Here is a 144,179-nt window from a genome sequence, read left to right on the forward strand (position 1 = left end):
AACAAAAACGAAAACAATGGGCCAGAAGAAGAGTCTCAGAGAACGTGTCCAAAACTAACAGAATACATATCAAAGACAGCAATTGATGAGCATGCTGTTGCTCTTTATATAGAGAGCCAATGTGCTATTTCTCATGTAACATGCTGAGAAATTAAAGTAAGAGTTTATGTGTTTGTTAATTGAATAATCCTTTTTATTCACACTTCGGTATATTTTTATGTAACTATAAACCAAAAATGAAATCCTAAGCCTGCCAACACACTGAGTGGATCCCATCTTGGCAAAAGAGACCCCAGAGAATCCTGAAAAACTGAATTCTCGGTGGCCATGATGGGAAGGAAGGTCAAACACATCGTGTTATGCCGCCTCCCTTTTGGAGTTTAGGCACAACTCACCAGCATTAACTATTAATATAAATAGAGATCATAAGACTGACAAAACAGACTCATTTTGGCAATAAGTTACCAAACTCAAACCTGACTCTGGGATAGCATCATATGACAGATAACAGACCCTGAAAGAAATAAAAATATCTTACTCCAAAACATATTTCTTTGACATATTTTGAAGTGGATGTGCAAAGCCACCTCTTGCAGAGGAAATTTGAAGTGTAGAGAATCTCCATTAATTAAGACAGGCCTTCCCTTTTTACGTCTTTCCCAGATCCAGGAGAGATTAAATGAGAGCTTGATACCTTTAGGTCGGAAATGGGATATTTACCATCTATTCTCTCTGAAGCCTGCTACCTGGAGGCTTCATCTGTGTAACAAGCGCCTTGGCCTCTGCAACCCCCCTTATCTTAACTCAACTTTCTGCTGACTTGAAGTTTTTTGGACAAACCTTAGTTCTTTCAACCAATTACCAATCAGAAAATCTTTGAATCCATCTATGGTCTGTAAGTGCCACTCCCCCAGCCCAGCCCCCACTTTAAGACATCCTGCCTCTTTAGACTGAGCCAGTGTATACCTTCCATGTATTGATTTATGGTTTTACCTACAATTCATGTCTCCTAATATGTATAAAAGCAAACTGTAACCCAACCACCTCAGGCACACTTTCTCAGGATCTCCAGAGACTGTTCCCTGGGCCATGGTCATTCATATTGGCTCAGAATAAACCTCTTTAAATATTTTACAGTTTGTTTTTTCCATCAATATGACTCAGAGGAGAATGACATACTGGTACATGGTTAGGGATATTTGGAAAAAGTATTTGTTTTGTACATATGCACACAGGCAGTGGCCATAATTTTAGCTCACAATCTCAAGTGCACAGAGATGTTATACTTATTTATTTATTTTTATTTTTATTTATTTATTTTTTGAGATGGAGTTTTGCTCTTGTTGGCCAGCCTGGAGTGCAATGGTGCAATCTCAGATCACTGCAACCCCTGCCTCCCAGGTTCAAGCGATTCTCCTGCCTCAGCCTCCCAAGTAGCTGGGATTACAGGCATGTACCACCACACCCAGCTAATTTTTTTATTTTTAGTACAGACAGGTTTCACCATGTTGACCAGGCTGCTCTCCAACTTCTTGACTTCAGGTGATCCACTCACCTCAGCCTCTCAAAGTGCTGGGATTACAGGCATGAGCCACCACACCTAGCCTTTATTTATTTTTAATTAAATGAAACCCAAATAAAAGCCACTTTCCTGCTAAGACGGAGAAAAATTTATTCACATGAACTCACTGGAGAACTGAACCCTTCCTTAACGCTGCTCGAGAATGAAGGGAATCCTGATAATCCTTCACAGAAAGAAGAAGTGTCTCTAATTTTCAGTCATAATAGGCACCACTAATAATCTCATTGTCTCAGCCAAGATGGGTCCAGATATCCAACAGCTGGGCTGCTCCTAGTCCATGCTTGATGAACACTTTTGCTGAGGTTGAAAAGCTGGGGCCATGTAGAGTTAAGCCATTTTTTTTCTGAATTCTTGCTCCCTTCCTGGAGCTGCTAAAGGAAAATGGGAATCTCCACTAGGAAAGCTCCCAGGGCCTTGTTCTCTTTCTCAGCCCCAGGGATTTTCCAACACACTCTCTAAAATTGAAGGGCTCACCTTTCCTTCATAGCTTACAGAAAGACAGATGTCTCTGAGTATCTTCTCGTTTTGACCCCTGCGTCACGATTTTCCTGAGATAGGAAAATCCAAATGTTTGGTCACCTGTGTGGTGTTGAGGGAAGGGAGGGAACATAAAAAGAATACTACAGGTAGGAGAAAAAAAAAAGACGATTAATATTCAAATATTTTACTCTTCTAAATAGGCATGCATAATGCATCTGACTCCTAAATATATGTAGAGTTTGCCTAACTATGTAGATCTTATCTGGAGGGAATGTTATGCAAATGAACTACATTCCACAAGATTGTCCCACTTTGTTCAGATATAGAAAGTGTGTCAAATTATTCACATGAGTAGTATGATACTATTGAATCACTAACAAGAGTTCATTACTAAGTCATTCAAAACTGTGTACAGAAAAGTATCTGATAGCACCTCTCTTTTCAATGTTATGAGGAACTAAGGCATTTGGTTGCTATGCAGTTTGGAGGGTTTCACCTATGGAGTAACAATACAAATACGTTTTGAATGGAGAACATATAATCACAAAGACATTCTGATTTAATTGCAGCACTTCAGTGTAACATTAAAGTAAAGGAAGGAAGGGACGTTGACCAGCCCCAAATAGTGCTGTGTTCATGATACTCCTCCAAAATGATTTCAAGCTTGACTTCAGAGATCTTGAATTTCATGAAGTTCGGAAATAGGGCAGTTTGAACAGAGTTACAACATCTTATGGAGTCCTTTCTGCCTCTGTTTTCTCATCAGCAAAATGGCAATAAAATTAGAAACCACAGGATTATTGTGAGGGTTAAATGTATTAATACATATAAAGCATTTAGAACAGTCCTGGGACAAAATAGTGCCCAAAAAATCATGACATTTTTTAATATTAGTGTCCTTACCATTATAATAACTATGTTGAACATAGCACAATTTTATTTTATACATTGAGCATGCTAGGTGAGAAGGCACACAGGGTCTCATGCTAGATACTCTGACATGAAAGACCTCAGAATTGTGTCCTATCTAGTAAAGTAGTACAATGTGCTACAATGGGGCCTTAATTTGTTCTTACATAGAAGAACTTACTGTCAAGCCACTGAGCCCAAGCCTGCACGTATACATCCAGATGTCCTGAAGTAACTGAAGAATCAGAAAAGAAGTGAAAATGGCCAGTTCCTGCCTTAACTGATGACATTACCTTGTGAAATTCCTTCTCCTGGCTCAGAAGCTCCCCAACTGAGCACCTTATGACCCTCGCCCCTGCCCACAAGAGAACAACCCCCTTTGATTGTAATTTTCCACTACCTACCCAAACCCTATAAAACAGCCCCACCCCATCTCCCTTCTCTGACTCTCTTTTTGGACTCAGCCCAGCTGCACCCAGGTGATTAAAAAGCTCTATTGCTCACACAAAGCCTGTTTGGTGGTCTCTTCACACGGACGCAAGTGACACTTACATAACAGACTTCAAAATAACCAAACACAATTCAGCATATTTTTTCTGTTGAATTAAGAAATTTGGGTCCCATAGAATTAAATTTAGAACACTAACCAATAAAAAAATTGTGCCTATCACGTTTAGAGTAAAATCAGATTAATCATAAAACATGAAATTGAACAGTACCTTAAAGTTTTAAGATAAACAAGCAGAGATGAAAAAAAATTGTTTTATCCCGTTTTACCCACTTACAGAAAAAAGAATAGAAGCTGACTTCTATGTTACACTTCAGCCCCACTCCCAAGGTACTTACTTTCTACACTATGCCTTCTAGACCACCGGTTAAAAAACTTCTTCATTAAAGGATTAGATGGTAAATATTTTCATCTTTGCTGGCCAGACCATCTCTGTTTTAACTATTCAACTCTGCCAGTGTAACAAAAAAGCAACTATAGACAAATGAAAATGAATAAATGTGTCTGTGGTACAATAAAATCTTATTTATGGACCCTACAATTTGAATTTCATATAATTTTTATGTGTCACAAATATTATTTTTTATTTATTTCAACCATTTAAAATGACAAAAACTATTCCTAGTTCATAGGCTGTGCAAAAACTGTTAACAGGCTGGATTTGACTTTTGTGTTACAGTTTGCCAGTCCCTGCTCTGGACCATTGACTACTTATATGACAAGAAAGTTAGTTGCAATATGGAAGCAAGCAAAGCCTCTGATGTTGGAGAAACTATGAAAGCAAAGGCTTCTCATCCTTAATGGGTGGCAAATTTGCTCCTAAAGAAGACATAATTTTCAGATACAGAAATATATATACATGTATATGTGTGTGTGTATATGTATGTATGTAAATGTGCTATCTATAGCTATAAGAACTATCTATATATAGGAACATATCTATAGATATGTATATGTCTATATACATATGTATATATACATATTTTATATAAATCAACATACTGAATTTTGTACTGCCTTTTTTTAGCATACCCAGTCAATTGAAGTTAGCAAATTCCTATTCTCTAGTTCACACAAACCATAGCAATTCAATTACATCCAACATGAATATCAAATATGTATAAAGTAAGTGCTCAATGAAGCTGTTGTACTTAAAATTTTCTCTTAAAAGTAGTTTATTCTATCTAATTTGAAGAAAATTTGCATAAAAACTCAATTGTTCAGCAAACTAAATTCAGAGAGACACAAACATTTGCATTAAAGAAGTCAACTGCCTAATCAAGCAATTTTTTCACCTCGCTCTCATTAACTGGCCTTCTAAATGACAGGGTTTCTAATTTTGAGTGTTCATTTAACATCCAAAAATTGATTGCTCATTATTGTGATTAATGCATTATTATAAGTAAATGATACATCAGTGTGTTGGCAATCTGAACAATTTCTGAGCAGATGGAAAATAAATATAAATGACGTATCCTTTTTCTCTCATTTTAAGTTTGTGACCTTCCCTAATAAACTCTAAATTTCCTGGTTTTTACATTGTACTTTGTAATTCCGCCTTGGGTATAGCCAATTAAAAATATTGGCATTATGGGCCGGGTGCGGTGGCTCAAGCCTGTAATCCCAGCACTTTGGGAGGCTGAGGCGGGCGGATCACAAGGTCAGGAGATCGAGACCATCCCGGCTAACATGGTGAAACCCCGTCTCTACTAAAATACAAAAAATTAGCCGGGCGTGGTGGCGGGCACGGTGGCAGGCGCCTGTAGTCCCAGCTACTCAGGAGGCTGAGGCAGGAGGATGACATGAACCCGGAGGCAGAGCTTGCAGTGAGCAGAGATTGCGCCACTGCACTCCAGCCTGGGTGACAGAGCAAGACTCCATCTCCATATATATATATATATAATATATACATATATTGGCATTATGACACTTTAAATAGGAATGAAGGTAAAATAATTATGAAAACTATGTGACGTAGATCATGAATAATTTCTACAGCTCTTTGTTTAGCTCTTTGTTCCCTGGAAGGCACCTACATGAGTGAGTGATGTACAACTTGAGCATTGACATTGTGACATTATACAAGGCCAAGAAAACAGATTCTATTCCCAAATGAAATGCTTAATATCTCTTACTTCCTGAGAACACAGTTTATACATGATCTTGCCCACACTTTTGCAAATGAGACCTATTTTGATAAAAATCTAAGAAGAGAGGAAGTTGTATATAAAACTCACTATACTTAAATTTCATGATTTAAAGAAAAATTCAGCATTCATTTCACAGTAGAGTAGATGGACATTTCTCCTTCTTGCATGTCATGATTTCAATAGTCAAAATCAGTATTACTTAAGAATAATTTCTTTACCTTGTAAGTTTATTTATCTAAGAATTTCATTAAAAAGTCCAAATATCCAAAATATCAATACCATGATAAACAACAACAATCACACCAATGTGTCTTATCCCCTCAGTTGTTGTTCAGAACAGTAAAGATTTTATTTAGTTTTCCTTGTGCTCATGGAATTCTGTGTCTGTCACATTATTTACTGGTACTGAATTTGAAAAAGAAACAAAGAGAATGTCTACTATATGATAAATATGAAGCATAATACATTTTATTTCATTAAATCCTCACAATAACCATAAGGAGTATGAAAAAACAAAAAATAAGCAAACAAAAAACCTGTATCTCCTTAAGTTTTAGTATCTGGCCAAAATTTACTCTGTAACACAGCAGCATGGCTAGAATTCAAACTCAGGACCCTCTGCCCTCTGAGATACGAAGCTCTATGCAGGCAGGGGCCATGTCTGTCTATGTCCTGTTCTATTCCCAACTAAAATCACAGTAAAAATTTGTTAAACGACTATATATATATATTTTTATATATATGTATATATATTTCACATATATGTGTAATGTATAAATATTACATTTATATATTTCACACATATATGTAATGTATAAATAAATATACAATATATAAAATAAATACATATATATTTCATATATATATATATATATACACACATTCACCATATCACAATGCTTGTATAAAAAGATAAATAGCCTGCCCCTCTCCAATAAGTATTATTTCAAAATAGGTCATATGTTATAATTTATCTACTACTTTGATCCCTTAATTACATGTAGTTTGATGAGACTTAGGGAAATGCAGCTGTGAGTTGGCAGAAAAAATCTTATGTTCCTTTTCTCAGGAAATCATTTTGTTCCCAACGTGACAACAACCTTTTGACTATGATAACATAAATATGTAATGTGTTTTGCGTGTTTACTATGTGCTAGAACACTGTAAAGCAGTTCACATTCATTTACATAAGTCTCAAAACTTGCAGCCTGTATTAAAATTTTTGCCGCAGTATAATTTCTTGTTACCTTTTGGAATGATTCATTTTTCCTTTTCAGTGAAGGATATAAAAACTAAGATTTTCCGCAGTTGCGAACCCATCCTCCTCCTCTCTGGTTATTTTTCCTCAGCCACCCTTGTGTCACAGGAAAGAGACTCTTGCATGCTTGTTAATTCCACTCATTGTATTGTTCCCTTCATGTACCAGACCGTGAAGCTGTAAAGTCAGTCTGGTTAGCACTGACTTCAGTGACATTTCATTTGACATCGCTACACCTCCCTCTTGATACACTGCCATTTATCATTATCTTTTGTTTATAGCACTTCCACCTGTTTATCATCCATGTAGTAGAACTCATAACAGAGCCAACTGAATTAATTTGGCAAGTAAAATTATCTCTGGCATTATATGAAATGTGGTTCTAACATTTCATGTGTCAGGTCATTTCTGCTTCTCATAATTCAATTATTGTAATAGAAAGGTAAGAAATCAGATCTGTTTGTTTAATCCGTGTAAGAATATAAGATGTTCCCTGATATTAGTAGGTAGGGGGGATTCTGAATATATGCACAGCCTTCTTAGCAGCCTTCAAATAATTTTTATCAGCATAATTAATCACATTACAAATAAAGCAGAATTATTTATTGTAGTGGCTTAATGACTCTTATAAAACCAATGAAAAAACTAATAAAGCAGAAATAAATAAAAACTGGTAATGCATGAGTCCACGACGAATAATAAGTAACATCTGCTTTCCTATTTCTTTCTTACCATTATTTTATAAACTTTACTCAGTAGTTGCTCTTCTTTTTTAATTTTTTTAGCTTGTAAAAAATTATTTTTATTAAAAATCTTTTTAGTTTTGTGGGTACATAGTAGGTGTATATATATTTGTGAGGTAGATTAGATGTTTTGATACAGGCATGCAATATGAAATAGGCACATCAGGAATTGTCCTTTTTCCTAACAATAGCTCCATACATTTTCCAACCCTTTATTCTGATGTGAGCCACTCTTCTCTTACTAGGGTCATGTAACTTTTATTTTAATAAATATTTAAGATCCCACATTACACTAGAGATTTGGAGCTGTTCCTTCCATTGTTTACATCATTAACCACTTGCTCTTTACTGTTTCCCTGTTTTTCTCCTCTGGTAGATTTCTTACTATCAAAACCAGTTTACCACTACTCTGCTTGCCTTTTCAACTACCTAGAAATGAAATACAATAACCAAGCTAAGGAGTTTACTCTGTTCCATAGTTTTAACATTTTTAACCACTTTGCCCATGGCAAAGTTTCTTATTATGAGGAAGCCAAAACATTTAGAGTTTGTTATTTAACATCAGTAGGCTACCATGAAAAAGGCTCCTAAACTCAACTTTCTTATAGTTCACATAATACTTATCTTTATCAAGGAAACACCGTATTATGCAAGAGCGGCACTCTAGCAAGTTATGTAGACTTTGTGATTAATCAAGGCAACGATCTTTTTTGAGGTCTTCTCTATCGTAGCCTCTCTTCTTTCATCTTACTATTCTTCCTTCCTCAAAAACTTTGACTTAGTCTTATGTTTGTCCACTTTCCTAGCTCTTCTCTAATCTCTCTACACACCATTTTCATTTTCACGCTTTTTCTAATTTGATTTCCTTTTTATGCCCAAGAAAATATGGATTCCAGCCTATATATACATCTTTTTCTTTTTTTCTTCTATTACATTTACAACATTGCACTCTCTCAGATACAATAATGGTTTATCTCATTTACACAGAGGTCTCCATAATTCTACAAAATCCTGAAAGTAAGTTAAAAAAAAAACTTGCGTGTGTTTATTAGTCAAGGGAACATCTGAAAACACCACACCCAGGAGAAATCTTAGAGTTTCTCAAGTAAGTTCTACCTCCTCATCTCTTCATTCAAGGTGGAAACATCCAGAAAATTAATTATTCAAAGCTTAAAATTTTCCTTTGATACTTCTAGAAAACTAAAGGAAAGTAGAGAAAAAAGTTGCTTATATATTAAACTGCAAGAGTATTTATTTTAAATTTTTTACTTTTTAAAAAATGTTTGATACCTCACATTTGTATTTATTCATAGGGTACATGAGAAATTTTGTTACTTGTGTACTATGTATAATTATCAATTCAGGGTAATTGGGATATTAATCCATCATCCAAGTATTTATCATTTCTAGGGGTTGGGTACATTTCAGGCCTCCTATCTATTTTGAAAAATGAATACATTACTTTTAACTATAGTCATCCTACTCTGCTATCAAGCATTAGAACTTATTCCTTCAATCTAACTGTATGTTTGTACCCATTAACAGCTCTCTCTTTGTCTAACCACCCCACACACACACTTACATACTTCCCAGTCTCTGGTATCTATCTTTCCGCTCTCTGCCTCCCTGTGATCTGCTTTTTTAGCTCCTGCATATGAGTAAGAACATGCAATATTTGTCTTTCTGTGCCTGGCTTATTTCAGTTAACATAATGGTACCTAGTTCCATCCATGTTACTGCAAATGACATAATTTCATTCATTTTTATATCTAAATAGTATTCCACTGTGTATATGTATCACATTTTCTTTATCCATTTATCCATTGATACATACTGAGGTTGATTCGATATTTTTGCTATTGTGAATAGCATTGAAATAATCATGGCATAGCATGTATCCCTTTGATATATTAATTTATTTTCCTTTGGATAAATACCAAAAGAAAAGTATTGCTGGATTATATAGTAGCTCTATTTTTAGTTTTATCAGAATTTTCAAAATGTTTTACATAATGGCTATACTAATTTGCATTCTCAAAAACAGGGTATGAGAGTTCCCTTTCCTCCATAGCCTCACCAACATCTGTTATTTTCTCTTTTTAAATAGCCATTCAAACTGATAACTCATTGTGGTTTTGATTTGTGTTTCCCTGATGATTAGTGATGTTAAGCATTTCTTCATATACCTGTTAGTCATTTGTATGTCTCCTTTTGAGAAATGTCCATTCATGTCCTTTGCCTACTTTTAATGGGTTTTTGTTTGTTTTTCATTGTTGTTATTGTTTGTTTTTGTTTTACTATTGAGTTCCTTGGAAATCGTAGATATTAATCCCCTGTTGGATGAGTAGTTTACAAATATTTTCTCCATTCAAGAGGCTGTTTCTTCACTCTGTTGATTGTTTCTTTCTCTGTGCAGATGCTGTTTAGTTTAATATAATTCCATTTGTCTATTTTTTGCTTTGTTGCCTGTGCCTTTGAGGTCTTAGCCATAAAATCTTTGCCTTGACCAATGGCCCGAAGAGTTTTCCCTGTGTTTTCTTCTAGTTGTTTAACTGTTTCAGGTCTACGTTTCAGTATTTAATCCATCTTGAGTTGATTTTGCATATGGTGAGAGATAGCAGTCTAGTTTCATTCTTCTGCATGTGGTTAACCAGTTTTCCCAGCCCCATTTATTGAAGAGGGTGTCCTTTCTCCAGTGTATGTCCTTGACAGCTTTTATGAAGATCAGTCAGCTGTAAATATATGAATCCTTTTCTGGGTTTTCTATTCTGTTTCACTGGTCTACATGTTATTTTTATACCAGTGGCATGCTGTTTTGGTTACTGTAACCTGTAATATATTTTGAAGTCAGGTAATGTGATGACTTTCAGCTTTGTTCTTTTTGCCCAGGATTGCTTTGGCTATTCTGGCTCTTTTTTTATTCCATATGAATTTCGGGATTTTTTTCTACTTTTGTGAAAAATGACTGATATTTTGAAAGGGATTGTATTGAATCTATAGATTGCTTTCAGTAGTATAGTCATGTTAATGATATTAATTCTTTCAATCCATGGGCATGGAATATCTTTCCATTTGTTTGTACCCTCTTCAATTTCATTTATTATGGTTTTGTAGTTTTCTTTGTACAAATCTTTCATCCCCTTTGTAAAATTTACTTCCAGGTATTTTTTATAACTATTATAAATTGGATTGCCTTCTTGATTGCTTTTTCGGCTATTTCATTATTGGCGTATATAAACCCTACTGATTTTTGTGTGTTAATTTAGTACCCTGCAACTTTACTGAAATTGTTTATCTGTTCTAAGAGCTTTTTAGCAGAGTGTTTTGGTTTTTCTAAATATGAGATCATCTTATCTATAAAGAGCAACAATTTGACTACTCCATTCCAACTTGTATGACTTTTATCTCTTCCTCTTTCCTGATTGCTCTGGGTAGGACTTTCAGTGCTACGTTCCAGTTCTTAGAGAAAAGACTTTCAACATTTCCCCATTCAGTAGGATGTTAACTGTGGGTTTGCATTATATGGTCTTCATTATTTTGAGTTATTTTCTTTGCATGCCTAGTTTGTTGAGAGTTTTTATCATAAAGTAGTGTTGAGTTTTATTAAATGCTTTTTCTGCATCTATTGAGATAGCCATATGATTTTTATCCTCCATTCTGTTGATGTGATGTAGCACAATGATTTGTAAATGTTGAACCTTCTTTCATTTTTGGTATAGATAATAATTGATCATGGTGTATTATATTTTTGATGTGCTGTTGTATTTTTTCAGCCACTATTTTTTGAGAGTTTTTGCATCTATGTTCATCAAGGATATTGGCATGCAAATTTTTGTTGTTTTTAACGTGTCCTTGTCCAGTTTTGGTACCAAGGTAATGCTGGCCTCAGAGACTGAGTTATGGAGAATTCCCTCTTCTTCAATTTTTTTGAAAGTTTGAGGGAATTCGTATTAATTCTTCTTTATATGTTTGGTAGAAATTGACAGTGAATCCATCCAACCCTCAGCTTTTCACTTTGGGGAGACATTTTATTAATGATTTGATCTCATTCCTTAGTACGTGTCTGTTTATGTTTACTGTTTCTTCCTAATTCAATCTTGGTAGGTTGTATGTTTCTAGAAATGTATCTATTTCCTCTATATTTTCTAGTTTGTTTTCTCAGTTGTTTGTAATAGATTCTGATGACCTTTTTAATTCTTGTCATATCAAATGTAATGCCTCCTTTTTCATTTCTGATTTTATTTGGGTTTTCTTCTGTCTTTTCTTAAATAGCTAGCAATGTATCAATTTTGTTTATCTTTTGGAAGAAACAATTATTCATTTCACTGGCCCTTTTTATTGTTTGTTCAGACCTTCTTATTTCATTTAATTATGATTTGATCTTTATTCTTTCCTTCTGCTAATTTGGGGCTTGGTTTGTTTTTTCTTTTCTTGTTTTTTGAGGTACAGTGTTAGATTGGTTATTTAACATATTTCTCCTTTTGATATGGATGTTTATTGCTATAATCTTTTGTCTTAGCACTACTTGCTATAGCCCATAAATTTTAGTATGTTGTGTTTCCATTTTAATTTGTTTCAAGAAATATTTCGGTTTTCATCTTAATTTTAATATTGACTCAACAGTCATTCAGAAGCATGTTGTTTAATTTCTATGTATTTGTAGAGTTTCCAATGTTCCTTTTGGTATGGATTTATAGTTTTATTCCATTTTGGTCTGAGAAGATGCTCGATATGATTTTCCTTTTATAAAATTTATTGAGACTTGTTTTGTAGACTAACATATACTTTATCTTAAAGAATGTTATATGTGCTGATGACAAAAATGAGTATTCTGTGTTTGGTAGATAAAGGGTTCTGTAGATGTCTCTTAGGTCCATTGATCTAAGGTTTAGAACAAAAAATCCGATGGGATTTCTTTGTTGATTTTCTGTCTAGATGATCTATCCAAATACTGAGAGTGGAGTGTTATAGTCCCGCACTATTATTGTATTAGAGTCTCTCTCTCTCTTTCGATCTAGTAATATTTGTTTTGTGAATTTGGATGTTCCAATGTTGGGGCATATATATTTAGAATTGTTATATCCTCATGCTGGATTCATCCTTTTATCACTATATAATAATCATCTTTGTCTTTTTTTCACTGTTTTTGGCTTAAATTATTTCTTATGTGATATATATATAATTCCTCCTGGTCATTTTTAGTTTCCATCTGCATGAAGTATATTTTTTCATCCCTTTACTTTTAGTCTATATGTTTCTTTACAGATAAGGTATGTTTGTTTCTTGTAGGCAGCATATACTTGAATTATATTTTCTTTATTCAACCATGAGATATCTTTTAAATGGAAAATTTAATTCAAGGATATTATTGATATAAGGGATTTTTTTCTCATTTTGCTAATGATTTTCTAGTTGTTTTGTATATTATTTGTTGTTGGTTTTGTTGTTTTTCTTTTTTTCTTACTGCTTGTCATTGTAGTTTGGTGGTTTTCTCTAGTGGTACCATTTGCATTCTTTCTCTTTTTCATTTGCATGCTTACTTTACCAGTGAGTTTTATATATTCATGTGTTTACATGATGATAGATGTCATCCTTTGCTTCCAGGTTTAGGACTCTTTTGAGCATTCCTCAAAGGGCTGGTCTAGTGAGGATGAATTTCCTCAGACTTTGCTTGTCTGAAAAAGTCTTTATTTTTCCATAATTTATACAAGATAATTTTGCTGGACAATTATCTTTGGATAACAGTCTTTCATTTTCTTTCAGCATCTGAATATATCCTATTCTCTCCTGGCCTATAAAATTTCTCTTGAAAAATCCACTATTCGTCTGACATGGTCTCCTTCATGGGTGACTAGAAACTTTTGCTGTCTTCTTTGCCTTTAGACAGTTGATTATAATATGCCATAGAGAAGAGCTTTTTTCATTGTATCTGTTTGGGGGGGTCTCTGGACTTCTGGTATCTAGATGTCTAGATATCTTGCTAGACTTGGGAAGATTTCATCTATTTTTTTGTTTAATAGGCTTTCTATTTAATAAAATAGAAAACCTATTATCTTTCTTTCTCTGGGACCCCAATGATTTGAATATTTATGGTGATTTGAATATTTGAATATTGACTTTTTGGTGTCCCATATGTTATGAAGGGTTTGTTCATCCATTTTTATTCTTTTTTTTCTTTGTTTTTGTTTGACTGGGTTATTTCAAAACACCTGTCTCAAGTTCTGAGATTCTTTCTTCTGCTTCATCTAATTTATTGTTTAAGGCTTCTAACAGGTTTAGTATTTAAGTCAATGAATTCCTCAGTTCCAAATTTACTGTTTGATTCTTTTTTTATGTAATCTATATCTATGGTAAATTTCATATTCCTATCCTGAATTGTTTTTCTAGTTTCTTTTTATTATTATTATTATTATTATTATTATTATTATTGGGAGAATTTTGTATCTCGCTGAGCTTCTTTAATGACAATTTTTTAATTTTTTTTCTGAGATTTCATGAATTTATTTTTAATTGGGATCTATTGCTGGATATTTATTTTGTTCCTTTGAAAGTGACATATTTTCTTTTTTTTCATGTTTTTTTTCCTTATGTTGATGTCTGTGCATCCGGTATAACAGTTGTTTCTTTCCATTTTTTGAATTTGCTTTCATAGAGAAGGACTTTTTCTTAAAGATATATCTATGGTGCTGGTTGGGAGGAGCACTGTGGCTTTGAATCTGGGTGTATGCAGCAGTTCTTTTGGCTGTAAAATAGTACCAGTGGCGTCCATGATTTTCTTAGTGGCATAGGGTGTCTCATGGTGCCTGTAGTTTTGCTGGGGACTGGGACTCCAAGTAGGCCAGTCTTCAGGTACCCATGGTGGCAGTGGTGAGCTAAGGATGCCTTTGTAATGGCTCCAGGGTGCAGGGTGCTGCACATTGGCACTGGTGTTCATGGGTCCAGGCAGGCTGATTCTTGAGCTTCCAGGTGGGTTGCTCAGATGCTGGGAATGGCAGCAGTGGGCCTGGTGTACGGGCAGGTTCTCAAGTGCCTGGGTGGTTGGTATGACATTGACAATGGCAGTAGCAGTGGTGGAACAAACCCTTGGGACCCAACTGGTCCATGCTGTTTTTGACCATAGTTAGGTGAGCTGATTCCCAGACCTGCATGTGGTACATACAGGTGGGTAACAGCTGTGGTGGTATGGGCAAGTTGAGTGGGCCCAATCTCAGACACTCAAAAAAGTGCTTAGGTGCCACCAGTGGTGGACTGGGCTGGGCAATCCTCAGGCGCTTCAATGGTGTGCTAAGGTACGGGGGTTATGGGGCCAAGTCACACTGTGCTTTCAGGCCCTCGGATGGTGTGTAAGACACTGGCTGTGTTATGCAGGAGCAAGATGAGCCCCAGGCCACTGGCAAATTGCTCAGGTGAAAGTGGCAGTAGCTACATTGTGGCCCTGCTCCTGGGGAGGGCAAAATTTATTTCCCTGGAGGAGCCATAGGCAGACAGCTGGGAGGGTGTGGGTTTTGCCTGCACCTCAACCCACAACAGTCTGTAGCCACAGTCGTTGTGGGCAGTGGTATTTGTCTTCAGGGTGTATGAGAATGTGCAGCTGCCCCTCTGCTCAGGGGGCAGGATTGCTTCTTATGGCTGCTTCTTTGGCTCCAGTTGCAGGGCAGGAGTAGGCTGGGCTCTCAAGATGGCATCATGCTACCACTGCCCAGGACTAAGGGGAATGTGGCAACCCACATGAGCTCTCTCTCTGGAGCAATGCCTTAGTGCAGTTTTTGAGGGAGCTCTCTGTGTTAGTCTCATGGCCCATGAGGGTAAAGGGATCTCCCATGGCCAGGATTATAGAAGTCCATGGCAGAAATGTATACCACTGTGGGGGTTCTCTCATCTACCCTTTCCCCACACTGGGGAGTCTCTTCCAGCTCCCAGTCAATCCCAGACAAGCAGGCTTCTTTGCTTCCTTACTTTCTTTGCTTTGGATGTTTCCTGTCATTTCTCTGTTGAATTCCAGAGTTCTGTTGTGGATGATCTATTTGAAGTGTAATTATCTGCTCACTATTTTAGTTCTTTTTTGCGGAAGAGGGCAAGTAAGAGATGCCTCTGGTCGGCCATCACGAAGCCCCTTTTCTTTCTTTCCGAAGTGTAGTTTCTGGGGCAAATGAAATGACTGACCACATTTTGTGAACCAGGCATGGCTAGACCATAGACCCAAGTCTAAATAAAAATCCCTCCTGAGATTCATGTTTCACTACAAGCCAAATTTATAAAACTATGGAAAAACTGTACTTTGATCAGAACTAAAGAATTGTTGCCCTTGAAGCTAAGTGGTAATATCATTTTAAATTATATTGACATTATAGTCAAAATAATATAACATAAAAAATCTAAAATACCACAATGTCAAAAGTAAAATGTACACAGAGCTCTAAAATTAATATACAAATATTAATTGGCATTTAAATTATTATTGTAGTAGAAACGAAGATTGGGGCCTTTTGACAGTGACACTACAAGCTTCTGAATTCTACCTTTGGTTAGGTTGTTAGACTTTGCTGAAGCTAGTTTTTGATGTCCTGATAAGCCTTTCTGGACATCTTTTGAAGATATTCCATCATTTGGAAAAATTAACAGAGATAAAGATGCTCAACAGGTTTATGTGGAATGTGGATATATCAGTGGATATATTGCTGTGTCAATCATACAATTTTATTTTTGTTTTGCAATTCACCTTTTACTCTCTGAAGTCTAAATATCACCAATAACACTACCAGCAATCCAACAAAAATAATACAATTGGCCGGGCTGGTGGCTCACACCTGTAATCGTAGTACTTTGGAAAGCGGAGGTGGGCGGATCACCTGCGGTCAGTAGTTCGACACCAGCTTGACCAATATGGTGAAACCCTGTCTCTACTAAAAATACAAAAATAAGCCGGGCATGGTGATGTGCACCTGTAGTCCCAGCTACTTAGGAGGCTGAGACAGGAGAATTGTTTCAACCCAGGTGGCGGAGGTGGCAGTGAGTGGAGATCGTGCCATTGCACTCCAGTCTGGATGACAGAGCAAGACTCCATCAAAATAACAACAACAATAATAATAATAATATAATTAATACATTCCGAAACTTTATGGCCTTACTTTGAAAGGGCAAATAGAAGGAGGAGTTAGCATTCATGAGTTATCATTTTGCTGACGCTAAAAAGGTGAGGTTTTATACATGCCATAAATTCAAATTAGGAGCTTATTTAAATGGACAGAAACAGAAGTTAGTAGTAGAGTACAATCACTGAACCAAACACTTAGCTTCCATACCTATATTACTTTCTTCATGACTATATATTTCTATACCTTAAAGACTTTTCTCACATTCCTCATTTTCAGCTCTTTCTATTGATTCCAGTTTCTCTACATTTTAATAACAATAATAAAAGCATCAAAAATAACAACATATATTGAGGGCCTAATTCATGCCAAGCATTATGTGAGGTGTTTTCAATAAGGTATCTTCTTTAATTTTTGTAACCACCAAATGAAATCAAATTCATTAAACAACCTTCAAGATCTAATAAGAAAATAAGAAACTGCAGCAGGAGCCTATGTGAAGCAACTGCTGGCTTACAGATGTTCAGTTGGAAGAAGAGACTCCCTCCATTTACTGGGAGTCTTCAGACCTTAGATAAAAAATTAGTAAAATGTGAAAAAAACTTTGAAAGCATAGCTATTCTACTTAAGAAACAATGCTCTGTCGTGAAAATTAAGGTCAAGTATCATAAAGAAGTTAGATTTTCTGCATACCTGAGTATTGTGTATAAAACTCCCTCCTTAATAGAAAATAAATTTATCCAAAAACTTAATAAATAAACTTTGAGAATATGTTTTAATGAAAGTGGATAACTCTTGTTTGATGTAATAATTTCTTGTTACTTGATTAGAAAGGTTTATATGCCAGAGAATGATTTTTAGAAGTGAAACAAACATAATGTACATTTAATGGTATTTATTTGCCACCATTTCATATAGAGCATACAGAGCCTAAGACATTTCACTGAACGTTCATCTACTGATTACTGTTTGATTTTGTATTTCTTACATAATCACAGTTACATTACTTCACATAAGACTTTCAATTTCAATTGCTTTTAAGTGGAACTGGAATTTAAAGGCACTTCTAAGCTACCAGTACATAGACTCTATTGGCATAAGGATACAATCCTCAGTCTTTACAGTTGTCTCCCACATCTATTTTGAGAGTGGCTGATTTTAGGAACTTATGGTTATTGAACCTTTCAAAGTAATCAATTTAAATGCACAGAAGTTAGTAGTAGACCACATAGTTGGAACAAATATTTTTCACACTCATATTCAATTCGTTTGCATAATAATTACTTAAATTATGAGATTACAATAATAAATTAAACTGGCATATATGGTTTGGTGTCAAAACAAACTATAGGTTAGCAACCCACTCAGTTAATGGGAACAGAATTGTATGAACCTACTAAGGAGGAGCTAAAAAGATGGAATGGTTCAGGGCACCACAAGCATCAGGTAGTATGCAATACAGCTGGAATAATAAGGAGTGTTTATCATGCAGGTAAGAGAAGAATATATTTAGGGTATTCAAATTGTCACTATTAATTTTAGCAGCATCAATTTATTTTTCAGCTGGTTTGAGTTTGATATAGCAGCATCAATTTTTAAACAATATGATAATCAAAGAGTATATGGGTTTAGGTCACTAAACTGTCATCAAAACAAATTATCTAAGGACATTCACAGATTTAGAAATGTTTAGCTACTTTAGATTTTTGGATACATGTGGAAGAAATAGAAAAATTTTTAATGTATCCTGCAGTTATACATGCTTACTAAATTTATTTATATATTTCATTATTTTATCGTTGTATGATTTTACCATAATTATTTTTCTAGTTTTTATAAAAAATTATTTACACAAATGATGACTTTTTTGAGATGGAATACTTAGGGAAATTTCAAAAACCTGGTCTCTATATATTTAAAATCTAATAATGTTTTATCTTCATGTCTCATCTACACATTCTTTTAGGCTAATATAGAATTTGCATAATCTCAAGATATACTGAATTAATATAATAACAAATGAAAGATCAGTGGAGAGACCTACCTCCTTAAAAGAGAACTTACCAGTTATAGGGGCTGTACACATTAAAGTTATCTGCCTTAGGATAAATCAAGAAGTGCACTTAAACACAGACTCATACACACACACAATGTGTACATATGGATACACACACAGGACGGTTTTCATGATCCTTGGTATAGTTATTTACAGAAAGTTCCACTTCTTATATCTTATAGTAGACATGATAGTTATTACACCAGATATGTGTATGTACATGCTATAACATCTTCCATCTTTGTGTAGCAGTCATGAGGTTTGGTTGGAACAAGTAGCAGCTGCCTGCTGTCCTGCCTCTCTCTGACAAACACATGTATCATCTAAAGGAAACAGGGTAACCTCAATCCCCTTAACAAAGTGATTCATACAAAGATAAGCAGGTAATGCAGACCTAAACCAAATTCCCTTGGCCAAAATGACAGCCTTAGAATAGAGCAAGAGTCCTAAGTTTGTCCAACCACAATGAAGCTGAGGACTTTCTTCTCATAACCAGGGAGACGAGGTTTTGTCTTCCTCCAGATGGCAATGAAAGGGCAGGGGGCAGAGTGTTGTTTTTAGAATGTGTGTATGTGATACCTACAACTACTACAGCCTTTGGAGAGCTCAGTCTGAACGAATGTAATTATGTTGGGGGTTGAATTATGCACTTCTAAGAGTTATGTTGCAGTGTTAACTCTCAGTACCAGTGAATGTGACTTTGTACGAAAATAGGACTTTGTAGATATAATCAAGTTAAGATGAGGTGCTATGGCATCAAGGGGTGTCCTAATCCAATATGACTAGTGTCCTCATAAGAAGAAGAGAAGGGACATAGAGACTGACACACAGTGCAAATGCCACATGATGTTGGAGGCAGGATGAGAATGTCAAGGATTGCTGGCAACACCAGAAGCTAAGAGAAAGGCATGGAGCAGATTCTCCCCTAGAGCCTTCAGAGAGAGCATGGCCCTGATAACACCTTGAGTTCAGACTTCTAGCCTCCAGAGCACTGAAAAACCAAATTTCTTTTGTTTTATGCCACCCAGTTTGTGGTTCTGTGTTAGGAAAGCACTAGGAACCTAATGCAACACAGGGCAAAGCTAAGAGAGCTTCAAAGGAATTAAGACAAAATACTTTCTGTGGCTGAAGCTATTCTAATTTTGTCGACCAATTCTTCTTCCATAGTAAGCAAGTGTAAGGTTTTGCAGTTGTTATCATTTTACTTCATTTGTTTGTTTTGTTACTTGCAACCAAAAGTATCCTACTTCCCACATTTCTTTTCTGATGTCATCTACCTTCTTGAGAGCATGAGTTCCAAGAACTCCAGAAAGTATAGCTGTCAGGTTCACCTGGTGAATGCTTTGAAAGTAACGACCTAGCCTAAATGCCTGGGTATCACATCCCCACTTTGTGTGTCTACAATTTGGCTGCAAACATATGAAGGAAAGGGCTATACGAAGGCCACCTGGAGAATAAAGGATTATTCTTTTCCTTTTCCCACATATTTACATTACCAAAAATATACTAAAAGGAAATTACTTGTGCATTGTTTAGTGGTGAAAGAAAAACAGTTTACATAAATTTTCTGCAGATACAATATAAATTTTGTAATCCATTCTTATAATCAATCTCACTTTAAAATAGTAGTTAATTCCAATGTACTATAATGAAATTTTTCATGTAAAGTTTTTTTCATATTCTTTCATGTTCTTAAGTGTTTTAAGTGTAAATGAATGGGATTCATAAAGTATTTAGACTAGAACACAGAATATCATTTTACTTTTTGTTCTTCTCTAAAATACTCAGATTTGAGCAGAAAATATATTTTCTATTGGGAAATGTGGTTTATATGGTTATTATTATTATCTTGCTATCTTAATCAGCACTCGAAAATTGGTATAGTCACTCATTCATTAAAAAAACAGCAGGGTTGCACTAAGTGAAACAAGTTTACAAGTGAACAAATAGTAGTCCCTCTAGGTTAATGGCTATTTCCAGAAACCACTGATAAGGGAATGTAAAAAGCCCCTCACCCACTCACCTATTTCCAATTTCTCAAATTAGATCCTTTATAATGGGATTTACCTTACCAATCACTGTGGCCAATTACGATTATTTATGAAGTTACATGGCCTTATTAATCATTATAATCACACTCAACTTAGATCCATAGAATATAATTTAATGTAAAAATGCAATTTGGTCAAGAAATTGAATTGAAAATGAATCCCAACTGAATACTGAATTAATTTTAGTTGTAAACTGTACAGAACAAATTGATTAAAACAACAAAAACAAAAAGCCCACCACTTTAATACTGAATTGAGTGAACTGATTAAAACATGAAGCATAGCCTTGCCAGGACTGAGAAGCTTCCACAGTAAATGTTAAGGACGTGGAACACTGTGTATCTTTCAGTTTAGGGGTAGCATTTCAAACATTCTTGTGTCACGTTAAAACAGTAAGCAAGCGTTTAAATGTCCTTGGTTTCCAAGTGGTATAAATAATTTGGCTAATTTCAGGGACCGGGGAAAGCTACAGGATTTCCCCTTTCCGTAATATTTTACGTATGTGCAAGATCCTCATTATAGCAATTCTGTGAGTATTAATTATTATTACAACCAGCTATTACTTTTTATCCACGGGCTATAAAAAATGTTGTTTTTAGGAAGTTGTTTTTTTCCCTTTTACTAAGTTCTCAGAGTGAATGATAAAAAAAAAATATGTATATTCTGGCTGGCTGCCACCTCTAGCAGGTACATTCAGTCATGTCACTTTAAATATTACTTATTATTTAATGTTAAATGAAATGTCAGTTCTTCCATATAGTGGGTAAGGAGAAGGTTTCATAAAAATGTATCACTTTATGAGTTCATGGTAGAGATACTTTCCACTACAAGAGGAACTCAGCAACTCTGAGAAGCTAGATTCACTCAAAGGTTTTGGCTATTTAATTCCGTCAACTGTTTACATATGCTCAACAGAAAAGAGTTACAAAGCAAACCGAACTTTCTCTATTCCCCCACCCCAACACTTTTATGAAGATTAAATCAAGTTAAAATAAATATCAGAGATTGTTTTAAAGGAGAAAAGGCATTCATTAAGATGAATTCTTAAGGAATTTGTAAATAAAGACAAGTCCAGCCATCTAACTGTGAGCTTCTGAAGGGCAGGAATCTTTTTTATCATATATATATATTTATGGATCATTTACATATATATATATGTAAATCCATACCTAGTACATACTAAATGATCACTATTTGGTTGTTTAATGAATAAATGAAAGACTAAACAGACAAAATAATAATATGATCTGATTGCTTGTTCATAGATCTTTCTTCTTTTTAGCACCAAAGGACTGACCTCATCTCCTAGTGGCAGAGAAACGTCAGTTCCCTGCTCTCCAGCCTACCTACTGCAGCAGCACATGCCATCCTTCCTGAAACTAAGACTGTAGGTTATAAAGATGCCCAGTAAGATATGTGTTCCCTTGAGTTTTTATGTCAAACTTCAAAGTGTTTTGTGCATCGGGTACATGCATGATTTCTTTTATTTCTGACTGAGAGCATTATAGGTTCAGAAGTTATTCTCTCCAGTGATTAATAACTATTTCTAAATAAGACTAAACAACTCCACTGTAAAGAGAATAATGTCTTAAATGAAACCAGAAACTAACATCTATTAACTGCTTAATGTACGCCATGACTGCAAGATGGATATCTCTATCTGTGTATCTCTATCTCTATCTGTCTCTCTATGTCTATCTGTTTACCTATCTATCAAGAATACCTACTACAGCTGTGGTTTAAATATCCCCTCCAAAACTAATGTTGAAATATAGTTGCTATGTAATAGTATTAAGACATGTGGCATTTAAGAGGTGTTTAGGATATGAGGACTCCCCATTTATGGGTGAGATTGGTGGCCTTATAAAAAGGTGAGTTGGTCTGCCTCTTGCTCTCTTGCCCTCCCTTGTACTTCTGCCTTCTGCTATGGGATGATGCAGCCTGAAGGTCCTCACCAGATGCTGGTCCCTCAATCTTGGACTTTCCAGCCTCCAGAAGTATAAGCAATAAATTTCTGTGTATTATACCTTATTTAGTCCCAAGTATTCTATTATTCTGTCATAGGAGTCAAAGGAGAGACTGAGATTCCTAGTGAATGTCATGAACTATTATAAGCCATAGTGATGGAGCAATGAACAAAACTAACAAATATTCCTTCCCTATCTCACTGAATTTTTATATTAAGCATATAACATTTCATTACATTCTCTCCATGTTAGAGATAAACAAAAACCTAAGACCTAATGTCTAATGAATTATCCATGTCTCAAAGTTAGTATCAACAGGATTTAAACCTAGGCCTGCTTTTTGTCTGACTGCTACAGTTTCATTACTATCCTTATGCTAACTGTTGAAAACATTTTATTTCTTTAAAGTTTTTGTTTGTTTAATGTATCTGAAAAAAATGCACATACAAAGAACTGAAGCATGAAAAAGATCTGGTTCAACACTAATGAATCTATAAGAATTAGAATTTGGGGATGGTAGAAACGATTTCCTAAATAATTTAAAAATTGGAAAATGAAACCAAAGTAAGCTGACAAAATACCTAACACTTATGAAGACTCTTTATAATATTTTATTCTTGAATATTTAAATATCAATTTTTAAATTTAAACCAAATATTTTTGGAGCCGAATAATTTGCTTTGTCATAAATTTTCATACAGAAAAACTTTTATTCTCACACTTTTGTGTATAATTTTTCTCAACCTAGCCCAATGGTTTAATTGGTATAAACAGTTTTATAGATTGACATGCTTATCAGAGTTCAGAGAAATCTGGTCTAACTACATTCTTATCCAATTGTCTGACTTGATCCACATAATAGTTGTAAGAAAGGACGGACCCTAAGCTCTTGAGGTAGGCTTTGACAAATGTGTCTTAAAGAAAAAATTTAATAACAATTATGTTGCTGAGATCAAAGTGACAGCCTCCTTCAAGAGATTTAAATGGTTAACCCTTCGAATATTCTATATTGTTAATCCTATGATCTAGCAAGGTAGATATGTAAACATCAATAAATTCCGGTGGAGGAAGGATAAGTGGTGATTATCTGAAAGAATGCTACTTAGAGGTACAATGTTACAGTGTTAACATGGTAGCTTTAAGCCTGTTAACTACTTATGAGAAAGAATAAGATTCCACAGTCAGCCAACAATTATCAGCAACTACAGACAAATATTTTCCATTACTCTTATATTTTTAATTTTTACCACACATTGATATCCTAGTTCTGGATAAAATTAACCACTGACATAAATTTTTGACTACATTAAAATAAGAATATATTATTTGTATTTTTTTAGATTTGCACATTAAAATAATTGATTGTTTTATATCCAGTATTTTTTAAATCTGCACATTTAAATACTTAATTGTTTTATTACCTAATACCTGACTTGCACATTTGCAAAATATTAGCTAAAGATATAGGGCCTGCTTGAGGTGGTGGAATAAAGCAAATATAAATGGTCCATTCCAGACCTGAACTGATGACTATTATATTATAAGCAACGTTAGCCTTCCATATTAGTTATCAGACAAACACTGCAATAAACTGTGAAGAGTAAATCCTAAGCACATCTTGGAAGTTATTCCTTGATCAATATTTTAGGTTTGTAAATAGCTAAATTTTAGACAGGAGGGAAGAAGGAAAGCTAAAAATAGACTAAGAAATTTTAGTAACCTTCCCACCCATTCCCTCTATCTTCCCTTGCTTAAAAAACACTTAAGTTGTACGTTTGCTATTCACTTTTAATAAAGATGATGGTAGTTTTACCTTACTATTATTTTGATTAACATATTTTTATAAAATACACACCTCCTACATACCTCCAAAATTTATTAGATAATTTTTGAAAAATACAAAGTCAAGAGCAACATACAATACCAAAATTGAAGAGAAAATATAAATGAATGAAAGAAAGATACATTAAAATGAGTGATTAGCTATTTATTTTACTCATGCTTTCTGAAAATGAAGACAAATGGAAAACTTCAATATTACAGATTTCTAATTAATCAGTTGATTAGAATATAGTTTTGAAAACTTTTTTCTTATGTTAAATATAATGAAAGTTTATTTTGAAGATCTTTACCAACAACAATGGCAACATTTTCAATAGTAGGATTGTGGAAGAAATGTTTATGATAAGACCTTTTCTGATATCAGTCCTACTAAAATTTATATAGATATTAGGCCAAAGAGAATACTTCGGAAGGAATCTAAACCAAGAAGATCTGAGTTTGTAACACTCCAATGCTGTAATTTGATACAAAGAAAACATTAAAATATCCAGCAGACAGAATCAGGCCATGACTCTATCTTAATTAATTTTAAGTTAATTTTTGATGGAATTACAAAATACAGGTTTTACTCTCAGGTAAGATCCTAACACGTAGCTAATGCATGTTGCTTACTGTGGAGAAATGTAAATGCCTTGGATACTATATATTTAGATGGAACAGCTGGCGTTCAGATTGAAATAGATAATGACTTTTACTGTCATTTGAATGAAGTATCAACTTGTGTCTAGATGAATACAGACTCAAGGGAATTCTTTTAGGTAGAAACAACATTTTCTCCAATTTTGAGTCCACTCAGGTAAATGTATCTGACTCTAAGGTGCTGTCCATGAGTTAAGTTGAGCTGAACCCTGAACGAAAAGAAAATTGAATGGTTAAGTTGAAGTGTTGTTCAATGGATGTGAGTTGTTCTTTTTTGGTGAAGAGGCTTCTACTGCAAGGATGTCTCTGACAGTCCAGCCGCCATAGAGGTAAAATTATCATTTGGAATTTGACCTCCTGTTATCAAGCCAAAGGGTTTACAAAAAGTAAATCAACTCACAAGACCTTTTATAACTCATCATCTCAAAATAATTAAAATACTCTTTCTTAGGAATCTACAGAAAATGCATACTCTACTGTGTCTTCCTAAATTAAGCTCAGTCCCAAAAGTCTTGTCCCTTGAAAATAATAAAATTAAAATCCTTATCCACTGTATCCCAGGTGACTAATAGCATCTGATGAAACAATTTGACAGCAAATAGGTTCATTACCCAATAAATGAAAGCTGTACTCTCCAAAGGTCAACGTCCACTTCTTGGTGCATATTAAGTGAGGAAATGCAGAAATCATCATCTTTAGCTTTTCCAGAGACAGCTACCTTTCATGCAGATAATTGAGCCTACTTCATCACTGAGGAAATTACAAAACGAACGTTAATTCCCAGCTCTATCTGTTTCCACATGAACAGGAGTTTTATGCTTTGCCACGATTCCAGGTTCTAAACCCCTAGTGCAAAGAGAAGACTCACTTTGCCACCTGAAAGCAAAAATTGTCCAAATGGGAATCCCCATTCATCATTCAGCACTGGCTCTGGGAATACCCTCCAGATGGGTTGAATTCCTGTCCACAAACCTCTATCTTCTGTCTTTATAACTCAACAGAGCATTATTATCTGTCCTAAATTGTGTTAATTAAACAATTCCCGTTTCGGAAATGCTACTTAGTCCTTGAGACTCAGGCCTACTTAAAAAATAGGTGGATGTGTTGAGACTTCTGATCTTTTAAAAAAGGTTTTATTTCTCTAATAGTCCTGAGCTTTCTCCAAACAATGTTTCCGCAGATATCCACAATTAGAGTTTCATTTCTTAAAGTTAAGCATTACCCTCTTTCATTGTGCAAGTCCATTTCCTGAAAAGGGTGAATATTTTAAATTCATAGATACTTAGAATGAATTGATTTACTCACTGGCTTTTTTTCACAACAAGAACCCAGAGCAGCAGGAAAGCAATTTTACACAGAGTCGACCCCTGCTGAATCTGATGTTTCTAATCGCATACAAATATGCAGCAATATGTTGGATATTTATTTATCAAAACAGTGAGCAAAAATGGTATCTTGATAGAAGAAAAAGAGCTGGGGCAAGAAAATTTATTGGTACCTTAATTTATTGTATTATTTTTCTACTCCCTCACCTCTAAAACACATAAAAATGCTAAGCAGGTAGCTAGGCATGTGAAGATTTCTTCCCTTGGAGATTTGTACAAGCAGGAAAACAAAAGCTTTGTTTGTTTATCTTTGGTAAAGGTTTAATCTTATTATTCCCATAATCCAGGAGTTGGAATAGGGGTCAGAAAGGAGAGAAAAAGCAGAGAAAGGAATGTGCTTGAAAGAAGAAAGGATATAAGATATACATATATACGTGTCTATGTGTGTGTATGTATATATATACAAAACTTATAAAGTGAAAGATATTATTTTTAATATTTTTTTGTTAAAAAGGGTCCTTCACATGTATTTCTCTTCTCATCATTCACTTAAAAATAAGTGGTTTGGCATTCTTCACTAATAGACAAAAGGGTGACTCACGGGTGAGGTACATAAAGTAATTTATCTTGGAACGTCTTGCTGAATCAGAAAAAATCAACAACAACAAAAAATGCTCAAAGAATAATAGGAACATATAAAAAAGACATAAAAATAGTTTGAGCATCAAATTAAATAAGAGTAGTAATGAACTATAGCTTATTCAAGAAAATAAGAACCCAGGAGTCCATACTGAAATAAATAAACAAATAAACATGCTTAAGTTCTTATATTCTTTACAGTAAAAATAATATGGAAATGAGGTTTAAAAATTATCAATGGATACCAAAACTTGAGGGCAAAGATATTGTCAAAATTAACATAGATAGTATTGGAATAAACTGACATCATGTACTTCCTGATACAACACAGAGAGGAGATACCATTTTCTGGTGTTCCAGACAAATAGATAATCTAAATTTTATCAAGGAAACATCAGAGAAAAACCAAATCAAGGTTATGGACTTATATAACCAACTTGTAGTTCTAAAAAGCAAAATAAGAATATGGTTTAGAAACAAAGATGGATCTCTTCTAAATTAAAAAAAAAAAACTGAAGAAACAGTTAACTTAAATGTAATGTATGATTCTGGATTGGATCCAGGAGTAGGAATGAAACAGCTATAAAGCCACTATTGAGACTGTTGATGTAATTGGGCACAGACTATATACTAGGTAGCAGTTGCTTCAATGTTAAATTTCCCACTTTTCATAATAATACTATGGTTACATAGATAATATTCTTCTTCTTAGGAGATACAAATGAACTATGATGTAAAGAAGTGCAATATCTCTAAGTTATTCTCACATTATTCTTATCAACAATGATAAAGCAAGTGAGACAAAATGTAATTTTGGTAAGGAATATATGGAAGTTAGCATAAATTCTTGTAATCTTTTCTCTAATTTGAAATTATATTAATACTAAAATGAAAGCTCATCAAAAATTAGTGGGTTGGAGTTGATAATCTTTAAACTTTGCTTCCTTAAAATTTATGATTTTAGAATGAGTTTTATTATGAAAATTTCTCTACTTTTCTCCTGGAGATAGTTGCCCCTTTGCCTTATTTATACTCCTAGATCCTGCATCATGATTCACTCTTCTGTGATTAAAATAACATATTCAACAGGTATCTTTGAGTACTTAGTTTAAGGCAAATTCTGAACCAGGCACCAGGAATCTATTAAAACCAAGATACAAAACCTGTCCTTATAAATTTGTAGCTTCCCTTGTTACTTTTTGTGTACATACATGCTACTTTTTTTTTTTTTTTTTTGAGACAGAGTCTCCCTCTGTCACCCAGGCTGGAGTGCAGTGGCACAATCTCGGCTCAATGCAACCTCCACCTCCCAGGTTCAAGCAATTCTCCTGCCTCAGCCTCCCAAAGAGGTGAGACTATAGGCACATGCCATCATGCTCAGCTGTTTTTTTTGTTGTTTTTTGGGGTTTTTTAATTTTTTTTTTGTATTTTTAGTAGAGATGGGGTTTCATCATGTTGGCCAGGATGGTCTGGATCTCTTGACCTCGTGATCCACCCACCTCGATCTCCTAAAGTGCTGGTATTACAGGTGTGAGCCACCACACCTTGCCCATACATGGTTACTTTCTTACTAGAATTCTAAAACATTTTGGAAGCTCTAAGCTGCGTAGAGTATTAATTAACATAGGATTCAATATTAACATAAGTTAATTAAAATTACAATTGACTATCTACAGTGTGACTTTTTAACCCTCTAACCCACATTTGAACATATTCACCATAAAAATATTTTCAAATGATAAATTTATTTTCTAGGTGAAGGCAAAGGGAATTGAAAACTTATTCAGTCTGCAATACGACATTATAAAGGAAGGTGTGATGATATATTTTAGAAGAAAATAAGAGTAATATTTATTGAGAATATACTGTGTCCTATAAATTGTATTCAGCAGTATATATGAATTAATTGACCCACACAACAATTCTATGAAATAGATATAATTTAACTCCTTTTACAGATCAAGAAACTGAGGCTCAGTACTTTTAAGAGACTTACTTGAGTTTGCTCATATTTGCATGAAGATATGCTTTGAAGCCAGGACTGTTGACCTCTAGGTCTTGACACTATCATCCATCTAATGATTTCTTGGTCAGTCTTCACTTTTTAACCACAGAATTAGGGATAAAAGGGGGCATGTGAAAGGAAAGACTTAAGAAAGAACAATTTTCCCATTGGTCTAATAGATTTTTATATTATTGCTTTCAATTGTTTTTCATTCATTTGTCTTCTGCATTTATTTCCTGTGATGAGCAAAATTTATGCATGAATGTATGTTTGTAAAAGTAGATCCAGTGACCAGTTGTGATAAAAATAAATAATATAGCAATCTCTTATCGGAGTAGAGAAAATATACATAACACACACACGCAATAGTCTGTGTGAGTGTATACTCTTTTCACATGAGAAAAAATATTTCATTAATTAATATTAAATGAGTAAAATTTTAGTGTTACTCACTTAAAACTTCTAAGAGAATATTTTAAAATAGTGGGTGCCTTACTTTCTTGATATGTGCAGAATTAGGTGTTTAAACTTAAAAATAGTCAGTAAAAATTAATGATAGCTAAAACCGTCACAAACAGAAAAGAAAGGGTTGCGTCTTTCCTTGAAAAAAAAAAAAAAACTGAGCAGATGGCAATTTTCTCACCTCCCCATAATAAGATCAACCTTCCATAACTATAGAGTGAGAAGTCAGTGGATGAGTAATGATGGCAAAGGAATTTGTCTTACAGGGGTAATCAGCTCCTTCCCTGTCTTGGATACAGTTTTAAAAGGTCTAAATATGTTCATGTCCTTCGCCCACTTTTTGATGGGGTTGTTTGTTTTTTTCTTGTAAATGTGTTTGAGTTCATTGTAGATTCTGGATATTAGCCCTTTGTCAGATGAGTAGGTTACGAAAATTTTCTCCCATTTTGTAGGTTGCCTGTTCACTCTGATGGTAGTTTCTTTTGCTGTGCAGAAGCTCTTTAGTTTAATTAGATCCCATTTGTCAATTTTGGCTTTTGTTGCCATTGCTTTTGGTGTTTTAGACATGAAGTCCTTGCCCATGCCTATGTCCTGAATGGTAGACACTTCTCAAAAGAAGACATTTATGCAGCCAAAAAACACATGAAGAAATGCTCATCATCACTGGCCGTCAGAGAAATGCAAATCAAAACCACAATGAGATACCATCTCACACCAGTTAGAATGGCAATCATTAAAAAGTCAGGAAACAACAGGTGCTGGAGAGGATGTGGAGAAATAGGAACACTTTTACACTGTTGGTGGGACTGGAAACTAGTTCAACCATTGTGGAAGTCAGTGTGGCGATTCCTCAGGGATCTAGAACTAGAAATACCATTTCACCCAGTCATCCCATTACTGGGTATATACCCAAAGGATTATAAATCATGCTGCTATAAAGACACATGCACACGTATGTTTACTGCGGCACTATTCACAATAGCAAAGACTTGGAACCAACCCAAATGTCCAACAACGATAGACTGGATTAAGAAAATGTGGCACATATACACCATGGAATACTATGCAGCCATTAAAAAGGATGAGTTCATGTCCTTTGCAGGGACATGGATGAAACTGGAAACCATCATTCTCAGTAAACTCTCGCAAGGACAAAAAAACCAAATCGCATGTTCTCACTCATAGGTGGGAATTGAACAATGAGAACTCATGGACACAGGAAAGGGAACATCACACTCCACACTCCGGGGACTGTTGTGGGGTGGGGGAAGGGGGGAGGGACAGAATTAGGAGATATACCTAATGCTAAATGACGAGTTAATGGGTGCAGCACACCAACATGGCACGTGGACACATATGTAATGAACCTGCACATTGTGCACATGTACCCTAAAACTTAAAGTATAATAATAATAAAAAAATAAAAAAATAAAAAAATAAATAAAAGGTCTAAATATGAAATCAACAGATACTTTTGAATTTTTACAGTAAATAGAAAGTATGTTTTAATTTCTTTGAGGGAGATTTATTTGTAGAAAACATCATATGCCACTTAAATTATAACCATAAAAATATAGATGTACATATATAATTTCATATGTTTATGCAGAATATAAAGTTACAGAGTAGAAATAGCAATGGCCAAGGATCAGATAACCTGGAATCTACTGTTTTGGTTTATCACAAAAAAGGTACCTTTGAGCAAGTCACTTGAATCTAAAATCTCCCATACCATCTGAAAAAGAGACAAAAAAAAACAGATCATTTCTACGATTCTTTTTTTTTTTTTTTCCGAGACGGAGTCTCGTTCTGTCGCCCAGGCTGGAGCGCAGTGGCACGATCTCAGCTCACTGCAAGCTCCGCCTCCCGGGTTCACGCCATTCTCCTGCCTTGGCCTTCCAACTAGCTGGGACTACAGGCGCCCGCCACTACGATCGGCTAGTTTTTTGTTATTTTTAGTAGAGACGGCGTTTCACCATCTTAGCCAGGATGGTCTCGATCTCATTTCTATGATTCTTTCAATCGTCAAAATTATTTGCCTTTACTCAACCAAAAAGGACTTAATGAGTTTTGTGAGCCTATTAGTGTGTTTATTCTTAAAAATAATGAAAAAATGTATTTAAAAATTTTTATGAATCAGATGAAAACAAAACAAAAACATGAAGTAAAGAGTAATTTAGCACTGAGGTGATGATTTCTGGACTAATAAACATCAACCATAATAATTACCTGTTATTGAAATCTTTATATGTTCCAGGCATTGATCCATGGACTTGCCATACATTTCCCACCTTATATGTATTAAGAATACATATAACCATGTATTTTATACATATGTAAACATGTATTTTATACATATATGAACATGTATATATGTTTTATACATATATGAACATGTATATATGTTTTATACATATATAAACATGTAAATATGTTTTATACATATATAAACATGTATATATGTTTTATACATATATAAACATGTATATATGTTTTATACATAGATATAAACATGTATTTTTATCCCAATTTACTGATAAAAAAACTGATGCTTGGGGGGTTTAGTAACTAGTTTGATGTTACTCAGATAATAAGTGATGGGAACATGATTCAAATTTTATTCTTATCAATAGCTTTGATGTCCACTTTATCTTTGGTAACCATAGTTTGTATGGATTCCAGTGCTCAGGGAAGGATTTTATTATGGATAACAGAATATGGTAAGACATTAAATGATTAAAGTAGAGAGGGAAGGAGGAAGGGATTAGAGCAGTTTTTATATTTTATATTAATTAGTGTCCAAGCTATCATTAGAGTCTACATAAACAAACACACAGACACCTAAACAAACACACATATATTTAAATGTATAGTGAATATTATGTGTAATGTCGGAATCCTTCAGTGAGCATTCATTCTACCATTCGAATATATGTTGCATTTAACATCAATGACATCAGCATTAATCTTTTAATAATTGTCTTTCCTGATAACTTTATACAATTTGAAAAATTTACAGTAGTTACTTTTGTGTGCAAAAGGAGTAAAATTTGCCAACTGGCAACCATCCTTCGCAGAAGTAGCACATTTACCAACAAATACTATCTTGAGTTTGTGTTTTATTTCTGACAAAAGTGTGCCCATTAACTTTACTTCAATTCTCACATATCTGTTAATTTTGGTGTTTGACCTTGCTTCATAGTGTTTGCAGCCAATTATATTATTTGCTTAAGTAAATTTAGAACCATTCTTCCATTTGTATGTTGAGGCATAATTATATAAGTAAATGTATCATCATGATTTTGGCCCTAAATGCTTATCAGAGGAAGGTAGAGTTAATTACCAATTACACGGAAAGCACTGACAGTTTTATGAGATAAATCTAAAAACTGAAATAACACCTAGTGTTTTCTGGAAAGCAGAATAATGAAACATTTTGACCACATTCATATAAGCCCACAGGTATGTATTTATACAAATAAACATTTACATTTGGAGATACACATTTACAGACTCTAAAGAGCCTACTCTGAACACTATATTACTGCCAAGTGGGTCAAGAGTGCAGGAATTTCACATATTTTTAATGATATAAATTTTATCATTGGATAGCTAAAAAAAAAATGTCCAATTTTTTCCACATGGATTCTGTGTTAGTGGGAAGAGAGCACACACAGAGTAACATACCAAATATTACCAAATCAAGTGGCCATAAAAAGCTTCACTTCTTGGTGCATTGTTCATTGATCCTCACAGTGCTTAATGGGTGGGAAGTGGCTGCCAGTGACACCTAGAGTAAGTCAGGATCTTGACAAATATAAGAGGAAATTGGTTTGCAACACAAAGCTTCCATAATTATTTGTAAAAGAAAGATAAGTATTTATTCATTTGAGGCTTGCCCAGTTCCTGAGCCAAACACAGCACCAACAAGGTCACAGTCTCACCTGGAAAGAGAAATCAATGTCCATGCCTGTAAGTCCCTGGACAAAGTCTCTTCTTGGGGCTTTCCAGCAAATCAGAAAGCCTCCAGTCCATGATTCTAATGAATGACCTTTGATCTTGGTAGTTGCAATAATGAATTGATCCAAGAACCATGATTATATATTTATTTCACTGAAAATATCTACTTATTTAACTGTCCCTTAGTATTTCTGTGGTGTTTTAATGGAAACAAAAATAATAATAATGGTAGGAAAAGCCAAGATGTATTGAGTACTCACATATGCTTAAAAGTGTTACATGGTTTCATGGATGAAAAAAAAATCAGGCTTGGAATTTTAGATGACATGACTTGTAGATGCTGGAGTAGAAATTTGAAGAATTACATTACCATAGTTTCCACTCCTCAACACTGCACTGTATTATTTCTCAGAAGCAGCACAGTTGTCCAATTTAACCCAATTCCCTGGATCTTAATTTATTGCCTCCTTAATTTTAAGTTTGTTGTTCTGCTCCAAGCCTCATACTCAATGTCCTTTGCATAGGTTGCATAATGTAAGTTATTTCAAGACGATCAAATGCTAGCAGTAAGAATCTTACCACAGAGTTGCTACGACAAAATATCTACAATTTCTAATTTTTAACCAAAAATTACTAGAAAGGCAAAGAAATAGAAAAAGCAACCCATACTCAAGAAATAAAATGTAATCAATAGAAATAGATTCCATGTGGGCTCAGATGTTAGATTAAGCAGGCAAAAGCATCAAAACAGATATTTTAAATATGTTCAAAGAATTAAAGACAAATGTCCAAATAGTGAGTAAACAAGCATAGACTCTCACTAGATAAATGGAAACTAAAAACAAAATAGACATTTTAGAGCTAAGAATGACAATTAGCAAATGAAAATTTCACTAGATGTGAGATGGCAGAAGAATTAGTGAACTTGAACAGAGATCAGTAGAGCCCATGTTTAGTGTTTATATCCTGGAAATCCCTCATATATCTAACCAGTCATTAATTAGCCATCCTGAATTCCAAAATTATGATTTCTCCCTTCACAATTCAACAACGCATTTCTTCATTTTCTGTTTTATATGAAAATTTAAAAATCAATAGAAAGGAGAGTTATATCTTACTGCAAAACCTAAAAAAATTTTTTTAGTGATTGCTAATGTTCCTGAATCATAATTCTCTTAGTTTTCATACTGACATAACAATTTTCTATAAAATGTGTCCTGTATATTAACAAAAATAAATACAAATTCCTGGAAAATAAATTTGTCTTAGTCATTTTTAAAAATTTACATAGGAGTTCATGAAAAACAACTCATAATGATGAAATAGCACTTAGAGCTAAAACCTCATTGTAATGGAGAACTGTAACTTAGAATACAATATTAGACATGTAATCCTGATGAAAAGAAATCCATTAATGGCATTTTTATAAATCTTTGAGTTTCACAAAGCTTAAATAACAAAACCATGAGTGATTTGAAAGTTTTTCACCATTTGTAGCTTCAGAGATACTGAAGTATGTCATGGATGTTCTAAAAGTACTTATTCAATATATTTTCAGTGAAATAAGTGTGAAATGAATTAGGGTAACTGCTTGAGAATTAATCTACCACACTCACCCACACCCAAAACCCTGACCTTTGGTCATTTTTTTCTTTTCTTCTAATAATATTATCTTCTTCTAAAATATAACTAGGTCATAAAGCAACCCTAATCATCAGTGCCTTATCAATAAGACATATAAATGCTGGGAAGTCAAACGTCACCTAGTGAATATCCTTCAAATTCAGATTTTCTCATACCATACAAATGCACTTGGAATAGAGCTGATCGGATCATATTTTGCTTGGATGAATTAATCAGGTAATGGACATATTTTTATTAGGATCCTACTATGTACAAAAATAAGTTATTTTGAAATAAAAAAATAATTTACTTGATAATATTAATAAAGACTACCTGAGGTGATTATCTACTACGGAAGCAATTTTATTTTGCAACATAAAAGCAAAAACACAGTCAGAAGCAGCCAATACTAATGCAGGTTAGTTCTGGATATTGCTGTCTGTGGTTTAGGGTTGATAGATGGGGATAAAAGATTAAAAATTTAGGACAATGATGATTGCAGTTTACCTTGAATTTTAAGAAATGATTTTAACTACTATAATATTTAGTTTTCCTGTTGAATTGCATGTGGTAATTATAGAAAATGTTCTGCATATGGTAGGTACTGTAAGCACAATAGATGCCTTGCCCAGTGAGCATGGCAAGTCAGTATGCCTAGATACCAGTTTGCAGCAGAGAAAGAGGTTTAATTGTAGGGCCACTGAATGAGGAGATGGGAGGAAACCTCAAATCTGTCTCCTAGAGGAGTTTGAGGCTAGAGATTTCAAGGGTTTTGGAGTGGTCCAAAGTGTGGAGATCATTGATTGATCAGAGTGCAGGGTGCAGTCATGGGATAGTGATACGGTTTGGCTGTGTCCCCACCAAATCCCCACGTCATAGGAGGGATGCAGGGGGAGGTAACTGAATCATGGGGGTGGTTACCCTACTCCATGCTGTTCTCATGACAGTGAGTAAGTTCTCATGACATCTAATGGTTGTATAAGAGGATTTTCCCCCTTTGCTTGACACTTTTCTCTCCTGTTGCCATGTGAAGAAGGATGTGTTTGCTTCCCCTTCTGCCAAGATTGTAGGTTTCCTGAGGCCTCCCCAGCCCTGTGGAACTGTGACTCAATTAAACTTCTTTCCTTCTTAAGTGACCCATTCTTGGGTATTTCTTCATAGCAGTGTGAGAATGGACTAATACAATAAATTGGTACTGGAGAGTGGGGTGCTGCTGTAAAGATATCTACAAATATGGAAGCAAATTTGGAACTGGGTAACAGGCAGAGGTTGTAACAATTTGGAGGGCTCAGAAGAAGACAGGAAGATGTGGGAAAGTTCAAAACTTCCTAGAGACTTGTTGAATGGCTTTGACCAAAATGCTGATAGTGATATGGATAATAAAGTCCAGGCTGAGGTGGTCTCAGATGGAGATAAGAAACTTATTGGGAACTGGAGGAAAGGTCGCTCTTGCTATGCAAAGAGACTGGCAGCATTTTGCCCTTGCCCTAGAGATCTGTGGAACGTTGAACTTGAGAGAGATGATTTAGGGTATCTGGCAGATGAAATTTCTAAACAACAAAGTGTTCAAGAGGAAGCAGAGCATAAAAGTTTGGAAAATTTGCAGCCTGATGACGCAATAGAAAATAAAAACCCATTTTCCTGGGAGGAATTCAAGCCTGATGCAGAAATTTGCAAAAGTAAAAAGGAGCCGAATGTTAACCACCAAGATAATGGGGAAAATGTCTCCAGGCCATTTCAGAGACCTTCATGGCAGCCCCTTCCATCACAGGCCCAGAGGCCTAGAAGGAAAACATGGTTTTGTAGGCAGGGCCCAGGGCTCCCCCTGCTGTGTGCAGCCTAGGGACTTGTTGTCCTATCTCCCACCCACCCCAGCCATTGCTAAAAGGGGCCAAGGTACACTCCTGGCCATGGCTTAAAGGATACAAACCTCAAGCCTTAGCAGCTTCCATGTGATGTTGAGCCTGCAGGTGCACAGAAGCCAAGAATTAAGGTTTGAGAACCTCTGCCTAGATTTCAGAGTTTTATGAAAATGCCTGTAATGTCTAGGCAGAAGTTTGCTGCGGGGGCAGAGCCCTCATGGAAAACCTCTGCTAGGACAGGGCAGAAGCAAAATATGGCATTGGAGCCCCCACACAGAGTCCCCACTGGGACACTGCCTAGTGGAGCTGTGAGGAGGGCCACAGTCCTCCAGACCCCAGAATGGTAGATTCACTGACAGCTTGCACCGTGTGCCTGGAAAATCCAAAGACACTCAATGTCAACCTGTGAAAGCAGCTGGGAGGGGGGCTGCACCCTGAAAAGCCACAGGGGTGGAGCTGCCCAAGTAAGAGGTAGGAGCCCACCTCTTACTTCCACATAACCTGGAGGTGAGAGGTGGAGTCAAAGGAGATTATTTTGGAGCTTTAAGATTTACTTACTGCCTCATCGGATTTCAGATATGCATGGAGCCGGTAGCCCTTTTGTTTTGGCCAATCTCTCCCATTTGGAATGGGTGTAATGCCTGTACTTCCATTGTATTTAGGAAGTAACTAACTTGTTTTTTATTTTATAGGCTCATAGGTGGAAGGGAATTACCTTGTCTCAGATGAGACTTGACTTTGAACTTGGACCTTTGGGTTAATGCTGTTAGAAGGGCATGACTGTGTTTTAAAATGTGACAACATGAGATGTGGGAGGGGCCTGGAGTGGAATGATATAGTTTGGCTGTGTCCCCACCCAAATCTCATCTTGAATTGTAGTTCCCATAATCCTTTTTTGTCATGGGAAGGACCCAGTGAGAGGCAATTGAATCATGGGGCAGTTACCCCCATGCTGCTTTTCTCATAATAGTGAGTGAGTTCTCTCAAGATTTGATGGTTTTATAAGAGGCTTTTCCCACTTTACTCAGCACCTTTCTCTCCTGCCACCATGTAAGGTAGGATGTGTTTTCTTCCCCTTCCACCATGATTGTAAGTTTCCGGAGGTTTCCCCAGTCCTGTGGACCTATGAGTCAATTAAACCTCTTTCCTTTATAAATTACCCAGTCTTGAGTATTTCTTCATTGTGAGAATGGACTAATACAGATAGGGAGATGAAGAAACTGTTCTCATTCTGATATCGTTCCTTTGTGGGGGTTCTTTGAACTGGTTGGTGTCAGCCATTCTGCTGGGATTCAGTATCTTAAAAATGTGTTAAGCACTGCTTAAACAAAAGCCTTATGATTCTAACATCAGAGATCCTATCTATAAGAACAATGGGGATGCAAATTAGTTCTTAAACAGAAGCCTTATAATTCTAAAGTCAGAAATCCTATCTATAGGAACAATGGGAATGCAAATGGTTCTGTCCAGAATTCATTGTTAAGCCTATGAGGACAGCTTCAGTACTCTCGTTATGTTGTTTGATTCTTCACAAGTCTGTGAGATTAGTGTTGTTATTCTCGATTTACAGGCAGAGCAACTAAAATTCTGAGAGATTAGGAACTGAAATATTAAAAAGTAAAATATTCTGTGAAAAGTCAAGAAGTTTTTAAATAGCAAAAGCAAGATTGAAAGCAAACATCTGTCCAAATTCACTGCAAAGAAAGAATTCAGGGTTTCTCCAGCCTAGCACTGTCCACCAAAATGTATGTGTTATAGACATATTTTAAGTATGCGCCTTAGTACCATTTTGCTATAAAATTTTACCATTGGGGACTGTGCTATTACCACAGATTTAGAAATGTTACAGATCAAATCCTATTTTCTTTTTTTCAGTATTTTTGGACTGCAAATATTTCTAACTATAACAAAAGGTGTTATCTTTTCTTCCTATCATCAGCGTTAAAAACTATTTTTCCCTATTTTAAATGTGAGAACTAAGAAACAGTGCAATATCAGTAACCTTGTCCAAGGTCACAAAGTAAGTGTGCCCTGGAGGCAAGATTAGAACTGCTTCCCATTTTCCAAAAGATATGACTGTGTCCTATTTCCGTGAAGTTACAAGATAAGTAGCACAACTGATTTTGCTGTGTCAGCTTTAATTTGGCATGTCTTGACATTTGGCCATTTACATTCTTTGTTACAGGGCTGCCTTAGATGTGTTTAATTTCTCCTTCTTGTTTTAGAAGAGAACAATTGGGGGAGAAGAAAAAACCCTAATAGCCCATTTAAATACATGCTTATTTATGTGCATTTGTGACATTCCATTTATTTTTTAAACAAATTTGCTACTTTGTTTACCTAATGTAGTATTGTTAAAATACTACAATTGTTGAAATACACAGCTGCCTTTGCTTCAGTGCAAGATGCTTTAGATACACTGCTTGTCCAACTATATTTATATGCTTGTGTATTTGAAGGCTCACACCTCACTGCACACTCAACAGCTTATAGAAACAGCATCCTACTCATGTGAGGTGTCAGATATTAGTTCTTCACAACAATGCCATTTTTGATTATTTACTTAATAGAACTTATTCACAGTCTATTTAGCTCTGCCTTCTTAAAGAGGTCTCAATCCTTTTGGAAACCCAGTTTGCCATTTTTAAATAAAGCATCTGGATGTTTTTAGCATTTCTCAAATGATGTATATATGGTTTGATTGCCTATTTTTTAAAAAAAGAAAAACAATTTTCTGTTCTGACTAAATATTTTTTTAAACAAAATCTCTCTCTCCATAGGGACATCTCATTTGAATTATTACTTCCTTTTACTTCTACGGGGCGGGAAGTAGGAATGGAATGGTTTAGGGTGAAAGTACAATTACGATGCTTACAAATCAAGCCTGCTAATGGAAAAGACTTCTCATCCATAGCTACAGTCCCACTAGCATAACAACATAATTAGCTTTGGAGTTTTAGTAATTACCATCCGGATTCCTAAGGAAAACAGTCCTGAAATTACTGCTGTGTAATCACAAAGAAAATTGTAAAGTTTCCTGTTTAAATTTACTTCAGCTCATAAACAGAAATATTATCCAAAGATCATGTGATAAAAGATAAAGCTTAAAAAAAATCTCCAATTTCAGAGATCTTTCTGAAGTTTCTTCATAGAGCTTCAAGTCAACAATTGTGTATCCCAACATCCTTTCACCATTTGCAGCCACATTTGGAACACTGAGGCCATTAAGTTTAAAAACCTCAGTCTGTTCAACCCTGTTCCTTCTTATGACTCATTTTGACATGTGCCTCTGGTCTCAGACTCAATCTCTTGCCTCTTTAATCATTTATGCTTGTTTTTCATAGTTACTATCTTACACTCAAACTGCAGGATATTTTAGTCTGTAATAAGACGTATAGTACAAACAAAATTAGTATAATTTTCATATTAACTCTTACTTGCTCTGTGACTACAATTAAATAACTTATCTTGACCTGAGTTTTATTTTTCCAGTCCTAAGAACACAGTCCCTGGTTTGTAAATGCATTTAATAAACTGGACTGTATTATTGATAATATTGATCAACTCTAGCTGTTAGGTAAATTCACCTATGCTATTTTCTCTCATGACATGTCTCTGACAAATTTACCCCTGTCTTAATTAGAAGAAACTCCACTATCTTCTCAGTGATTTTCTGTTACCTTCCTCCTTGAACTGAGGCCTAGTATTTCATGGTAATACTCAAACTATTCCCTAGGATTTCACCTTCCCCTATGCCAAGGTTCCTTTCTGTACTATGCCTTCAATTAGCAGAACGAGCAAGAAATTTCAGCACACTCTTGTTCTTTCCTAGATTTTTCAGAACTGACAAGTCTTAAACATCTTTTCAGAAACTGTTAACTTTCCTCACATTATTCTCTTTCATTTCTTGTTATTACCAAATAAGGCCGTGGACATTATTGGAGGCCACCTAGATTGATTTTTAAGGCCCATGCACTCATTCCTTCAGGTACTCAGAATGTTAATTGCTGATGGCTCATAGCAGTGTTTCTCTATGGAAATAATCCACATTTGTATAAAGCTGACTCAGTGAAGTTTGCTAAAGGTATTCTGCATGCAACAGATGGTTATGGTATGGGTTCTGAGGCCCTGTTTCTTGCTTTAATTCAGAAAGACTCTAAAGGGCCATCCCAGCTCCAGCACTCTCCATGGAATCAGTTGAGGCCTCCTTTGGCAATGACTTCTCAGTTCAACTTCTTTTTCTACCCAGTCGTGCACTCTGCCTGCCTCAGTGATGTTATTACTGAGATTACTCCCCCAAAAGCCCTCTGCACACAAATTTCAGAGTCTCTAAGTATGTTTTCCAGGTAATTGAATCCATGGTAGTTGGCACCAGAAATTATTCTAGAAAGCATCGGCATTTGGGTCTGGATTACTGGCTGGTTGGCGATGATGATGCTATCACTGGTGTTAAGTGAAACACTAATAGCCTTGCACATGCATTTATGATACAGTGTCAGAAAATTCATTAGTAGTGAACTAGGATGATATCAGGTGATGGAAATGTACTCATAAGTATAGTATCAGAGTTGTTAGCTTGGAAGAAAATAATTAGGTATAGATGTATGGAATCACTGATGGATTGGAAAAAAATACTGAAAGGCTTGAGGTAATTGATCTCTAATACAAGGCTAAGCATGAAAGCCAGAGGGCTAATTTCAACTTTTAAAAAAACCTTCTCTCCTGCAGCTGCAGGTCAAAAAACCTGAACACTAGTTCTAGAACACATTTATTTATGTTTTTTTTTGAGATGGAGTTTTGCTCTTGTTGCCCAGGCTGGAGTGCAATGATGTGATTTCTGCTCACTGCAACCTCTGTCCCCAGGGTTCAAGCAATTCTCCCGCCTCAGCCTCCCGAGTAGGTGGGATTACAGTGCACGCCACCATGCCTGGCTAATTTTTGGGGGTTTTTAGTAGAGATGCAGTTTTGCCATGTTGGCCAAGCTGGTCTCGAACTCCCGACCTCAGGTGATCCACCTGCCTCAGCCTCCCAAAGTGCTGAGATTGTAGGCATGAGCCACCATGCCCATCCTAGAACATAATTATAAGAGTGTCAGAGCTCCAAAAAAGATTTAATTCTCAACCATGGCATGTCTGCTATGCTAAGGTTAGGGCGTAGACTGGGAATAGTGAGATCTTCAGAATGGGAATATCTGTGATAATATCCTTGAAAGTCATTAATCCCCAGAAAGTAGGGGGCTATAGAAGTAGTTCTTTCTCTTTGTAAAAGGCTAGAACATCTCTCACTTGCTTAAAATTAATACAGAAGTGCCTGCCTTGGAAGTATATACATCTCTTTCTTTCTTTAAGATCTACTCTCACTTCTTTCCTCTTTCAACCAATGGACCAGTAACTAGGGTCAAGTCACATACCACCAGGACAGTGCGAACAGAGCCTTCTAAGGAAGGCAAAGAAGTACTTACAAGTACAGAGCCTCCTAAGGGAGGAAAGGCACTATATGCTGAAGGATCTTCAGGACCTAGCCTGCGTGTACCAGCAGGAGCCAGTAGAGTACATATGGGACTCGATCCTCAGGATGCTGAATAACGATGAAAGAGTAGAAATTGATCTGAAAGATTACATTAGTATAGTAGCACTAACCTGAGCATTTAACATCCTAAAAAAGACCCTGGGAGATGACACAAATACACTACCATATTGCTTGTTGCACATTCAGGAAAATCAATGACTTGAGAAACAAATGCCAGGAAAGTTGCTACAAATGGATAAGGAATCAAAATTCTCAAGGAATTGTGAATAATAGAATAAATATACTGTATAATGGTCAAAAATCTCACTAAGTAACTTTGTTGACATAGGGCCCTGAAGGTGCTGCATTTACCAAAGCAGTAAGGAATGGTTTGATAAAATGAAGAACAGGTAGTTTTAAGTTCAATGGTGACTCTCTTTTGTAAGTAAGAGTTGAAGCAGATTATGTGGCTACAGACTTAGGTTTCTTGTAACAATGGCAATGATTGGACTTCAAAAAATAGAGGCTACTTGGTGGTGCTTAACAATCAGAAGCAAGATAGGTGCAATTGTTGTATTAGGCAGTAGGTCAGAGTGGAAGTCAGAAGTGCCCCACTTGTAGAGAACTATAGAGATGTTTAATGGAACACTGCACTCCCAGGAGCATATTAGATGGGCAGTTAAAAAGGTTATCGATCCATCTCTATTACCAGAATCAGTCAATGATTGATCATCAGGAGGCTGAAGGCAGCTGCTCCAATAAAGTCATGATCACTTACCCAGTTTCCATATCTGAGCCAGTTCTCAGACTTAGGATCCATTAACTGGTGAGGAGGCCAATGATTCATGAGAAAGGACCCTGCATAAATATGGCAAATATGAATGTGTAATAAAACAGTTCTGCCCCTCTCCAAAGAGTCATATAGACTTTTACTCAGATACCCATGTACTTGAGAAAGGTGATACCTAGATATTTTGACACCATCAGATTGAGGGTCTGTGTTGACAATTAATACCTGGGAATATAAGACATTATCACAGACACCTTGTTAGAAAGGAAAAGTGTGGAAGACAGGGAATAAGAAGGAGTCTAAACTGAGGTCCAACTCACACTGGGTTTACTAGGTCCAGTGGTCACTTTCAAGGTTCCTAAATGTATAATTGAAATGAACATCTTTGGGAATAGGCCAGACATTTACACTGGTTCCTTGGTCTATGGAGAAAGAACTATTCTAATAGGCAAAATCAAATGGAGTCCCTTAAACCTGTCCTCCATTCCAGAATAAGATTTTAAATAAGAAACAATGTAACATCCCAGTGTGAAGGATGTGGAAGTGGCATTTACTATAACATACCTATTTAATTTACCAACCAGGCCTGTACAAGAACAAGTTGGATTATGGAGGATGACATTAGTCTATACAAACCCACCCACACGATAGGCCAAATTGCAGGCTTGATGCCATATATCTTTGCTAGAGTATAGAAATACAACCTTATGTGCATGGTATATTGCCATTGATCTGGTGAATGTACTCTTTTCTATATCTCTCAAAAAAAGTACCATAAATAGTTAACATTTATATGAGAAAAGCAAGAATATATGTTTCTAGTCTTGTTCTTAGGCTCCTGCACTCCTTCCAAATGCCGTTCAAAAGGACTGGCATTATCTAGATATTTTACAGAATGACATATTGGTATACTATATTGAAGACATCATGTTAACCAAACCAGATGATCAAAAAGTGGTGAGTACATTGGAGATTTTGATAAGATATACGAGCTCCTGAGGATGGTCTCTCATATCAGTGAAGTTTTTAGGAGTCGAATAGTCTAGGGTCTTCTAAGATATCTACTTCATAGTAAGAGACAAATTATTGCACTCAAAATTCCCACCAGTAAAAAGAAATTATATGTTAAGACTCTTCGAGATATACGCAGGTAGCGCATTTCACACTAGAGAATATTGCTCCAACTCATTTACTGAAAGCAAGGAAAGTTGCCAATTTTGACTAGAATCCTAAGAAGGAAATGGCTTATCAGTAGTTTCATGTAAGCAGCCCTACCATTTGGGCATGCACTGTGGTAGTCCCAGGGTATTTTTTTTAGAAGAGTCCGTGCAGTGTAGGGTTAATGGCAAGGGCAAACAATAGAATCACAAGGTAGAACTCTAGGGTTATTTAGCAAAAATGTTTCCTCTATTTGGGCCTAGGTAGAGACAATGTACCTGGTAATGAAGTATCAAGTAACTACGCAGCCAGAGCTACCGATTTTGAGTTAAATCATACATAAAGGCAGGTCCAGAAGCAATTCATTGTAAGATGGAAGTGGAACATCCAGAATGAGGCATGAGCAGAGCTAGAAGTAAGCTATGTAAGCAAATATCCCAAATCCCAACATCACCCATTGCTGCTTCTCTGGTGCTTCCCTATTAAATCACACAGTGCAGACGTAAGCTAACAGAGACGGGAAAATACCATACTTGATTCATTGCCAGGTCAGCATGACACATCTCTGTAATCCTAACATGTACTTCTGCTACCCTATTTCCATTCAGAGACAGTGGTAATGAGAAGTCCTCTAGGTGGGCAGAACTTGAAGTAATACACTTAATCCTCTAATTTGGATGGAAATAAACATGCAAGTGTGGGCAATGACAAATGGCTTGCAAGGTAACACGAAGGCCTAGAAAGGAGATTAGAAGGTTGAGGACAAGGAGATCTACTTCAATGACTTCATCAGAAACAGCCCAGATCCAGGAAGCTATGAGAGTGCGGTCTGATGTCTACAGATGGTGAGTCAACAAAAGGTACAATTTGAGAACTCCCTCTTGGTGACTAGGATATAAAAGGTGGTAAAAATGTGTAAATATCTGAGGGGAGATCTTTCAGGCATTACTAGAAAAAGTTTACAGTGATGCTGATATTAGCAGTGGAAGGCAGAGTGTGACTATGACAGTAAAACAGTATGTTTGTTTTCTAGACCCAGAATGGTTTCTAGACCCTAAAAAAGGTCCAAAGAAAAGAAGGAGAAAGGGGGGGATCTTAATAACTCAAGAATACATCTGGATTAAACATTGGATTGACGGTAATCTATTTTTGTCATAGATGTGTTCTTGTCAGAAAGCTGAAAATGGACAGTCTTAAATAATTGATGCTTTGAGCAAAGGCAGGTATCTAGCACTTTATTTCTCTTATTACAGGGAAACTTTGTGAAAGAATTTAAACAACTATGTTAGGAAAAATAGAACTCAAGAATAAAGGATCTTAAACCTACATGTAGAAAAAAACAAACTGAAGTAACCTACAAGGTGAGTAATTTTCAAACCTCAGCTTGGAAAGCTTGAAGGATATTTGGCAACTGAGGGAAATTAGGAAATACTGTTTTTTGACTGTGTGACGAAATTTAGCACTTAGATTCCTAGTTTGTTAAGATTTTCAAAACCTTGCATTTTCTGGAAAAGCTATACCTATCTATTGTGGACTGAATTGTATCTCCCCAAATTTTATATTTTGAAGTGCTAATCCCCAGTGCCTCAGTATATGAATGTATTTGGACATAGGATCTTTAAAGAAATGGCTAAAGTTAAATGAGGTCATATACATGGACCCTAATCCAATCTGACTATTGTTCTCGCAAGAATAAAAAATTGGACAAAAAGAAACCAGGTATGGCCAGAAGCAGTGACTCACGCCTGTAATCCCAACACTATGGGAGCCCAAGGCAGGCAGATCACTTGAGGCCAGGAGTTCGAGACCAGCCTGGCCAACATGGTGAAACCCTGCTTCTACTAAAAACAAAAAATTAGCCAGGCATGGTGGCATGCGCCTGTAATCTCAGCTACTTGGGAGGCTGAGGCAAGAGAATTGCTTGAACCCAGGAGGTGGAGGCTGCAGTGAGTCAAGATTGTGCCACTGAACTCCAACCTGGTGACAGAGTAGACTCTGTCTTAAAAAAAAAAAAAAAAACCAGAAAAAAAAGACAGCAGGGATGAACACGCACAGAGAAAGAGAGGGTACCCATCTGCAAACCATGGAGAGAAGCCTTGGAGAAACCAAACCTGCAGACACCTTGATCATGAGCTTCTATCATTCAGAACTGTAAGGAAACACGTTTCCGTTGTTTAAGGCACCCAGTCTGTGTTATTATGTTGTGGTAACCCTAATGTACCATCCCAGTGGAAAACAGTCTAGTCTACAGCTGCTGAAGTGACTGTACTCACTGTACTACTTATTCTGAGTGAGATCCTCTGACTGAGTTGAATTCAGTAAGAAACTGAGATAAAACTGAAAGGACTTACATATTTGTGAGAAAAGGAAACATGGGGCAGTCTTCATTACTGTGTACATATGTGGTGCTTATTTGATTACATCTGGCAAGCTATGTTGAATAACATAAGTAGCTGTAATTTGAGGTGGACACTACAATGGCAGTTTTAAAATTCTGCCAATTGTGGTTAAATAATATGATTAAACCCTAATCAAGTGGCTTCCGTTGTAAGAGCAGAACTGTCTATATATCTGGACCCAGGAAGTCACAAGGGAACCAATTATTTTGAAGAGAATGGTTTTTAAGGGTGGAAGGACTTCTCTGAGACACTCATTTCTTCCCCAAAGGAAGACATCCACAGCTGTTGTGCTATTGATGCCTTAGAAGGCTTCTAAGACTTGATGCCTTAGAACAACGGGTTAATAATGTAAAATTTTTTAAAATAGGGGAGTATTCAGAAGACAACATTCTACCTGTAATAGAAAGCTTTCAATTTTGCCTATCCCCTTTTTGATGCCTCCTTTCCAAGAGAAGAAATACTGCATATATGTAATCACAGTTCCACGTCCTCCACTGGGACATATGTGGGATTACGTTCCACATCCTCCACCGGAACATCATCACAGTTCCATGTCCTCCACGTATGGTGGCCTCATTCTTGTATACTAGACCTTTATTATTCACTTAGACTACTTGTGATAACTAATAAAAGGTCTAATGCTTAGGGGAAAGTTAGCTATTTCTTCCTTCAGGCTCTTCCTTCCTTTTTCTCTCTTTTTCTTCTCATTTTTTTCTGTGTCTCTTCTCACATGATTTGCTCTTTGTCTTGTTATATTTCTCTATCTCAGTAGCTAGCTAGCTAGCTATCATTTTCTATAAAAAGATAGATAAAATATACAAAGAGAGATACCTTCTTGCATTGTATTTGTGGTACCATGAGAGGAATGAAAGAAGTGAGTTTTTCTGCTGATGACAGAATATAAAAATGGAAAGAACTAGAAGTCTTGATAATGCTAATTACTGGGTAATAAATCTTTTTATTGTTTACCCCAGGTAAGTTAACATTTTTTATTTCTTGAAACTCAGTCTTCTCAACTGATATGTCTAATATACCATTGAGTCAATAGTTCTTTCCCTCCATGCAATGGACTGAATGTTTGTGTTCCTCAAAAATGCATATGTTGGCTGGGTGCGGTGGTTCACGCCTGTAATCCCAGCATTTTGGGAGGCTGAAGTGGGTGGATCACTTGAGGTCCGGAGTTCAAGACCAGCCTGGCCAACATGGTGAAATGCCATCTCTACTAAAAATACAAAAATTAGCTGGGTGTGGTGGTATGTGCCTCTAATCCCAGCTACTTGGCAGGAGAATCACTGGAACCCAGGAGGCAGAGGCTGCGGGGAGCTGGGATCGTGTCACTGCACTGCAGCCTGGGTGACAGAGTGAGACTTCATCTCAAAAAAAAAAAAAAAAAAAAAAATGCATATGTTAAAATCCTAATCTCAATGTGATAGTATTTGGAGGTGGGGCCTTTGTGGGACAATTAGGTCATGAGAGTAGAGACCTCATAAACAGAATTAGTGTTCTTATAAGAAGAGGCCAGAGATTTAGCTAATGGTGAGGCAGGATAAGTAAGGTGTGGAGGTCATAATGACTTGTCCCCTTGTGTGAAGCCCCGTGGACTCCTTTTGCATCCCTTGCATCTTCATGCATCGGCACCTAACTATCTTGTAAGATACGTGGTTCTGCTGCATAGCAGCCAACCACCAGATGATTACAAGTTCCTGATAGCCAATAAGGCCCCAGAAAGAGACAAAAGTCCCTTATTCATGTTGTAGCTTCCTAATCTCCAGCCAGTCAGTACCAAAAGCCCCAGAGCTATTAACTGCAAATTCCTGTCATAGGGGAGCTAGGGACTTTTTTGGGTTCCCACATGTGCAGCTACGTTCAAGGTTTAGCATACACTGGTCTTTTCCTCATTTTAATAGTAAAAAACAAACTCCTAGGTGGAAATTTTATATGCTTATGATACATGTAGAGCATGTAGATGCTGAGCACATGCACCAACTGCAGGTCTGCCTTTGCACACTTGACCTCATCAGTATTTTATGAATATGTATGTACAGCTCCCATAAAAGGAATTCCCCTTAAGATACCAGGTACTGTCTCTCCCTTTGAGCATTCCTCTCTGCCTCTCATAGTGTACTTTTGCTTTGCAAGAAACTTCTTTGACTACTCTTACTTTGGACTCGCTCTCAAATTCTTTTGTGCACAAAGTCAAGAACCTGAACCAGCCCACCAACAACAATGAAAAGTCAGCATTTTCCAACCTGGAAGAGGGTCCTCACCAGAACCTGACCATGCTGGCACACTCATCTCAGACTTCCAGCCTCCAGAGGTATGACAAATAAATTTCATATTTATAATTATGCATATTATATATAACATTATATTATATACAACTGGAATAATTATCTCCATAATAATAATAATTATTATCACGGGGTAGTGGAATCAGTTTGTTTCTTAATCATACCCTTCCGTATCATCAAATTTTCTATAGTAAACATGCATTATCATTAAAAAGAAAAAAGAAACAAATGCATAATGTATACATGTGTACATTTTAATAAACATGAATTACAAAGGTAAAATTCTGTCCTTTTTTGTTCAGGGGGGTCAGTAAAAATATTTCTAGTTCCAGATCTGCCACTTGACTCTATAACCCTTGTAAGTCAGTGAATCTCTTAGTTTGCTCATACACAAAGTAGATATACTACTACTCAGTTTTCATCTTAAATATTTGTCATAAAGATTTCATGGACATCAAAAGGCTGGGAAGTATAAAAGCATGCTAACACTCGGTGGAGATGCTATTATTCTTTATTTTCTTCATATTTGAAACATTTTCTACGTACACTATGGCTTTTAATAGTTCAATGCCTTGAACATCAGAATATAACTTATAGATATCTCACATATTATTAATAGCTCAGAGGAACAAAAAGCATCTTTTATTACAAATTCTACCACAGAATAGGGTGTGTGGGTGTGTGCATGTGTGTGTATGTTTTAAATTAAAAAGTCCCAGGGGAAAATAAGCTTCCCTTTGGAACTCTCCTCTTATATAAACTCACATTGTTGCTCAGAGGAACAATAACAGGAACAATAAATGTGCAGTCCAGTTCCCTAAGGAAAAGGAAATCCACATTTAACAGCTTTTATCACAGACTCTAATACACTATCTAGTTTGTCAAAAGGGATATATTTATCAGCACAATAAAAGAGTACCAGGAAATTGCATAAGAGTAACTAATTGTCTGCCTTTCCTTCCTTCTTGGAAACGAAAGTGTCATTAAAGTTCATGAACGCACATGAAATCTTTTTGTTTTGTGTTTCTCATTTTTTTTTTCATTGCTCCTACATTGTCAATCTGCAAAGAAACTGTTGTCTGAAGAGGAAGACACTCAATGTGTTTGAGTAGACCAATTTTCTAGCATTCCCTGGACCCCACATGATGTAATCTGCTGAGTATCTATCTTCTCTCTCTCTTTTAAACTTTTAATTATTAAATCAAATTTATCAGCTTGGAAAACAGACTCTAGAGTCCTATACAAGAATATCATTATTTACTGTAGAAACACTATATTTCTTCTACATTATAGTAATATAAGAGAGCATTTATAGTGTATTAATATCTTCAGTTTTCCTGATAGAAAATGCTTCACTATTTCTTCTTTTTTTTCAGTCCTCCTTGGCCCTTAATTGATAACCAACCTGCTGAGTGGGCATAAAACTAGGAGAGGCTGTGAACAAGACAGTCCCCGAGTGACATCCCATTTTCCGAATATTTCTGGTGCTCTTTCCTAACATTCACGTCTCCTTTTCCTTAGTCCCATTTTTGAGGGATGAGCTCTCTGAAACCTGACAGTCAGATAATCTGATAAACTGTAACAGTCAATTGCTTGTTGTTAATGGGTAATGGTACTCTTTTCAGGGAATTTGAGTTCCTTTTAACCATGTCTTTTGGATACAAAATTTTAGGCTACCAGAGCCATTATTATGGGAATTTCAAATGCTTCCTTCACACTTGGAATGGAATGTGATTGGGAAATTGATGAATAAAATACGTGTGAGTAGGTAGGATTCTTCTCTCCTCTTTTTATACATAAGTATGACATTCTGATTGGATATAAGCTAAACATTTATCACTGGGAGTCTGTGATCTAATATAGTTACAATGAAAAACTCCCTAGAGAATTGGAGACAATAACAACTGCATAGTCAACAGTTCAAAGAGAGAACGCATTGCAGTGTATTAAAATACGGCTAGCGGCCAGATTAGAAAATGTTGAGTCAAACACAATATTTACAGGGTAGATATAAAGGGTGAAGTTCCCAGGTCTCTTTGTCTAGAATATGAGAGAATTCAGATGCAAAGATGAAAAGGAGGCAATCAAGCTGGAATGATGTGGGCATTCCAAACATGTGGGGTGGCCTGGGCAGAGGCCCAGAGAAGATGGAGCAAAGATAATTTTAAGACATGGGTGTGAACTAAGTTTACAGGAAGGAGACTAACAGGAAAAAAGAGAAAGAAAATTGGGAAAGAGCATTAGGAATAACTATGTTAATGGAAACATTAAAAGAGAGACTTGCATGAATTGAATTTGGGGCACAGATTTGGTATTTGGTGACAAAACTAGCAACAATTCTTACTGCCCAAAAACTTCCTAAGTGAATCAAGTTAGTTTCGGTGGCCTCAGTCTTCCTTTTTTGTATTTCCTCAGTTTTCTGCTTCTCTTCTTCCTTCAATCAAAAGGTGATGTCTGGAAAGATGCTATTCAAATAATTCACCGTAATGTGAAAATTTCTATTAAAGATAAATGGGTTATCCTTCCAAAATTAATTTGCATGTTATCATGGGATAAAACCTTAATCTCAATTTCTAATTATTAAATGTCAGTCATGTGTGTTTAGATCAGCAAGAGCATGCCACATTGAGGCTGTACTACATACCATGCCATGCATCTGACTATCTTTGGGGACAGACTGAGCTCCCTATAACGTAGGTTAATTTTCATGATGGTGCTAGGAATTGTGCATACTTAGTTATGAGACCCGATTATAGTTCCTATGTTCTGTATTGGAAAAGAACTTGTCATAGGTAATGTCACAATAAAAACAAAAAGCAGTGATATCTCCTGGGAGGTTTTTTTCTTCCTAGCCATTAATAGATTATGTTAAAAGCGCTAAATATATATAGATTGATACACCAATATTCTCACCATTGTCAAGAAGTTGACAGGTGAGTTCCATAAACTTTACATAGTTTCATAAAATTCCATAAAGTTTTAGAGAACTATGCAGATTTTTCAGTATTTGTATTCTAGATTCTAATTCCTATTCTAACTTTTGACCAATGGAACAAATCTTAAATCTTGTTTTCTGGGTCCATAATTGACACCTTTGCAAGTTTATGTTTATCTACAGCTCCTGAGAGCTGTGGAACTTGTTCAATTTGATTTTTTTTTTTGGGGGGGACGGAGTCTCACTCTGTCTCCCAGGCTGGAGTGCAGTGGCGCAATCTCGGCTCACTGCAAGCTCCGCCTCCTGGGTTCATGCCATTCTCCTGCCTCAGCCTCTCCGAGTAGCTGGGACTACAGGCACCCGCCACCACGCCCGGCTAATTTTTTTGTCTTTTTAGTAGAGACGGGGTCTCACCGTGGTCTCGATCTCCTGACCTCGTGATCTGCCCGCCTCGGCCTCCCAAAGTACTGGGATTACAAGCGTGAGCCACTGCGCCCGGCTTGATTTTTTTAAAGCAACCAGAAATCCCATTATTGCACAGATCCCCCTTCTCAGCACAAGGCTTTGCAGCCAATATTGCTTTCTTCAAGTCTTCCACACATGGATTAAAACATAAAAATAAAAAATAAGTTATTCCCCTTTGGCAGATTTGAGGATATCTCAGTCTGACTGTGCAAACATTAGTCCTAGCAAAGGTGGTGAGATTTTTCTTCTGGGCCCCACCCTTTAGCAAAAATCAACCATGGAAGAAAAATAGCTACGGGAAGATTGTGTCATATTCCCAGAAGAAAATAAATGGAATTATTTAGTCTATAGAAAAGGAAGGATGCCACAGACAGGTCATTTCCTTTATGATGGGGAAGCATTTCAAGTGGATGAAAAAATAGGACTCAATGGGAAAACTCCTAGGTGATAAATTTTAGTTCAGTATGAAGGGTAACTGTATAAAGCGATTGTCCCAGTCATTGTAGATGGCATAAATTTCCCCAGAATGAAGAAAGCTCTCTGTCACTGGAAAAGTTTAGATTTTCACACATGCTTCAAGAATTAGGTGGGGATAGTAAAAGATTAGTAGGTCCCTTTCAACCTACAAATTTTGTCTGTAGTGGTTTTTCTAAGTTACCTTTTGGAGAATTTTTTAACTCTCCATGCGTTTCATTTTTCTTTTTTATTTAATGTTTATTTTCCTCTCAATCCTTTCGTTCTCCATGTTATTGTAATGTAATCTGGGAATATATATTCACGATAAGCAATCAGTGACCTAAATTGTTACCTTTCTCAGGAATACTTGCAATTCAAAAGAATATAGGAGGAAGAAAACAATGCTTAACTAAAGTAAAAAAATTTCTAACCACAAGAATTAAGTATTAGTATAAACATAGTTAAGAGAAAGCTTTAAGCAAAATATGGTTCTCAGTGTCCCTTCAACAGAAAACATAGTGTGTTTGTTTCCTTAACACAAATAGGAAATTAAATCCTACATAATTTGGATGTGTTTTTAGGAAAGTAACAAAATTTACTCTTTAAAAAACATTTTTAAAAACATCATTTTGTGGGCTGGGCACGGTGGTTCACGCCTGTAATCCCAGCACTTTGGGGGGCCAAGGTGGGTGGATCACGAGGTCAGGAGATAGAGACCATCCTGGCTAACACGGTGAAAACCTGTCTCTATTAAAAATATAAAAAATTAGCCGGGCGTGATGGCGGGCGCCCGTAGTCCCAGTTACTCAGGAGGCTGAGGCAGGAGAATCCCCTGAACCTGAGAGGCCAAGGTTGCAGTGAGCTGAGACCACGCCACTGCACTCTAGCTTGGGCAACAGAGCAAGACTCCATTTCAAAAACAAACAAAAAAAACAAACAAACAAAAAAACACATCATTTTGTTATCAAATAAATCATTTCAAGTTCAATTATATTAAAATAAATAAAATGAGATTGTCAACACAATGATCAGCAAGTTCAGTGCAATATGATAAGGCAGAAAAGGACACAAATAGAAGCTGAGATAATCTAGGTCCCAATTCTGGCTTTCACACCAATAACTTGGGTCACCATAGGCAAAATCACTTAACTTCTTTGGGAGGCTGTTATCCAACCTTTACAATGAGGGAGTTGAAATAAATAATCACTAAGATCCCTTCCAGCTCCAAAGAATACCCTAGGCCAGAAGTTAAGAAAGCTCCCTTGACAGGCACACAGATGCCTAAACAGCTGGCAAAGTTTGGGAATTTGCCTCCTGGGCCAATATGTGGCAGCTTTCCATCCTTCCCAACCATAAAGAATTTCCTGCTTCCCATAGATTAAAAAGATAATTACTGAGAGAACAGCAAGATACCTGGTGACAGAGCCTTTGGGGCAAACTGTTCCCACTTACACGGTTTACACAAACAGAGATATGACAAAAAACTATATTGTCCACTTTAGGACAAATTACTAAGGAGACCACAAAAAGTACTGCAACAAAACAAAATTCTCTAAATTCCTTAGCTTAAATGGTTTTAGCAAAATTCTTATGTTTTATATAGCCAATTGCTAGAAGCCCAACTAAAACTAAAATTACAGTAGCTCAATGCATAAAAGTTATTTTGGCCTTGGTTTTGGCATTTTTGGCTCCTATATTGCTTAAAAGGTTTAAACGCTGAGGAGGGCCTGCCCACCTCCATTTTCATGTGGCCTAAAATGTTTTATAGGTGATATGTCTTTTGGCTCTAAGTCTTCTGGCTACAGAGGTCCCACTGAGGAATAGGATGGACAAATGGAAGGCATCCACACCTCCCTGGCAACAATATGGGACAAAATAAAAGTTTGGCTTTCAAGGTTGCCTCTGGTAAATTTCAGCTAAAATGAGGAAATAAGAAATAAAAATAAAGTCCTAAGCCCTCACAACCAACTGAATGGAAATCTTAAAACTGAGTTCCTGGCCACTATGAGATGGGAGGTCAGACATGCCATATTATAACCCCTCCTTCACTAAGTTCCATTAGGCTTCCTTCCTTAAAGAAAGGGTTAAACAGAATCCAGCCATTTATAAAGACTCCACCATTGATACCAACCAACCACCTGACTGTTGCTCTTCCCTTTTGTGGCTTTGACACAATGATCAACCAGCATTCGTTCCTAATAAGAGACCACTGACCATGGAGTAGCTCTGGCTAGTCTATGGAGGAGGCACAGTGAGCGTTTTCATGTCCTCTGCTTCACCTTTTGATGTCAGAGGGCTGAAAACTCCACCCTCAGATCACGCTGGTGCCACCATTTTTTGAACACGGGACCCATGGAGAGGCATGAAGTTCAACTGCAGATGCACATTATTCTTCTTTAATAAATACATATAACTCCTACTCAGGAAAAAAAAAAAAAGAAAAGAAAAATCCTTCTGTTCTAAACCGTTACCTAGTTGTTGCCACTAACAGAATTTTATCTTGCACTATGGAAAATATACTCAATCAGAACTAGGTCAAATAAACTTACATTTTTGTAAGTGAAATTCATTTCTAATGCATAATCACAGAGATGGGGACAGAAATGATTTTCACTTGCATTCTCACAAATAGTTTCAGCTCCTGTATTTTTATCTGTTTCTTGTAACTACCTTAAGTTAATTGGACTTGCAATGGGCCACAATCACCAGGCTCCCTGGCCAAGGTTCTGACTGTACTGAATACTCTCACAGCACGGTTTTTGCTCACGTACAGGCATATCTTTAACTTTTTAACTTGTCTTTAATGTTTTGATCCCTGCTTTGGGAGCATACCTTTTATTTGCCTTTACTGAAATCCTTAAAATAAGATGACAACCCACTGACTATGCTAGCATACTCTATATATGTATGTTTTAATCACAAACTCATTCGTGAAGCATTTGCTCCACGAAACAAAACAAATTATAAGCAACAACTAGAAGAGTATACTGAACCAATACGACAAGCACAATGAAGTTAAAATGGTTCAAGGTTCTATATTCTGTCTTCCCTGTGTATTATTATGCAGTGGTAAAATAAGGTAAAGAAAAGTAAGCTTAAATATTACCTTGATGGAAACCTCTTAAGTCAAAATATTAGAGCAGAGGTTGCCAAACACTTATTTAATGAGCCAAATAGTAAATATTTTGCAGGCCATGTAGTCTTGGCCACAACTACTCAACTCTTCCAACGTTGCATGTTAACATACATAGACAATACATCAGTTTGGATATGTTCTAAAAAAACTTTATTTACAAAAACAGTCAGTGGGTGATACTTGATAGTTAGGCTATAGTTTTCCCACACCTGTATTACAGTATACTTTATTAGGTGTATGTTATAGTTGGGCAAAGTTATAGTAGAACAGTATTTGAGTCACAGAACCAGATGTACAGAATAATGATTGATTTATCAAAACCAGTTTGCCTAACACGAAAATTTGCAAGTCCATTGCTTGCAAACCATTCCTGTCTCCAGAAATTAAGTGATGCCTATAGTAAATTAATCAACTCATGAAACCTAACAAAAAATGTTTGTGGCTTCAAAAGAAAAATATTACAATATCAGCATAGTCAAAAGACATGTAGAAAAACTTCATAAACTTCATAAAAGTATGCAACATTGCATTCAAGAATGTTGTCTAATATAAGGTCACCTTAGTTTCTACCTCTCCAGTGTGTAGTATACAATGTTAAAGAGCCGACATACATCTTAGGTACCCCAGAAAGTAATACTACATTCCAGTAATTTATATTTCAAAACATAGGCAACACTTGAGAACTGAACTGTTAGTCTATGAGAATGTAATAGCTATTTTCTAAACAAAAGATGGGCTGATTCCAAGGTGAAAGAGACAGATGAGTTTGGTGGGAGAAAAGATATGGGGCTGAACGGAATAGCAAGGAGGTTATAGGAGGAAAGAACAGAGAGCAGAGTTCTATTCCAAAGATAATTTCTATGTTATGGGTTTATCATGTTAAGTTGCTTTTTTATTTTTAAGCAGATCTAAATTCTCCTGGTGACATATTTCTGGTGGCTAAGAATTGGAGGGTTTTGGCTTTCTACTTGACCATGACTCACCTTCTCAGGATCTCAGTATTTTCTGCTTCTAGTGAAAACATTGTTTTCTCAAAACCTGACTCACAGTCACAGAGACTTTGGAAAGAAAGTTATTAGTTTGACAATAAATATTTCTAATATCAATATTTTGTATTGATAAGACTGAAATAACTGATAATCTAAACAGCAGTGTTTCCTATTCAGTATAGTCCTGAAGGCAATTTTTAGTCTTTAGGATTGAAATTTCTACACTGAATGTTTCGTGCAACCCTTTTCTCACCTTATGACCTTTACTAACAGCAGATTGAATCATTGATGATTGCTATATGCCATGATAATTAGTGTGTCATGCCAGTTTCTCAAAAGGACTTGGTTATTCCATTCCATCATTTAAGGCTGCACTTAGTAAAGTGCCATCAACATTAACCCAGGGGAAAATATATATAGTTGATTGGTTACAGCTACATAAAAAGAAGTCCTAGATTAGTAGGCTGAAATTCTATTTCATTCTATTGGCCCCAAATTGGGGAGAATTTGAGCAAACACTTAACCCTTCTGCATATTTTTGTATAAAATAAAGAAAATATTAATTACTCTGCTTACCTTATGGAGTCAAAATAATAGATATGTTCTTTAAATTATTTGAAATGCACAAGATACACATATATATTTTATAATGATCTTTGGTAATTTTGACAAAGAAAATAAACATAAAAATATGTAAAATAAAAACATAAAATACATGATAAAAATAAAAATTATATTTTCTATTTGTCTTAGCTTATGTTTTCAAAAAAAGCAGAGATCAAGACAGGATGTTGAGTTTATTTGGGGAAAGAATTTATAGAAAGTGAAGGGAAAGTCAATGCAAGAAGATACTTTTAGATTGGTTACCACTAACAGCAATTGGTGCTCAATCCTATTGAAACCTTGGAACTGTACAGACCTAGCCTCAGAATGGTTCATCTGTGAGTTGAAAGAAGAGAATGTGGCCGGGCACAGTGGCTCACACCTGTAATCCCAGCACTTTGGGAGGCTGAGATGAGTCAATTACCTGAGGTCAGGAATTCAAGACTAGCCTGGCCAGCATGGTCAAACTCCTTATCTACTAAATATACAAAAATTAGCCAGGCGTGTTGGTGTGTGCCTATAATCCCAGCTACTCAGGAGGCTAAGGCAGGAGAATCACTTGAACCTGGGAGGTGGAGGTTGCAGTGAGCCGAGATCGTGCCACTGCACTCCAGCCTGGGCAACAAGAGTGAAACTCCATCTAAAAAAAGAAAAAAAAAATGTTTATCCTTTGGCTACTGCTTTCCATTGGTGTAGGCTTGTCCAAGGAGCTATATTACCTCCTTACCACACTTAGGTTGTACATGCATGAGTGACCAAGATTACTTCAAACTCCCATATTGAGGATCAAAGAAGTACCAGGAAGGAAGAGGCTGATACCGAGATAAGGTGTTTCTCAGTTCCACATTCATGAAGCTAGCTGCTACAAAAGTGGCTGATAGATAAAAATGACCTAAGAGAACATGAGTCAGTACATAAAAGGCACTTGGTATACCATTTGAAAGTAGATTAAATACTATTATTCTACTTTTACATTATTGAGTAACGTATTAAAGAAATTTAATCCTTTCCAAAGTCTTAACATTGTATTTTCTTCTACCTTTATAAGACTTTGTTAAAAACATTGAATGAAGATTCTTAAATTCTGGTGTATATAGCTGGAGGAGGAAAAATGCTCTTCCATGAATTTTAAGCAAAAGTAGGAAACAGATGATATATTCTTATCAGATAATTTTGAAACAGTGAAATATATAAAAATCTAAACATTAAAATAAAATGTTTTTTTGAACATCAAAGATCAACACTAAAATAAATATGGCAAATGTATTCCTACAGTTTTAAAAATACGATGATGACATAACTTCTACATAAGACAGTAATTACCCATTGTATTCAAAAATAAATAAATTCTAAAATAATTTTTTAATAACGGAAAGATAACTTTCTGGCTATGAGAGTTTGTTGGTAAGGAAATTTGAGAAGTCTTCTTTATCTGGATATAACTGAAGCTATCATGTATACAATTGAGGAAGGGATTAAAACAGTGATTCTAAGTCTGCTGGTCACTTATGATTTTTCTCTTATCTTCATTCTCTGCTTCTTGTTCTTTATTGTAGGGAACTGGGTTCTGCAAGTTTACATTTTCAGGCTTCCTTGTCAACTGGCTTCTGGATAGATTCAACCACTAGAACACAGAGGGAATCAGAGGGAGTGGAAAAGGAAGTTTCTTCCTCACTGGTTCTTCCCTTCATGGGGCTAGTTCCCTCCAGGTGATTCCAATTCTGGGCTCTGATTCTCACTGTTTCTCTCCAACCCGAGGAAAGAAACTGGCTTCCTGCCACTGCTAATTCCTAGGTGACCTCACTTTCCTCATGCTTGGATTTCAGTTTTCCCAACACCTTGTAAACAAATTCCCGCTATTAACTCTTCCCTATTGTTCTATCTGGCATGCATGGGCTCTAATTTTCTTACTAAACTCTGATGGATACAGTACTCCTGCCTTGCAATAACAGTTTATGTCACATTCTTCTTAATGATGCCTCATTTAGTCAGTGAATTTCAGGTAAATTTCAGTGTGAGGCTGCAGGAGACAATACGCTCCCAGGGATTATAGCAGACTGTGTGTTTTGGGAGGTGGAATGTGAAAGTGGAATATTTTCACAAAGAATTATCAAGTGATTTCAATACCCCTAATTGGCACATGCCTTTCATTCCTGCGGGTGACATTCTTTGAATTCGATGATATTTTAGGTCTCTTCAAGGTGTTTAATTCTACAGTCATAATGCTTTCTTCCTATATGGGCCTCCTTTAATTCTTTTTTTTTTTTTTTTTTTTTTGAGACGGAGTCTTTCTCTGTCCCCCAGGCTGGAGTGCGGTGGCGCGATCTCGGCTCACCGCAACCTCCACCTCCTGGATTCACGCCATTCTCCTGCCTCAGCCTCCCGAGTAGCTGGGACCACAGGCGCCCAACAACACGCCCGGCTAATTTTTTTGTATTTTTTAGTAGAGACGGGGTTTCACGGTGTTAGCCAGGATGGTCTCGATCTCCTGACCTCGTGATCCACCCGCCTCGGCCTCCCAAAGTGCTGGGATTACAGGCTTGAGCCACCGCGCCTGGCCGGCCTCCTTTAATTCTGACAATTAAACATGTTTCTAATTCTTCCCGAAGAGAAAAAAAAAAACATAGACAAGAAATCTGTATATACAGGAATGTAGTACAACTCTAGGATAGGAATATTTGAATTATCTAGCACTATTCAGAGGCTTGCAGTTGAGGTGAGAAAATCTAACTGCTGACCTAAATGAAGAATCCATATAGTTCTTCAGAGGTAGGCCAAAAGGAAGATAAGCAGCATACAATATGCTGACAGTAAATTTTAGCACTGAGGAAAAACATAGGGTCTGGCTCAGTGTTCACACAGTGGGTGAAATCTGACTTGAGCTAGCACTTCATTTACAGTTCAAATAAGACAAGTGTTCCCTACAGCGTGAGGCATGGTTTCCATAACCCCAAAATATCTAGGAGTAAAAAAGGTAGAAACCATCTGAATATTTTTTCTGAACATCAGACATAATAGTAAACAAAGTATTGGAAAAAATGGGGAGTATGATGGCAATTTTTTTTCTTACCAAATAGAAACCAGAAGAGAGCAAAAAGGAAATGAGGCTATGGAGTCTTGGTGTCTCCATTTGATTCCAAATTCCACTATTTCCTAGTTGTGTGACCTTGGGCAATTTAACCTCTTCAGCCTCAGTTTGCACATCTATAAAATTGAATAATAATAATGATAGTTCCTGCTTACTGTACTGAGAGAATTGAAGGAAATAATCTATATAAATTGACACATAGTATATGCTCAAGGGGAATTAATTGGTTGCATTACTTTTAGCATTTAGATTTTTTTTCAGAATCTCTCAGAAAATAACAGAAGAAAAGAAAAACTACTGAGAGGAATGCATTGCCTTTTTGTGCAAAATGATTTGCTCTCTTGATAAAGATGGTATCCTGTGTGAGCAGTTACCCCAATCTGAAAATGATAACAGGGTCACTTCCCCATCAAATGGAATGTTTCTGCTGGGTGAAGCAGCGGCTAATCTTCTGGAAGAACACGATCTTGTTTGTCATGAACATTTGTTCCTTACTTCTCCAGCTTCCATTTCCCCCTTTTCAGGCAATTGCCCCCAATTTTGGAACAGGTAGGGAATCTACTTCTTCTAGGTATGGGGTTTGGATGTGGTTCCACTTTTTGTTTCAGGAGCTAATGAGACCCACACTTTAGCCAACCTATGTGTCATATTCACCTGAAAGCAGTTGTCAAATTAATATGACTTCATTTATTCTCCTGTTGATGGACATTTAGGTTGTTTCCAACTTTTTATAACGTATTGTAGCATTCCTTCTCCCACTAGCTCATTGTGTGAAATTCTGTAAGCAAAAGTCTTTTTTTTTTTTTTTTTTTTTTTGAGACGGAGTCTCGCTCTGTCGCCCAGGCTGGAGTGCAGTGGCGCAATCTCGGCTCACTGCAAGCTCCGCCTCCCGGGTTCACGCCATTCTCCTGCCTCAGCCTCTCCGAGTAGCTGGGACTACAGGCGCCCGCCACCACGCCCGGCTAATTTTTTGTATTTTTAGTAGAGACGGGGTTTCACCGTGGTCTCGATCTCCTGACCTCGTGATCCGCCCGCCTCGGCCTCCCAAAGTGCTGGGATTACAAGCGTGAGCCACCACGCCCAGCCAGCAAAAGTCTTCTTAGCCTTCATTTTGTCAGCTATAAAGTATAAAATGTGGATTAAATGTTCTCCAAATTTTAATTATGTGCTAAAATCCTATGCTCTACATTCCCTGAATACTGACATATCACATTAAATAGCCGCCCCTATCAACGCTTTCCTGTTGAGCTTTCTCATCTTCTTGGCCTCTATGAGTCACCTAAGATCAGGGTGCTCAGCGAGTGCGGCACAGTGCACTGTTTGACTTCCCCAGGCTCCAATATGCTCATATTGTGGTCCATTTCTTCTAGCCACGTGTCTTCCCATTGTCCTCATATGCCACTGTAGCAACATCTGTGCTGTCTGCTGTAGACTTCACCTTAGGGAAATATTCACCACTCTAGGAAGACAGGCTTTACCTTGCAGAGCTCTTTGGCTGTTTGGGAAAACAAACATAATCTTCCAGATGGGTTGTTAGCAGAGTATTTCAGAATTGATTATATACTGGCCATTTTCCAGGAATCCCTGCAAAGAGACTTCAAAGGAATAGGCTCAGAAAAACCTGACCCCATAACCTGCCTATGCTATAATCTTAGTCTGGACATAGATGTTCTTACTCTCCCATAAACCATTCATTTTAGCAAGGCTGCCTGACCTGATACCAAAAGCATATTTGAGAAAGAGAGACAGAGGACTCAAAAAGAAACAAAATCTGCCTTGTCAGTTAAAATTCCTCTATCACCTAAAAAACATTAGTGTATTTACCGCTACTGGCAAGATTTTGATGCAAGGATTTTGCTTTTCAACAAAGCGGTTTACTCTTTCAAACCATAAGAGATGTGAAAGTTCATTTTAATAACATGAACCATCTTGACTAGAGTAAAATGTTATCATAAATAAATACCCCAAAGTCCCTAGTCAATTACTGTTAGTTATTAAAACTGACAGTTATTAAAAATAGTTTTCAGACTATAGTCATTCAAAACAACCTTTAAGAAGTGGAAGTTATACTTTCTGAATATAAGGATTCTGGTTTCCCTTCTGCCACAAATGCTGATGGTTAGGTTTAAGTGTAGGTTTTGACACAATGAAGCATGATGATTTTCTGCTCCTTATGGTATGATGCTGGCATGAGATTGTTCCTCTTTTCTTTTCTACTGTATTGAATGAATGATAACTTGTCTGAGGAAGGAGGTGAGATTAGTCAGCACTTATGCTTATAGCTGTGTGCTATAAATGAAGAAATGGTTCCTTAACTTTCAGTTTCAAATAAGTAAAGTTTTAAGATTTTGTAGTATCAAGGGATCTTAGAGTTCTGGAACTGAGAACCTTTCTAGATACATCAGACTGAAAATTAAATAGAGTGTTCTGATTAAATATGAAGATAAGACCACACTTATATTAGGTTATAATTATAAACAGTAGTGAGAATTTTATCAAGTTATACATTAAAGGCTTTTTACACTTTTTAAGTGCATTTCATATCTAAAGATATGTTAGGAAATAGTAGATAAGAGTAGACTTTCTAAAACTGTTGCACAACAAAATAATAAAAACAGTTGATTAATAGTTCCTATTTGATTTTAGGGGCAAGAATACTTTACATTGAAACCTGCTGATTTAAACCTCTGAATGAAAATATCTAACTAACAGTTTATCACGTTTAATTGTATTTTTTCCTCCCCTCCTTCTTTGCATTTTTTCTTTGATTTTTGTTTCTTCTTCCTTCTTTCTATGATAATCAATCATCTTTAAAGTAAATCCATAATTCTGAACATTTAAAGTTATAATCATATTGTGACCATGCATATAAAAGTTATTATCCATATAATGTAGTCAAATTAACTTTCGGGTGGTTCTTTCTTTTTTTTTTTTTTTGAGATGGAGTCTTGCTCTGTCACCCAGGCTGGAGTGCAGTGGCGCGATCTCGGCTCACTGCAAGCTCCACTTCCCAGGTCCACGCCATTCTCCTGCCTCAGCCTCCCGAGTAGCTAGGGCTATAGGCGCTCGCCACCACGCCCAACTAATTTTTTTATATTTTTCTTTTTTTTTTTTAGTAGAGACGGGTTTTCACCGTGTTAGCCAGGATGGTCTCAAACTCCTGACCTCGTGATCCGCCCGTCTTGGCCTCCCAAAGTGTCTGGTGGTTCTGATGTGCTTGGCAACGTTGTTGAGGGGGTGACTTGATCATTAAGTAGCAAGAAATGTAAAACATTAAGAAAGTGAAACTTTGAGCAGTAACAGTAATTAAAATAAGAGAATACAGGGCAGGGTGCGGTGGCTCACACCTGTAATCCCAGCACTTTGGGTGGCTGAGGCGGGCGAATCATGAGGTCAGGAGATCGAGACCATCCTGGCTAACACGGTGAAACCCCGTCTCTACTAAAGATACGAAAAATTAGCTGGGTGTAGTGGCGGGCCCCTGTAGTCCCAGCTACTGGGGAGGCTGAGGCAGGAGAATGGCATGAACCTAGGAGGCGGAGCTTGCAGTGAGCCGAGATTGCGCCACTGCACTCTAGCCTGGGCGACAGAGCGAGACTGTTTCAAAAAAACTAAAAATAAAAAAATAAAATAAAAATGAGAAGGCTATTAAATATCGCATGTAAGTAGTTTCGAAAACATCACCTCATTTACAGAAACCTCTCAGGTAGGTATAAGTCAATAAAAATTGCAGATGAGAAATTTTTGGGGAGCACTTACCTCTTGTTTTTCCAGATACAGAGACCTATATTAGAGTAACCCCCAGGCACTAACAACCTTACTCCTGCGGAAGTAACATATTTTGTTCCTAAGTCATGGAGAAAAAATTTGTTGTGCCCATTTAAGCTTCTTTCTCCCACCTTTTATATGGGATCTGATTGTCTGCAGACACGGTGGCTTCTCATCAGCGATTTTGGTGATGGAGACATTTTGCTTAAAGGCGTCATTCTCAAGGTTGCAGGCTTGCAGCTATACAGTTTTTCCTATGACCAGGCCAGTCTGTCTAGTCCAGCTATGACAGGTGGTGACTGGGGGTGAGAAATCACAACCACTGTCTGCCTGCACCTTAGCTATGTCTTACAAAACCTTTATTAGTAGTGTAAGGGCTTTTTTGATCTCCATATGCATGATACCTATGTCTAACTTATATTCACATAGAAAAAAATGAAAGATGAGATTTATTGACATTCTTATCCCCCAAATTCTAAAAATTGGGTCTCAGAGAAAGGATTGTTCCAGGTCGCACATATAAGTGACAGAACAATTATAGCAGTGGAGACTATAACATGTTTTGTAGAGATTTTAGGAGAAAGGTTGACCTGCGCCAAGTTCAGTGGTTATTAAGTGGTGACCAACAATATCCAAGGTGAAATGGTGATGTCTCAGTGTCTCCAGGAAGTAAGGAAAAGGTTGAAGGGAGGAGGTAAGCAGTGAATGCACTTTTATCTGTTATATACAATACATATGGAAAGCTTATTCATTACATATATTATTTATTTTGAAATCCAGAAACTTGCCATTTTACAAACTACTTTTTTAAAGTGCTCTAGATGGGAACAATTAATGAAGATTGTTGGAAGAAGGAAGACTTGGTGGCCCTCAAGTGCTCCTTGTTTTTCAGGATTTATATATATATATATTTTTTTAAATTTTTATTTCCATAGGTTTTTGGGGAACAGGTGGTATTTGGTTACATAGATAAGTTTTTTTGTGGTGATTTCTGAGATTTTGGTGCACCCATCACCCGAGCAGTATACACTGTACCTAATTTGTAGTCTTTTATCCCTCACCCTCTTTTTTTTTTTTTTAATACTTTAAGTTCTAGGGTACATGTGCACAACGTGCAGTATATGTACTATTAAGAGTTGCTCACATTGCCTTTAGGGAAGCCCTGCAAACATCAGGACTCACCTAGACAATATTTCTATCTTCAAAAAGTAACAATCCAGACGAAGTACAGATATAAGAACGAATTCCTCTCATATCTTTAAGCATTTTTAAAAATTCAGCAAGAGGTAATTATAGATACTGAAGAATCAGAGGCCTGATATTGCTGCATCAAAGGAACTCTGGCCTCCCTGTTTCTTATCTTTTTAAGGTTTATTATGTTTACATTTATTATTAGTTTTAAATACATGCTTGCAACTTTCTAACAAGTACCTAACTGAAGAGTGTATCATTGACATTTTCCATATTACGCTTGCATTATGGATATGTGAACACCAGTTAAATGATATTTTCTGACACACATTTTGTTATATATCCAAAATCTCTGCTCTCGGTGGAGTTCTGTTCCTTCTTTATATCACTTCCCAAATACTGCATTCTACCCACATCTGCTCATGTCTACTCACAGCTCCAGTCAGCCACCCCGGAGAATGTTCAAAGCTTGGGGAAGTCTGTGATTAAAAGAGTTGAAACCGAGAAGCTCCAAAAATGCCTGAAAAGTTTCCTTTTTCTCATACCCAGTTTCTAGAGTTGAGGTGGTATCTTTATCTCTTTGTGATGACGAGCATTCTAAGGTAACTTCTAAACATCTATGTTAAAAGGCAATATGAAAAACACTGCTAAGTTATTAAAACAGATTTGACATTTGAGATGGGTCAGTTCTTTAGCAAAATAAAACTATAGTATGGGCCAGGCGCAGTGACTCATGCCTCTAATCCCAGAACTTTGGGAGGCCGAGGTGGGCAGATCACCTGAGGTCAGGAGTTCGAGACCAGCCTGGCCAACATGGAGAAACCCTATCTTTACTAAAAATACAAAAATTAGCTGGGCATGGTGGAAGGCGCCTGTAGTCCCAGCTACTTGGGCGGCTGAGGCAGGAGAATCACCAGAACCCGGGAGATGGAGGTTGAAGTGAGCTGAGATCACGCCATTGCACTCCAGCCTGGGAAACAGAGTAAGACTCTGTCTCAAAAACAAACAAACAAACAGAACAAAAACAACAAACAAACTACAGTATGTTAAAGAAACATGATTAAAATAGACAAGGAAAGGTTACCTTTGTATCCACATCCACACACTGAGAGTGATCATTGTCTACCTGTTCCTGTCTATCCAATCTATATTGCCTTTTAACTCATACTTCTCTCTGTTATTTGTTCTACCAAAAAGAGAGAGAAGGGAAATCTCTTTTATTTATACACAAATTCTCAAATGCAGTATCTATATTGAGAATGAAAGGGACATTTTCCATCTCCTTTCAAATCTATCTCTCTTTTTGATCTAAGCATTTCCATTGCTATCACTGCAGGGCTAAGGAAATAAAATGCAAGACTGAATCAGGAAGGCTTTCCCTACCACTTGGCCTATGAGTTGAAAGACCAGAAGACAGACATAATAAGAGAGGAGAGAATTTAATAGAAAAGGGATATCTTGATTGTCCTCTTGCCTTTTTCTCCCTTCTATACTTCTCAATTTAAACAATATAGTTTATCCCTGAATTTCAGAGGTTTTTGGGGAAGAAAAAGGATAAAACTTTGTAGCAGGTCAAGAAGACAGGAAATAGTAGGTTTGCAATATGCAAAGATTGGAGAAGGTAACAGTATCCCTTGCTATACTTAATGTTTTATTTTACAGTTTAAATTGTTTGAAAATGAGAGTCATAACTAATATATAATTTATAATTAATATCTTAATGATATCTTGCAAAAAGGGGAAGGAAAAAGCCCCTTCCCTGCAAATGCTAAACAATACGATACCAGACTTAATTTTTTTAAAAAATGGTATATGCTTAAGTATCTTTAGTTTAATTCTGAGAAGGAAATTAGAAAGTAAAGTTTTTATCAGAGAAAAGAAAGAGCTATGAAGCCTGAGAGAATCTTGAAGCCATTATCCCAAGCAAATTAATGCAGGAAGAGGAAACCCAATACCACATGTTCTCACTTACAAGTGGGAGCTAAACATTGAGTACACCTGAACATAGAGAGGGGGAACAATAGACACTAGGTCTTATTTGAGGGCAGAGGGTGGGAGGAGAGTAAGGATTGAAAAACTACCTGTCAGGTACTATGCTCACTACCTAGGTAACAAAATCATTTGTATACAAAACCCCAGTGACATGCAATTTACTCATGTAACAAACCTGCACAGGTACCCCCATGAACCTAAAAGTTGGAAGAAAAAAAAATGAATCTTACAGAACAGATGAAGAAGAGGACCATGACTACAGATACAGAGTTTAAAACAAGATACTAGGATGGATGACTAAAAGTAATTTTAAGCTCAATAAAATAATATGTGTCTTAAGAAAACATAAATCGTTAAGAAGCAATAATAAACCTGAATAAATCATTATAGAAAAGGTTTAAAAGGTTATTAATTTTCTGAAGTATAGGAGACAGGTTTAGATTGTTTTATAGGCAAATTGATTCATTTATTTATTCAAGGAGTATTAATTGAATTCCTAATAGATGCCAGCCATGACTCTCAAGAACTTTTAAGGGAAGGCAGTTCTCCTACTTTACACATTATAAAAATTGTTGCAGAGAACCACTTCTTTTTTGTTAAAAGTATTTACTTCCTCCAAGTAATATCACTTACATCTCATGTGCTTCTCAATACAGGCATACACCCAATCACATGTTTCACTCTTACCAAACTCAGGTCTAGTAGATTATTTGCAAAAATGTTTGTAGCAATTTTATCCCTTCCAGTTTTCACTCTCCTTTGCAGTATGACCATCTTAGTTTTCAAATTCAGGCTGGTCTGCGATTTGCTTTGGCTGACAGAATATGATGAAGTGATGTTATATGGGTTCCTTGCTCAGCCTTTAAGTGGTCTTGTAGCTACTGCTCTCTACTCCACACTGCTACCACCACGTGAAGAACCCTACAGTAGGAGACACTTGGCCCAGATAAGCAAGATCAATTCGCATCATGGAACCCCAGGATTTGAACCAAAGGATAACTGCAGTCACAGGTGTAAGCCCAGTCACCACCACATAGGACATAGACAAGCCATCTTACCTGAGATAGGGCTACATTGCTGATCCATAGAGTCACAATCAAATCAATGTTTGCTGTCTTAAGTTACTAAATTTGGGGGCGCTCTGACACATAGCAAGACATAGTTGAGAGATAATTTGGATTCTGAAATGGGGTGCTGCCTTAACAAAATCTAAAATTTGTGGCATTAGCCTTGGGATCAGGTGGTAGGCAAACGCAGGAAGAGTGACATGAAGGCTTCTTTAGGTTTGAGGAAGTGCAATGTCTCTTGTGTAATTGTGGAATAATTATCAAAACTGCTTCCTGGAGTAACTTGGAAGTTTTATTTTTGTAGTCAGTAGGGTCAAATGTATGTTTGGGGCATTCATATATTTTTGGTAATATTAAGCTTAATATAGTATTAGGATGGTTTTTTGGCACTTGACATATATTGCTCCTAATGAGAGATTTCTTAATTCAAAGATACATTTCTTCCTTGGGAGAATTTGCAGTTACATTGAGAAGGTTAGATGAAACAGACAATTTTATTTCATTTCAATGTTGTATCCTAATTTTAAGCCCTTTTGCATTCATTCTCATTTGATATTCACAAACAAAAAGAGTATGCAATGAGGACAAGTCTCATAACCACATGTTGTTAATGAAGAAGCTGAGGCACCAAGCGACTTACGGATTTGACCAAGATCAGACAGCACAGCAGATTCAAAGATAATGCCAGCTCCTGATCTCCTTTTCTGGTGCTGTTTACACCGTGATACTTCAACACTGAAAGAAATACCTATCAATTCTGGTATTATCTTAAAGATGCATTTTTACTGTCTCCAGGCATCCTATAATTTTGTGTTTCTATTTGCTTCATATAGTTTAGGTTATTAACTCCTAAAGGCTAGGGCATACGTTTTGAAAATTTTTTTCTCAGGACATTAGGAACCTTAATAAATTACTTTTGATGGTTACTTTCCACAAGGCAAGACTTTTAAAATCCCAAGCTCCTGTTTTTTCTAGTAAAAATCATAAAGTTTATATCCCATTATACCATTTCTTCTTACATGCCAGAAGTCTAGTGAGGTACATAAAAGGAAGGAAGGAAGGAAGGAAGGAAGGAAGGAAGGAAGGAAGGAAGGAAGGAAGGAAGGAAGGGAGAAAAAGACATAAGAGGGAGGAGACAAGAAAGGAGCAGAAAACAGGAGAGAAGAAGAAACAAGGAGGGAGGGAAAGAAGGAAGGAGGGAAAAGGAGGAAGTAAGGAAGGGGCACAAAGGGTGGGAGGGAAGGAGGGAGGAAGGGAAGGAGGGAATGAAGAGAGAAAGGAAGAGAACAAAACCATCAACAAAATTAAAACACTATGTGAACTAAGCCTTGAATATTTTAGTATCAAATGATCCTTGGATTTCATTAACATGTGGTTCCATTTATTAAATGCAATTATAGCTATGCAGATAAAGCATGTTGATTCAGCTGTATGTATCCAAGGGCTATGCTAATGTTTTTCCAAATTCAAGTGACAAAGCCAGTTTCTAAATGGCTTCTTTTTTTCAAATTCCACAAACAAATATTTAAAGTGCTTGGACTACTTCTACTAATTTTGTACCACATTAAGAAATATTATGTATTATGCTTTAAGATCAAAATGTGATGAATTTTCCAAAATTATTTTCAGGAGAATATAATTTTTTATATTTCATTATCCAGAAATATAAAAGCTTCTTAACTTCTCTTTCTTCCACTAAAATAAAGGGGTGGGGGGGCTTGGGAAAACTGGATTGTAAAAATTTAAACAAATAAAAGTATATGTTAGCAATCCACAGGACAAGTATATTAAATAATGTTTTTTCCAAAATAATTATTCAAAAACACCACTTAGTGACAAATTGGTCTGCATTTTAAAGTGAAAATGGAATTAGTCATTTGTGATTTCAGGTTAATGTTTGAAGTCTTTTCTTAGATCACAATTCAATTCAGAGTAATAGGTATAAAAACAATTTCTGTAAAACATCAGTATTAATAATGATAATGTATCATTCTAATAACAGCTACTCTTTGTTGAGTATTTAGCATACACTAGAAATTGTGCTTATTTATTTATAGGTATTTAGCTTGCAGTGACAATAGAGTCACTGAAATCACTGGGAGTATGTGTGGTACACGGAAGCAATCAGATATCTAATTATTAAAATTGTGTAAACTACTTTTACACTCAACCCCCTTGATTATCTCAACAATACTATGTGGTTGGCAGAGCAAATAGCATTTGTTGTAATTTACAGTGAGCGTCAGAGATATTAAATAATGATCTAAGATTCAGATTCAAGTAATGGTTCTTGAAAACCAAAATATGCCATATGTTTTCCTAATTGCTTTTGCATGTCCTACAGCATCCTGATAGTAGTCCCGTGGCACAGGTTCAAAGAAGTTTTGTAACTTTCCCTATGTGCCATGACTCTAAAACGTACACATCCATTTTTTAAACTTGGAGCTTCTGGTTGTAGGTCTACAAAAAGACCTCGCCAGTCATTATGTTGTCAGTAATGATCATGCTAGATATTTGCATAGGTGCAGAATATACTAAAACTTCACTTTCTTGGAACATGTGCACTCTGATTAAGCACCACTTAATAGTGGTGAATGTGTCATGAAAAACCCTGAACTCTGAACTTCATAAATACAATTTTGTTTAAGTATGTGAGTGATGGCCAATGTGTTTATTTCATTACCTCCAAAGAATTTAGTCCATCCTGATGTAAACTCTTCTGAGGGGCAGGGGGCTTAACAGGACTTTCACTGGACAATGGGCACTCCAAAGTGAGCAGCCATACTTCTTGAACTGTCACTAGCTACATGACTACTAATTTGCTCATTATTACTTTGGTGCATTAAGTGACACTTTTTTGGCTTGAAATAGTTAATGATTCTCCTGATTGCCTTATTTACTCCTTGGGAATAGTCTTTACTGCAAGAAGCTGGCTGAATACAAAATACTGACTCTCCTCATTGAAGGTACCTAGGGATCTGCAAAAGAGCATTTCTCCCTCTTCTCTCTTACTCTGAGGGAATTACAGGACAATTACAGGGAATTACTGGATTTGAATCCATACAATATTGTTATTATTCCTTCAGCTGGCTTTTGAGGGGTCAGAGGAGCCATACAACAGTAAATACACTTAAAAATATAATGTTAAAAGCAAAGCCTATTTTACTTGAAGTTAATGAAACTATTTTGAAAGTGAATGGCTTATTTTTTTACTTACTAAAGAGAATATAGGAAGCAGCTTATAATGCTTATTAGAAACTTCAAGCTCATAATTCTAACAAAAAACAATAATTGATGTACAAAATTATCTCAGATTAGTCTAGCATGTAGATATATTTTTTCAAACGTCTAATGTCCTATGTGAGAGTCACTTGATAATTTTCTTGATTCAGCCCACTTTCACCCATCCAACAAACTTTAGCCAGTTATAATATATTGTGTCCTGTGCTCTTTTAAAGAAAATGCAGTTATAAAGGGAAAATAAAAAGCCAGGTATATAGAAAATATATTTTTAAAAATTTACTTTGCTACACAAGAAATGTGGAGACAGATAATTTTGAAATGTCAAATTAGAATTTCTGGCCCACATGTTGATTTATATGGCTACCAAAGTAGTTAATGGGGCCTTGGACTTTACTACTATACTTAAAGGATTCCTATGAAATCAAGAGTCCTTTTTATACCGGAATAAATATTTTGGGGCAACAATGGCAAATTATAGATTGCATAGAGGATAATGGGTAGAATTGTGAAGGAATGGGAAACTAGTCCATATGAAGAAAACTGAAAAAACTCATAAGCCTGGCATCTCAAGTGAAATTAGGACCAAGAAAATAAAATGAAAAGATTCAGAAACACCTTCTTTTACAGGGTAGGAGAAAGAAAATTGAAAGATTTATTGGTAGGGTAGGAAGAAAATCTGAAAGACAGTATCACGGAAAATTGGGAGAGGAGGAAGAAGCGAAAGAGAAACAGTCCACGGTTTGAAGGGCAGTAGAGGTAAAAGAGGTTGTAGAATACAACCAATTCACTGGTTTGGTAATGAAAAGCTCAGTGAATTTTTAGCAAAATGGTGGACATAGCAACCAAATAGAAAGTGATCAAGTAATCCTTGATAAAGGACAAATAAATCAGGGAGTACATAACTTATTTCAAGATTTTTTACTGCAACTTGGAATGTTCACCTTTTAAAAATTCATTATAAATTTGCCAAATAAGCAAAAGGCACTTGTCACAGTGTTTTGACTTGAAAGGCAAAAATGCTACATTGTAACCTAAAAGTAATTTCTTCTCTTTATTATTCCACCATGAATGTGAAAAACCTTTTAGAGCAATAGATCCTTTGTAATCTGAGATATATCAAGTGGATATACACATAGTATGTATTTGGAAACATCTGTTATTGTGCTTACACAGGTAATTACAGTAAAGAGGCCAAATTGTTCAAGAACCCATCACCCTATGAATGAAAGAATAGTCAAATGTACCTCTCTATACCAGTTAGCAGACAAATGTTGTGCTTGATACCTGCTGTCTCCCTCATGTCCTGGCCACAATGGATGAGTGAGAATCAGCTTTTCCTTGACATTGTTGAACTCAGAGAACATAGAATAATTTCACTGTAATAACTAAAACCGACAAAATGTTTGAAGGTATTTAATCCAATGTCTTAATTGTACAGATAAGGAAACATGGGTTTCACAGTGTTATATGAGATATCTGAGGTCATTTACCAGGTTTGCAGGAAAGCTAGGAGTATAACCCACATATTGTATTTTAAATTCCACAACCATCTGGAAACTGTTCATTTTAGCTGCCTTTTCTCTCTTGGTTTCTAAAATCAAATCAACATTTAGAAACCACAAGTTAATGTATGATTTGGCATAAGCATGAGAAGGAGCAGGGATGTAATTGGGATAAAATGGAGAAGAAAATAGTCAAAGCACAGGGAATAATGTCACAAGTATAAACCAGGGCATACACATAAGATTCAAAGATCTGAAACATGCAAAACCATAACAGTTAAAATGGAACTTGAGAAATAATTAGAGGGAAAACACTCCATGTCTATGTCTGAAGGTGTATTTATGTGCCTCCATTATGTACTTAGCCCTTACTAGGTGTGTTGGAGGATTCATGAGAAATACAAATCATAGCACCTGTCTTCAAGATGAAATTTTATTCACTAAAATAATTACAGACAGGTCTTACATAGCACTTATTAAAACTCAGTCACTGTTGTATTGCTTTTTGCATATTGTCATTCACAAGTCTGTGATATAGAGAGGTACTATTATCTCCATTTTAGAGATGAAGAAACAAGGTAAAAAAGTTCTGTATTAGTTTCCTAGGACTACTATAAAAAATACCACAAACAGGATGGCTTAAAAGAATAGAAATGTAATCTCATAGTTGTAGTGAGCAAGGTCTAAAATCAAGGTGTCAGCAGGGATATGCTTCCTCTAAAATCTGGAAGAGAATTCTTCCTTGCCCCTTCCTAGTTTCTCATGGTAACCTTCAATCCTTGATCTCTTTGGCTTGTAGATCCATCACTCCAGTCTCTGCTTCTGTTGTCACATGACATTCTCCCAGTGTGACTCTGTCTTAGACACCAGACATATAGGATTAAGGTCCCACCCTATTTTCTACTCCAGTATGACCTCATCTTACCTAATTACATTTCCAAGGACCCTACTTCCAAATAAGGTTACCTTCTGATATACTAGGGGGTTAGAACTTCAACATTTGTTTTTGGGGGACACAGTTCAACCCGTAACATGTACCTTGTCTAAGTTTACTCAGCTACTCAGAGGAGAAGCCAATGCAGTCTTTCCAGAAACTATGCCCTCAACTAGTATGCCATTACATAATTAACTACTGCAACTAGGATCTTATGACCATGCATTGTAATACATGGTCATAAGATCCTAGTTGCAGTAGTTAATTATAGGACCATCAATGATAGACTGAATAAAGAAAATGTGGTACATATACACCATGGAATACTGTGCAGCCATAAAAAGGAACAAGATCCTTTACAGGGATGTGGATGGAGCTGGGAGCCATTATCCTCAGCAAACTCAAGCAGGAACAGAAAAACAAATACTGCATGCCTGAATGATGAGAACACATGGACACATGGTAGAGAACACACACTGGGGCCTGTCGGGAGCAGGGGAGAGCATCAGGGAAAAATAGCTAATGGATGCTGGTCTTAATACCTACGTGATGGGATGACCTGTGCAGCAAACCACTATGGCACATGTTTACCTATGTAACAAACCTGCACATCCTGCACATATACTCCTGAACTTAAAACTTAATATAAAAGTTGAAAGAATATATATGTGAATATATAAATATATTTGTATAATTATTAATATCTATTATATATTATTATATAATTATATATAGCTAATATATTATATATAATTATATATAATTAATATATATTAAGTGAATATATATTCAGTTAAAATACATGACAACACTAGCATATAAGGCAAGTGGATTTCATGTATTCTAAGGTCTTGGCACTATTGTTAGAAAAATGTCAGTCTTAGACTTTGATATGTCAAAGAGCCATGTTGTAATTTTTATAGGAAATGGAGCGGGTGGAAAGGATGAGATACCTTTTTTCCTCATTAAAAGAATCACATCACGTTCAGCACTCTGCAGAAAAAGATTAAAAAGAGAAAAGCAGAACAGATTTGCTCAACCAAATTTTACAAGACATGGGAGCCTTGAAAAATGAAGACTCGACGACATAGAAAAAACTACTCATTTTTATGCTTAGCTTCCATGATGAATGGATAACCAGGTAGAAATACGATTGGATAAAAAGGCTGTTATCTAATGTTAATAGACAGAATGGAGGAACCCTAGTAAGGCTTGTCTGTTCACATAACTTTTTGCCTCTCTGTGTAGCACTATTTTTTCTTCCCCCAGGCAGAGTAGGGCCCCTCTGAAATGAGAGTCTTACGACCTACTAACAGACAAGGGTAGGTCAGAGAATTTCTTTATGACTGGCTCCTAGAGAGAAAAGCAGTGAAAGGTTAGAGTCACATTTTAACTTTCATGGCTAGCTTTGTAGGAATAGGGTTCTGGTTCCCATGAACTACCTTGGGGAAAGATGGATTCTAGTTTCTACGGCTTGCCTACGGAGAAAGAAGAGTGAGAGCTAGGAGGGCAGGAGAAGGTCAGAGAAAGACTTTGTTTCTGAGGCTTGTTCTGAGGCCTTTACTTTGGAATATCATTTTATGGGTGCCAGCATAACTAATAAAATTATGAGTATAATCTTTACACTAACAGAAGGAAATGAAATAATAAAAATTTAATAAAAATCAATAAAAACAAAAAAGCTACAAAGAGAAGAAACATAAATATAGAAGTATGGTTTATTAAAATCCAAATGCATCAATATTTACATTAAATATGAATGAATTAAATAAAATATTTAAAAGACAAAGATTTTCAAACAAAGTTAACAGAAATCAAAACTGCACTCTATAGTAATTACAAGGTCATATTAATATATATGGAAATGTTAAAAGTAAAAAGATAAAAAATATTTATCATAAGAACAATAATAGCAAAAAAGCTGATAAAGCCATATTAACTAAGAGAAATTAGACTATAAGACAAAAAGCATTTTAATGAAAAAAATTGGTATTTTGTAAAAATAAAATTGTTCAAGTAACCAAAATTAATAAAGCACTAAATTTTCAGAATTTAAAATATAGCCTCAAAACTAAAGTAAAATTTATTAGAACTTCAAGGCGAAATGCATATATTTATGTCATTAGTGGAGGGCTTTCTATACCTTCTGGAGCTAGTGATATAAAAGCAGACAAAAGAATCAATAGGGAGGCTGGGAGCGGTGGCTCACACCTGTAATCCCAGCACTTTGGGAGGCCGAGGCGGGTGGATCATGAGGTCAGGAGATCGAGACCGTCCTGGCTAACAAGGTGAAACCCCGCCTCTACTAAAAATACAAAAAATTAGCCAGACATGGTGGTGGGCGCCTGTAGTCTCAGCTACTCAGGAGGCTAAGGCAGGAGAATGGCATGAACCCGGGAGGCGGAGCTTGCAGTGAGCCAAAATTGCACCACTGCACTCCAGCCTGGGCCAACAGAGCGAGACTCCATCTCAAAAAAAAAAAAAAAAAATCAATAAACATAATAAGATGGGAAATCTCAGTAATTAGGTTTTCTATAACAGTTCTTGATAGAAAACTATCTCTATTAGCTGCAGAATACACATTGTTTCCAAGTACACACAGAACATTTTAAAATTTGGCCTAGTGATAAAGTGATCATGGTGTAACTAAACTAGAAACTTCTAAACAAAAAGAAAAGCGGAGACTCTTATACTTTAAAAAATTAAGACATCTACTTTTTAATAATTTATTAGTGCAAGACAAAATTATGCGAAAAATTAGGAAATATTTACTTAATAAAAATGATAATATCACATATCAAAACTTGTGACATACAGTTAAAGCTGTACTTAGATGGAGACTTTTTAATCTATATGCATATGTTAGAAAATAAGATAAACTGAAATTCAATGATCTATTTAAAGGATTTAAGAAAAGAACATCAAATTATAATTAAAGAATGAAGGAAATAATAGAAGAGCAGAAAATTAATACAACAGATTAAAATCTTAAAATAGAGAGGATCAACAAATGTAAAAGTTGATTATTTGATAGATTACTAAAACTATTAAATTTGGGTAACGATGATAAAGACTGATCAAAAGTAAAGGAAATATTATTAAAAAACTTTCGGCAAATACCTCATATTCAACAATTTTTATGAAACACATAAAATTCTAGAAAGACTGAAGGTACCAATACTGACAATAGGAAGAAATAGAAAAATAAGCTAGACTTAAGCTATTAAATAAATTGAATTCATAATATAAAACCTCCAGAACAAAACCCTAGCCCTACCTGGGCTTCAGTAGTAAAATCTACTAAACATTTAAAATGGAAATATGACCAATATTACCCATACTCTTCTAAAGCCTAGAAAACTTTCTAACCTATCTTAAGCTGTTGATACAACCGTGGTAACAAACATTAGGACATTAAAAAAATTAGATTAATTTTGGAAACAAACATATAATTAAAAGCCAAAAGTAGAAAATAAAAGTTTAAATACATTTTGAAATACACACACACACACACACACACACACACACACACATACATTTTTAAAGGATTATCCATCATGAACAAATTTGGTGTATTCTAGAAAGAAAATTGGTTTAACATTTGGAAATCAATGAATGTAATGTATTAAAAAGGAAAAAGTCTATAACGATCTCAATAAATGCATATAAAACAGATAATATTTGAAACCCATTTATAGTTAAACAATTTTAGAAAACGAAGAATGTAGAATGTTTTTATTTAACTTTTACTTTAAATTCAGATATACACATGCAGGTTTGTTATATGGTAAACTTATGTGATGAGGATTTGCTATACAGATTATTTCACCAACCAGGTTTCAAGACTAGTACCCATTAATTATTCTTCCTGATCTTCTCCCTTCTCCTTCTCTTCATCTCTGATAGGAGGAAAGTAGAACTTTCTAAAACCAACAAATAGCATCTAAATAATACATAACTAATAGCGAAGTGTTGGGTTGAAAGTTTCTAGATCACAATAATTTATAGGTGTTTACCATGCTTATTATTTCCACTCAACATTATACTGAGGGTCTTAGCTAGAACAATAAGACAAAAGTTTAAGAACTGAAAAGGAAGAAATGAAACTGTCATATTTGCATATGACATGCTTATGTACATGGAAGATGCAAACTAATCTACATAACAATTGTTAGACTACATGATGTAGCAAGTTTGCTAAATACATAGTCAATATACAAATTTAAATATATTTCATATAAAAGCAAAAACATATTTAGATAATAATATAAAAGGATACCATTTACTGTAGCATCAAAATATCAACTAAGAATAAATTGTTTTTTAAAAAATATTTAAGACCTTTACATAGAAAGCTATAAAACATTAATTAGATAAAAATTTAAGAGGACTCTATGAAATGGTATGTTTATGATTTGGAAGATTAGATATTATACAGTTATAATGTCTCTCCAAACTAACCTACATATTTAATTATATCCCAATACAAAACTCAAGAGATTTTATTATTTATTTATATATTTATTTACTTATGTTTATTCTCCTGAAACCTGACAATCTGATTCAGAAATTTACATATTAAAAAAAGACCAGTAATAACCAAGATATCACTAAACTTGAGTGGGCATACTCAAAAGAGAGCATCAAAAGGGCCAATAAATATGTGAAAAATTTCTCAGCTTCGTTACTCATAAAGACATGCAAATTAAAATCCCATTTACTACTATGTATGACCACATCAAGGTGGCTAAAATTAAGAATAAGACTGACACCATCAAGTTTTGGCAAAAAAGTAAATTAGAGGTCTCTCATACTCCCTTGGTGGGAGTGTACATTTTCACAAACCTAGAAATCAGTTTGACATTATCTACTAAAGTTGAAGATTTGCATATACTATGACTCAGTGATTTCAATCCTCAGCATATACATAACACAAATGTATGTATGCATGTATCTTATTTATATAGCAAAAGTAACAAACTAAACGTCCACAACAGAAGAATGGATAATTAAATTGTGATATGTTGCTACACTATAAGAATAAAGCATTGAAAATGACTTTATATAGCCACATAAAATAACAAAGATAACATATCATTGAGAAACAGAAATAAGGTGTGCATTCTCTAAAGAAAAGCAGGAAAGTGACCATAATGGTAAGATAGTTAGTGCTTTCTTGAAAGCAAGACAGAGTACAGTGATTGGGAGGGATCTGAGGGGTCTTCTATAGGTGCTGACAATTTTCTATTTTTTGACTTGAATAATGATTTTTTTTCACTGTTTTATTGCATATATTTAATATATACCACATAAGTGTTTTGATGTACACGATACCTAATGTGTAGTGTACACTATACCTAATGTGTAGTCCTTTATTCCTCACCTCCCTCTCACCCCTTCCCGTGAGTACCCAAAGTCCATTGTATCTTCTTATACCTTTGCATCCTCATAACTTAGCTCCCACAAATATACGATGTTTGGTTTTCCGTTACTTCACTTAGAATAATGGTCTCCAATTCCATCTAGGTTGGTGCAAATGCCATTATTTTGTTCCTTTTAATAACCAAGTAACATTCCCTGGTATATATATATAACACATTTTCATTATCCATTCATTGATTGATAGGCATTTGGGCCGGTTCCATATTTTTGCAGTTGTGAATTGTGCTGCTATAAACATGCGTGTTCAAGTATCTTTTCTGTATAATCACTTTTTTTCCTCTGGTTAGATACTCATTAGTGGAATTGCTGGATCAAATGGTAGATCTACTTTTAGTTCTGTCAGGAATCTCCATATTGTTTTCCATAGTGGTTGCACTAGTTTACATTTCCACCAGCAGTGTAAAAGCATTCCTCTTTCAACACATCCACACTAACATCTATTATTATTTTTACTTTTTTATTAAGGCCATTCTTGCAGGAGTAAGGTGGCATCACATGGTAGTTTTGATTTGCATTTCCCTGATAATTAGTGACGTTGAGCATTTCTTCATATGTTTGTTGGCCATTGGCATATCCTCTTGTGAGAATTGTCTGTTCATGTCCTTAGCTAACTTTTTGATGGGACTGTTTTTTTTCTTGATGATTTGTTTGATTTCCCCTGGATTTTGGACATCAGTCCTTTGTCAGAGGCATAGTTTGCAAATATTTTCTCCCACTCTGTGGGTTGTCTGTTAACTCTGCTGATTATTTCTTTTGTTGTGCAGAAGCTTTTTAGTTTAATTAAGTCCCATCTATTTATCCTTGTTTTTGTTTCATTTGCTTTTGGGTTCTTAGTAATAAATTCTTTGCCTAAGCCAACGTCTACAAGGGTTTTTCCAATATTATTTTCTAGAATTTTTATGATTTAAGATCTTACATTTAAGTCTTTCCTTCATTTTCAGTTGATTTTTGTATAAGGTGAGAGATGAGGATCCAGTTTCATTATCCTACATGTGGCTTGCCAATTATCCCAGCAGCATTTGTTGAATAGGGTGTACTTTCCCCACTTTATGTTTTTATATGCTGTGTCAAAAATCAGTTGGCTGTATTTGGGTTTATCTCTGGGTTCACTATTTTGTTTCATTTGCTTATGTGCCTATTTTTATACCAATACCATGCTGTTTTGGTGACTATAGCCTTATACTGTAGTTTAAAGTTGGGTAATGTGATGCCTCCAGATTTGTTATTTTTGCTTAGTCTTGCTTTAGCAATGCAAGCTCTTTTTTGGCTCCATATAAACTTTAGGATTGTTTTTCTAGTTCTGTGATGAATGAAGGTGGTATTTTGATGGGAACTACATTGAATTTGTAGATTGCTTTTGGCAGTGTGGTCATTTTCACAATATTGATTCTACCCATCCATGAGCATGAGATGTGTTTCCATTGGTTTGTGTTGCCTATGATTTCTATCAGCAGTGTTTTGTAGTTTTCATTGTAGAGTTCTTTCACCTCCTTGGCTAAGTATATTCCTAAGGATTTTTTGTTTGTTTGTTTCGTTTGTTTTTTCACAGCTTTGTAAAACAGTTTGAGTTTTTAATTTCATACTCAGCTTGGTGGTTATTGGTGCATAGCAGTGCTATTAATTTGTGTGCATTAATTTTATATCCTGAAACTTTACTGAATACATTTATCAGTTCTAAGCACTTCTTGGATGAGTCTTTAGGGTTTTCTAGGTGTATGATCATATCATCAGTGATCAGCAACAGTTTGACTTCCTCTTTACTGATTTGGACGCCCTTTATTTCTTTCTCTTCTCTGATTGCTCTGGCAAGGACTTCAAGTACCATGTTGAATAGAAGTGAGGAAAGTTGGTATCCTTGTCTTGTTCCAGTTCTCAGGGGGAATGCTTTCAACTTCTCCCCATTCATTATAATGTTGGCTGTGGGTTTGCCATAGATAGCTTTTATTACCTTAAGTTATGTCCCTTCTATGCTGATTTTGCTGAGGGTTTTAATCATAAAGGGATGCTGGATTTTGTCAAATGCTTTTTCTGCATCTATTGAAATGATCATGTGATTTTTATTTTTAATTTTGTTTACATGGTGTATCACATTTATTGACTTGCATATGTTAAATCATCCCTGCATCCCTTCTATGAAGCCCATTTGGTTATGGTGGATTATTATTATTTTTGATAAATTGTCAAATTCAGTTAGCTAGATTTTTTTTGAAGATTTTTGCATCTATGTTCATCAGGGATATTGTCTGCAGTTTTCTTTATTTCTTTCCTGGTTTTAGGATTAGGGTGATGCTGACTTCATAGGGTCAGTTAGAGAGGATTTCCTCTTTATCTTTTGGAACAGTGTCAATAGCATTGGTACAAATTCTTCTTTGAATGTCTGATGGAATTCAGCTGGATTTTTTGTTGGCAATTTTTTTTATTACATTTCGATCTCACTGCTTACTATTGGTTAGTTCAGGGTTTCGATTTCTTCCTGGTTTAATCTAGGGGGGTTGTATAATATATCCCTCTCCTCTAGGTTTTCTAGTTTGTGTGCATAAAGTGTTCATAGTGACCTTGAATGATCTTTTGTATTTCTGTGGTATCGGTTGTAATATCTCCTCTTTTGCTTCTCATTGAGCTTATTTGGATCTTCCCTCTTCTTTTCTTGGTGAATATTGCTAATGGTCTATTGACTTTGTTTATCTTTTCAAAAGAATCAGCTTTTTGTTACATTAATCTTTTGCATTGTTTTTTGTTTGTTTCAATTTCCTTTATTTATGCTCTGATCTTTTTATTTATTTTATTCTGCTGGATTTGGGTTTGGCTTGTTCTTTTTTCTCTATTTCCTTGAGGCCTTAGCCTAGATTGCCTATTTGTGCTCTTTAAGACTTTTTGACATAGGAATTTAACACTATGAACTTTCCTTTTAACACTGCTTTTGCTGTATTCCACAGGTTTAGAAAGGTGGGTCACTATTGTCATTCAATTCAAAGAACTTTTTAATTTCCATCTTGATTTCATTGTTGACCCAATGATTGTTCAAGGGAAGGTTGTTTAATTTCCATTTATTTGCATGGTTTTGAGCATTCCTTTTGGAGTTGATTTCCAGTTTTATTCCACTGTGGTCTAAGAAAGCGCATGATATAATTTTGATTTTCTTAAATTTATTGAGACAGTCGTAGACAGGATATTCTGCCATTATTGGGTAGGATGTTCTGTAAATATCTCAAGTCCATTTGATCTTGGGTATAGTTTAAGTCCATTGTTTTTGTTGACTTTCTGTCTTCATAACCTGTCTTGTGCCATCAGTGGAGCACTGATGTCCCCCATTAATATTGCGTTGCCATCTATCTCATTTCTTAGGTCTAGTAGTAACTGTTTTTATAAATTGGAGAGCTCCTGTGTTAGGTGCATATATATTTAGGATTGTGATGTATTCCTTTTGAACTAATTCTTTCATCATAATATAATGTCCCTCTTTGTCTTTTTTAACTGTTGTTGCTTTAAAGTCTGTTTTGTCTGATATAAGAATAGCTACTCCTGCTTGTTTTTGGTTTCAATTTCCATAAAATACATTTTTCCACCCTTTTATAAGTTTATGTGAGTCCTTATGTGTTAGGTGAGTCTCTGGAAGACAGCAGAAACTTGGCTGGTGAATTCATATCCATTGTGCCATTTATTTTTATTTTTTTGTCTTTTAAGTGGAGCAGTTAGGCTATGCACACTCAATCTTAGTACTCAGATGTCAGGTACCATTCTATTCATTGTGCTAGTTGTTGCCTGAATACCTTTTTTTTTTTTAATTGTGTTATTGTTTTACAGGTCCTGTAAGGTTTATACTTTAAGGAACTTCTATTTTGGTATGTTTTAAGAATTTGTTTTAAGATTTTGAGCTCCTTTTAGCAGTTCTTGTAGTGCTGGCTTGGGAGTGCTGAATTCTCCCAGCATTTGTTTTTCTGAAAAAGACTGTATCGGGGGAACCTGCCCCCAGTATTTCAATGCAGGTTCTTTCTATTTTCCCTAAGTGTCTGCTGATCTGAGAAATAAAAGAGTACAAAGAGAGGAATTTTACAGCTGGGCTGCCGGGGGTGACATCACATATTGGTAGGTCCATGATGCCCACCAGGGCTGCAAAATCAGCAGGTTTTTATTAAGGACTTCGAAAGGGGAGGGTGGGTACAAACAGGGAGTAAGTCCCAAAGATCACATGCTTCAAAGGGCAAAAAGGAGAATGAAGATCACGTTTCTGAGGCCAATAAAGATCACAAGGCAAAGGGCAAAGCAAAGATCACAAGGCAAAGGGCAAAGCAAAGAGCACAAGGCAAAGGGCAAAGTCAAAATGTTCAGCTGTGCACATATTGTCTTCATAAACATCTTAAACAACAGAAAACAGGGTTCGAGAGCAGAGAACCAGTCTGACCTCAAATTTACCAGGGAGTGTTTTTTTCCCCATCCTAATAAGCCTGAGGATACTGCAGGAGAACAGGGCATATTTCAATCCTTATCTCAACTGCATAAGACAGACATTCCCAGAGCAACCGTTTATAGACCTCCCCCTAGGAATGCAATTCTTTTCCTAGGGTCTTAATATTCCTTGCTAGGAAAAGAATTTAGCGATATCTCTCCTACTTGCACGTCCATTTATAGGCTCTCTGCAAGAAGAAAAATAAGGCTCTTTTTGCCCGACCCCGCAGGCAGTCAGATCTTATGGTTGTCTTCCCTTGTTCCCTAAAAATTGCTGTTATTCTATTCTTTTTCAAGGCGCACTGATTTCATATTGTTCAAACACACGTTTTACAATCAATTTAGACAGTTAACACAATCATCACAGTGACCCTGAGGCAACGTACATCCTCAGCTTACGAAGATAACAGGATTAAGAGATTAAAGTAAGACAGGCATAAGAAATTATAAGAGTATTATTAGGGAAGGGATAAATGTCCATTAAATCTTAACAATTTATGTTCCTCTGCCATAGCTCCAGCCAGTCCCTCTGTTCAGGGTCCCTGACTCCCCGCAACAAGACTGTATCTTTCCTTCATTTATGAAGCTTAGTTTCGCTGGATACAAAATTTTTGACTGATAGTTGTTTTGTTTAATGAGGATGAAGATAGGGCCCCAATCCCTTCTAGCTTGTAGGGCTCCTGCTAAGAAATCTACTGTTAATTTGATAGGTTTTCCTTTATGGGTTACCTGATGCTTTTGCCTTACAGCTCTAAAGATTCTTTCCTTTGACTTGACTTTAGACAACCTGATGATTATTTGCCTAGGCAATGATCTTTTTTGCCATGAATTTCCTGGGTGTTCTTTGAGCTTGTTGTATTTGGATGTCTTGGTCTCTAGCAAGGCCAGGAAAATTTTCCTTGATTATTCCGTCAAATATTTTTTCCAAACTTGTAGATTTGTCTTCTTCCTGGAGAATGCCAATTATTCCTATGTTTGGTCATTTAACATAATGCCAAACTTCCTGGAGGCTTTGTTCATTTTTGTTGTTGCTGCTGTTGTTCTTTTTACTTTGTCCTTGCTGGATTGGGTTAATTCAAAAGCCTCGCCTTTGAGCTCTGAAGTTCTTTCTTCTACTTGTTCAATTTTATTGCTGAGACCTTCCAATGCATTTTTCATTTCTCTAAACATATCCCTCATTTCCAGAAGTTGTGATTTTTTTTAATCTATGCTATTTCACTGAAGATTTTTCCTTTCATATTCTGCATCATGTTTTTGATTTCTCTAAATGGGACTTCACTTATCTCTGGTGTCTTCTTGATTAGCTTAATAACCAACCTTCTGAATTATTGACATAATTATTGACAATTCAGAGATATTTTATCCCAGTTTGGATCCATTGCTGGTGATCTTTTGGGGGTGTTAAAGAACTTTATTTTGTCATATTACAGGAATTGTTTTTCTGGTTCCTTCTTATTCTGGTAGACTATGTCAAAGAGAGGATCTAGGGCTCAAGGATTGTTGATCAGATTCTTTTGTCCCATAGGGTGCTCCCTTGATGTGGTGCTCTCCCACTTCTCCTAGCAATGGGGTTTCCTGAGAGCCAAACTGCAGGGATTGTTATTTCTCCTCTGAGTCTAGCCACCTAGCAGAGCTACTGGGCTTTGGGCTTGTACTGGGGGGTTTCTGCAGAGTCCTGTGTTGTGATCCATCTTCAAGTCTCTCAGTTGTCGATACCAGCACCTGCTCTTGTAGAGGTAGCAGGGGAGTGAAGTGGACTCTCTGAGGGTCCTTGGTTGTAGTTTTGTTTAGTGTGCTGGTTGTGCATCAGTTGCCTTCTGGCTAGGAGGAAGCAGCACTTTCAAGACAGCACCAGATGTCAGCTTGTATCAGGAAGATACAAGCGTGCACTAAGGTCACCTGGATATGTATTTGGGTTTCTCAGGTGGTGGGTAGTGCTATCAAGCTCCCAAGAGATTACGTCTTTTGTCCTTGGCTAAGAGGTCAGGTAGAGAAAGACCATCAGGTTGGGACAGGGTTAGGCGGGGCTTGCTGTGGCTACTGTGGGGGATGGGGTCTGAGCTCAGACTCTCCTTGGGCAGGGCTTGTTGTGGCCAATGTGGGGGTGGGGGTGTTGTTCTCAGGCCAATGGAGTTATGTTCCCAGTGGGATTATGGCTGCCTCTGCAGCTTTATACAGGTCGCCAAGGAAGTGGGGGAAAGCCCCCAGTGACAGGCCTCACCCAGCTCCCACGTAGCCTGAAAGGCCACTCTCACTCCCACCATGCCCCCCAAACAGCACTGAGTCTATTTCCAGGCAGTTGTTGAGCATGGCTGAGAACTTATCCCAGGCTACAAGCCTCCCTGCTGAGAAAGCAAGCAGGGTTTTCAGGTTTCAGCCTCCCTGCTTACCACAGCTTCTGTGGCTTCTACGCTGGTATCTGCACTCCTGGTTTACCCCCTCACCTAGAATCTGTCCAGGTAACTTAGTAACTTTGTTACAAAGTTCAGCTGGAATTTTCATTCTTCCCGTGGTCCTTCCCCAGTTCCACTGGCAGCCCACCCCAAAAAATCCTGTGAGACAAAGTCAAAAATGACTTCCCTGGGGCTAAGAGTGCCCACAAGGCTTCTCCTGCTGCTTCATCTACCCCTGTATTTTGCTCAGCTCTCTAAATTCATCTCAGCTTCAGGTAAGGTCAAATCCTTCTCCTGGGATCTGGACCTTCAGTTTCCCCAATGAAGATGTGTGTTCAGGGGTAGACATTCCCCCCTCACACTTTGGGCATTCAGTTTTTCAGCGCCTCGCGGAGCCTGCAGAGACAAGCTGCTTCCTTCAAAGGGTCTATGGATTCTCTCAGCTTTTCTGATATGTCCCTGCAGTATTTCTTGGGGCAAGAGTTCACAATATGAGTCTCCATGTGCTGCCCTGTTCATCTACCAGTTAGTGCTGCCTCCTATCTGCAGTTTTCTTTGCACTGTCACTATTACTCATTTCTTAGTGTTCATGAGAGGATAAATATGGATAGTGTGACGCTACCTAGTATATAATAAGAATCCAATAAATATTAGGTATTATTTCATAGAGTAGTTGTTACAAATCCCTGGGTCTGTGTAGTCATTTGCTGAAAACTGACCAATTCTTTAATCATGGACAAGTCATTTTTACTGTCTGGATTTTACTGTTTTTCTTTTTATTTGACAGAGACAAGGGGAATAAATAAGTTCACTTCTGATAAGCTCTAAAAGGTTTAGATCCTGATATGGTTCCTGTACCTTCTTCTTTTTATACTGACTTTAGTCCACATATTTCTATTCATTTCTTTACTTTTGCATAATGTAAGCTTGCACATGGTTTAGTTACCTCAGGTATTTTCTCAGTTGTCTGTGTTACTCAAATCAGTATAATACAGACTCCACAACAGATCTGACATCTAATAGGCCCTTAATAAATTATTATTGAATTATTTTTCAAGGCTGACATGCCTAGGTAATAGACACTATGTTATTTTAATTTAGTTTTAGTGTAGTGCTATAGACACACACATATATATATATATAAATGATAGTGACAATGCATTTAAAGTTTTACTTTGTTTCATAGAAAGAATACCTATAAATTCGATCACATAAGGGATTATTAGATATCATGTAATACTTTATATTTCATAATGTACTTTATTGCCAGAGGTAGAAACCACATAGACAGAATAGCAATGTATTTCAGGTTATAGAAACAGCCTTCATTTTACTTAGTTGAGCCCTTCCTCTACCTTATCCTCTACTCCAGTAGTCCTCAACCTTTGGGTACCAAGGACTAATTTTATAGGAGACAATTTTTCCACAGGCTGGCGGGGAAGGGAGGGATGGTTTCAGGATAATTCAAGTGCATTGCATCTATTGTGCACTTTATTTCTATTATTATTACATTGTAATATATAATGAAATAATCATATGACTCACCATAACGTAGAATCAGTGGGAGCCCTGAGCTTATTTTCTTGCAACTAGAGAGTCCCATCTGGAGGTGATGGGACACAGACTGATCACTGGGCATTAGATTCTCATAAGAGGCATTCACCCTAGATCCCTTGCAGGTGCAGTTCACAATAGGGTTCGTGCTCCTATGAGAATCCAACGCTATCACTGATCTGACAGGGGGCAGAGCTCAGGCAGTAATGAGAGTGATGGGGAGCGGCTGTAAATACAGATGAAGGTTCACTACCTTGCCTGCCACTCACCTCCTGCTGTGTGGCCTGGTTCCTAGCTAAGACTAGTTAGGAACTAGTCCACAGACCAGTACCAGGGTTGGGGGCCTCTGCTCTAATCCCCTGAAGTGAAGGGAAGATGATCACTCAAGTCCTGGCCTGAACAGGGAAGACCCAGATAGAATTGCTACAGTACATAGCAACTTCTTTTCAATGGGCTTGGTCCATTGCCAACTTTATCCTCCTCCTCCTTTGAACAGTGATCCTCTAAGAAAGCAGGAATCTCCTTGATATCTCTCCCTTGCCAAATGACATTGTAAAAGAAAGGTGTTTCTTAAAATATTTGTCAATCAGTACATCATTCTTTGTGCCAAGAACTATATTAGTTACTACAACACATAAATAATGAATTAAAATAATTTACCATTTAAAATCACAAGACAAATATTTTATAAGATAAAACTAATTTGATGATGATCTTAATGTAGGCATTTTGATGTTCATAGATCCACATATAGATACAGAAGAACCCACAAACTGACTTTTAAACATTTAACTTTCATAGTGTCCTTAGTATAATAATAGGTAGATCAAATATTGGACTTTTTGTATTGTGAAAATATGGAGGCTTCTACAAGTTCCTCTTCATTAGAAGACATTCCCTGATGTTGGACTGACTGCATTAGTGACTTCTAGACCAGCTCTTTCAGATTCAAGCCTACAGAATCACACTGATAATAACATAATAAATGCATATGCATCAACCAGAACCATATTAAAAGTGCTTTCAGCAAGTGCACAGTATAATAAATCTGGCTTACAGAAAATGTGGTATTTGTTAAAATCATCTTATTTCTATGAGGCTATCTTACTCATCTGATCAACACTAAAATTTGCTCTGGGTCATATTTTGTTGGGAAGAAACGAGAAATAATCATAATAATCTTTATCCTCTTTTAAATAGATATATAAATTTTTCCCTTTAAATGATTGCAGGTCTTTATCCCCTTTTAAATATCTATTTAAATATCTCTAAAATAGATATTTAAAAGGGGATAAAGACCTGCAATCATTTAAAGGGAAAAATCTATCAAATAAAAAAAACAAGGTTGTACAGTAGACTTTTAAAGTATTAAATGCAAGAGGATAGTAAATGGTTTACAGAATTTGAGGTGGGGAGAAGGTTTATCCTAAAATTCTATATAAATTTAATTTTCATTGATGAAAGAGGAAAACATTTTCACACATACAAGACTAACTGGTATTTAATGGTCCTCCTAGGGTAAGTAATTATTCAAAAATATAAACAAACCTTTTTTAAAAGTTTGAATAAGAGAAAGCAAAATGTAAAAGAAGTAATAATCAGAAAACTGATAAAACTGAATAAATTTCAAAAAATGATACTAACATATCTTGATACCCAATGAAAATGAAATAAACCTAATCTTAAAAATGTGTAAAACCCATAAAGTCATGAATAATACCAATCTAAATCTTAAGAAGTTATTTAAACAAAACAGAGAAGGGACACAATAAAAAGGGAAAGTAAAAATCTTGATATTGGATCTCAAGTTAGTTTACTCAATGTATATTTATCCTATAGGTTAAAAAAATAAAGAAGATTAAATTAACAATAAGCTTTCATATATACACATATATGTATGTACACACACATATACATGTGTTTTAGGTAAAATAACACAAAAATAATATACACAAATGCCAGATCACTAAAGACAAGAAAAAGCGAGTTTTGAAATCTATAGCAAACAATGGGGAAAATATATGTAACAGCACAGAACCATACAGAACAGTGAAAATAAGCAAACTAGAGAGAAGAATATTCAAATAAAAGTGAGGTTATATATAATGTAAGATTTGTTTCAATCTAAAAATCACATCTAAAATACAAGTACCACACTAGGCATACAATTATATAGAAATTATCAATACTAGAAAAGCCAAAAGCAAACTATAAGCTAGCAGAAATAGTAATATTAATAATGTTATATCTTGCTATGAATATTACATATAAACATGTGTATATCACAATCATAGATAATACTTTCTTCACAAAAAATATGTAATATTTTCCATTACTAGTTGCTGTATATAAAATTTGTTCATATATATGCCACTAATGAATTTTTTTCCAATTTAAGAAATGAAAAATGTGCAGCAAAACTTTTCTAAATATTCAAAATAAACTTCAAAGTAACAGCAAAAGGATAAACAAAATACGGTCACTTACAAACTGTTCCCCAAACTACTCACCTATATAGCTGAGGGAACCCATTTACTGTACATCTGCTATGTGTCAAGAATACATTTAAAAGAGAGCAAAATCAAAATCAAAACTATGGATACCAGACTATTCATAAAAGAATGACCATTTTATATATATACACACACATATATATATACACATACACACACACACACACACATATATATATATAATGATCTTTGCAAAGAAGTCGAGGAAGTTCATAACTTTTGCTGCTTTTACTATGAAATCAAGGTAATTAAAATAAGTGACTAAAAATTCAACTCATTAAGCTAGATGTAAGAGTTATACTTACTGGGAACACAGGGGAACGGCATTAATGGTAATTAATGGAGAAGTAGAGCATTACATATCCAAGAGGATCCTCTTTTATTGAATAAAAGTTGTGAACCATATTTATTTACTCAAACTAGAGTCAATACCACTAAAATAAAAAAAACAAACTTTTCCATTGATACTACTAACATTTAAATTATTCTGAAACCTTCCAGTATGACATCTGAAATTTTATTTTAATTTTTGCATATGATCTTAGTAATATTGCTGTGAAATCAAAGACATAATTTTAGAACTCTAAACATACACATATAATTCAATAAAGTGACAGTACAAATAACTATACATATTACAAACCTACTGTTTTAGTTTACAACAGCTAAAACCTGTAAGCATACATACATATACACACACACATATATATTCACAGAGAGATGACAGAGCCCAGTCAAAACAGCTAATAAAAAACCAAAAACTAGACATAAAGTTTATAAAATTATATTAAGAAAGATATAAACCTCCACTTACAAACATAAAAAAAGACTTCAATAAATGAGAAAGGTATCAAGCTGTTTAGTAGAAAGACATAATAACATAAAGATGTCAATTTTCCAACGATTCCACTCTCTACCTGCAAACATCTAACAAAGACTCTAAGAAGTGGAAGTTTAGTCAGATTTTTCTTCTTGTTGGATAAAATGCCTGCCTGATCCAAATGTTAAAGACAGATTCAATATTTAACCAGTAATGTGTTAGAGATGAGGAAAGTGAACAGAATGAGCATTCCAGAGAGAGGAGAAGATTTCAGCAAGGTTCAAAGAAGACCTTGGTGTCTCCTGGAAATCAATGCAACTCAGTATTGCGGAGCACAAAGACAGAGACCAGGAAGCAAGAAACGGGGCTTGTTTACTGCAAAAGAGCACTGGATGGTGACAAAGAAATGGGTTTGGAGATCCAATGACATGGTGGTACTTAGACATCAGTGCTTATTAACTAATGGTGCTGGCCACACAACCTAAAGAGCCTGTGTAACAAAGAAAAGAGGGCTCGTAAGCACCATCAGCGTCTAAGAACAGCCTAACCAATCTGTGAGTATCTACTTTGCAGGCCCAGCCTCTGAAGAGGTACCCGAATCTAGTCAGAATAGGCTTTCCTTCTACAAGCGCTGCACTTTGTGTTATTTTCTACCTATTATTCTTGCAGGATTAAAACTGCCTTTTAGATTTCACCTAAGATATTTAATAGTTTTTTTAATGCCCATATTTTTCCCATATTTTGCTTCTTTTTATTTCTGATCACACAGCAAAGCTTTTGGTAAATACTCTCTGAAGAATGTGACCTAAACCTTCAGTGTATGCTAAGGTTAGTCCTCGCTTTCTTTTTTCCATGTAATGTACAACTCCATTTTACGACATAAATGAAGCAAAAGCCAGCAGTTAAATGGGAATAAAGGCTGTCTGAACATCTCTTCTGATGTTCCAGGAACTTTAGGATTTATTTTCTTTTGAAGAAAAAATACATCCTTTTAGATAAGACCATTCAACTGTTGTAATAAAAAAATGCATACCTCTAATAATCCCTTCTTTTCCTGTTCAGACTTGAGTTTTGCTTCTAAATTTCTGTGACCCAGAGTACTTTCATTTTATTATATTTATATCTGAAACACAATTAAATGAGCTGATATAGCAATAAATAATACAAATTTAGATCACTAGTTAAAAGATGATCTCTGAAATCCTTTGTCGCTATAAAAATATAAAACTTTATCCAAATATAGCTCATTCTTTGAGAAAAGATAGCTGGTATGAATTGAAAAACAGTGAGTCAGGCACTATGCTAGGCACTTTAATCCTCAAAATAGAAATGCAAAGTCTTGCTTTGAACCTCCCTTTTACAGATCAGAAAATACAAGCTATGGGAAGTTAAACAGCTAAGTGATGGATCTGTAATTCAAATCCAAAGTTGTCTGAGTACACAATCCTTGTGGCTTCTATTCTGATACTCTCATTCAAAACCTAACTTCTTGATGCCTTCTTTGACTATGCTGGCCCCTATCAATCTCTTTTATCTGAAATCCTACAAGCTTATAGTTTATGTAGTTCAATTCACTGGAGTATGTATTCTCTCACGGCTTAATTGTTTCATTTCAATCATGCAGGCTGAATGCCTATAGACATTAGACTAGGTACAAGTGATTATCATTCAGGAAGGGCACAGACTGGTGCAGTGTTGCTAATTCTGGTCTGCAGAGCACTTGCATGAGAATCAACCAACAATCTACATTTTGAGCAGGATGATTTTGTTGCATCTAAATCTAAAAATCATTGGCCTAGTTAGTTAAGCCTATCTCCTCCATCCAGATAGAAATTCTTTATAAGGCAGACACTGTGTCACAATTTCTTGGGTTTGCATTATACCAAAGGCAATCCTAGACATGAAATAGATATTTAGTACTGATCATGAGCAAACTGCCAGACACTGTTCTCAATATCTCAGTCATAGGAAATGTAGTTTCTTGATGCAGCTACTTTTTAACTTTATTCCTTCACATGACTAGCAAGGTGATTCATATTCAGTTTAGTTCAAAAAATATTTATCCATCTACTCTGGCCTTGATAGCACTGCAAAAGCTTCTTGGAAGAGATGCCCAAGCTAACTCTTGAAGAATGAATTTAAAAAGCCGAGCACATAAAAGTGAAAGGATTTTCCAGGTAGGGCAATTAATATGATAGGAATGGTGTGAGATAATACACAATGAACAGCTATCAGAAATTCACCAGTAGTAGAATGTGAAATATAAGGCACTTTTGGAGGAGGCAGGGCTTGTGCATAAGTCTGGAGAGAGTTTTAGAGGGTATGATTGTGGCATGTAACTGTTTATATGACTACAGTTTCCCTTTTGTGTGTCTTCCTTCCCCTCAGAGAAAATTCTTCTTCTCTGCCTGCATTAGTCACTGTAGGCTACCATAACAAACAATGACATTTAAGTCATGTAACATGTGAAAAGTTTACTTCTTGCTCATATCACAGTTCGGAGTGGGTTGATGTGGAGGAGGGGAAGGTAGATGGATTGTGTTCCACAGAACGATCAAGGTACTCTGGTTTCTTCCATCTTGTGGCGTCTTATCCCTATAGATTCCCAGAGTCTTTCCCATTAAGCTTGCAGATGAAGCAGTAGAGTCATAATTATTGCAGAAGAATATTATGGGCCAGGCCACTTCTGTTCACATTCCTTTGGGTCATAATTCAGTCACATGGCAAAACCTACTACCAGAGAGGACAGAAAATATAACCTTAGTGCCCAGTGAAAAGAGAAAAACATAGGTTTTGATGAGTTTGATAGCCACTTTACAAATATCAAAGGCCTTCACAATCCTTGCTCAGCCACAAAGGTTGCCCTTACAGGAGCATCTTATATATTCATTGAGAGTGAAAGATAAATGACACCCAAAAGAGTCTTGTGGAATTCTCATTTCTGGACTGACAGGTAGAGCATGGAAGTTATTATTCCCATTCTCCCTGCAAGAAAAAAGCTGAACAAACTCAAAATCCATAATTCTTCTTAGATCCATCAGAGAATTTAAGTCACAGGGCACGCCCCCTTCCTGAAAATTGGATAGCCAGGTGAACACAGAGACTCATAGCTTATTGGAGCAGAAGCCAAGAGCATTAGCCCACTGCTGGAGCCAATCCTGACAGGAAACCTAAAACTGTGATTAACAAATTGCTGGAGGCTCAGTACAGATGAGCTTGAGTGTTAAGAATTCAGGAGTCTCATTCTTAGGGAGGCCAACATATTTTTATGAGTTTTACCTTCATGAGTTCCCCATCAGTTTCTCAGGTGAAGATGAGAGAAAACCCTCCTCATATTTCCTACCAAAGGAGGGGAAAATTTACTGTTTTGAAATACCACTAGATCATTCTATTCTCCTTTAAAAAAAGCCTGCCCTCAGAGATCAAGATCAACCTGGCTAACATGGTGAAACCCCCTCTCTACTTAAAAAACACAAAAATTAGCTGGGTGTGGTGGCATGTGCCTGTAGTCCCAGCAACTCAGGAGGCTGAAGCAGGAGAATCACTTGAATCTGGGAGGCAGAGGTTGCACTGAGCCAAGATCAAGGATCAAGATTGCGCCACTGCACTCCAGTCTGGCGACAGAGCGAGACTCTGTCTGGAAAAAAAAAAAAAAAAAAAAAAAAAGCAAGGGCACTATTTTACTAGAGCCTAAACAACTTGTACTGGGTGAAACTGAATGGGTGGAAAGCAGATACCCAACTCCAGGGCCATCTTGTCTTCCTATCACCTGTTTATTTCCATTCCTGATTTGGCATGTCTTGACTACCAACAAAAATTTAAGAAGTATGCTAAAAGGCAAAAAATAGTCGGAAGAGACAGAACAAGCATTGGACCCAAAATCTGATATGACATTATCAGACTGGAAATTTAAAACAATTATGATTAATATACCAAGGGTCATAATGGAAGAAAAGGAAACAACATGCAAGAACAGAGAGGAGTATAAGCAGCAAGATGGAAACCCTAGTGAACTTGCATTATAAAGATATTTCAAACATCTGTAACCTTAAAATCAAGAAATGGGTCACTAATTATGGCATCTTATGTACTTAGATTGTCTTTGAATAATTTTTTTTGTATTTATTGATATCCAGAACCACCTACTTTGCTTACTCTTGGGGCAGTTTCACACAGAAGAGCATCACATATTTCCCAGAGAAGGATATCATCTATTTGCACCTGCTAATAGTAATGACAATGCAAAAAATACGTTATAGTATAAAGTCATCATTCCTAGGTCCATTAGGGAAATGGGGCATTTGATATTGGGAATTGAGGTGCAAGTGATCATGGCTAAGCTAATGTGTCAGATTCGAGTCTTATGTGGGCAACAACCATATCTGTTTTGATCACAACTGAAAGTCCTAGAAAACTTCATACAGTACTTTTTGTTTTATCCACTGTTTCCTATTTTTGGCTAATCATCTCTTTAGGTTATTCTACAAGCCACCCAAAAATGCTTCAGTTTTCACACGACACAGACAGAATCTTTTGGTTATATATTAATTTTGACTCAAACAAGGAATTACCTATTTCTCACTTCCTGATCCAATGAGCATAGAGTCCCCATTGTGTCCAAAGCACCATAGAGGAATACCAGCAACAACAAGAAAAAAAGCCTTGGCCCTCTGTTCAAGGAGATCATAGTTTAGAAAAGCCTTGTCAATCTTTGCTGAGAAATCATTCAAAGGATCCTATCATACAAGCTTCAAACCGATGATAATGAAAAACTACACTTAATATGAGAAAAAACAATCACCCTTGAGCATCTTATCTCAAGATGCTGTTATCACATCTGTGGTAAGTTGTGTACTACATAGTGACCAAATTACAAAGAAATTAGAGGACATGCGAAAAAAGTAGGGGACTCATAAATACACATCTTTAGAAGTCTAACTACCCAGAAATTATCTAACAATATTTCTTTATTTAAATGCAATCTTTAACCCTCAGCTGTTAAACGACCCTTCTCAAAGAAAGCCCCCAATTGATAAAAATTCTTCTTGAATATGATTAGGGACTGCCAAGTGTTTGCCATATGTGAATGTCCAAGGCCATGTGTCACACTCAGAAGCAAGAATATTGCTATATCCATCTAAAATAGAGTTTCTTTTTTTTTTGCACTATGCCAGCTATGTGTGATTAACCATACAAAAAAAATTGCTGTCAGTTTTGCTCAATGCAATTTTGTATTTATTGCATTTAGGTATAATCCCTCATCTAATTGATAATGATAACACCTATTGAGAGAAAACTATGCCTGGCACTCTTCTAAGCATTTTACATAAATTCATCTCATGCAATCTTTACGATGAATCTACGAGGTAGGATTTATTAGAGATATTAGGAAAATGGGAAAATGGCAGAGAGGAGACAGGATTAACATGCAGCTCCCACTTGGACAAACAGCATGAGGTATGGAGACTCACTTCATGAATTTTTGCTCCAATAACTGTAGAAACACACCAAGTAAACTGAAAGGATTCACAGACCCTTTGAAAGAAGTGGCTTGCCGCTGCAAACTCCATGAGACAGCTAAAAAACTGTGAGTTCTCAAAGTGTGAGAAGGGGAAAGTCTGCCTCCAAACACATATCACCACTAGGGAACCTGAAATTCCAGAACATGGGAGAAGGATTTAACCTCACCCAGAGCTGAAACAGATTTAGGGAGCTGAGTGACATATAAAAGTAGGAGAAACAGTGGAAAGATCCCTGTAGGCACTTTCAGTCCCCAGTTCAGGCCCAGGGAAGTCATCCTTGGCTTTATCTCACAGGGGTCCTGGGGACAGGCAGCCAGCAGAATTGGAGAGGAGCCACAGGGTGAAGGAAACTTCTACCTGAATTTTGCAATGATTTTGACTGAACAAGAATTTTCCCAGCAGAATCTGCGGAAGGGGGACAAACAGGAAGTGCAGATATGAACACAGAAGCCACAGCTGATGAACTGACGGTGTGGACAGGCAGGGAGGAGCAAGGCCTGAGAGCCCTGCTTACTTTCTCAGTGGGGAGGCATGTAGCCTGGGGAAAGATGTGAGCCCTGCACACTGGTTGCCTGGATATAAACTCAGCGCTGTTGGTGGGGCACAGTGGGAGTGAGAGTGGCCTTGCAGGCTGTGTGGGAGCTGGGTGAGTCCTGATGCTGCTGGCTTTCCCGCCCTTCTCTAGCAACCTATATGACACAAGAAGAGGCAGCCATAATCCCCCTTAAAACATAACCCCAGTGATCTAAGAACCACCCCCCCAACCCCACACTGGTCACAGCATGCCCCACCCAAGGAAAGCCTGAGCTCAGACCCTCCTGATAGTTTCTCTCTACCTAACCTGGTAGCTAAAGACAAAAGACATGAACTCTTGGGAGCTCTAGGGCCCTGCCCATAGCATAAGAAACCTGAATACTTTTCCAGGCCAATGTAGGGCAAGCTTATATCCCCCTTCTACAACCACAGCTGGTGTTGTCTTGAGAGAACCACCTTCTGGCTGAAGGCCACCAACTCAAGTGGTTACAGCAACTCATAACAGAACAACCCGGCTCCAAAGAAGGAGAAAACAATAGCTAATTCCATCTCCTGAAACATCCTAGCTAACTAGAGATTCTGAGTCTGTCCACATGACTACTTCCCTGCTAACATAACTAGCATTCAAGAAAACCAGCACAGTAAACAAAACTACAACCAAGGGCCCCCACAGAGTCCACTTTACTCCCCTGCCACCTCCACTAGAGAGGTGCTGGTATCCACAGCTGGGAGACCTGAAGATGGATCACATCACAGGACTCTTTGCAGACATTCCCCAGCACCAGCCCTGAGCCTGGTAGCCATACTGGGTGGCTAGACCCAGAAGAGCAATAACAGTCACTGCAGTCTGGCTCTCAGGAGGCTCCATTCTTAGGGGTAGGGGGAGAGCACTACATCAAGGGATCACCCTGTGGGACAAAAGAATCTGAAGAGCCGCCCTTGAGTTCCAGATCTTTTCCACTGAGACAATCTATCCAAAAGACAAGGAACCAGAAAAGTACTATCTCTAATAAATCCTACCTTATAGATTCATCCTAAAGATGCATGAGATAAATTTATGTAAAATGCTTAGAAGAGTGCCAGGCATAATGTTTTCACTCAGTAAGTGTTATCATTATCAATCAGATGATGAATTTTAGCTAAATGCAATAAATACAAAATTGCATTGAGCAAAACTGACAGCAATTTGTTTTATATGGTTAATCACACATAGCTGGCATAGTGCAAAAAAAAAGAAAACCTATTTTAAGTAAATATAGCAATATTCTTGCTTCTGAGTGTGACACATGGCCTTGGAAATTCACACTGTTAGATAATTTCTAGGCAGTTAGACTTCTAAAGATGTATATTTATGAGTCCCCTACTTTTTCCTCATATCCTCTCATTTCCTTGTAATTTGATCACTGTGTAGTACACAACTTACCACAGATGTGATAGTGGCTCAAAGGTGATTGGTTTTTCTCATATTAAATCACAGAGAGTTTTGAGGAGAAATCATTAGGCATCAAGTTTTCCATCCTGTTTGACTCCTGCTGACTTATTTTTTTTTTCATAATCTTAAAAAGGTCTTTAAATGATACCCATTTATCTTCAGTTAATAATGTAGAAAAGACTGCCTTGACAGGGTTAAATTTCCATGGCCTTCTCTTCTTTAGGGATACACTAAAGGGCTGGTATCATTGCTTAGAAAAGTATCTTGAACTTGATGGAGTTTATTTTGAGAAATAAAGTTTACATTTTTTATTTTTATCTTTTAATTCTATTTTTCCACAAATTTTTGAAATTCCCTTATCTTTTTCTGAATCTCTATCTCCTTTGATTTTATTTCTAAGAAATTCATTAGACCCAATGATTCCAAGAATTCTGACACATATAGCTAAAACTATTGACAGAATTAACAAACTATGTGGATTATCAATTTCTCTGCCTTTTTATCAGCTGGGAAACATAAGTTTTTTAACTCTCTGTAAATTAAAAATATTGTACTTACATAGGTAACATACATATGGAAAAATACAAACAAAAGATATAGATAAAATATCCATTATCTTTACAGCCAGAAATAGTCTCATGGGTGTAACAAAATGCATATTACTTTCTATCATAAGTGATCATTCAACATAATAAATGTCTTCCCATGTAAAACACAAATCAAAACCTCTTCCCATGTAAAAAACAATCATTTATGAGTACATAATAATTTTTTCATGGATTTCATAATTTAATATTTGTGAGACATTTAATTTTAAATGTATGCTACAATATACAAGTGTAAAACCAAAATTCTTGTGTATATGTTTACATACACATTTAGACTAAATTCAAATCACAGAATTATTAAATGAAAAACTATGGGGCTCTTGATGTCATTTGATAAATACTGTTAAAGTGTCTTTCAAAAATGTTGCAGCAATATATGATATCTTATTTTCCCCATAACCTGCCAATCTCATAAAGTAGTATTTCATTAATTACGTAACTTACATTATTTTGATTAGTCATACTTTGCAATACATTTCTCTCATTTAACAAGGGCAATTTTTATTATATATAGAAGATGGGACCCAAGGATCTGAACTTTTAATAATTCCCTCAAATATTTCCTATGTATACTGAATAATAGAAGAATAATAGAAATTATTCCTCAGGGAGTCTTTAGGGTTTAGCCCTAGTGTAGATTTTTATTTTTTTATTTTTATACCAAATGCTCCCTCAACCAACCTATCAGTGACTTTCAATGTAAACCTTTACATTAGTAATTACATTTAAGCCTTTGATTTCACATTGGTATTTAGAACATCCAATACAATTACTTCCCAAATAACATTTGTTTTTGTTGTTATTGCTTATCAACCACTTCAATTGTGTTTCCTGTTACATTCCCAAGAATAGACGACATCCTGCCAGCAATTATATATAAAGGCTTGAAATTAAGCAAACCACGTAAAATCTGTATGGGTTAGGAAAAGGGAATTTGAAGTGTGCCCTATTTTAAATAGTACATTTAGTTAATGACCTGAATTATACCAAAAAAGTACTGGGGAGTGACATAGACTGATATCCTAGAGATATATTACATACGAAATGAGTCTGGGGCTCTATACAAGTTACGGTAATTGCTTTTTTGACAAGCTCTTGTTATCTAGAAATAAATTTTAAAAGTACAGTTTCTGAATAACTGTGAAGTCAGCATCAGGGGTCAGCACACGAAAAGAAATGAGATTCAGCAAAAGTGTAAGTCTACACTGCTAAGTCAGGTGCAGGTGGCAGTACATAATCCACTATGGAACCTGTAGTGACCAGAGGAAAATTTAATTATAACCTGTTTTGGTCTGTCTGCTGCTGCTATAACATGATACAGTTTGGGTAATTTATTTAAAAAAATAAATTTATTTGGTTCATGATTCTGGAAGCTGTGAAATCCAAGAAAACGTTGCCAGCATTTCGTGAGGGTGACTTCATGGCAAGGGAGGAAGTAAGTATGCAAGACAGAGAGGTACTGGGATCTGGACTTGCTTTGTAACAACCCACTCTCATGGTATTTAACCCACTCCTGCAATAATTTAGCACTGTATAAATATCCCAAGAGCTGATTAAAGAGAGGGGTAAACTTCAGTTTTTAAGACAGAGCAAGGTATTTTGACACTGTAACCTGTGAGAAATGTAATGAGGGCTTTCATTTGACCCAAGTCCATGGGGAGTAAAGAGTATTAGAATCAAAGAGCTCTTGTGGCTCTTTGTGAAGTGAGTTAGTCATTTCAAGCCAATTCCTCATGGACAGATGTCCAGACAACTGTTCCTGTGGTTACTGTTAACAAACAGGTTTTTGGAAAGTGAGTGAAATCTATATGCAATTCACAGTTATTATATTAGTACATACATGCACAGAATCATGAGAATAAACTTAATAATTCAGATTAGCATCTTGAGACTGTAGCAGGTGATCCTTGGTCTCAGTGTATTCAGAACAATGGAAACAACTACAGAATGTTAAAGCTATTGGGAAGCCAAAGAAAGCTTTGAATCTATTCCTATTTTCCACTACCAATGTGTTTTAGATCTCCAAGAAAGGTCGTACTTTTTCAAGGAAAAAAAAATAGATTTCCTTGACAATGTGTTCCATAATTTTTAAAACTGGGTTAAGAAAATATTGTTTATTTAAGATATTTTCTCTAGAGTGTAGGTTTTTCCCCTTTTTTTCTGCTTGTTATAATCAGTTATAAATATATGTGTCCTATTATTAACCTTTTTCCCCCAAAATTCTACTTTAGATATTTTTCCAGTTATAATTTATAATTACTCAGATTTATGAACAAAGTTCAGTTGATTATAATGCTATGCCAAAAAATAATCAACCACTTGCTTTAGTGTTATTTTTGCTTTAGGCTACTGTGCTATTAAGACAATTAATATGCATGTCCAAATAATTGTATAGACATGATTTGTTTTATGGGAATTAGCGATTAGATTTATAGGCTTTAAATATTGATGACAAAATTATTCAGAACATTTATCTTAATTGGTGTTGCTGGTTGAAAGGTATATGGAAACCTTCTGTATTATTTTTGCCAATTTTCTGTAAGCCTAAAATTATTTCAAATACAAAATTTAATTTTAAAGTAATGTGGGAATCTATCTTAATAATTACCAATAGATTTGTTGAATATTTAATATGTAAATAATTTTGCAGCTGATAATCGTTAAAGAGGTAGTGATGGTTGATAAAAGTTATGATTGTGATGATGACTAATGAGTTGTGTGCCTAGCACTAAGCAATACTTTTTTAATGCACAATCTCATTTATATACATTATACTCCTTCTTGTTTATAACAACCGCCTCACTGAAAGATACCAGGAAGTTGATGGCAGACTTGGATCCTTTAGTAATCAACAAAATATTTCAACGCAAGTCTAAATATTTATAAAATTTTGAGAAATTTAATGCATTCTTCTATTAAGGTAAACTACTGCTGGATAAATGTGAATGCCTAATTTGGCTTAATTAATAAAGTACTAGTTAAAGAAATGGGTCTATCATGCATATTAAAATTATGTGAAGGGTAGCAAGCATTTATATCATTCAATGGATGAAAAAAAGTAACACACTGGATGATGAAAGTTAAAAAATGTCATAAACTGTAGAGTGATTTCAATTACCCCTGAATAATGCCATTTTTATCAAGGGAAGAGATTATAAATATTATAGACATGTGAGTCTGTAGTGCTGGATGGAGTCAGGCTGTTTAAAACAGAGTAATATAAATAAGCTTTAGTACTGCTGCTGCCTGCTTGGTTTCAAGCATAAAAACACTCTAAACCAGTGACTTTCAAACTTACCCTACCCTCAGAACTCTTCCTTCAAAAGGAAGATTTGGAGTGTCTCTAGTTAATCCAGAATAATATTGAGATTTGGAGTATCTCTGGTTGATCCAGCATAATACTAAGATTTGGAATGGCGGTCTGCATTGTCTCTGGTTGATCTGGTATAATTTTGAGATTTGGAGTGGAGATCTGGAGTGTCTCTGGTTGATCCAGTATAATTCTAAGATTTGGAGTGAAGGTCTGGAGTGTCGCTTTTTGATCTAGCATACTATTCTAGAGCTCTGTGTCTCTATTCTCCTCTCTTCTCTCAGGAGTACTTAAGTGAGAGCATAGTTCAGGTACAGTTTGGTTGCCACTACTTAAACAGTTGAGATGTAAAATTCCATTTTATACTTGGACAAGAAGAGAGAACAAAAGTGAGTTTGTATGTTTTTTCTAAGGTGGAGTCTTAGTGATTTTCTCTTGGTATCAGTGAAGAATCTTACAGTTGCAAAAAACGTAAGGCTCAACTAAAAATAATTTAAGCAAATAGAGAATGTATTTTCTCATGTAGCTAATAGGTCTCAGTATACAGCTAGCTCTAAAGCTTAGGCAGACATTGTAATTGCATCCCTAGCACTTGATTTTCTCCATCTCTCTGCTCTGCGTTTGGCTGTGCATCTCCATCCTCAGGGGCCACAGAATCTCCTACCCACCCACTTTGGTCACAAAGATTACTACAGCTTCTCCAAAGCCAGTGTTTTCTCAGCTTCAGATCCATGCATAATAACAACAGTATCATCCTAAAGATTTCTGTTAGAAGATTTGTTCAGTCTTATGGTACCTATTTAAGTCAGAAACTCAATTCATTGATTGATTGATGTATTGACTGACTTACATGTAGGTCACAGGCTCTATTTCTGACCCAAAGAAGAGCCCTTCATTCAGCAAGGGAGCTGAGTGTGAGGTTAAGTGTGGTCCGCAGAGCTAACCTAGATAAAGTTAACAGAAAAGTAGAGGAATATGAGAAGCCAAAAAATAACAAGTGCTCACTACGTCTCCTAAAATTGATAGTTTATTGATTAGCTAATTTTATTATAAAGGTGTTCTGAGTTTCTACTATGCTAGTTCTTTGTCAGTTGAAAAAATGCATAAGGCAGTTTCTACATGCTGCCTACATCTTAGCAGAGCAAACTGTATGATACAACCACATAAAAGATCTATAAATTACCCTGTATGTGTGTGTATAGTCAATAATTCACTATGTGTGTTTTTAATAGAATATATGCCTTCCCTAAATATTTGAAGCTAAAGAAAAAATCCTCACCACCAACCCCTATTTCCATATATTCCAGTGTTATAGACAGAATGCAGCAAACAACTTTGGATTTTTTTTTTTTTTTTTGAGACGGAGTCTCGGTCTGTCGCCCAGGCTGGAGTGCAGTGGCGCAATCTCGGCTCACTGCAAGCTTCGCCTCCCGGGTTGGCGCCCGCCACCACGCCCGGCTAATTTTTTGTATTTTTAGTAGAGACGGGGTTTCACCGTGGTCTCGATCTCCTGACCTCGTGATCCACCAGCCTCGGCCTCCCAAGTGCTGGGATTACAAGTGTGAGCCACCGCGCCCGGCCAACTTTGGATTTTTCAAAACACCCCCTGTGGTCTATTAATCAGGTTAGGTAAGAAATAATGGAAGAAAAAGTTGTACTTTCCATGTGTTGAGCATTAGATTAGGCGTAAATTCTAACCAAGTACCTGCTGCCAGCCTAGCTGAAAGAAACCTCTGGGAAATTACATGAATTTTTTTTCTTGCTTAAATATTCAAATGTAAAAAGTGCATGGTGATAAATAACTTTTGTGTAAATAAAAACATAAATCATAAGATGTAAAGGCACTGAACAATTATAATCTAAGGAAAATAAATTACACGTGCTTATAAATCAAGGTGATGTGAAATATAGATTATATGATAGATTGATAGAAAATTAAATGTGAGCTTCAATTATGCTATATTAAAAAGTCAGTGCTATTTTAAAAACAATGAATATGTAATAGTTCTCTTTGGAATGCCATCTAACATCGTTCTTAGACTCAATTTGACTGTGTACAAAAAATTAAGAAGAGAATGTATTAAAAAGTATAATAATAAAAGCAATGAAATAATTATCATAAGATTTATATACTTTAGCATGGAAAAATTTTTTAAGTTTCGGTCACAATATACCTAAGAAACAACAAAGGAAAACAGAGAATCATATGGTCTTATAAGCAATAAACAAGCCTAAATGGGAATCCCTCTTAGGTTTCTTTTTGTATAAAATCATTTGCAAATAGACATCTAAAATGATTAAATGATTAGACATGAAAAAATGTCTATTTGCAAAGGATTTTATAGACTCTTCTTAGTGGGAGCAAAATGCTTAAACAGGAATCCTTCAAACAGTCTATGAAAAATAAATTGGAATAGCAATAAAAGAAATCATAGAAAATAACAAAAAAGAACAAGGATGCATATATAAATAGGATACCCTGTTGAGTTTTTCCTTGCCAAATGGGCTGGAACAGGGTATAAAATGTGATGCATTACCATGGCATGCTGCCAACTCACAGGGTGCCTAGAGGAGAGAGGCATCGTTGCACTGATAGAGACATACCATGCTCAGGTAATACATAAATGAGAACAAATATTTGGCACAGAGCATTGGAGACAGAATAACCTTCTTAGGTTGGTGCAACAAAATACATATTTTTAAGGTTTTGAAATATCATATCTGAGCTTTGCATAGGTACAGTATTATTGACAGTTCTCTACAGATGGCACAGCACATCCAACCTGGTAGGGTGTGGATATAGATTCTTCCAAGCACTGGTTGCATAAAGGGATGATCTACACATGTCCTTACCTGCCCTCTGCATACTTGATGGCATCCTCCAATCTGTTGACTGCTAGGGCAAAGGTCTTAGTATTCACACACACTTATCCTTGATCCCCACTTTGGTCTACACTACACAATCCAGGGTCTCACAGCTTCTGATCTCTCTCCTTCCAACCACTCTTTCTTTTCCCACTTTTGGCTCTGCATATTCATAGGCATAACTCTCAGAATTTTACCCTTCCTATTCCCAGGAACCCCTGCCTTGACAGGTGTCTCAGATGAGGCATGGACATCTTGAGCCTCTACTTTGAGGAAACTGCCATTTCAACCTTCATCTGTTTGGTCTAAAAACACTGTGGCACAGGGCAGACAAAGATTAACAGATAGGATCAACAAACCCAATTCTTCAAACAGGGACATGAATTCTTCAGTACCATCTAAGAACTTCTCCAATTTCCCAGGAGGAGGTAGGGGAAGGGAATTAACTAAGTGCCCTATCACAATGACTAGGGATAGGAAAAGATGGTGGGAAGAAAGAATCCAGGGCTAAGGAGTAGTGTCTTGTGGAATGGCAGGACTTAGAAAGCATACAGACATTCTTTACTCAAGGCAGATAGGACTGTCAAAACCAAAACAGTGGGTAGGGCAAGGAACTTCTAGAAAACTAAAATCCAAAAAGCTGAGCCACAGGTCCAGAAGGTTGGCCAATGAAAGAATCTAACACAACCTAAACATAACGGAAGGTGCCTGGTGGCATTATTCTTACATATGGGTTACATTCATTCATAGAAACATAGACCAGTAGCTAAAAGTAATTAACAAGGCATCTGGGTTTTTACCTAGTATCTCTAAACAGACAGTTAAAGGATATCCAGTTCATACTCAATAGCAACACTTTTCCAAATTGCCTTTACTCTCATCCTAAATTATTTTTCATCTCTCTAGTAGTCTGAAAGTCTTTATTCAAGCCTAATCCTAACTATATCATCTCCTGCCGCTTCACCCAGCAAGGGTTTTCTATTTCCTTCCTCTTGCCTTTCTTTATGAATTTTTTATTTTGCCACCTGACAGCCTTTTCTATTTCTATTCCTTTAGTTTCAGCTGTTTACTATACATACTCTTGAAAAACAGTAGCTCTCCTTGAAAAGTAAGCAATATTATTTTTATCAGCAGTATTGTTGTTAATCTCCTTCCCACTATATTTCCTCTGTCTCTCTCAATTTATTCTATTCTATGTCATAAAAACACCCAAACTAGGCTTGAATAGGCAATACTCCTTTAGAGCACAGTGGAGGGTTAGAAGCTAAGTATGCAGACCAAATTATTTTAGGTGCCAGCGGTAGGGAGGTAAGAGGTTCCTCCACTTAATCTGCCATTCTGCTATTATAAAAAGTTCATGGAGTCTAAAACTTAGTACCAGGGGAACAATCACAAGCTAAAGAAGAAAATAAACACATAAGGAGGCGCCCACCGAGACAGGCTGATAGTTCAGATAATTTGTTTTAAGAGCCAATTTGTGTTTGAGGAGGGGAGGCAATCCATTCCAAAGGGTCAGAAAGAGAGACTAGATTTACCACCTGAACAACCTTGCAAAGCAACATATCCTGAAGCAAATCCCCCAAACCACCAACACTATGAAATATTATGGGGGAAAGGGGTTTTGTGGTCAATTTTGAGAAACATTATGTTCATTTCCTGGTATAATGAGAAACATTATGTTCCTCTCTCAAGGCATAATTGCATTTTGAATGCTCTTAGAATATACTGAAATAAGAAAATCTGCTTAATTTTGTTTATTTGAATGCTTCTCAAGCTCATTGAGTCAAGATCCTATTTTCTCGTAGTGTATTTTTCTGTCAAACACTGAATTGGGTTGATTTTCTAACGGCAAATAAGTGCATATGCACAGAGATACCTGACTCACTTGAACAACGTATGCTGACATCTTAGCTCACTGATAAGTTGTGTTGTAGCTTCCAAAAAATACTCATTCATCGCTCCATTTCAGCCTCACTAGCTATCAAGTGATTTAATTACTGCAACTAAACTGCAATTCTCTCCTTTTAATGTAGAGTTGTTTCTAGTCAGACCTTTAATGACTCTCCAAACAATAATATTTGGCAAAGAGAAATGTTGTCAGTCAAGCAGAACTATAAACATCTGTGTTTGTTTAGAATAAACTTCCCTTTTAATTAAATATATAGAAGTACCAGGAAAACTCCATGTGGCTGGAAATTCCACTGAAAGAATGTCAAATCTTCCAGAAACAGTGCATGCTATGTGAGAAACTCAGTTTCTCTCTCATCAGTAGAAGGGTTTTTTTGTTGTTGTTGTTGTGATTATTTTCAAAATGCATGTGCCTTAACACCGCACCTTCAGATTTCAGAATATTTAAGCTGTTTCGTATTGTCAAGGGCATCAGAAAATACATTTTAAATGTGTGGGAGTAGGGTTATGAAAGAAAGTCTTACTAACAAGTAGAGTGTCAAAGTTTGTATGTTATGCCAAATTCTGTCACTTCAGCCTGTCTTGAAAAAATCAAAAAACAAAAAAACTTTTGCCTCTTTATAACAAGACTCTGATAAAACAATGGCAATGTACTCTCAAGTGTTCACTAATCTAAAAATAGGTCATTAGCATGAATATTAGACATGATTAAACACTGCAGCATAATTATTTTGTCCTAGGCCACATAATATCCATGTGTCTTTTCTTTTGAAATCATTCCAACCATCTTTTTAAAAAATTCACTGAAATTTACAGAGTTGCAACATTGAGACGGTAAAAACATGTAGAAATATATTTCTGCACATATATGCAAATACTTCTTTAAAATATTCTGATATCAAAATGATCTGATTAATTTATTAGTCAGGGGAACAGTTATCCTTACATTATATTAACCTTTATGAAACAACAATTTATAATCAATTCTAAAGAAAGAAGAAATACTTTGGTTTAGAAATATTCACTACATCCTTCATAACTCTCTTCTCAATATTATTGAATGGTTAAAATATCTTAAGGTTATAGTAATTTAAATAGCATCAAATGAGTAGAATCTCATAGATTCAAAAGTAACATATCATTGATAATTGTTTGGATTAGATGTCTTGGCAATTCTACCCTATTTCATTGCAAGTAAATATCACAACTATAACCACAAACAATATCAATGTGATTCTTATTGTACATGTATATTTATTGATTTGTATAATATGCATGACCAATAGAAAAACTTTTCTGAATATCATATAGATTTCCACTATAGTTCCATGTTTCTTCACTGCACGACACTTTATCATAAAAGTAAACTAAATTGGAAAGAAGATCTTGGAGTCAGAAAATAATTTGTAATTTTTTTCCTGCTATCATTGAGAAAAATACAGATGTCAAATATTTGTTACATGAATTCACATTCATTTGATTTTATTAGGTATTCCCTGTAAAACGGGATGGGAATCTTGGTTCTATGGTTCAGGCAGATCACCATAATGACCAGTTTTAATGGGAATATTTCTTTTTCTTTCCTAGGGCACATCATTATCATGGTCTTTTGAGTGAGTTTCCTGAATTTTCACCTGTGAAATTTAATGATTCAAAAATAATCATTAAACACATAGGTTGAGGAGGAAGAATATAGATTTAAAGAGAAATCATTTCTGGACTTAGAGCTCATGTTCACCTTTCTGAAATATTTCAGAGAAAAACAGGTCAGACAGAGCCCTGTAGTAGCATCAGCGGCCACATCTATAGCAATTGAGCACTACTATCTGCCAAAGACTAGCAATAAGCTAGAACAGTAGCTGAACAAACTAGTCCTGTACTATGCTTATCCTGCTGCACTCAAACGACTACACGTTTCTTGTGTCTGGTAGCCGCAGCTGAGTCAGGAATCATAAACTTAGTTGTTACTGAGGCTCAAAGTTTCTCATCTGCACCTTGTCTGGTAGCATTGTCACTCTGCAAGTGAGTGCACCTGAGGTAACCTCATTTCTCTAGGTGGTTTTTATTAGACCCTACAAAGTTCCAAAGCTTCCTCTCAGCGGGCTTTCTTGACATTTCACCTGTGGTTTAAGCCAGTTCCAATTCCCAGAACCAATAATAAATTCAAGCTAAGAGAATTAAAAAAATTAAGGAACTCTGCTTAAACATCTTTTTCTTGCCCTGACAGTCCCCCACTGGAAAATTGGCTTTTATGTAGATCTGTGTCATTAAACAAATTAGAGCCTCCTTTTAGAAGGTGAATTTCAAACCTGTTGCCTGTGTCATTCTCATTCATGGTGCCTCATCTATTACTTTAATCCTAAATCTAAATCCCTGTCTTGCTATTTTAATTCCTCCAAGCCCAGGTGCTGAAGGTTCATTTTCATAGTTAAGCCTCTACTATTTTCCAACAGACTAACCTAATGCTGAGTTGCCTGTCTGGATTTCATGTTGTTAGCTTCTCAGATAGTCTTTGTTCTCGTGTTTGTTTAGAGTGCCCCCAGATAAATTGGCATTCCAGTACCAGAGCGTCTAGCAACACTGCTCTAATGGGAACTGAAGGGGAGATGGACGTGGTTGTTTACAGTGTGACTTTCATGGGATGCTTATTTTAACTGGAAGACAGTCTAATGCCTAACAGGGGCATCCTTCACATGGGAAACTTGTTTATACCGGCAGACACTCTTGTGGCTCTTCTCTGACTTGTGTTCAATTATGCCTGCCTGATCATCACTATGGTGTTAGGAGCCCAACCTGTGCTCTCCTCAGCATCCAAGGGAAAAACCAGGCCTGGGAAGCATCTGCTTCTTCAGATGGAAGGCACAAATCCAATACACCACCACAGCAGGAACCAAGCACAAAGATTTTACTTACAGATCCTGGGCAGGGAGGGTACTGTGAGTTGGAAGGGCAGTCCTTTGCCCCCAGGTCACAGAAGGCAGGACTGAGAAAGCAAGAGAGTGGCACTAGCAGCTTATATAATGAAATAGGGCGTGGGTCACTTTAAGTTCATTGGCAAATGCCAAAAGGCTACATTTAAAGGGCACAGCAGGAAACTGGGGAGTGCAGTCCACTCGGAGGGAGAGATGCTTCTAAATTCTTATCTCAGGCTACTAGCTCGAGCCATTTGGGTGTCATGCTCTACTGCTAATGCCCAAGCAGCAACCTTTACTGCATTGTTGCTGTTACAATGTTTTACCTCTGTGTTGGAATAGACTCTCTCCCTTCATCTTGGAGACCTCCTCCAAGATGTATTAATGACTATATCTGCTAGATGCCATCTATTATGTTCTAGATTTCACTTCTGCCATAACATTAATCTGTATCCACGTACTCAGGTCCTTTGCTACCCCATCTGTTCAGAGAATTCCAGATTTCGTTGATGTGTTGAATGACTGGGGTTAGAAGAGCTCTATAACCCAATTCAAAGTGAAGTGTATAAGATTTAGGAAAACTGGTTCAATGAGAATAACCAGACCAGAATGCTTTCCTTCACATTTTACTACAATTAGCACAATCGGTGGTTGAAATTTCATTATACAACCCCTAACACCAGCTGCTTTCCTGTAAAAACCAACCAAATATGCCAAGACAAGACTGGAGTTTGAGATTTCCCATGACCATAGAATTATGTAACTGGAAAGGACTAAGGTTCATTTGGTGTATTCACCTGCATGCTTGGATATCACTTCTGAAATCACTACAGCCCATCTGTTTTTAAAGTTTCCAAGGACAGAGATTCTGAGAAGTTTATAACATATCTGAGAGAGACAGTAACTACTCTTAAGGTTAGTAATTCAGCCTCATATAAGAAACGGAGTCATCATTTGTAATGTTTGCTGACTTAGTGTTTGTTCATCTGTAGTAAGCATTGTCAGTCTTGAAGACTTAATGTCATTACTGTGATTTCTTCCCGTGTAGACATTACAACTTTTACCTTTTCTTTGATCTTTTCCCCTGATTTTTTAAAATATAAGTATCTTTTTTTTTTTTCCTCTGGAAGCTAACATAGATGTGAAAGAGTGAGAAGTGACAGCGTGCTGGCAGTCGTCGCAGCCCTCGCTCACTCTCGGCACCTCCTTGGCCTCGGCGCCCATTCTGGCCACGCTTGAGGGGCCTTTCAGCCCACCGCAGCACCATGGGAGCCCCTCTCTGGGCTGGCCGAGGCTGGAGCCTGCTCCATCGGCTTGTGGGGAGGCGCGGAGGGAGAGGCATGGGCAGGAAGCGGGGCTGCTTGCCGACGCTTGCGGGCCAGCGTGAGTTCCGGGTGGGTGTGGGTTCTGCAGGCCCCACACTTGGAGTGGCCAGCCAGCTCTGCCAGCCCTGGGCAGTGAGGGGCTTAGCACCCGGGCCAGCAGCTAAGGAGGGTGCACCGGGTCCCCCAGCGGTGCCAGCCCGCCAGCGCTGTGCTCAAATTCTCACCAGGCCTCAGCTGCCTCCCTAGAGGGTGGGGCTCAGGACTCACAGCCCACCATGCCTGAGCCTCCCTCCTCCCCCGCACTGTGGGCTCCTACGTGGCCCCAGCCTCCCCGACAAACACTGTACCCTGCTCCGCGGCGCCCGGTCCCATCGACCGCCCAAGGGCTGAGGAGTGTGAGCACACGGCATGGGACTGGCAGGCAGCTCCACCTGCGGCCCCAGTACGGGATCCACTAGGTGAAGCTAGCTGGACTTCTGAGTCTAGTGGGGACTTGGAGAACCTTTAAGTCTAGCTAAGGGATTGTAAATACACCAATCACCACTCTGTGTCTAGCTCAAGGTTTGTAAATGCACCAATCAGTGCTCTGTGCCTAGCTGATCTAGTGGGGACTTGGAGAACTTTTGTGTCTAGCTCAGGGATTGTAAACGCACCAATCAGCACCCTGTCAAAACGGACCCACCAGCTCTCTGTAAAACAGACCAATCAGCTATCTGTAAAATGGACTAATCAGCACGATGTAGATGGGGCCAGATAAGGGAATAAAAGCAGGCTGCCAGAGCCAGCAGTGGGCAACTCGCTTAGGTCCTCTTACAGACTGTGGAAGCTTTGTGCTTTTGCTCTTTGTAATAAATCTTGCTGATGCTCACTTTTTGGGTCCACACTGCCTTTACGAGCTGTAACACTCACTGCGAAGGTATGCAGCTTCTCTCCTGAGGCCAGGGAGACCACGAACCCAGCTGGAGGAATGAACAACTCCGGACGGGAGGAACGAACAACTCCAGACCCACCGCCTTAAGAGCTCTAACACTGCAAAGGTCTGCAGCTTCACTCCTGAAGCCAGCGAGACCACAAACCCACCAGAAGGAAGAAACTCTGAACACTTCCAAACATCAGAAGGAACAAACTCCCGACACGCCGCCATTAAGAACTGTAACACTCACCGCGAGGGTCCGTGGCTTCATTCTTGAAGTCAGTGAGACCAAGAACCCACCAATTCCGGACACAAGAGTAAATACACCTGAGGGAATCAGGAACTCTGCTTCCTCATCCCACTCTGCTCAATAGCACGGATCACGTCAAACTAGAACAGGTTTTGTTTGCTCCAATTAATCTCCAAGAAAAATAAGGCAGTAGGAGAGTAACAGTAAATATACGCTTTTTATAGAGCTGATACTATAATTTTTAAACTTGAATCAATAAAAAAAATTGTTTAGGGGTTGAATCCACAATAAAGTAAGAATAAAGAGTAAATTGGAGATACAGCAGTGATGCTTACCAAAGTCAGCTCATAAACAAGTGGCATTAGGCAGAAATTGCAACACGTATCCTGAAAGCAGTTGAAAAATTAGTGCCAATAGGAAACAGCTTACGAAGGTATTTGGCTTTTAACATGTAATACTAAAGACATCATTTTGTTGTTGCAATTGTAGGGAACAAACCTGGAGACATTTCAGAAGGTCTTATTTATTGAGTTGCTACTTGGAGACAGCAACTGGAAGCTAAAATAAATCATCACCACAATAAACTAATTTTCTTGATTGAATATCCACCCAGACTGCTGAGGCAAGTCAGTCACTTGTACTATTGCTGTTGCCATCTGTTTCACTATTTCTCAAGGCAAGAATGATTGTTGATTAATGTGCACTATGCAAATTCAACCACTTTACAAGTAGTGACCTACAATTACTCATGCAAAACTATCTGATGAAGCAATGAGGCAGTCGATCAATGCCAATAAAGCACCATTAACGATTTGGCCAGCTTGGTGTTACAGATAGGTAATATTTTTTAGCTACTGGGGCTATATTATTCAAGTAGAGCTACCCTATTATAAACAGTTGAATTATGCTTCTTTAAAGGTATTTTTTCTGACTTTCTTTACAGGATTCCTGATGCAAGAAGGACATTTAATCTCTTTAGAATAATCAAATGATTTGCAATTGCTAAATAAAGGGTTTTTGTTTTTGTTTTTTTGGTTTCTGCTTCCTTAACTCTCTGCATTTTCCCTTAAAGAGTTTATAATTTTCTGCATATTTACTGGTTACAATACAAACACTGGAATCAAATTTGGAATTTTGGTTTCACAACTTACTGACTGTAAACTTAAGCAAGTTTTTTTTTTTATAATATGTCTTCTTGATTATCCCATCTGAAAAAATGGAAATGATAATTGTACTTTATATCATGGTATCGCTGTGAAAGTTTTCAAAAGTTTATTTATATAAAGTACCTATAATAGGGCTTGGCACATGGTATATACTACATAACTGATACCATTATTTTTATATATCAGTGTTATTATTTGCTTAATATCTGTTTCCCTAACTGGATTTTAAGCTCTATGAGGATTAGAACTGTGTTTATGTTGTTTGTTCTTGTATCTTCATAAAATAGTTCCTGACACAAGTGCTCAATCAGTACTTTTGAATGCATCAATAATAAATTTGGCCAAATGTATTAAAAGCTTTTAAAATATGCATACATTTTTACTCATTTTTGCTACACTCATTTTTAGATTTTTACCATATCTAGGATATTTCTGTAAGAATAAAACATGGACGATTTCCCAAATATAAAAGTTCGTATGTGTTAACTATAACATTGATTATAAAAAAACAAACTACATAAAACTTAAATATCCAACAATTATAATAGAATTATTTAGGATTATGTCCTCCTTAAAAGTGATATAGCTATATACTGAATGGCATGAAAAAGTGTTTGTAACTTACAGTTTCATGTTACAGCAAGTTATGACAGTATTTATAGTGTGAATCCCAATTCATAAAAATACTGTGTGTATATCTGAATATATCTATATGTAAATATATGTACCTATATACAGCTCAAAATAAATACAGGGGTTAAGGTCCTGGATGTACATTTTTTCTGCTTGCTTCTCTGCATCATATAGTTTTTATACATATATAGATCATGTTGCATGTATAATGATTTTAATTTTAAAAATAATTATCAAAATATATTTTTCAAAACTGAATAAGCCAAATATTGTGAATATTGGCTTGTACCAGAGATTCTCAGAATTGGAAATCAAACTTCATATGTAATGAAGAATTCCTTTTCATCAATTTCCTGATTCTTCAGACAGGTTGTTTAGTACTTTCTTAAGTGTATGCAGTGATGGTAGCACATCTTATCATTGAACAGCACCCATAAATCATTAAATTCAGGTTAACTGTGATTTCTTAAGATTTTCATCAATTACTTCTAGTTTCTTTTTAATAAATCAACTGAAAATGTTATTTTTTGATGAGTTTATCAAGTACTTGAAAATAGCTATCATGTGAAAATGTTATTTTTTTGATGACTTTATCAAGTACTTGAAAATAGCTATCATGTTTTGATAAAATACATTTCAGCTGGATTACAGACCTAAATATAAAATACATGTATAGATGCATGTACAGATATAGACATGTACATGTATACATAACCTTGAGAGTTAAGAAGAAAATTTAGGAAAAAATTGGTTATGGCAGTGAAGCCATGAAAGCCTTTTAAAAGTAGACACCAAAAGCGAAAGACATACAATAATTAAGATTTTTGGTTACATAATGATTTTAAAAGGACAAAAAATATAATCAAGTAATATTCTAGAAGAAAATATTTCAAAATAGGTAATAGTCATAATATACAAAAAAAAGTTAAAATGAAGCCTATAAAAACGGTCAAGACCTATAAGCAGGCTATTTATAGAAGAGGCATAAAAATTCTGAATAAATATATTAAAGATTGTTTTTCCTTTAAAAATGAGATATAATTTCCTAGCAGATTTCAATCATATCTGAAATAAAAAAATAAAAATTCTGATCATATCAAATGTTGCCAATGTTGTGGGAAAAATATTTTCTCATACAGTGCTGAAGTACTTTTTAAATAGACACAGCTACTTTGGAAGGCAATTTGGCTGCATCGATTTCATGTAAAGTGTACATTCTTGATAATCCAGCAATTTGACTTCTGGATATATACCCTAGAGGTTCAATCACACATATGCAAAAATAAGGCGTATTTATAAGGATATTCAATGCAGAATTGAACAGACACAATGGAAAATCTAAGTTTGTTAAAAATAGAAATATTGTTAGATTGTTAAATTCATATTGTAGAACACTATGATATAATCATAAAGGATGTACTATAATGAAGAGGGATGTATCTACAAATATTGTGAGGAAAAAGCAAAAGTTGTAAAAAATACATATAGTGGGAATTATGCTCTCACTAGACCAGGGCAACAATAAATTACGGAGCACAAAATATAAGTAGTACTTGGGTTAAGAAACTCTAGTCTAAATGTAGCATTTGTGATGAAAGATAACAACTGTTTACATTGAGAATCAACTTGAACACTAGAAATGTGACCACAAGAAATATGAACACTAAAAATGTAAACATTAACAATATGAGATATTTTGTCTTAATAAAAATACTTAATGAGGTCAAATTACTATATATTAAATAAAATTCAGTTTTAAATACTTTTGATTTAAAATATTGCTACTGTGCCAGGTGTGGTGGCTCACACCTGTAATCCCAACACTTTGGGAGGCCAAAGCAGGAGGATCACTTGAGCCCAAAAGTTTGAGACCACCCTGGGCAACATAGGGAGACCCCGTCTCTTCAAAAAGTAACTAACGTGGTGTGGTGGTGCACGCCTGTGGTTCCACCTACTCAGAAGGCTGAGGTGGAAGGATTGCTTAAGGTTGGGAAGTTGAGGCGGCATTGAGCTGTGATCATGCCACTGCTCTCCAGCATGCGCAACACAACGAGATCATATCTCAAGATAGATAGACAGACAGACAGATAGATAGATACTCACATGGAAATTTCACAAAAGTTTATCATTTTCTTGAGCACAGTGGAAACATCAGCAAGTCCAAAGTAGCAATGTTACAATCAACTTTCTCTGACACAATAAAATGAAACTAGAAATTTTAAATGAACAAAAAAAAGGCAAAAGGTCCTTGCTTGCACATTAAAAGAAATTCTATTAAATGGATCTTGGATGACAGGGATGTACAAACAGAAATACAACTTCTGAAAAATAATAAATATGCTATATCAGAAACTATAAGATATAATTAAATCAGAAATCAGAGGAAAATTCAAGTCTCCAAAAATATGTATCAATGAAATAAAAATGTAACAAATTCCCATCACATAAAATTATTCAAAATAGCAAAACAAAGTAAAATACAAAGACAATAATAAACATACAAGCAAAAATAAATGAGGTAAAGAACAGAAAAATCAATAGATTGCATTAATATATAATAATTCTGATACATACAAATTTTTATTAAAATAGGAAACACTAGTTAATATAATTTAAAAAGTAGGGAGAAAACATATATTCACAAAATAAGAAATGACAAGAGGGAGATAATTATTCATACAGAGGAGTTTTTTTGTAAATCATGCTAGTACATTCTACCCACTTCTAGTATCTTTGGAAAATGTGCAGGAAATGGATAATATCTTAGGCAAATAGAGTACCAAAACTTACAAAAGTAGAGGCAGATAGTTTTAACAGATGACTAACCATACACGAAACAGAGATAGTTACCAGAGAACTACCCAACAACAAAGCACCAGGCTCTGATTGTCTTAACGAGGGAATTCTCCCAAACTACTGTGCATTTGCCCTTCCACCCAGGAATCCCACTTCAAGGAATTTACACTAACACTTTCAAAAATATAAAAATATACATTTATAAAGTTATTCATGGCAACATTACATACAACTGCAAAATAATAGAAACTACCTATTATTTAAGCATATGAGATTAATTATAAATAAAGTGTCTTCTCGAAGACCGCTTCCTAGTTCTAACGGGGACACAAAAAAGAGGACATTGTGTTGTGCTGGACTGAATGTTTGTCATCCCCAAATTCATATATTGAAGTCCTAATGCAATGGCATTTGGACGTGGGGCCTTTGATAGGTAATTAAGTTTGGATGAGGTTATGAGGGTCATGACCCCAAAGTGGACTAGCTCCTTTATCAAAAGAAAAAGAGACTAGCGCACTCCCTCTTTCCACAATATGAGCATAGAGGAAGGTATTTGCAAACTGGAGAGGGTCTTCGCCAGACACACAATTTGCTGGCACCTGAATCAGAGACTTCCTAGCCTCTAGAACTTTGAAAATAATTCTTGTTATTTAAGCCACCTACTGTATCGTATTTTGTTATAGCAGCCCCAATGGACTAAGATGCATACCTGTAGATGTGATATCCTGAAAAGGACACAACATCATGACCTAGGCAGTATTTTGGTTGAGAATGGATAAGTCGAAACTACATCCAATAAAACGTCAGAAAACAAAAATGTGAAATGTTCTATTAAGAAAAACAAAATGAAACAAAACACAATGAGAGGGACTGACTGTATTCTTCCAAAATGTCCATGTCATAAAAGTCAAAGAAAGCACTGGAACTGTTCTGGACTAAAGGAGTACAAAGAGACATGAAAATCAAATGCAATTCCCAACCCTATCCTGTATCCCTTACTAGGGGAAGAAAATGTTGTATTTTTGAGTCAATCTTTGAAGTATGATGGTAGACCTGATAAATGCATGATCTACCAAGTTACATGTACTGAAGTTGTGACTAAATTGCAATATAAAAGAATATACCTATTCTTGGATAATAGACAATAAATCATTTAAAGGTATAGGGCTATGATATACCTAACTTACTCATAATCCAGAAAGAAATTATGTGTGTGTGTGTATGCATACATATTTGTATAGAAAACAAAGAGTAAATGATAAATCAAATGTGACAAAATGTCAACAACAGACAAATCTGTGTACAAGTATATGAGTGTTCTTTGTACTTCTTTTTATTTTGTAAATTATCTATAAATTTAAAATTACTTCCAAATAAAATGTGAAAAATATTTTATAAGAGCTACATTTTTAAAAATCAGCTTTATTGAAATATTGTTTTTACATGTTAATATTATTAATAATTATAATTTGTCTTCTACTTTTTACTGAATTATTAATATTTTATAAGATTTTATACTTTTATATTAATGTATATATTTTATGAAATAATTATATACTAAACAAATGCAATCACAATACTTTAATAATTTGTGTCATACGGTCAGGAGAACAAAAAGTAAATGAAAATCACAATTATTAATAACATAGTGATTTTGCTAAAATGAAGTCAAGAAAACAATTTATGAGATAACTATGTAACAATTTGTGAATTATGCATCTTCCTTTTATTACTCACCCAAAAGGTACTAGCCTCAGCAGCAATTTAGACACATAGAATCATAAATACATTTAATCATGTTTGATATTTCCCAACTTTTAGTCATGTGAGAACGATAGCTTATCCATACTTTTATTTCATCATAATGAAGATACGATTTGTAAAGTGGTAAGATCAAATAATTTTTTACGTAATTGTTTCTTAGTTTGATTTGAAACTTTTATATATTTAGGAATATTTACTAAATACTTACTAATAATGTCAGTAAATACCTCACAAACGTTCGGCTCCAATCAACCACCTTCATAGTTTGTCAGGTACCTATGAAATACATATAGAAGGTCAATTTAAAATGTATATGTTCTATAAATATTCAATAGCTCTTGATCATAACCATTTCCTCTGGTAAATGCTTACAGAGCATGTATTTAATCCACTGCAGAATTTTGCTTTTGAGAGATATCAAGCTCATGGATCAATAATTTATGGAATCCATTGTCTTCTCTTTGGGACAAAAAACAGTAAAATTATTTTTTCCTGTTTTTCAAAGTTATTTTCTATTTTCAAGTGTCTCAGGACACTTTTTCAGATTTAAAACTTTTTTTTGCAGATTTAGTTAATATTTACTGTGTTTCCCATGCCCCAGCAGTATGCTAGACATTTCTATATTCAATTACTTAACAATTATTTAAGATGAGTGTCCTTTGCCCTATTTAACAAATGAGGAACCTGAGACTATAAAATTTAATTATATGTTCAAAGGCACACATGTAATAAATGCCATAGTTATGATTTAAATTGACACTTAAGTAGTAACATACATACTTTTAAAAAGCACAAAATAATTTTGTTTTAACATTACCTCATCACAATTTGAACACAAACCTCATAATTTCAAGTATTATATATTTTTCATTAAAACACTCATATCCTCCAAACTGGCATAGGACTTGAATATTTAAAAGCAATAACACTTATGTAAGCACACTTTCAAAGAGCTAGGAAAGAGGTAAAAACACGGGCACGCATAAATGAGAAGAGATGAACAGTACAATACAGATGTTTTCTGTTTTCTTTTCTTTTGAACACTACTGTCTATTATAGAAAGGGCACATGCAAATTAGTTATTTGCCCACCATATTTTTGATAACATTCAAGTGAATTTTTCATTTATCCAACTAATTGGGTCTTTGCCTGTCTGCTAGGGGTTGGCTTTGAAATAGAGAGGAAAAACTGTCTATCTTGAGTGAGTAATAGCTCTATTTTAATCTATTTTTCATCACAATTCCTGTTTGAGTGTCATTTATTTTAAATGGTAATTAAAGAATGATTAGACATTTCTTATTAACTTCCCCACCCCACTCACCCCATTCTTGGAGTATTGTCTTGGAAAGCAGTATTAGGCAGAAATCTGAGATTTCCACATGAAAGCATCGATTAAACTGACATTAATAGCAAACATGTGACTAATGTTTTGACAGAGGAGTCTAAATTAATTATTAATAATAGACCACTTCTGAACACTTCTTGGTATGAGACAAGACTTTTTTTTTTTCTTTTTTTAAAACTCACGCTTGTAATCCCAGCACTTTGGGAGGCCGAGGCGGGCGGATCACGAAGTCAGGAGATCGAGACCACAATGAAACCCCGTCTCTACTAAAAATACAAAAAATTAGCTGGGCGTGGTGGAGGGCGCCTGTAGTCCCAGCTACTCGGAGAGGCTGAGAGAGGAGAATGGCGTGAACCCGGGAGGCGGAGCTTGCAGTGAGCCGAGATTGCGCCACTGCACTCCAGCCTGGGCGACAGAGCGAGACTCCGTCTCAAAAAAAAAAAAAAAAAACTACCTGTAGATATCTAGAATCAGTTTCTTTGGAAGATTTAATCAATTTAGATTCCTTTAATAGTTGTTTGAGGCCTTTAAATATAAGACTTTTTCTGATAAATAAAAACAAACACAACTAAAAGATCCCTTTAGCATAAATATATGATTTAATTTGAGTTTTCATTGTTTCTGCACTTTTTTCTTTTGAATACATGTTTTTCTCATATCTCATGTATGTTAATTTCCCCAAAGAATAGGTTCAACTGGAAAACATCTATTAGATTCTAGTATTAACAAATAAAGTGCCATAAGAAATTACAGCGTTATTATTATTTTATTAGTCAATCCTTTGTAAAATAAGTTATATAATGCCACATCACAATATCTTAAACTTCTTTGCATTTATTAAATAAAGTTAAAATGTAAAATGAAAAAAGGGACATATGTAAGGCCATTGCTAGTTGTCTGAAGACTTAGGGATATAATTTATCTTTGGGGTAAGCAGCTTTGCAAGATCACAAACATGGATGCTTTTATGAAAGAGTTACAAATCTCAAACTAGATTCTATATCTATCATGGGAATATGCTTGTGTAAAATCTTTATATGCACCTTATGTTATTCAATCAAATAATCTTCCTATCTGTTCTTTCCCTTAGGTTATTCTTCAACACATCTTGTAACGGTTTCTATGAAATCATTTTCATTCATGGTGACATCATTCAGATTTTGCTTTATTGAGCTGTAGATAAAGAGATGATTTTTTTGTGTGCCTTCTGAGGAAAGGGAACACAATCACAAGTGAGTGATGATACTTTTTTAATCTCTCATCTATCTTATTGAGTTATCTCACTCTCTCTCTCTGCGCTCTTATGTGCTGTGACAATTGTGAATGAAATCAAACTACAGGCTTGTGTGATTTGTGTGGTTTTTGTTCTCACTACGCTTTTCAAAACATTGCTTTTCATGGCGCAGATAATTGAAGTTTGTAAATCAATTTATAAAACCTGTGTGGCCATCCTGTGGATTTACATATCTTATATATAAAGACATTATAAGCATTTTCTTGATCCAACTCAAAAGGATTTATTGAGAGCTAACAGTCCCACTAAAATATTAATGATCTCAAAACAATTAAAAAACTAAAATATTTATCGATATTATGAACCTTAAGTATTACTTTATAAATTATCACAGGGAAATTATTAATATTTAAAGGTATAGGTTTATTTCATAACTAAGAAAACAACCTGTTCCGGTTCTTGCTGCTTCTTTTGAAATTGCTTTCACTAATCACTTTCCATTTAAACTCTAGGGAAATGGTGTAGATAATAGTGAATAAATCAGCTCATCTTACAGATATTTTTTCACAAATCAGTTTAATGCTTCATGGTTAGATAATTTTAGAATCATAGGAAAACAAGTCTTGAATAGTGGACACTATGTCGTAAGTTTTATTTAATCTCCACTGTAACCACAATCACCACCACCACTTCAACAAACTACTTTTCAATGTTGTGATGATTTACATACACTGGAATTTAGCAGTCATTTCTTCATTCATGAATAAATATTTGTTTTCCATCTACCATGGGCAAGGGGCTTAACTAAGCACAGGGCCATTGCAGTATATCAAACATTAAGTCCTTTCCCTCATAGAGTTTAATTTATATTCTACTGAGATGATAAATATTAAACAAACAAATAAATACTAAATATGTCATTAATAATAAATGTTATGAAGATAACTAAGGTAAGGGAATTAAAAATGACAAAGGTGCAATATTGTAGTTAGGAAAGATTCTTTCAGGGGTTGACATTTAAGCTGAGATTTGAAGGAAAAAATTGAGTCAGGTGTTAAGACAACCAGGAGAAAAGTGATCCAGATAGAGGTAAGAGCAAATACAAGAGCTAAGCTATGTATGAGGTAGGAACATACTGGGCATGTTCTCAGAACATCAACATGTAGCTGGAACCTAGAAAGTGAGAGGGAGAGTCAAAGGCAATGAAGTGAGAAGAGCCTTGGGTTTACGTCCGTTAAGCACTCATAGGTTTAGATTTTATTTTAACTGCAATGGGAAATCACTGGAGGGATTTGAGCAGTGAAGTGACATTCTCTGATTTTTCCTTACTTTCTCTCTCTCTCTCTTTTTTTTTTTTTTATTGAGACAGAGTCTCGCTGTGTCTCCCAGGCTAGAGTGCAGTGGCGATCTCGGCTCACTGCAAGCTCCACCTCCTGGATTCACGCCATTCTCCTGCCTCAGCCTCCCGAGTAGCTGGGACTACAGGTGCCCGCCACCATGCCCAGCTAATTTTTTTTTGTATTTTTAGTAGAGATGGGGTTTCACCATGTTAGCCAGGATGGTCTCGATCTCCTGACCTCGTGATCTGCCCGCCTCGGCCTCCCAAAGTGCTGGGGTTATAGGCGTGAGCCACCGCGCCCGGCCCTCTCTCTCTCTCCTTTTTTTTTTTTTTTTTTTTTTTAAGATAGCTGTTTGTGGAGAGGAATCTGCAGGGTGAAGTGGAGATACAGTGACTATGTTCCCGTGGTTCCAGGTGTAAGGTAAATGTGTTAGTGGCCTTGTACCCAAGCGGTAGCAAAAATGGATGAAATTCATGAATTATCTATGTATAGTATATGCATGTAGAGCTAACTGGATCTCACCAATGGATTGACTGGATTTAGGATGCAAAAGAAAAGAGTCAATGATTAATCTACGGTTTGGAACCTTACCAACTTGATGGGTGGTGGTGACAATTAAAAAAACAGAGAATACTGAAGAACAGGCCATGGGGTGCAGATAATCAATAGTTTTATTTACACATATCCATTTTGAGATGGATATTAGACATTCAAATGTAGATGTCAAATACGCAGGTATCTAAATTTGCTGGGCAAATTGGCCCTGGTAACTTAAATTTTGCCATGATTAGCCAATATTTAAAATAATTAGCCTTAAAAGCAGGCTATGTTATTTCAAGCTGCTAAAAACAACCAAATGGAAAGGGTAGGAGCAACTCTAATTATATTGAACAGAATTACATTGTATTTTCATAAATTGTTTTTTAAAAATCTAATATTTTCCAGATGTATATGTATTCTTCTCATCACATTGCTATTATTAAATAATAATAGAAAGTAATTACAATGTGTCATACAATGTTCTAAAATATAAATGCATATATATTTTGTGCCTATAAATGAATATATATATTTTATACCTATCTATATATAGATATGAAATATCACATATAAGTGCATATATACATGTTAGATATATATATTACATACGCAATTCATAATGTTACATACATACATATACTTTTTAAATAGCAAGTAATAGTAGCAAATATATGCCAGGCAATGATCTAAGATATATATAATGTTTATATATATAATATTTTGTGCCTATATCTGTATAGCAAGCATTACTATTCAATTATTTACTAGGTGCCAGAAAACAAAGATTTTATATACACAATGTAAATATATATATATCTACATATAAATGTATACATGTATGCACTTATACATATATACATATATACATATGTGTGTACACACATATATATTTATTTGTAGATATATACGTCTATGGATATATAGAGAAAATATTACATATATGCACACATAAACTTGTAAATCCTCACGCCAATATTACACATTCCATTGTAGATAAGAAATTTAAGCCAGAAAGAAGTAAATTAACTCACTCAAATTAACACAGCTATTAACTCTCCACATGGAATTCGAAGTCAGGGAGTTGAGCTGCAGAGAAGACATTCTTATTCACTCTGCTGTACTGACTTACTAATACTAAATAAGAAAGGAAGCCATTGTATCGATGTCTATTTATGTGTTTAGTGACATACTTAAAATCCTTAAAATATTAATCTAAAATTTTTATTAATCTAAATTCATATTTATTAAGAAATAACCATATGGATATTGATGAAATTATTATTAGTAGACCATTTCATAAAAAGTTTAATAGATTTTTAATCTATAAAACTGAAACATAATATGTACCTAACCTCATTAAAATCATATATTTATGGAATGAGCTGTCACTATTATTTGGTACTGAGCAGTGACTATGTATGTAAGAAAATAAAACCATTTTACCAATATTCCTGTACTTGTCTACTAAAAATTCCCATATTTTCTTTCCCCACACTTCTTTCTTCCATCATGAATTCGTCCAGACTCATAGTGCCACCTTTCAGAGATTGTGGGTACAACTTCTAGTTCATTTCAGGGATACTCTCTAGGACAGATGTGGTTTTAGCAACAACCACACTTCAGAGACAGAGCTGTGAGGAAATAAGAATTTTCCTTTTATCTACTTTGAAAATAGCTTCTGAAAACCACCTTAAACCTCCAACGAATGAAAAATTGGTCTTTTCTATGAAAGTTACAGGTGAGTGAATTAGAAAGGTCCTAACTGTAGTAACATGACAAGTTTTCTTGTTCTATGGGGTGACTGTTTTCTCCTCTTGCACTGAAATATGCCCATCAAGGACAGAGTCCATGTTCCATGCTTTTTTGTATCCTAGACATGATACTCAACAGGATGAATATATATATATATATATATTTGACATACGTTTGAACTTAATTCAAAACAGAATCGTTATATTCTCTTTCATCTGTATTTTCTTTCTTTTCCTTAGATTTGAAATCACAGGTTATTACCAGCTCCTTTCTTTTGTCATGATAATCATGGTTACCTAAATAATTGTATCTATTATCATTTACAAATTACTTCCTGAACCAACTAGCGCTGAAGCTAAAAGTCACCTCACTGATGACTGCAAGCAAGTTCACCAACAACCGAGATGATGCTTCAGTGGTTGTTTCTGCAATGAGGTCCTCAGAATCATATAAAAACCAAGCTGGTATTTTTTTAATTGACACATTGTAATTGTGCATATTTATGGAGTACACTTTGATGTTTTAATACATATGTTGTATAATGATCCGAGTATTTATCATATTCATCACTTCATGCATTTATCACTTTTTTGCAATGAGAATATTCAAAAACCTCCCTTCTAGCTATTTCTAGCTATTTCGTAAAACACCTTACCTTTAATTAGCATCACGCTTCTGTGCAACAGAACACCAGATTTATTCCTCCTATCTAATTGTAACTTTGTACCCACTGACCAACATCAGCCTATCCTCCGCTTTCTCCCTCCTCCCACATACCTGGACTCTTAATTTCTGGTAACCACTGTTCTTTCTATTCTCTGGATATCAACTCCATTTTTTCAATTCCATGTGAGATCATGAAGTATTTGTATTTCTGTGTCTGGCTTATTTCACTTAACATTACGTCCTTCAGGTCCATGCCTATTTTTGCAAATGACAGGATTTCATTCATTTTATGGCTTAACAGCATTCCATTGTGTACACTTACTACATTTTCTTTATCCATTCGTCTGTTGTTGGACACAAAATGATTCCATATCTTGGCTACTGTAAATAATGCTGCAATAAACATAGGAGTGGAGACATTTTTGACATACTGATTTTATATTTTTAATATATACTCAGGATTGGGATTGCTAGTTCATACGGTATTTTATTTTTAATTTTTTGAGGAACAGCCATATTGTTTAAAACCAGTGTTTAGTAGAGAAACTATTATAAAAAATCTTCCTAAGAAATCTGACAAATATTTTGGAAGGTAATCAGAAAGTCCTTCCACCTGTAGGTAAGAATAATTGTTGAAAAGGCATTAAGGGAGGGTGGAGCCAAGATGGCCAAATAGGAACAGCTCCGGTCTCCAGCTCCCAGCCTGAGCGACACAGAAGACGGGTGATTTCTGCATTTCTGCTTGAGGTACCGGTTTCATCTCACTAGGGAGTGCCAAACAGTGTATGCAGGACAGTCGGTGCAGCGCACTGTGCACGAGCCAAAGCAGGGCGAGGCATTGCCTCACTCGGGAAGCGCAAGGGGTCAGGGAGTTCCCTTTCCTAGTCAAAGAAAAGGGTAACAGACGGCACCTGGAATATCGGGTCAGTCCCACGCCAATACTGCGCTTTTCCAACGGGCCTGGAAAACGGCACACTAGGAGACTGTGTCCCGCACCTGGCTCGGAGGGTCCTATGCCCACAGAGTCTCGCTGATTGCTAGCACAGCAGTCTGAGATCAAGCTGCAAGGCGGCAGCGAGGCTGGGGGAGGGGCGCCCGCCATTGCCCAGGCTTGCTTAGGTAAACAAAGCAGCCAGGAAGCTCGAACTGGGTGGAGCCCACCACAGCTCAAGGAGGCCTGCCTGCCTCTGTAGGCTCCACCTCTGGGGGCAGGGCACAGACAAACAAAAATTCAGCAGGAACCTCCTCAGAATTAAATGTCCCTGTCTGACTGACAGCTTTGAAGAGAGTAGTGGTTCTCCCAGCACGCAGCTGGAGATCTGAGAACGGACAGACTGCCTCCTAAAGTGGGTCCCTCACCCCTGAGCAGCCTAACTGGGAGGCACCCCCCCAGTAGGGACAGACTGACACCTCATTCAACCGGGTACTCCTCTGAGACAAAACTTTCAGACGAACTATCAGACAGCTGAATTTGTGGTCTCACGAAAATCCGCTGTTCTGCAGCCACCGCTGCTGACACCCAGCCAAACAGGGTCTGGAGTGGACCTCTAGTAAACTCCAACAGACCTGCAGCTGAGGGTCCTGTCTGGTAGAAGGAAAACTAACAAACAGAAAGGACATCCACACCAAAAACCCATCTGTGCATCACCATCATCAAAGACCAAAAGTAGATAAAACCACAAAGATCGGGAAAAAACAGAGCAGAAAAGCTGGAAACTCTAAAAAACAGAGCACCTCTCCTCCTCCAAAGGAACGCAGTTTCTCACCAGCAACGGAACAAAGATGGATGGAGGATGACTTTGACGAGTTGAGAGAAGAAGGCTTCAGATGATCAAACTACTCTGAGCTACGAGAGGAAATTCAAAACAATAGCAAAGAAATTAAAAACTTTGAAAAAAAAATTAGAAGAATGGATATCTAGAATAACCAATGGACAGAAGGGCTTAAAGGAGCTGATGGAGCTGAAAGCCAAGTTTCGAGAACTATGCGAAGATTGCAGAAGCCGCAGTAGCAGATGCGATCAACTGGAAGAAAGGGTATCGCTGATGGAAGATGAAATGAATGAAATGAAGAGAGAAGGGAAGTTTAGAGAAAAAAGAATAAAAAGAAATGAACAAAGCCTCCAAGAAATTTGGGACTATGTGGAAAGACCAAACCTACGTCTGATTGGTGTACCTGAAAATGACGGGGAGAATGGAACCAAGTTGGAAAACACTCTGCAAGATATTATCCAGGAGAACTTCCCCAACCTAGCAAGGCAGGCCAACATTCAGATTCAGGAAATACAGAGAACGCCGCAAAGATACTCCTCAAGAAGAGCAACTCCTAGACACATAATTGTCAGATTCACCAAAGTTGAAATGAAGGAAAAAATGTTAAGGGCAGCCAGAGAGAAAGGTCGGGTTACCCACAAAGGGAAGCCCATCAGACTAACAGCTGATCTCTCGGCAGAAACTCTACAAGCCAGAAGAGAGTGGGGGCCGATATTCAACATTCTTAAAGAAAAGAATTTTCAACCCAGAATTTCATATCCAGCCAAACTAAGCTTCATAAGTGAAGGAGAAATAAAATACTTTACAGACAAGCAAATGCTCAGTGATTTTGTCACCACCAGGCCTGCCCTAAAAGAGCTCCTGAAGGAAGCACTAAACATGGAAAGGAACAACCAGTACCAGCCACTGCAAAAACATGCCAAATTGTAAAGACCATCGAGGCTAGGAAGAAACTGCATCAACTAACGAGCAAAATAACCAACTAACATCATAATGACAGGATCAGATTCACACATAACAATATTAACGTTAAATGTAAATGGGCTAAATGCTCCAATTAAAAGACACAGACTGGCAAACTGGATAAGGAGTCAAGACCCATCAGCGTGCTGTATTCAGGAAACCCATCTCACGTGCAGAGACACACATAGACTCAAAATAAAGGGATGGAAGAAGATCTATCAAGCAAATGGAAAACAAAAAAAGGCAGGGGTTGCAATCCTAGTCTCTGATAAAATAGACTTTAAACCAACAAAGATCAAAAGAGACAAAGAAGGCCATTACATAATGGTAAAGGGATCAATTCAACAAGAAGAGCTAACTATCCTAAATATATATGCACCCAACACAGGAGTACCCAGATTCATAAAGCAAGTCCTGAGTGACCTACAAAGGGACTTAAACTCCCACACAATAATAATGGGAGATTTTAACACCTCACTGTCAACACTAGACAGATCACCGAGACAGAAAGTTAACAAGGATATCCAGGAATTGAACTCAGCTCTACACAAAGTGGACCTAATAGACATCTACAGAACTCTCCACACCAAATCAACAGCATATACATTTTTTTCAGCACCACACCACACCTATTCCAAAATTGACCACATAGTTGGAAGTAAAGCTCTCCTCAGCAAATGGAAAAGAACAGAAATTATAACAAACTGTCTCTCAGACCACAGTGCAATCAAACTAGAAGTCAGGATTAAGAAACTCACTCAAAACCACTCAACTACATGGAAACTGAACAACCTGCTCCTGAATGACTATTGGGTACATAATGAAATGAAGGCAGAAATAAAGATGTTCTTTGAAACCAACGAGAACAAAGACACCACATACCAGAACCTCTGGGACACGTTCAAAGCAGTGTGTAGAGGGAAATTTATAGCACTAAATGCCCACAAGAGAAAGCAGGAAAGATCCAAAATTGACACTCTAACATCACAATTAAAAGAACTAGAAAAGCAAGAGCAAACACATTCAAAAGCTAGCAGAAGGCTAGAAATAACTAAAATCAGAGCAGAACTGAAGGAAATAGAGACACAAAAAACCCTTCACAAAATTAATGAATCCAGGAGCTGGTTTTTTGAGAAGATCAACAAAATTGATAGACCGCTAGCAAGACTAATAAAGAAGAAAAGAGAGAAGAATCAAATAGACGCAATAAAAAATGAAAAAGGGGATATCACCACCGATCCCACAGAAATACAATCTACCATCAGACAATACTACAAACACCTCTACGCAAATAAACTAGAAAATCTAGAAGAAATGGATAAATTCCTCGACAAATACACCCTCACAAGACTAAATCAGGAAGAAGTGGAATCTCTGAATAGACCAATAACAGGTTCTGAAATTGTGGCAATAATCAATAGCTTACCAACCAAAAAGAGTCCAGGACTAGATGGATTCACAGCCGAATTCTACCAGAGGTACAAGGAGGAACTGGTACCATTCCTTCTGAAACTATTCCAATCGATAGAAAAAGAGGGAATCCTCCCTAACACAATTTATGAAGCCGCATCGTCCTGATACCAAAGCCTGGCAGAGACATAACCAAAAAAGAGAATTTCAGACCAATATCCTTGATGAACATTGATGCAAAAATCCTCAATAAAATACTGGCAAACCGAATCCAGCAGCACATCAAAAAGCTTATCCACCATGATCAAGTGGGCTTCATCCTTGGGATGCAAGGCTGGTTCAACATATGCAAATCAATAAATGTAATCCAGTATATAAACAGAACCAAAGACAAAAACCACATGATTATCTCAATAGATGCAGAAAAGGCCTTTGACAAAATTCAACAACCCTTCATGCTAAAAACTCTCAGTAAATTAGGTATTGATGGGATGTATCTCAAAATAATAAGAGCTATCTATGACAAACCCACAGCCAATATCATACTGAATGGGCAAAAACTGGAAGCATTCCCTCTGAAAACTGGCACAAGACAGGGATGCCCTCTCTCACCGTTCCTATTCAACATAGTGCTGGAAGTTCTGGCCAGAGCAGTCAGGCAGGAGAAGGAAATAAAGGGTATTCAATTAGGAAAAGAGGAAGTCAAATTGTCCCTGTTTGCAGATGACATGATTGTATATCTAGAAAACCCCATCGTCTCAGCCCCAAATCTCCTTAGGCTGATTAGCAACTTCAGCAAAGTCTCAGGATACAACATCAATGTACAAAAATCACAAGCATTCTTGTACACCAATCACAGACAAACAGAGAGCCAAATCATGAGTGAACTCCCATTCACAATTGCTTCAAAGAGAATAAAATACCTAGGAATCCAACTTACAAGGGATGTAAAGGACCTCTTCAAGGAGAACTACAAACCACTGCTCAATGAAATAAAAGAGGATACAAACAAATGGAAGAACATTCCATGCTCATGGGTTGGAAGAATCAATATTGTGAAAATGGCCATACTGCCCAAGGTAATTTATAGATTCAATGCCATCCCCATCAAGCTACCAATGACTTTCTTCACAGAATTGGAAAAAACGACTTTAAAGTTCATATGGAACCAAAAAAGAGCCTGCATCGCCAAGTCAATCCTAAGCCAAAAGAATAAAGCTGTAGCATCACCCTACCTGACTTCAAACTATACTACAAGGCTACAGTAACCAAAACAGCATGGTACTGGTACCACAACAGAGACATAGATCAATGGAACAGAACAGAGCCCTCAGAAATAATGCCACATATCTACAACTATCTGATCTTTGACAAACCTGACAAAAACAAGAAATGGGGAAAGGATTTCCTATTTAATAAATGGTGCTGGGAAAACTGGCTAGCGATAGGTAGAAAGCTGAAACTGGATCCCTTCCTTACACCTTATACAAAAATTAATTCAAGATGGATTAAAGACTTACATGATAGACCTAAAACCATTAAAATCCTACAAGAAAACCTAGGCAATACCATTCAGGACATAGGCGTGGGCAAGGACTTCATGTCTAAAACACCAAAAGCAATGGCAACAAAAGCCAAAATTGACAAATGGGATCTCATTAAACTAAAGAGCTTCTGCACAGCAAAAGAAACTACCATCAGAGTGAACAGGCAACCTACAGAATGGGAGAAAATTTTTGCAACCTACTCATCTGACAAAGGGCTAATATCCAGAATCTACAATGAACTCAAACATATTTACAAGAATAAAACAAACAACCCCATCAAAAAGTGGGCAGAGGACATGAACAGACACTTCTCAAAAGAAGACATTTATGCAGCCAAAAAACACATGAAGAAATGCTCATCATCACTGGCCATCAGAGAAATGCAAATCAAAACCACAGTGAGATACCATCTCACACCAGTTAGAATGGCCATCATTAAAAAATCAGGAAACAACAGGTGCTGGAGAGGATGTGGAGAAATAGGAACACTTTTACACTGTTGGTGGGACTGGAAACTAGTTCAACCATTGTGGAAGTCAGTGTGGTGATTCCTCAGGGATCTAGAACTAGAAATACCATTTGACCCAGCCATCCCATTACTGGGTATATACCCAAAGGACTATAAATCATGCTGCTATAAAGACACATGCACACGTATGTTTATTGCGGCACTATTCACAATAGCAAAGAGTTGGAACCACCAAATGTCCAACAACGATAGACTGGATTAAGAAAATGTGGCACATATACACCATGGAATACTATGCAGCCATAAAAAAGGATGAGTTCATATCCTTTGTAGGGACATGGATGAAACTGGAAAACATCATTCTCAGTAAACTATCGCAAGGACAAAAAACCAAACACCGCATGTTCTCACTCATAGGTGGGAATTGAACAATGAGAACTCATGGACACAGGTAGGGGAACATCACACTCCGGGGACTGTTGTGGGGTTGGGGGAGGGGGGAGAGACAGCATTAGGAGATATACCTAATGCTAAATGACGAGTTAATGGGTGCAGGAAATCAACGTGGCACATGGATACATATGTAACAAACCTGCACATTGTGCACATGTACCCTAAAACCTAAAGCATAATAAAAAAAAAAAAAGAAAAGGCATTAACACAATACATATGAGCAACCATTATTTCTCACATGGAACAGCACTATATGCAATCCAAACAACGATCAGGAGTTTTACCCATAAAATCAAAACTGCTCTTTTAATTAAAAATTACTTCAGTTCTATTTTTCTAGAAATTCAGAAAATATCATAAAGATTGGGAAGGCTGAATAGAAGGACTCATCTGTTAAGAAAAAAGTGACATATAGGCAGGTAAAAAAAGTGAACAATGATCATAATGTTATTATGTTTAACAAATAATTTTAGGGTACCAACTGTATATAAAACAGTGCGTTAAATGTTGCAAACAGAAAAATACATACAAATAGCCCCTGGTCTCAAAATACTACAGCCTAGTAGCAGCATAAATATTAATATAACTAACTGTGGTACAGAGGAGAGTGCTAAATAGCCATAGAAGTGACCGACTTATAAATAATTCATAATACAACAACTGATTCATCATTTAGGTAACATACTTAAGCAATAAATATATAATAAAAAAAGATTCAAATAATTCTTGCTTAGCATCCCAATTTCCTATGACTCATAGACATAGAGAAGAATATGGGATTAATTCTGTTTGAGAGAGTCAAGAATTCCAATATTAGAGGACTTAAGCAAATTCTTATTTTTTCTAACATTTTATTATGAAAATATTGAAACATACAGAAAAGTTGAAATAATTGTACAGGGAGCACATGTCTATCCATACATCCATCTCCCTTTCATCCATCTTATTCCATGATACAGTCCAAAGTAAGTTGCAAATATAAGTATACTTTGTCCCCGTACATGTGGTTTGTATATTATTAAGTAGAGTTAAATATTTGCTTTTTTTTTTCAGGTAACATTTACCTATTGTATTAGTCTGTTCTTATGCTGCTCATAAAGACATACCTCAGACTGGGTAATTCATAAAAGAAAGAAGGTTAATGGACTCAAAGTTCCACATAGCTGGAGAGGTCTCACAATCATGGTGAAAGGCAAAGGAGAAGCAAAGGCATGTTAAGACAGGCAGGCAAGACAGATTGAGAAGAACTCTCATTTATAAAACTATTCGATCTCTGGAGACTTATTTACTACCAGAAGAACAGTATGGAGGAAATAGCCCCTATGATTCAATTATCTCCACCCGGCCCTGCACTTGACACATGGGGATTATTACAATTCAAGGTGAGATTTGGGTGGGGACACAGCCAAACCATATCATTCCACCCCTGGCCCCTCCCAAATCTTAGGTCCTCACATTTCAAAACCAATCATGACTTCCCCACAGTCCCCCAAAGCCTTAACTCATTTTAGTATTAACTCAAAAGTCCACAGTCCAAAGTCTCATTTGAGTCAAGGCAAGTCCCTTTTGCCTATGAGACTGTAAAATAAAAAGCAAGTGAGTTACTTCCTAGAAACAATGGAGGTACAGGCATTGGGTAAATAATGCCTATTCTAAATGGGACAAATTGGCTAAAACAAAGGGGCTACAGGCCCCATGCAAGTCTGAAATTCAACAAGGCTGTCAAATCTTAAAACTCCAAAACAATCTCCTTTGACTCCATGTCTCACATCCAGGTCTTGCTGATGCAAGAGGTGGGCTCCCATGGCCTTGGGAATCTCTACCCCTGTGTCTTTGCAGGGTAGAGCTCCCTTCCCAGCTGCTTTCATGGGCTTGCGTTGAGTGTCTGCATCTTTTCTAGGTGCCTGGTAAAAGCTGTCTGTGGATCTACCATTCTGGGATCTGGAGGATGGTGGCCCTCTTCTCACATCTCCACTAGGCAGTGCCCCAGTGGGAACTCTGTGTGGGGCCTGCAACCCCTCATTTTTCTTCTGCACTGCCCTAGAAGATGTTCTCCATGAGGGCTCCATCCCTGCAACACACCTCTGCCTGGATATCCAGGTATTTCCTTTCATACTCTGAAATCTAGGTGGAGGTTCCCAAACGTGAATTCTTGCATTCTGCACACCTGCAGGACCAACAACACGTGGAAGCTGCCAAGACTTGAAGCTTGCACCCTCTGAAGCCATAGCCTGAGCTGTACCTTAGGCCATTTTAGCCATGGCTGGTATGGCTGGGACACATGGCACCAAGTCCCAAGACTGCACAAAGTAAGGGGGCTCTGGCCTCTGCCAAGAAAACCACTTTTTTTTTTTCTCCTAGGCTCAGGACCTGTGATGGGAAGGGTAACTGTGAAGGTCTCTGACATGCCCTGGAGATATTTTCCCCATTGCTGTGGTGATTAGCGTTTGGCTTCTCATTACTCATGCAAATTTCTGCTGTGGGTTTGAATTTCTCCCCAGAAAATGGGTTTTTCTTTTCTATTGCATCGTTAGGCTGCAAATTTTTCAAACTTTAATGCTTTGCTTCATCTTGAACACTTTGCCACTTAGAAATTTCTTCTGCCAGATACCCTAAATCATCTCTCTCAAGTTCAATGCTCCACATATCTCTAGGGCAGGGGCAAAATGCTGCCAGTCTCTGCAAAACAAACCTTTCCTTCAGTTCCCAAGAAGTTCCTCATCACCATCTGAGACCACCTCAGCCTATACTTTATTGTCCATATCTCTATCAGCATTTTGCTCAAAGCCATTCAGCAAATCTCTAGGAGGTTCCAAACTTTCTCATATTTTCCTATCTTCTTCTGAGCCCTCCAAGTCTCTGGGAAGTTCCAAACTTTCCCGTATTTTCTTATCTTCTTCTGAGCCCTCCAAACTGCTCCAACCTCTGCCTGTTATTACCCAGGTCCAAAGTCACTTCCACATTTTCTGATATCTTTAGAGCAGCACCTCACTACCAAATATCAACTGTATCAGTCTGTTCTTATGCTGCTAATAAAGAATACCTGAGACTGGGTAATTTATAAAAGAAAGAGGTTTAATGTACTCACAGTTGCACATGGCTAGGGAGGCCTCACAATCATGGTGGAAGGAAAAGGAGAAGCAAAAGCATGTCTTACATGGTGGCAAGTAAGAGAAATTGTGCAGGGGAATTCTTGTTTATAAAACTATCAGATATCCTGAGAATTATTCACTACCAGGAGAACAGTATGGGGGAAATGGCCCCCATGATTCAATTATCTCCACCTGACCCCACCCTTGACACATGGGAATTCTACAATTCAAGGTGAGATGTGGGTGGGGACACAGCAAAACCATGTCACCTACACTGAAATCCACAAGTTTTAAGTATACCATTTTGATGAATTTTGATAAGTATACACAACAATGTAACAAAAACAACTGTAGAGATACAGAGTATTATTCTTATTCTAGAGTCTGAGATAGACCTTAAGTTCTTTCTCCGTCAATCCTCCCACTCAACCTTCCATAGAAATCACTGTTCTGATCATTTTTATAATAGATTAATGTAGCCTGTTCTAGAACCTAATGGACATGGAATCATATTGTTTGCAATATTTTGTGTCAGGCTACTTTCTTTCAACATAATGTTTTTGAGATTCATCTATGTTTTATATTGGTGGTTCATTCCTTTTCATATTGGGTAGTATTCCATTGTATAAATATTCCAGTATGTTTGCCAATTCTCCTGGTATCTTTCCAGTTTTCAGCTCTGATAAATAAAGCTTCTATGAACATTATTTCATATATCTTTTTGTAATCACATGACTACATATATATTGAGTAAGCACCTACAAGTGGATTGCCGAATCATAGGATATGGTAGATTTGATTTTATAAGAAACTGTCAGAATGTTTTTCTAAATGTACCATTTTACACTGCTACTAACAATGTATGAGGGTTATTGTTATACCATAGCCTTCCAATATTTTGGTGTTGTCCATGTTATTGTCTTTTTAATTCACCATTCTGAAATGGTGTGCAATGGTATCTCATTGTGACTTTAATTTACATTTCCTTGGTGACTAATGGTGTTGAGCACCTTTTGATTACATATTAATCACTACATGTCTCCCTTCATAGAATATGTTTAATTCATACTATATTAACATAATATCTGATTAAACTTATGACCTGAAGAAATATATAAACCATCTGAAAGCAGTCATTATTTCAGAGTACTTGTCACTACTAAGCATTTCATGAAAACTTGTGGTATAAAAATTAAAAGGACTTTTTTTTCAAATTGAAAGTTCAAGTGGATAGTCATATTTTTATTTCAATAATCTCAAAAACCAGAGTTTCCCAAGTTATCACTTTTTGTAGGTTTAAATTCCTTCTCCGGGTTGAAGGTGGCTGAAAATTCATGGGTTGAGCGTAAGTCCTGGGTTCCAGCTCTCAATTCTGTTTTGGAAACTTACTAAGTGAGGAGAAGCAAGTCACTTACATTATATGAAGCTCCATTATTTTCTCCTTAGGAAAAATTGAGATAATAATGTCTATGTCTCAGAGTATATTTTAGGATTAAAATTCAATACTTTATTGAAGTCTTAACACAATGGCTAGCACATTGCATTGATGCAATACATCTTGATCTGTAGTTGTCATATAATCAAATGTTACCTAAAAGTGTTGACATATTAGCCACTAGAATTTCCATCAAAATCTTAATAAAATCGCACAGCTATAGTTTACAAAATATATTATGTGTTCTACTGAAGTTCTCAAAACAGGGATTATACCCATTACATCTGCCACCTTAAATCCAATGCTAAACACAGTGCCTGTGAAGAATAAGGAATGAATAAAAATTTATAGGCTGAAAAATAAAGAAGAAAGCAGAGGCTTTTCTTCCAAATTTCTAAACCAACATCTCAGAATGTAGACCCACATTAATTTATGGTCAATCACTTCTTTTGGGGATACGCCTTTATCAAACAAGCATTTATTGAGCACCAACTGTGTTTCATGCACTATTCCAGCAACTTCAAAACGATGGAATAGATCATTACACTCATGAAGTTTACATTAATGGAGCCAGAAATACAATAAACTCTTTAACAAATAAACTTGAAAAACAGTAACTGCAAGTGATATAAAAGAAATAAAATAATAGAGCTCTGTTACAGAGGAGTTATGTGTATTAACATTTCTTCCTTATGATTTGAAAAAGTAAAAGTAAAAATTCCAATGCCTTGACACTTAAATATTAGAAAATGTGTTTTTTAACCAAAAGAAATAAAGCAGGCATTCTGCATGAGGCATTGCAAGGCCTAGCTGATGGTTTGATAACCCATCAGGGTCTACAAGATCACAGTCTCTTGTTTTTGCAGGGAAATTAGCATAGACCTGGCAGCTGGCACTCAGAATACAGTTTAAAAAGGGGAATCAAGGAAAAGTGTTCTGCTAATGAGATGAAATGTTGAAGTTTACTCCCTGATCTAGAATCTTTGTTTCTTTGTGATTACTCAGAACTTTTGCAGAATGAGAAGTTTGCCACTCAAAATGGCTTCTGGTCACTTATTCAGAATATAGGTTACCCTTGTTCCTTTAATCATTAGTGACCAAAGTTCTTGGCTGGATATCAGGCCAAAGGGAAAATCTAGCTATCTTGCCTCACTGAAGTGCTGGTCATCATTTTTTTTTGTAAGAATCAGAGATATCAAGGAATTGTATATATATATACATATATATATATGTATAATAAGATAGTAGTTAATGCAGTTACAAGTGTACTGCAGTCTTGGCAGCATTTGACTTGGGGTGCTGAAACTCTCTGCTGTGTGATCATGAAGTAGTTACTTGTCTTATGTCAAATTTTCTAGGGAACAGATTCTCAGTTTAATATGCATGAGGATTTTTGGATTGTGCTCTCACGAACAACTTCTGTAAGACACTGAGCAAATTGCACAGAAAAGAAGGAGAGGTTGAACTGGGAAGCCTCTGAAACAGAGGCCTTGGCCGCTGATCCATAGGGAGCTCTGGAAGTGGGAGGCCACTTTAGCAAATCTAAGAGTGGCATAGTTGACTGCATAGGTGGGACAATTGAAGGTGTACACCCTAGGTGCAGGCAATAGAACTTGGTCCAACACAACAGGCTTTGCAGAATGAGTATTTTATCACTGACATTGATTAGAATTGCTGGTGCATGAAGATAAAAAAAAGAGCAAACTCACTTTTAGTAAATTTTCGTGTACCCCTTTTACTGCCTGTACCTGGGGTGAACTATTTCAACCATGGCATAGTTCTTAGATTCACTAGAGGTAGCTCAGCTACATATACCTAATCATCATTGCAGGGATGATAAAACCAAGGCACAAAGGAGTTAAATAATTTGCTTAGAATTCACATCTAGTAAGTGGTAGTGCACGGGTCTGAACACAGTTAATGTGTATTTTCTGTGGCTCAAGCTATAACGTCTCATCCCTTACAGAGTTGTCATGAGGGTTAAAAGCAATGGCTACATGTAAAGCATCTGATCGTTTATAATAATGTTTCCTATATATTTTGGTATCAGGGCCTGTTTCACTAGTAAAAATTCAGAACATCATTTTTTCTTTCTTTTTTTTTTTTTTTAGACAGAGTCTTGCACTGTCACCCAGGCTGGAGCGCAGTGGCGCAATCTCAGCTCATCACAACCTCCACCTCCCGGGTTCAAGCAATTCTCTTGCCTCAGCCTCCCGAGTGGCTGGGATTACAGGCATGCACCACCATGCCCAGCTAATTTTTGTATTTTTAGTAGAGACGGGGTTTCACCATGTTAGCCAGCTTGGTTTCAAACTTCTGACCTCAAGTGATCCACCTGCCTCGACCTCCCAAAGTCCTGGGATTACAGGCGTGAGCCACCACACCCAGCCATCATTGAGCTTTTGCTTTCAATGTTTACTGTATTTGCAATCGAAACTGAAAGTTTACTGGGTGCAGCACACCAACATGGCACATGTATACATATGTAACTAACCTGTACGTTGTGCACATGTACCCTAAAACTTAAAGAATAATAAAAAAAAACTAATTACATGTTTTCATAAAATAAGTATATTTTCAAAACATAACATTCTGCACTCAATCTGCTTCTGCACTCAATCTGCTATAATGTATTGTTTTGGTTGAAGTAAATGAAGAAATACACACATATCTGTATGTGTATGTGCATATATACTCATACATGCATATATAGACATAGACATATAGACTGTTCCATTACTTTATATTCACATACATATAACAACCTTTCCAAAAAATTACTTTGTGTATTCTATGATACACTATTGCTATTACCAAAAAGAGTTTGAAAATTTCCTGCTTGTCTTTTTGTTCACAAGGTCACATACTAAAGTGAAAAGATACCTAAATTAGGATTCAAAAGACTTATGCTTTGGTGCAGCTTCACCATATACTTAGCTGTCTGTCCTTTTATAAATAATGTTATTTCTCTCACTCTTTGCTGACTGTTCTAAAATACTGGGATGGCCGGGCGCGGTGGCTCACGCTTGTAATCCCTGCACTTTGGGAGGCCGAGGCGGGCGGATCACGAGGTCAGGAGATGGAGACTATCCTGGCTAACACGGTGAAACCCCGTCTCTACTAAAAATACAAAAAATTAGCCAGAAGTGGTGGCGGGCGCCTGTAATCCCAGCTACTTGCGAGGCTGAGACAGGAGAATGGCGTGAACCTGGGAGGCAGAGCTTGCAGTGAGCCGAGATTGCGCCACTGCACTCCAGCCTTGGCGACACAGCGAGACTCCGTCTCAAAAAAAATAAATAAATAAAATAAAATAAAACAAAATAAAATACTGGGATAATAATGTTTGACTCAAAGCTCTTACATAATTATTGTGAGAATTAAACAGAAATAAGTAAAAATATATTTAAAATTTTATAAATTATAAATGCAAGGTATTTTGAAAATGCTATTATAAATATAGTTATTATTAGAAATTAAGTCTTCTAAAAATCCAGGCATTATTAATAATATCATCCTGCTTGGAATTCCTAAAAACAAGCAATGTAGAGCAAGCTTTTCTACCGAGCATTTATATACAGTGTCCTGCTGGCACCTCTGATGGTACATGGCTAAAACTGAATTCAGTATTTTCCCTTCCACATTTTTGCCTCCTTTTGTATTTTTTAGGTTTATTATGTCTCATTTTCTCATCTTTCTAGTAACCAAAGCTAAATGACTTATTTTCATCTTTAAATGAATCCTTCCATTCTTACCATCCATCCAATGGTTGGCCATTGTCTTAGAATCTCTAGCCTTATTGCTTGATATAGTCACCTTTTCTTCATATTCTTAACTATAAGTCCTTAAAAGAAGCCCTCAGCATCTCTTTTCTAAGCATTTGTTGTCTCCTAGATGTCCCCATGCATCCTCATACCGCCCAAGGTTATGTTTCTAAACAGAAGCAGGATTAGGTCACTCTTCTATTTGAAAAAAAAATTAATGTTTTCCCACTGCTTAGAGAATATCTAAAGTCTTGCAGAAGAAACAATCCAATATCAAACAACTTCTACCTATCATTAAGTCCGCATCTCCCTATATATACTGATCCATACCTAGTCCCAGTGGACTATTTGGCATTCTTGAAATATACAATTTATTTTTAACACCTTTATCATTTTTTATTCTTTAAATGCCCTTCAAAGATTTTCCAAAGCCATCTCCCAATGATAAGATATTCAATTGTCAAAGTCATACTCATCTAAACTCAGTTCGAGTACCCATAATCTTAGATCCTTCAGGCAACATTAATTGCCCCCTACTGTGCTTCCTAGAACAATTTATTTCCACTTTATTATTCTATTTATAAATACTTTAGACAATCTACTAAATGCAAGCCACATGTTAGATTATGTATACTTTTTAAATGATCATATATAAAATTTATGTTCAAATGCCTTACCAAATAATACTATTTTGTTCTATCTCATATATTGAATTTAGATTGTGGTAGGAAAGCAATGTGGTAGCAAAGACTGAAGCTCAGCTATAGAATTTTTTTTACTACTGTACCTAGCATTATACTTTGCAAAGATATCAATGATTCCAAACAAATATTGATTTTATTTGAATTTAGAAAGAGGCAGGCATTGAGGAATTGCACAAAGCCATTGGGCCTTTGGTGTTTCCTTTTAGCCAGAAGAAAATGGTCGTATAGATTTATATACCTCCTGACAAGGTTTTCTAACATTCATTACAATTTCTTTTGCTTTCATTGAAAGAAGATCCAGTATACAATATTCTCTTCTATATTTTATTCTATGACAAAGAAAAAAATATCACTGAAATGTGGTTATTCAAACAAGATGATTTTACTTGAGTCTTATTCTTCCTGTTTTCACTTCATTTACAACTAAAATTTCTAACCTAAGAAACATGCATACAGCTATATATTCAACAACCCATGAATGGCAAGATTATGTGTGTATATATAGTATCTAATACTAAAATTATATATATTACATATATGTGTCTGAAATGTATGAGGTCATGGTTTTCACCACTGGGTAAGCTATTTTAAGAATCCATTACATATGACTCTATCTGAAGAAAGTGGTAAGTCAGTGACAAATTACGTTATGTCTGAGATGTCTTATTTTTCTCACATAATAAAAAAAATCCAGAGGTAGGTAGGAACAGGTATGGTGATTTCATGATGCTGTCAGGCATCAGGCAGTTTCTGCTCAGCCACTTGGTGTATGCTTATCGCTTTCTAGTAAAAAGAGGACTATTCTACCTGTAGGTATCATGTCTGTATTTGAATCAAAAAAGTGAGGAAGAGAATAGATTAAAAGGCACATGCTGAGTCAGTCCCTTTTGAAGAACACTCAACAATGCCTTGTCTAAAAGGGAAGCACGGAAATACAATTTTTGTGGTAACACTGGTGATTTTTACCTTAAAAATTTTTCAGGTAGACAAGGCAAGCTAGAAAGTGATTAGCATGGATACTGTCAACCAAACCAAATCACTGCCAAAGGTAGTCAGAATAACAATCTCTCAAAAAATCTACTTGTTTTAAGAAAATCACTCTGTTTTCATTTTTATGTAGTCTCTACAATAGTCAAATTCATAGAGCCAAAAAGTAGAATGGTATCTGCCAGGGGGTAGAGGGATAGGAGAATAGAAAGTTTTTTAATGAGATTAGAATTTTAATTTTGCTAGTTGAAAATAATTCTCAAGATTCATTGCACAACGTTGTGAATGTATTTAATACTACTGAGCTGTACACTTAAAAATGGCTAAGATAGTAAATTTTATGTTTATATGTATTTTACCACAGTTAAGAAAAACTGAATTTGTTCTATTTCTCAATGAAAATGACAACATTACCAAAAAATCAGTTAATTGATACATTTACTTCTTTTATTAGACATAAAAATCCCTTTGGTTTCTGGAAAGAAAGATGTATATTTTTTAAAAATTAGTAGCCAGATTTTATGTTATATAATTAAGCCAAATTGATCACATGCCTTCAGATCTTTGCTATAATCTCAAACATGGTAATTACATTTTGGATTTATAGCTGTATTTATTTTTTTCTAAGCACTTTTGGCTGAAAGAAATTTTATACTTGATTTGGAAGATATGCAACATAAAGCCACGTTTTCAACATAAGTGATTATGACAAGCTGTGGTTTATATTTTGATCCCAATGCTATTAGCTATCTACTAAAAGAAGTTTAATGTTATTAAAGTTATTAATCATTCAGCATTTTATGGACATAATCTTAATTGCAGATTTTGTCATTACAAACCTCAGAAAAATAAGAAAAATTTACTCCAAGACTTCTAAGGAAACACACAGGAAGCGTTTCCTTAGAAGATACAAATGTGTTTTTTCCAGCAAATAT

The sequence above is a fragment of the Hylobates moloch genome, unplaced genomic scaffold (assembly GCF_009828535.3).
Source record: "Hylobates moloch isolate HMO894 unplaced genomic scaffold, HMol_V3 SCAFFOLD_15, whole genome shotgun sequence".
Classification (NCBI taxonomy): domain Eukaryota; kingdom Metazoa; phylum Chordata; class Mammalia; order Primates; family Hylobatidae; genus Hylobates; species Hylobates moloch.